Consider the following 125,916-nt stretch of genomic DNA (forward strand, 5'->3'; position numbering starts at 1 on the left):
GAGAAAAGAATTATTCATGTCAAATGAAATTTCAATAATATTAGCTACAAAAAGTATAAAACACCAAAAGCTGCCTAAAACATTATTGTTTGTTCTGAGTGAGAAGGAATAGTGTAAAAAATGTTTTCTTACCAAAACTTGCCTTTAGTCAGAACATTCAAGTTCTCAGGGACCCAGGCATAACTGATGAAACTTTCTTCTAAGACTTCAGAAAACAGATTCTGACTATGTCTGGGAGTTTTTGTTATTTTCATTTTTATTTAATATGAGTTGATGGTCATTTTAATGTTTCACGATAGAATTGTCATGTGTACTAATTCTAATGTTGGGTGGGATTATCTTAAGTTTTAGACATGAATATGGTACATGGAGAGGTATCTAAATGTTTCTGGTGGGCCGGCCCCGTGGCTTAGCGGTTAAGTGTGTGCGCTCACTGCTGGCGGCCTGGGTTCGGTCCTGGGCGCGCACCGACGCACCACTTCTCTGGCCATGCTGAGGCCGCGTCCCACGCACAGCAACTAGAAGGATGTGCAGCTATGACATACAACTATCTACTGGGGCTTTGGGGGAATAAATAAATAAATAAAATTATTTAAAAAAAAATAATAAATGTTTCTGGTCATGTAATTAGCCATAATTTATATGAAAAATCTCACTCTCTTCTATAAAGAAGAGTTTTCAAAACAAATTTCAGATTTGCTACCATTTCCCTGACAAACTAGAACTTCTCCATGGCTAGTCACGGGTTTTGTTCACCTGCAAAAGTCATTGGCTAAATCTTCTTTATCACCTCTCTAAATTTCTGGAAGCAAGTTACTATCAATAACGAATACTGTAAGCTGCTTTCCAAACACTAAGGTGTAGTTGCTGGTGCAGACTCTGTTGTTCTTGACACCATAGTTTTTAGATTTTTTTATTTTGATCTTACACACCAGTGTGCACATAGCTTTTAAAATGATGTGATACTGATGTAATGAACTCTGAAACCACCACTTGACATACGAAAATGTGATGTTGGTGTTATGTTTGCTACATTGTTGGAGCAGATCTTCATTTTATAAGTGTTCATATTTATTTAAGAGAATTGCAAATGAAGAAAATGAATTCTGTTCAATTATAATTATGAGACTTTAGTTGGCACTTGATTTCCAAGAATGTGTAGCATTTTCCGAAAAATAAATGTGGATGTTATTCAGAACAAAGTTGATGGCTTATGAACCAATGGCATTGGTTCATTTTATTTACATGCGCACACACACAGATGCACACACACGAGTTTGCACACACATAGAGACACACAAACCGCTGTGTATGCAAAATTTAATGTATTAGTTTTGAATATGTTTAGTATGTTTTTCCAAAGTTGCAAGAGGTTGTAGGTTAATACTACAATATTAGTTATTTTTTATTCATTACTTGTAATCATGGAGTGTTCTATTCTCTTAGTTATATATTTTTGAAAAAAACTGAATGCTCAACCTTAGTCTGAGAAACTAAGCAATTCTGAGCATTCCTGGTAAGGTGTAGTGTTCTTTTCCTAACCTACATCAGGGTATATCTATGTGGCACGTAGATACTATTTTTTCATTCTTCATCTTCAGTCTTAATTTTTTTCCCCCAGATGTCACCATATTTCACTTTCACTTAACAAACGTTTGTGTTAAACAGGGTAAATAGAGATCCTCAGGATCTCGGCGCTGTGGCACAGCTCCAGTTTGTGTGCTGTGGTGTGCTGCCATGAGTTATTGGCATAACGTTATTGTTTGATAGTGAAAATATTTGTTTCTGTTCTTCAAGTGTTTCATGATTCAAATTTTGTATGTTTAATTAAAATATTGCATAATATTGGTGGGTTTAGAAACCATTAAAATAATCGAACAATTATTCTGTGGATTTATAGCTTTATTTCCTTATATTGTCAATAAAATGCTCTTTCCATCTTGACATTCTCTTAGCATCGTCCTATCCACATAAAGTATTGTTTTCCCTTTCCACTCACCTACCTCCCTAAATTTGATCAGCACTTGCATAGGAACAGAATATATTTGTGCCGAGGAGCTTGCAGTGATCCTGGAGCATGTATTTATTTGGGGGGAAGCCAGAGCTTATAATTATGCCTAATTGAGTCACTCTACCTTACGAATCCCTACAGTATATAGAGCTGATCCAGTGATCCCTCATCCCTACCAAAAGCATGAGAATATAACTGTAAGTCCTTTGTTTTCAGGAACTGTGTATTGCGTCAGAATCTATGTTTATTTCTTTCTGGAAACAAGAGGGAGGCTGGTGGGAGAGGGGAGGAGTTATTTTGCATCCTGGTTTGAATTATGAAGACATTATATACATGAAATGGTATAAACTAATAACTGTTGCAAAATACCCTGGATGTAATTATTTCTTGTCTTCAGCTGGATATGAAAGGCTGAACAGTAAAAAAACTGCAGTCCTCTTTAATTGGTTTCTTCCTGTTTCTGGTCCATCACTTATACATCCCCTGGGAACTGCCTACTAAGTACCTTTGGTAATGGACTACATTCTCTTCAACTTTTTTTTTATATGAACAGTTTCATCAACACTAAAGTATTAACATAGAATATATGAGTCAAAGTACTGAATTTGAGGTGGCTTCCAGTTGAACTTAATTCGTATTTAAGTTTTACATTTGATTGTATAATACACGACTGCTGAGAAAAACAGTGATGAATGCCTCCTGCATGTTATATATTATCTCTAACAGAGATGGTGCAATTTAAAAAATACAAACGGGCATAGAATTAGAATGGATATATTTGTGCATATATGTGTTGTGTATAAACCTAAATATTTATGTTTAAATATTTTTAAAACTCTTCAAATGTTTCACTCTCAGTGAAATAACGGGCCAGTCTTGGGAAGAGGCATTTTCTTTTTTTAGCTTCACAGCGAAGGCTAGCATTTGTTATTTTATCTTTGTCACATATTTTGAGAATGTACATAATCGCTTTTTGCTTCTGGTAAAGAATTATTAGAAAATTTAAGATTTTGTCGTGAGTTGAATGTTTTTGGGCCTCAGGTTTATCATGTAAATCTGCATTTTGGTGGTAAATCCCTTTGCCTGAGATTCAGTAGTTTCTGATAAACTTTACTGTTTTTTTTTTTATTGATGTCTTAATGGTTTATAACATTGTGAAATTTTGGTTGTACATTATTGTTTGTCAATCACCATATACATGTCTCCCTTCACTGCTCATGCCTACCCCCCACCCCCCTTGCCTCTGGTAACCACTATACAGTTTTCTCTGTCCATGTGTTTATATTCCACATGAGTGAAATCATATGGTGTTTGTCTTTATCTTTCTGGCTTTGAACTTTACTGTTTTTAAAGTACCTTTTGTGTAAAATAAAGATTCAGTTTTTATAATAAATGGCAAATAAATGCAGGTAAATATTGGAAGACATTGACTGTACTGATTTTTACCTGTGTACACCTATCAGTGCCCAGTTTCCAAAAACGATTCCTCCTTTCATCGTCCCACACTTCCCTGTGCAGTGTACTGTTACATTATTTCCCAAATGATAGATTTTAGAATTACACCTGAATCTCATAACAGTACTATGAGTTTTCAAAATATGCTACAATGGTCACAAAATAGCAAGCTCCTGAAAAGAACTGGATTGATCCTAGAATACACTGAGGGATGGGGGGGTGAAGTCTGTCACTCTCCTAGTGTGTCCGTCTGTCCAGTAGTGTTCATCCTTGGGGACTGATGTTCACAAACCAACCCATCTCTCTCCCTCTCTTGTTGGCTCCCGTTTCTCCATTTACTGTAATTTAGCACTAATGCTGAATAGTGGACCAGATAAATAAAACATAAAGAACTGCAAGATAGGAAATTTTGAGAAAGTTTAGTAAAGAGAGAAAGAATGGAATTATTGAGTAAAATAGGCACATGATAACTTGATCTTTTGGACAGAAGACTTTCTCTTGCTCTCTCTCAATCTCATACACATACAGAGAGAGAGAGAGAGTTTCAGGAACACATCAGAAAGCTGACACCCAGTACTTTTCTCTGCTGGAGGATAGAATTCAATATATACTGAACCAGATTATGGAGGAAAGCAGCTCTGCTAAAACCAGATGGCCATATTTTTCCCTGGAAATGCGGTACTTCAAGAAAGGTTTTCACCCTCCTCTAAGTGCCTTAGGAATGGGAAATATAGTGAGGAAAGGAAGCCAGTGCCTGACTTCAGGCATTAGCAGCCATTCAGGGCCTGCTATGTGCTTTGTGTCGCTGGGCTCCTGTGTCAACAGCCTACGGGCAATGACATGCCCCATGAGCATGGCAGTAAGTGTGGCTTCATGTTCCTCAGCACTCACTTCCACGTTACAAAATGGCTTTTCGAACATGCGGTGAAGGGCGCTACCGCGGACCAGCGGCTGCGTGGGTGCTGTTGAGGGCATGTCTGATCCTCCGGAGCTGCGGCTTCTGTTTGGGTTTCTGCCCCCTTCTCCTCTGGATTCTCTGAAATTCAGGTTCCTAGCTTGTGTTCTCTGTCCCTCTCATCCCTGGAGTCTATAGAGAAGAACAGTTTATGCAAAGGCACAAAACCAGACCTTGAACTCAAGCCCTGTGTTTGGGAAGAATATATATCGATATGCCAAAGAAGGATCAGAAAAGTGTCATTTTTTAACATGCGTAGTCTTTTTTAAAAATACAAATGTCTCTATGTTGTCTCATCATCCTCCAGAGTCATAAATCCTGCCTCCTAAATGTCAGTGGTTCTATAGAACTGCCTGTGTGCTACTGAGAAGCTTTTCAAATTATTTCTTGTAATAAATACCTTGAATTTTTTTTTTTAATTTTTTTTTTTTTGGTGAGGAAGATCAGCCCTGAGCTAACATCCATGCTAATCCTCCTCTTTTTTGCTGAGGAAGACCGGCTCTGAGCTAACATCTATTGCCCATCCTTTTTTTTTTTCCCCAAAGCCCCAGTAGATAGTTGTATGGCATAGCTGCACATCCTTCTAGTTGCTGTATGTGGGACGCGGCCTCAGCATGGCCGGAGAAGCAGTGCCTCGGTCCGCGCCCGGGATCCGAACCCGGGCTGCCGGTAGCGGAGCACGTGCACTTCACCGCTAAGCCGCCGGGCCGGCCCAATACCTTGAATTTTATACACCTTTTTACACATGGCTGTTTGGTCGTATGGGGCTCAGCGCACATCATTTTTTACTCTCTGCCTCCCTCTGCTGCTAAGATGAGAATAAATCAAATAGAAGCTTGCCCAGCCTCTATTTCCTCCCTTTCTATTCAGTTTCTCCTTGTAGCCCCCAACGTAAGATCTTGAGAGTTCAGTTGCCCTCACTTAATCTCAGTGACTCCATCTCAAATGACATGCACTTGGAAAGCCCCATGCAGTGCCTGGCACCAGGACCAGACCAGACATGTGGGTGCCCTGGGCAGGTAAGAATTTGGCACCCCTTAAAAAAACATGCTTTGAATATTTATTCAATATGTATTTAGTAGAGATGAGGGAACTGGTTTTCTGTTAGTAAAAATTCATGAACCTTTACCGCAGCTGCCTAATTATTTTCTTCTCCAAAAACAAGAGTGAGGTAGAGCTTAAAGATGATTGACAGAGAGACAGGTGGGAGTAGGGGCTGTGGGGCGAATGAGCGTTCTCACAGCTCACAGCATTTCTGTCAAACATCCCCAGTAGACAGTCTCTTTTTCCCATGCCTCAGGAGCAGGCCTGTCAGCTGCTGAATCTCCTCTCTCCTCCTCGAAGCAGTACTCTCTTGGCCCCTCCCAGATCTCACTCCGCACTCCCTCCTATCTCTCTCTGGCACTGCTGTTTAGTGTTGTCCTAACCAGAATACTCCAAGCTTCTATATCCTCACCCATTACTAAATCCCATCTTTGAGAGTATTAAATACCCATCATAACGAGGGCGATGTTTTAGTTTGTACTCAGCAAAATAAATGTCTTTCAGTTATCAAGATCCCCCCTTCCTAGAAGGCGGTTTCTTGTCACAATTTCAAATTCAAAAAAAGACTTATTCATTGAGGTGAATGGGAGTAGGACCAATTTGCATTTCTGAGGCTGGTTACCCATTACATGTGGAAAGTTGAGTTAACTGGTCCCTTATTTCCAATTATTCCAGTGACATTTGGTGTTCCTTGTAAATTAGTACCCCAGGCAAATGTTTAAACATGGGGGAACCAATTGCCACCTGTGTGAAGGGATTTCCTTCTAGTGTTTCCCTGAACTGAGTTTGGATTCACATCCTTGTCTTATTGCTTCTATAGTACTTCATAGAGAAAGTACTCAGATCATTATGGGGAGAAAGAGTTGTTCTGTCACCCTTTTCATAATAGACTGAGCCAGTCTCAGGGAATGGCTCTGTGAAAAGGGAAAGCATGAAGAAGTAGCCAAGTGAGGGAGAATTGCTTCCGTCTGCATTAAGAGGCCTAAGGAAAATTTGCTGGACTTGTGATTCCTGGGCAGAACAATACATCACGAACCTCATTAACGGCTTCAAATTGAGAAAAGATAAAAATCTAATCATTTCACCCGTGCTCCTTCAGCTTGGAGTCCGTCACTGTAGGGAAAATAACATAGCGGAATACAACAGTAATGTTATGTAGCATCTGCTACCTGCCAGCTACTCTGCTAGCTTCTTTGTGTGTGCTACCTCAAGCCATCCAACAACCTTATCTGATGTGTTATTCCCATTTTACAGATGAGAAAACAAACTTAAAAATTGTAACTTTCCCAAGGTCTCATGACTGTTCAGGAGAGGAATCATATTCAACCTACAGGTCTGCAAAGCCTGTTTTTACGAAAGTTTAGGTAAACAACACTTAACATCAGCACTTCATCCTCTCCCTCACCCACCTTGGTGTTTGAAGACTCACAGATCACGCTCTGGTTTTCAGAACTCTCTGGTCCCTTCTCAACGGCTTTAAGCCCAGTGCTTCTTCCTGCTCCATATCCTGGTTTGTCTTCTGAGCCAATGAGTCACTTCCTATCCATTTTATTTTCCCTCTCATCCCCTAATGTAATTCTAGAATTGCAGAACTTTCCAACTGGAAGGAAACATGGAGACTTTTCTGAAGGGGAAAGCCTAAGTGGCTTGTTCGAGATCACAAGCCCTCTGTTTGAGAGAGATGCCACCTCAGTTTGTGCATGTTCCTGTTGAGTGTTCTTTTCACTTTTCTGGGCTGGTGCTAGAAGCACATATTATATTTAACCAAAGCCTAGTGGAAGGGCTAAGACTAGCACCCAGGCCTCCACCCTAACTCCAGGTTCTGTGCATTCTCTAACAAGCTGCATTCATTTTAGTTACATCCTGCATCTTGATGACAACCGCTTCCTGTGCACAGTACATTACTGGCCCCAAAGCACTTCAGGCTCCCGTCCCCATTTCACTGATACGAAAACTAGGCTCTGAAAGAGCCATCTTCAGTAGTTACCACTATTGACAATTACTAAAGCATCTGCCATAGACTTTATAACCATTACTAATGCTTAAAGCATGTTAAGGTAGGCATTATCTCCATTTTATAGAAAAAGAAATAGGTCCAGGCAGGTTAAATGACATTAGGTTATGTATTAGGTTATATAGCTAGTATGTGGCAGAGCCGGGTTTTGAATGGGAGACTCTTCAGCACCAGATCTCTGCTTTTTGTGTAGTGCACACTGCCGAGGTCATATGGCAAGTGAGAGATGGGGTTCTGAGCACAGCCTAGGATTTCAACATCTAATCCATTATTCTGTCCTTTATAATGTGCAGACTCTGAATATTCTGGAAAAGGATTGATATACATGCAGACGCACACATATACACAAACACAGTTTTTAACACCCTTTAGTATAAATATAACATAATTTCATCCAAAGGACTAATGTATTTTTAAACTCTGTGGTTATTTTTGAAAAAGCACAGTTTTTATTTTCATGTCCTAACCTAAACTATGAGCACATTTGCTCTCGTTAGAAGAATGGAATGCCATTCTGAATTCCGGACCCTCTGGGAGATGTTGGATAAAGACCCCATCCTGTTGAAGAGTTGTTACCATTTTGGGTTTTGTTTCAAGGTGCAGATGAGGCTTGCAGCCGGTTTGGGTTTTACTACAGAACTACAGCTCCGGTTTAACTCCCTGAGAGTCCTGATTTATTATAGGGAAATGTTGGCAGATATTTTAGACTTGCAAAATGACTACCAATCATAGCTCAGGCTAAATTTGTTCTAAATTTGTTGTGCTGATTTAGACGTTTGGAGAGTGAGGAGGAGGAACGGGTTATGCTGTCCTTACTGAATTCATGCTGTGCTCCAGATAAGAAGCTGTGTTCCTCACCCCAAGCTCATGGTGCATCCCTCCCTGGCTTTGCCTTCTGGCTGAATGCACTAAACGTAGAGAAAGCCTTAACCCAAGCTCTAAGAACACACTCCTTGAAGCACTGGTTCACTTGGCATTTCCACCTGGATTCTTCAAAAGACCTGCCCCTCAAGGCAAGTGGCATGTCAGGCCCACTGTGCGTCATCTGGATCAGCTGTCTCCAACGTCCATTCACACAGTGGGACTGCAGCTCTCGGATGTCCTCCCATCTCCTCCACTGAGCTCTGCTAAGGAAGGGAAGATGACCTACCAAGTGACTTTGCACAATCACATTAGCAGCAGCTTATATTCTTCTAGAAAATGAAAGAAATTGGCCCTCCTCCCTTTTTCTTTCTGGTGGTGAGTCTAATTCCTCCAGCTCAGAAAAGAGTGCCCACAGAGAATTTTTTTCAAGGCTGGAAATGAGCCAAATGGTTTGGGTGCTGCCTAAGATAACCAGCAGAAGCCCCGGCTGAGCCCGTGACTAGAGGGGCCTGCCGGAAATTAATAGGCTTCTCTGGGTAAGCTGTGCTCAGCAAATTTGGTGGTGTTGAGGATGCCGGAGGCCGGCTCACAGGGGAAGAGGATATAGGGTCCTTGTGACTTCCAGGATTCAGCATCGGCCTTCACGATGCTGCCATTTCCGGTGTGATCAGCATGCGCAAGGGTCGCGGCCTAACTGAGCCTAATGAGACAGTGAGCCTAGAAGTTCCCTAGGGTGCCTTCTAACTCCAATGCTCTGATCCACATAAAATGCTCAGTGAGTGAGAAGTGTTGATCAGGGTTAGTGTTAAGTAATTTTCTGAAAAATTCGAGCATGTCATACATTTATTTTTCAACTTTTGAAATGACTCACTTTATGACATATGAACAAGACTTTTATTCACTAAAGAACCTAGAGCATAATAGCAAGTGAAGGCGGATGGAATTATTTTAAAGGGCTGTTCTGCCGTGCCTCCGCATCAGGAGAGCCAGGTGTACAGTGAAGGGTAGCTATCTAGGGCAGGGCAGATAGGAACATTCCAGGAGGGCCTCCTTCATGCTCAGGTTACAGTTTCCAGTAAAGAGAAATGTCCTGAAGTTGCACAGGTAAAAAGGTGACCTGTGAGGTCCTCAGCCCTCAGGCTTTAACATCGAAGCTTGAAATCTGAGGCTGATCCTTCACCACTGACATCCAGCCCAGAGTCTGACCCGGGGCCAATGGAGTTGTCCCTGCAAGTTGTCAGTTCTCAGGTTTCTGTTCCATGGGGCTCGGGGTCTAAGTGTCCCCTCAGCTAACAGGCTCCCAGTTGGAGAGACGCACCTCCAGGCTTGAGTGCACTGAGAGATATTGGCTCCTCCCTGCATCTAGGGTGCAGTCTCAACTGGGTGCCAGCTCCAAGGGCAGGCTGTGTGCCCCTCAGGCTTACCTGACTGTGGTGGGCTGTCCTGGAGGTGTGTGCTGTATACCTCCTCTGTGCTCTGGTGCCCCGCTCAGGACTGCTCCAGGCCTAGACTTGGGCTGTGCTGTGACTAGAAGAAGAGAATGCAAGATGGGTGTCCTAGACAGAGCCGAACTGTCATCTGGCTGCCAGGGAGGCATCAGCCCCACCCTGGTTTGGAGTCCTATCTCTACCAGTAACACTTGAGTAACCTTGTCTCTCTGACCTCAGTTTCCTCTTCTGTAAAATGTAAACTCTATTCTATAAATATTGAGTGCCTCCTCTTACCTGGGTGCTGCCTTAGGTATTGAGGATACATTAGGATCAGTGGTGACAAGACACACAAGCTTCCGCTCTCATGGAGACAAACCTCACACTGTCTTAGGAGGATTACATGAGATTCTGTGAAATGCTTAGCATCTCGTCTGACCATAGTGGATGCTCACTACCTGTTAGCTCTAATGAGTTTTCCTCCAAAGATGGTAGAAAATCTTTTAAAACATGCCCTTCCCCACCCCAATCTTTACGCACGTACTTCTCTCCTTGCTCCCTTTGCCCAGCTAACTCCTGATCATCCAGCTCCCAGATTAAATGGTCACTTCCTCAGGGTAGCACCTCCCTGACCAGGTCCACATTTAGGTTCTCCTGTGGTGCATTCTCATGGCAACCGGCACTCTACTTTGAGGTATCCATCGCTTTGGTAACTCCTACTTGTTTAATGTCTGTTACCTGAATAGACTATGAACCTGGTGTGGACAGCATCTGTGTCCACCCGAAGTCTTGGCTCCTGGTTTTGAGATTCTCCGTAAATATCTGACCATCTGACTGGCTGACATGTGACGGGGATGTTCCCCTCCAAATGAGAAAAGTACACTGGACCAGAAAAAAGGAGCATCTCGCCCATCAGGAGCACATGGGTCCTTTCTTCCCTCTCTCTTTTTTCTTTCCTAATATGAAGAAGAGGGACAGCCAAGAGATGGCTGAAAAAACAGGCTGTGCCCTGGGCAGCACCCACATCTCCCTAGAAGCAATCAGGTAGCCAAGTCACTGTGCAAAGGAGGGCATGTTGGGTTCCCCATTAACAAGCCTTTATCCATCACCAACAGAGTACTGCTGAGAACAGGGCAGTCAGTCTTCTTTGAGACCATATACCACAGTCACTCTCTTGTCTGTCCTCCTGTAGCCAGGCAGCATGACTTAAAGGAAGAGGTCTTGTTTCTTGTAACTGTAGATAGAAGAAGCTTGAAAAAATGAAATCCAAAGCCACATGACTGGTATGATGTCAGTGGCAGAAAGATAACCGTGTTGACTTTTTACTCACCTGGTATAAGAGAAGTCCCTAGCCTCAGTACCTTGAAAAAGAGACCTCGGCAAATACAGTCATTTACATGTGACTCACTGGAAATCTTACTGTTCTTGCCCTTTTGTGCCCTGTGGGATTTAACAAAGCAGCAATGTGACCTGACCCCAGTGGTTTTCTTTTGGCCAGAATCCATATCCTTCGGGCAGTGCTGGACTTCCCACATACATTCCTGCAAGCCCACCATATGGAACTGCATGGCCATCCTCTATGCTAGGCCTTTCCAAACCTCCACACCTTTGCCCATGCTGTTCTCTCAACAGAAGTCCCTTCCTTCCATATAAATAGGAAGATATCTATCATCTATCTACCTATCTATCTAATGTCAAACCTCAATTCATTCTTCAAGACTAAGGTGAAATATCATTTTGTTTCTAGCACCTTCTCTGACCACCTCCCTTCCCCCAAGTCAGAGTTAGGTGCTTTTATTCCTAACCCTTATAACAATTTAGTGAGGTTATTTATAGATTTCCTCTTCACTGAATTGACGACAGAATCCAAATCTTGTTCATCTTCTTATCCCCTTCAACTAGTATAGTGCCTCACACATTGTAGGTACAGAATGAATAAAACACAGAAAGCCAGGCATTGGCAAACTGTCCTGAAGCCAGTGGGTCAGCCAGAATGCCTCAGGGCAAGTGTATGTGCCAGAAACTACTAGTGGGTACTTTTGTGGACAGACTGTTAAAACAATGAGAAGTCACTGAAGGTTTGTGGGTGAGGAAATGGCATGAGGAAGTAGAACTTTGGGTACATTATTTGAGGGTGTAATGGTGGGTATGATAAGGTTAAAGGATGAAAATCTTATGCCCATTCTACAGGAGAGAAAACTGAGGCTTGAGGAAGTTAAATGTTTTACCAAAACACACAAAGCTAGTAAGCAAAGAAATCTGGTTTAGAATCCAGATCTGATTTCAGAGTTTGTGTTCTTAGATACTAGGCAACAACTCAGCCAAATCTAGCAACATCACCTTGAACTAAGGTCCTGTAGGTCTTCAGGAAATGCTCTCCCAGCTGTGTTAACTTTGACTCCAGAATGTCACTAACCCTCGCTGGGCCCCCTTCGGTTTCCTCTTCAATAAGATGAGGAACGTTGAGCTAGGTGACTGTAAAGCCTGTTTCAGGCTCTGAGATGCTATGATTCTCTGTAGAATACAAATGGACTTCCTAACCTGGAAATCAGCTCTACCAAAACATAAGTGCACTTGTGTATTGACCACAAAAACTTTTTCACAGGTTGCAATCATGACTCCAAAACTCAACAAAAGCTGTGAAATACTGTCTTAGAGGTCTAATCATTCTTCCCAAATGGGCATTTAAAATATGCTCACGTGCTAAAGTATAACTGTTGAACTCAAAGAAAGTGTCTGTTTATCTGAAGAGTCACTCTTAAGTCACAGCAAAGTTTCCACTCACTCTCTACAGCCTTAGGGCCTTTATTCAACCTGTAATTCTGTATCATACTGAAATGAAGTTGAGCATTGTATTACCCAAACCTGTAGCACCCCACCCCATCGCATAAGTCTCAGTCAGACATACATGCGATTCTCTGACTTCAGGCTGAATTTTAGGGTAGAATGCATCAGAAAATATCTGTGTGGTTCAGAAGGAACTCTGAAAAGTTCCCACCCAAACCACTGAATAACATCCTGTTGTTGTTTTCATCAAATCTATGCAGTAACTCCTTTGATTTGGCTTTCATTTGGAGTGATCTGTCCGATGCCATTTTTCTGAAACATTCAGAATAAGATACAATCTCATTATGGTCAGCTACATAGAGTGGACCTTTCAGAGCATAAAGAAACATCTGTCCTCCATCTGTGGTGCCTAAAAAATAGGACTTTCAATAGAGTACATTGTAGGACACTAAGACTTTTAAAGGGCAAGAAGTCCATTTTTGACTAAAATCTCAATAAATATGTCTACCAGAATATTTTCATCTTACATACTCTTTTTCAAAGAGCATTTCAAAGGCCACTAGAGCAGAGGGTTTAATAAGAATATAATCTCTAGGTTCAGCCAGACCTGGTTCAAATATTTGTTCTGTCATGTACTAGCTGTGTGATCTTGGAAAATGACTTAACCCTGATAATTGTAGGTTTTCTCAGGGATATAAAATAGAGAGAATAATAGTACCTACTCTGGGGGCCGGTCCGTGGCTTAGCAGTTAAGTGCGCGTGCTCCGCTGCTGGCAGCCCAGGTTCGGATCCCGGTCGCACACCAACGCACCGCTTCTCTGGCCATGCTGAGGCCACGTCCCACAAACAGCAACTAGAAGGATGTGCAACTATGACATACAACTATCTACTGGGGCTATGGGGGAAAAATAAATAAATAAAAAATTTAAAAAAAAATAGTAGCTACTCTGGGAGATAATGTTTTCAAAGAGACTGGCACATAGCAGAGCACTAAATAGACATCAATTGTTGTTCCTGCTTTGCTGTTGCTGTTGTTAATACCAGGGGCAGAATGGCCTGATTCCTGATGCAGCTGAAAGAACACGGGATTTGGGATTAGAAGACCTGAATTTGTGCTCCACCACTGTCACTTACTAGTTGTGTGACCTTGGGGATATCACTGAATCTTTGTCGACTCAGCTTCCTCATCTGTAAAATAGGGAAAATAAAAATAGCTAACGCACCAATAACAACCATGAGGTGCAAATAAGGTGATTTACTTGAAGTTACTTTGCCAACTGCTAAACTCTGTATGCATGCATTATTTTGTTAGTGTTAAGGGCTGAATGGTTGTGTCTCCTCCGATACGCATATGTTGAAACCCTGACCCCCAATGTGATAGTATTAGGAAATGGGCCCTTCAGAGGTAATTTAGTTTAGGGGAAGTCACAAGGGTGGAGCCCTCATGAGGGGATCTGTGTCCTAGAAGAGGAGGAAGAGTCTACGGCTCTCTCTCTCTCTGTCTTGTGGTGACAAGAAGTTGGCTGTCTGCAAGCCAGGAAGAAGGCCCCCACCAAGAACCAAATCAGCCAACACCTTGATCTTGGACTTCCAGCCTCCAGAACTGTGAGAAATAAATTTCTGCTGTTTAAACCACCCAGTCTATGGTATTTTGTTAAAGCTGCCTGAGCTGACTAAGACAAGTACACCACCAGAACTGAAGAACATATCTAATTTTTTTATTCAAGAATTTTCATTTACAAAAATTTTAATTATGTGCTCAAGTGATTATAACTGATTTTCACTTAGCCACAGAAGTGAGGATTCTCTGGATGGACTAAGGCAGCACTGGGGTTAGAACGTCTGCCTTCCCCAACAAAACGTCGCCATCACTGTGTGCTTGTCTTAGACCTGACCTCTGTGAACGTGTAAGGTGTCCTGGTCAAGAGTCCCCATGTCTGAGGAGGTGCTGAGACAGAGAAAGTTGTTGCCTATGGTCTCTGCCTATCAGGTGTTGTTTTTGATGTTGTAATTGTTGGTTTTTCAGATTTCTCCTCCCACTCCCTTCCTAGAGCATTTAAAACAACTCGCAATTCAGCCACTTTCCACCATCCTGGGTACCTGATCCCCTCTGTCCTTCCCCTAGGGTAGAAGCCGTTGGACTTGGGCCTTTGATATCAGCCAAACTTAAGTTTGAATCCTGCCCCCGCAACTTTCTAGCTGTGTTACCTTGGGCAAGTCATTTTACCTTTCTATACCTCAGTTTTCTCGTTGCAAAATAGGAGAGAATAACCGTCTCCCAGAGTGGTTGGGAAAATTACATAAAACAGTACATTTAAAATTCTTAGAGTCATATCTGACACCCAGAAGGTACTCATCAGCTTCACCTTCCTTTCCTTGAGCCCTCCTTTTACCCACTTCTAGCTTCTTATATCTGATTATTGACACCTCTCTGGGGCCTTTGGTGAGACAGTCACTAACAGAGTCAATAGCTATTATGAGCCTGTAAGAAAGTGTCCCTGGGGAAACATTAATCAATACTCCTAAACTAGAACTCTTGCCCCAAGTCTTTACAAACACTTGGGGCTTTGGAATATCTCAGTAAGAACAACAGACTTCTATTGAATATATTTGCTAATTGAATATTTGAAAGTGTGTGTGTGTGTGTGTGTGTGTGTATGTGTGTGTGTGTGTGTGTAAGCTTGGATATTCACAGAATATCTCTGTTGGATGCACAAATAACTGGTAACACTGTATACCCTTTTCTCTGCATATCTTTTTGTATTTTCTTTTAATTTTGCATCATGTGCAAGTATTACCTATTCAAAAATTACTTTAAAAAATGTTAGCGATATTGGAATAAGTTCTCAATTTAGATATCTAGAAAGAGTTCTTCAATGCCTCGAAGATTAGTATAGCCTCCAAAACTTTCTAATATATGAACAAGGGAAATTGTGGCTCTTGAAGTTCAAAATCACAGTCTATTAATAGCCAGAAGAAGAGATTCTAATCCTGTGACAGCCTTGCCATAGAATACGGCCATGCAACGCTTAACAACGAGGTGATTTCATCGTTTTGTGAACATCATAGAGTGTCCTTACACAAACCTAGATGGTATAGCCTACTACACACCCAGGTCATATGATACTTATCTTATGGGACCACTCTTGTATACGCAGTCTGTCATTGACTGAAATATTGTTATATGATGCATGACTGTATTTGTAAACAATTTCCTCAAGATTTGTAACATAACCATTTGTCACCAACAATAGTAGTAATGTTTATGGAGAGCTTACTCTGTCTCAAGCACTGTTCTGTGTTTATTTCACACATTACCGCAAATTAATTTTCACAGCAATCTTATGAGGTGATTCATTATTATTCATATTAGAAAATTGAGTCTCAGAGAATTTCTTAACTAGCAAGTGACAGAGCTGAGATTCAAACCTGTTTATTATAAGGCACAGGACTGTCATAAGGATTAAATAAATGAATACATTTAAAGTGCTTAGAAGAGAATTGCTTGTAGTAGCCCTCCCCATTAAGTGCCAACATTAACATTCTGGAGTCAGGGACAAATTTTAGAAACATGATTGAGTCAGCAAAAGTATTTTGCTATTATTTTGAAGTCATTTCAGTAAACTGAAATGTAAGTTAAAGTCCCATTTATTCTGTGACTAAGGGTTCTATGTTTTTCAAGATAGTTTTCCCTTTGTTTTTATTTCCTATGTGTGTCATTTCCTAGAAGACCATCTGCCACCAATTCCAAGTTATTTATGTCCCACTTCCCACTATTTTTATGCTTTTTCATCAGAGAGATTTTTAACATAAAATCGGAGAAAGGTAACATTTTTAAATCTCACCATTAAGATGACCACCCACAGAAGCCAAAGTTGTGTTGTTGGATCTTTCCTTTGTGGTTTTTATTGGATTGTGCTTCTACCTGTGGGAGGTGAGAACAGTTGGAGCAGGAGACCCACAGGGCAAGTTGCCTTTCCAGGTGGTTAGTGCACAAAGACAGTTTGAGAGCCTCTGGTTCCAGTGTGTTCAGGAATAGCATCCACATAACTGCCTGATGCATAAAGCAAAGGAACAAGTTAATATCTGAGCCTGACTGACTGAAAACAGACCATGTTTCTGCATTCAAATGTCAGGCTCACAAAAACATAAAGGACAAGAGAAAAATACCTCCCTATTGCTGCCAGAACTGCACCGTCCAATCTGATAGCCACTAGCCACATGTGGCTGTTAAGCTCTTGAAATGGAGCTTGTTTGAATTGAGATGTTCTGTTAGGTGTAAAATACACACTGGATTTCAAAGAATTCATTAAAACCAATAAAATATATCAATGTTTTTATATTGATTACATGTCGAAGGGATAATACTTTGGTTGTATTGGGTTAAATAACATAATTAAAATCAATTTCATTGCTTTTTTTTTTTTTTACTTTTTAAAATGTGAATACTAGAAAACTTAAAATTACCTATTTGGCTCACATATTTCTACTTGGTAGTGCTGCTCTAGATTAAAGTGTAAACTTCACCTTGACCTGACCCTTAAGTCTCCAGTACCTTAGAAACATTAATATATAAAGTGACTGAATTCAGGTCTAGAAATAAGTATACTTATTATGTACCTACTAAGAGTACAAAGATTAATCATGCAGAGTTCTTGTCCTTAAGAAAAAGAAACTGAACTAAGATTCATTGAGTCCTACTATGAGCCAAGCACTGGGCATCCTTGCAAGCTAGTTATTATAATTCCCACTACACAACTTGACTCCAGCATTCATAGCCTCCTCCATGAGGGGCCCAGAAATCTTCTTCAAAGCAATATGAATGGAAGCATTCTCTTCCCCATGGTCTTCTCTACACCCTCAGTCATAAATATTCCCTTTCCAACTCTAGCCTATGTGTCTTAGTCCTTTTGGGCTGCTATAACAGAATACCACAAACTAGGTGGCTTATAAACAGCAAACATTTTTTTCTCACAGTTCTGGAGGCTGGGAAGTCCAAGACCATGGCACCCACATGGCTAGGTTCTGGTGGAGGCCCTTTTCTGGATTACAGACTGCCAACTTCTTGCTGTGTCCTCACAAGGTGGAAGGGGCAAGGAAGTGTCTGGGGTCTCTTTAATAAGAGCACTAATCCCATTCTTGAGGGCTATACCCTCATGATCTAATCACCTCCCAAAGACCCCACCTCCTAATACCATCACACTGGGCATTAGGATTGCAACATATGAACTTTGGGGGGTACACAAACATTCAGACCACTGCACTGTGTAACTTTCCCAAAAGGACCAACTAAATTGGCCAGTGGATGTGTACTTTCTATAATGTATGCCGCAGTGACAAGACCTTTCTTTACCTTTAAATTTGTGAACTTTTGAAATCCCATTAGATAATTAACTACAAGGAGACAATATTGCCATGCTAGGAAAGCATTGAAACTGAGTTATTTACTTCTCAATCATCTCAGCTTCTCACCACAGAGGAATCAGCAGAGATTACTCATTTTTCTTGAAGACAAAAGCAGTAGTTCTTTTAGATTTATTTCATTTGATAAGTTTTGTTGTTCAATAAGTAACATGTTTTCATTTTACCCATTTGGATATCTAATTGGCATCTCAAACTTAACGTATTCAAAACTGAATTCCAGATTTGCCATCCCACCTCACCTGTTCCTCTTATACTAGTCCCCATCGCAGAAAATGGGCACTCCATTCGTCCTGATAACCAGGCTAAAAACCTTGAAGAAATCCTTCACTTCTCTCTCATTCACACCCCACATCCAATCTGTCAGCAAATCCTGTCAGCTCTACCTTCAAAATAATGTATTAGCTGGAATTCAACCACTTCTCACCACCAAATGACAATTCCCCTGGTCCAAACCATCACAGGGCCTACCTCCGATTACTGCCATGGTATTCTAGCTTTGTCCCCGTTCAGTCTACTCTCAGCACAGCCGCCAGAGTTACCCAAACACAACTTGGATCCTATCCTCTCTGCTCAAAACCCTCCAGTATGAGAGTGACCCCAGTGAAATTCTCTTCAGTGACCCCTAAAGCCCCACGCTCATGGACTCTGGTCATATTGGACATCTTGCTGTTCCTCAAAAACTGCAGATAGTCTCCAACTTCAGGGCCTCTACCCTAAAGGCTCTTCATCCCATATCTGCCAGCTCACTCTCACACCCCCTTCAGGCCTTTCTCCAACTGCCGCCTCTTCAGTGAGGACTTCCCTGACTGGCCTATTTTAAAGTTATGCTTGTGCTGCCCAAATACTCCCCTCCCCTGCTTTATCTTTCTCCATAACCCTTATCACCAGCTAACATATTGTGCATTCTGCTCATTTGTTTTACTAGTTTCATTGTTCGTCTCCTCCAAATAGAATCTCAACTCCACAAAGGTAGGGATCCTATTTTCTTCACTGCTGTCTTCCCAGTTTTTAGAACAGTGTATGCCACAAAATAGATGTTCAATAAGTATTTGTTAAATGACTGAAATTTTCAGATGAGGAAAATGAGGCACAGAGAAGCTCAGTTTATAGCCCAAGGTCACAGGACTAGTAAGTGCAGGAGTCAGGGTTAGAACTCAGCCAGTGCTCACTGGTTCCGTGCTCTCAGTCTGGTTCAGGAGGCGAGAGGGGGCTTCCTATGCAACCACAAGAGCTGGCTGGCTGTGCTGTGCTGTGGGGGAAGCACACACCAGCATTCAAATGTAAATCCTGCTAGAAGTCCTGAGTTGAAACAGAAACAACTCTTTTGGCAGCATTGTTGACAGTTTCTGAGATTAAGGAAAGTAATTTGAAGGCATATGCTGAAGCTTTCCAGTTTTAAGACTGGCTTTAACTATTTTTCTTTCAGCTGTAGCTTTCTGGGATAATGAATGTACCATATGTCTGTATCTCTGGGTTCCCATACAAATTAGGAAACTAAAAATGCCAGATGATTAAAACAGATTTCTGCTTGTTTCCATGGGAAATCAACTGCTGTGAAACCTTAGGAGACGGGAGGGAGACTGTGTCAGCCCGAGGTGTTCTCTGCAGCCCAGGCTCCAGTCCACAGGCTCTTCAAAATTTTGGACAGGTGAGATGCTGTCCGAGGCTGCCCGCCCTGCTGGTGGCTAAGTGAGACTGCGAAGGTCAGCACATCTTGTCCTACTCCTTTCAGCGTCCTCCACCAGGGGACTGGGCACTACATTCCAGGCCCTCCAGTGTTAAGTCTCCAGCCAACCATGCTAGGAAGGGCCCCTTACTAATGACAAATAGACAGTAATGCAGGGCCCCAGCCTCATCTTCCCAGTGTGGTTTCAGCACATTTTGAGCCTTCTAGCAGATCTTCTGGTGGACAGAGGGGGCACCATAAAGGAGCCTTGCAGGAAGAGGCACTGCTGACTACTCACAACTAGACAGAGTTAATTCAGGGGGGTTGGGGGGGCAGCATTCTGTATACACACCAGAGTGTGCCCTGGGCAGCTGTGCCAAGGACGTCTCCATGAGGCGGTAATGATTACTTGTTCCCACCTGCCCCTGAATTAGCACCAATTTGCCTAAAAGAGAGAATGCTGAGAGAAAAACCTGCAAGATTGCAGTGTTGTCTTGCCAGTGGCAATCTCTGACTTGTGTGGAGAAGATTGGCTCAGGAGCTCACTCTAGCCTAAGTTAAGGGTTGATAAAACCATCCCTCTCCCAGGTTTAGGGGGAAGAGATAACCTTTTTCTGCTTTTCTAATCCAGAGTGTGACTCGGGCATGCCAGAGTGAGGCCCAAAGCTGGAAACTCTGCAGTCAAGTTGAGTGTTGAGTTTAAATTTGGATCCAGGCAGCCCTGAATGCTAACACTTGTTCTCTAACTGATGAGATCTGAGACCTCAGGGAACTCGGAGCCACCGTTTGAGTGTCTATAAAGTGGGGATGACAATACCTCCTCCTCGGAGAGGTTATGAGGGTGAACAAAGCTAACTTAAGTAAAAGCATTCATACCGAGCCTGGTGGGCAATAGGTGTCCAATGCCTTTTGGCTTCTCTTTTCTTTCCCTCTGTTGCTATGTTTTACTGCCAAAATTGGAAACAGATAGGTTGGTGAACAAGAGATAGACAATGCCCTTCCTCCTCCCATAACCACTATCACAGCACTAGCAGCTTGATGCTTCTCAGAATTGCTACTGAGGATGCAGACAGTGCAGAGGATTCCAAATCTTCACACAGAACATACCCATTTACTTGTAACTCATCAGCCAGGCTCAGTTGCCTTGTCTAGGTGGAGTGTTTCTCAGAGAAATTAAGTGGAGAAGGACACTTACGTTGTCTTCTGCCAAAATAAACCATTGCCAGGACCCCATGGAATTAAGATCATAGATCACAATGCATTCCAAATACCTTGCCCTGGGCTAGTCAAAATATTTTGACTCCTCTTGTCTTCAAATGATTCACAGACATGATTCCCTAGTATGAGGCCATCCTAACAGGTTCCATGTAAGATAGATTAGAGAAAGCAGTATTATCATTTTGTGGTCCTGGGGAGGCTTTTAGTAAATCAATCTTTCCATTACAGCTATGATATACAAAATCATGCTCTGGTGACTTGATCTATTTCTGTAGATTCCAGTAATAGCTACTTAATACTGTCTCTGTTCTGTTTCCACCCCAACCTGCTTCTGACACTGACAACCCAAAATTGGCACAGACTCCACAGGTTAAAGGCAAAGTCCCCCACAGGACTGCCCTCACTTCAGATGCTAGCCACAAGTCTTGAGAGGTCCCCAGGCCACCTACACCTCTGCCCAACTGGCTACAAATGCGGGGGCTCCATGACCCCCTCAGTTTTGATAATTCACTAGAATGACTCACAGAACTCAAGAAAGTGCTATTCTTATGGTTACAGCTTTATTATAAAGGATACAACTCAGGAGCAGCAAAATGACATGTCTAGGGTGAGGTCTAGGAGAGAACGCAGAGCTATGCCCTCTCCCCATGGAGTCAGGGCATGGTACCCTCTGGGCACATCTATAAGTTTACCAACTGGAAAGCTCCACTGAGCCTCAGTGTCCAAGCTTTGTATTCAGGTTTCATTATGTAGACATGATTGATTAAATCAATGGCCACATGATTGGACTCATCTCCAGCCCTGCCCCCCACCACCCCCCAGGTCACGCTGGCCCAAAGTTTCAACACTCTAATCACATGGTTGGTCTTTCTGATGTCCATCCCCCATCCTGAAGCTATCTAGAGGCCCACATGAGTCACCTCACTAACTAAACAAAGACACTCCAATCGCTCAGAAAATTCCAAAGGTTTTAGGAACTCTGTACCAGGAACCAGGGACAAAAACCAAGTATATTCTTTTTCTTTAATCTTTTTTTTTATTGCCATAATGTTTATAACATTATTTAAATTTCAGGTGTACATCATTATATTTCAACTTCTGTGTAGACTACATCATGTTCCCCACCAAAAGTCTAGTTACCATCTGTCACCATACAAATATGCCCCTTTACCCCTTTTACCCTCCTCCCGCTCCCCTTCCCCTCCCCCCAGTAACCACCAATCTATTCTCTGTATCTATGTGTTTGTTTGCTGTTGTTGTTGTTTTATCTTCTACATATGAGTGAAATCATACAGTATTTCTCCATCTGACTTATTTCACTTAGCATAACACCCTCAAAGTCCATCCATGTTGTCACAAATGGCAAGACTTCATCTTTTTTTAATGGCTGAGTAGTTTTAAAACTAAGACAGTGAATTGCTTATATAGACATAAGTTCTGCAATATGACAGATATTTCAGATAAGAATTTTTCAAAAAAATTTCATGGGTTTAAATTTTCAAAAAAATTTCATGGGAGAAATGGTGATTATTTTAATGTATCACGAGTGATATGTTAAATTGAAATAGAAATGAAATAGTAAAAGTTTATATATATATAGTTTATTCAGGCAGTAAGTACTCATAATGTTTACTTTTTAAAAATTATTATTATCTATCAAGCTACAAGATGTTGACTTTTAAGAAAACTAGCAACTGGCAGCTCTTCATGTTTGTCCATATACTTTAAAAAACTTGAAAGAAAAACTCCTCCTTTGACCTTATGTTAAAATAATTAAGTCAACAAATAATTTTTGAACCTCAACTATATAGGAAACAAAGAAAAAAATGTAAAAGTGTTAAAGAAAAGACGTAATTAGCTGTTAAATGTTAATAAAAATTAACATTTATTGCATGTTTACAATGTGTCAGATGCTGTACTAAGACACATGTATTAAACCATCTAATCCTCACAACCACACTATAAAGTGGGTACTGTAATTATCCCGATTTATCTATGGAGAAACTCGGGCTCAGAGAGGTTAAGCAACTTATCCAAGTTCTCACGACTATGGAAGACGAAAAGATGACTAATTACTGTAAGAGATTACAGAAAAGAAAGTGTTAGAAAAGCTTTATGGAAATAGGATTTGAATAGGACATTTAAAGACTAATGGAATTTGGAAGAAAGTGAAGAGAGGAGAAAAGGGGAGTGAGAGACATTAGAAGGTAGTATAAAGACAGGGACAAAATCCAGAAGGTGGGAGAGAGCTATAAAGCCACCGAAGGCATGTGCAGATTTGAGTAGAGGGTTTCCTCAGAGCAAATATTACAACACTTAGGAAGGTGATTTTGCCAAAAAACGTTGGCTACATAGGCATTCAGTTAACATATAAGTTATGAGAACACACAATACAAGTTAAAATCCAGATAAATTCAAATCCTTTTAGCTAAGGAATCATATAACTTCCATGCAGCTACCTGAGGTCTCACAAAGATCAGGAGATGGATTCATACTTGCTTCTCTTGAACCTCTAGATTCACTCCAGATTTGAGAGGTAGAAAGTTCCACTGAAGTCTTGGTTCTTCAAGGCCTTGACAGGAAGAGAGAAAAACACCCACCAATCTCCACAAAAGTCATTCAGCATGACAACTCCCTCATTTTCTTGTGAAAGTGGTGGCAGAGGACACAGAAGTGAATCTTGCTTTTATATCTGAAATTTGTACCATACCATTCGTCTTCAGTGGCCAGAACACTGAACAGATCTAACATTGCAGAGTTTTACATGAAACCTTCTTATCACTAGCTTTCAGAAATCATTCTGGAGTTTCAGAGGCTGGGCAGCAGTCTATAAATGCTGTACATTGAGTGATTTCCTCATCATTCTAAGAAATAATCATCCAAGATTTTAAAAATTCCTTTCCCCTTAAAGTCCTCAGAAGACCCCCACTGTTCTCCACCTCCACGCTCCTTGGGAGATTGGATGGGATAAGCTACCAGTCTAACTTGAGGAAAAGCATTGTGATATGATTTTAGTCTAGAAAGGGTCACAATGTGCTCATCTGGGGACTGTGGCAATTGTAGGTGATTTGGTGGCTGGTAGTAACACCACTCCTGATCACAAAAAAGTAAAGCTTGCCCAAGTAAAGAACTGATAACTTAAAATATTGTTGCTTTTTCCTCCTTCTCTGGATACAGACTTAAAGACAAACACTCAACATCTATTGTGTATTTGTTTCAAATTACTAAAAGATTTTTCAAATGTATCTTATAGTAGGAGTTTGAGACACATCAAAAGCTTATGTGGAAGATTTCAAGGTGGCTTAACTGGAGTGGCTCTCTACTCAAAATGGGCTACAAAATACCTCTCTTCTCAGTCAACATCGGTTGATGATGGATATAATTTACCCTTAATGGTTCTGAAATATATCCCTTATAGAGAAATGAAGAAAAATCCTATCTGGGAAGATAAGGATCTAGAGATAAAACTCCAAAGAAGCAAGAAAATTAATGTTTATTTCTCTTAAGCATTCCAGGAAAAAAATCACATTTTCCAGCAGTTTAAAAAATTCTTATAAGGCAGAAAGGGAGTGGTAAGAGTGTGGGCTTTGGAGTTAGGTTGGTCAGATTCCATTCCTGGCTCTGCCACTTCATAGCAGCATGACCTTGGGCAAGTGACATTACCTATCTGTGCCTCAGCCTCCCTACCTGTGAAATGGGGACAGTGATAGTACCTACTTCATAGTTTGTTAGGTGGATTAAATGAAGTAATACATGTAAAATGCTTTAAACCACACCTGGCATAGAGTACTCAACAAATGTTAGTTTACTACCCTATTTGTGATGTTCAAATCACTGTGGCAAGTTATCAGCCTACCTCTTAAAATTTCCAAACTAGATTGTTCCCAAGCTGATTATTGTGATATTCTAAAGTCCCTGAAAACCTTTCAATGAGAAAATGTTTGTTTCAAAGCAAATGATCAGAGGCCTTATTACAGAAAGCATAATTTTGAGTTCTGGTTTAGCCAATGAAATCAAGAGTTAATATGAAATGACATCAGATCAGATATAAGCAGACTGTTGTCAGCAGCATTTTACAAGCTGAAGACTATTGGGGACATTCAAGAAATCTGGACGTTTTCAGACTCTTAAATGAGACCGCAGTCGTTTTCATGTTGTGGAAAAAGCATCCTCCCTTTGGTCAAATGAAGCAATTTATCGTATGTGAACTCTAGTCTTTTCCTCTTTCTACATTGCTTTTGGAAGCAATCAGTGCAATAAACTAAGAAGAATGCCCCCCACACACACACACACATCCATTCTTCATGTAAGATGGTACTTCCTTTTCATTGAAGATTAAATTTTAAATTCTTTTTTAAAAACAAGATAAAACGTAAAATATTTTCTAATAATTGTAATGAAATGTTATCATGCTGGACAGAAATTCATAGTGCCTTTCTTTGAAATTCCAAAATCAGAGTGCATCACTTCTAATCTCTCTCTACTGAATGCTCCTCAGAAATGAGGATGGATGACTATAAATGCTCAACAGGGGTAGAAAAGCATGCATGGGAGAGAAGATTCACAAGACCAGGGATGATTCAGGAGGGAGAACACCCAAGGGTATAAGTTATTCTACCCATGTCCAACTCATAGGGAGGAAAAAGCCAGTTATTATCAAGAACTGTGAAAGGTCTGAGACTTTGTTCTCCTTGCAACGAAAAAATTAGCATGTCAGTTTCTCAGATGCTGATAGAACACATGAAACTCCTGGATCAGAGATGAAAGAAAGTTTATTACTCACAGCAATAGCAGGAGCCAGAGTATCAGCATTTTTGTGTCAGTTCTTGGAGCCCCAATTCCCAAGAGAAGATGCAAAGAGGGCCAGATAGCACCTTCACACACAGTAGGTTGTGTTACAGGAGAGGAACCATGAGCTCAGGGAATGTGAACCTTTTATAATGAGTGTAAGTATGCCTGCCCTTTGCTCTGGAGAGAAACATTATAATATTATTATTACACTGGACAGTAAATATGCTTGCCTTTTGCTCTAAAGGGAGATATTATCTCTATCTTCGATGGCTATTCACTATACAAATATCCTTAAAAAATTTAGTCTGGAAGAAAGGGCAGTCAGTGCCTTGCTCACAAGATGTACAGAAATATCAGAGACCACGGAGAATTGTCTCCCAACAGTCATCAATAAATAAACTATTCTATGCCATTCCTTTGAGTGTTCAAAATGTATCTTTGTCTTACACTAGCTTCAACTATTTCTAAAAGGATGTCAAAGAACCCAGAGGCAAATCAGCATATGTGAAAGCGAGGGAACTATTCTTCAGTATAAAAAGGAATAAGGCTACACTATTACCAGTGAGAATGGGTGCTCTTTGTCCTACTAAAGATGACAGGCACTCTATTATAGCTGATGTTTGTAAGGAAAATAGCTGCAGAAAACATCTACCAAGAGGGCTTATCTTGGTAGGCATTCATTAAATGAGTTAATAGGGCCTATAATTCCCTTCTCTTGCCAAGGAGAAAAATGAAGATTCTGCAGTCTTTAACTCTAGAATAACAATTTAAATATTCTATTCTGAGAGATTTTATTCTTCTTGGAATGTTGATAGATGTGACAAAGGAAATAGTTCCATGGTCAAAAGAACTTAGAGAAATGCTAGGTTCAGCAAAGTTAAACAAGTATTTTTAATGCAGGTCTTACAGCCCCAGGCATGTTAATATGCACTGTGAATCTCCAAGAGGGATATAACATTCCCCAAGTGAATTTGACCTATAGACCCCTATTTCTCAGGATAGTCAAAGGGTAGAGTTCCTCAGAAAGCTGCTTGAAAATGCCTCAGTAGAGGAATGGCTCTATTTCACCGGCAGTGGATGGTGGAAGATAAAGGTTCTTTGGGAAGATGCTGCCTGACTGGTCTTCCCTATTCTAGACAGATTTCCCATAGACAGCAGCCTGGATGCCTTCTTTCTTCCTTGATTACAAGTTGGTGATTATATCCATTACTTACTGAAATCTAGGAAGGATAAATATGTACATTTTAAGATCTATGTGAAAGTTTTAACACTGAACAAATCCTAAGAAATCACCCATTCTAACCCCTTCATTTCAGATATAGAGACTGAGGACCCAAAGATATTAAGAGACTTGTCCCAAGTCACACAGTTAGTCAACGGCAGAGGCACACCTGGAACCCAGGTCTCATTAATCCCAGTTCATGCTCTTTTCACTCATAGCAATAAAAGTGAGCATTAATGATCATTGTCATTGATACTGAGAGGGCAACAGGCTTTCTTTTTGTTTTTTTCCTAGAGGGGTAAACAACATGAGTGAATTCTGGAAATAATAACTGAACTTTAAAAAGGCTCAGGAAAATGTATCTTGTATCAGTATGGGTGGTGGTTTTAAGGAGACAGCATCTGGGCATGGTTGTAGCATTTTCTAAGCATACAAAGCGCCACTCATGATAATTTTCCAAAGAGAGAGTCATGTTTATGTGAGTAACAAGAGCATCTTCAATTTCACTACCCTGATAAAATTTCTTGAGCCGTTGATCTTCATGCCTCAGAGAGAGGAGCTTCTTCGTCAAAAGAAAGAAGAAATTCCTCAGGCTTGAAATTAGGTGCTTTGTCAGGGCTGATGTCATTGAAATTTGAAGCAAGTCAATGTTAAACTGTGATCTGAGATGTTCTATGGTATCTTCTATATGCATAATAAGATATGGTGTTAAGAAAAGACTGAAAATTTTGACTCCTGGGATAAATGAGTTACCTTCTTTAAGAAGTATATCGTAATGTATTTTTAAAAATAGATAAGGATGTTCTAAACCCATTAAGAGTGTTTCATTATCTTTATAATAATTCACTTCATGTATAGAGCCAATCATTTGTAGATTTAACTAATAAGTTAATACATGTAGCATTCTTAGATCAGTGGCTGTATGTGCTTAACAAATAGTAGCAAGCAAATATTATCTAGTAATGCAGTTATAGCAGTGATATTTAGGTGCAAAAAAAAGTCACTCCTGAGAATGTCAAACTTATCTTTTATTTTAAACTTATACTACATATCTATCATGTGAAGGTTACTTATCATTGGCCCATGTGAACAATAATTCTAAGAATGAGGCTCTCTGCCTCATATATTTCATATTGCTTAAACTCAGAGCCACAGACACTTGATCTTTCATTAAGAAGTTTGCTTTCAGTCATAAAATGCTTTTTAATTAAAGAGTAAGCTGTAAAATCACCTCATGAAGGCACATTTTTTTTTTTAAATAATTTTATTTATTTTTTTTTCCCCAAAGCCCCACTAGATAGTTGTATGGTCATAGCTGCACATCCTTCTAGTTGCTGTATGTGGGATGCGGCCTCAGCATGGCCGGAGAAGCGGCGGTTCCGTGCGCGCCCGGGATCGAACCCGGGCCACCAGCAGCGGAGCGCGCGCACTTAACCGCTAAGCCACGGGGTCGGCCCTGAAGGCACGTTTAGGATGTGAGTATGCTATTGGGAAAAGCACAAATGAATCCAATTTCAAAAACTACTGAAAAAGTGCATCATTAACCTTACTGAATATACTTGATGGAGACAATTTAAAAATAAATATTCCTTTTCCATTTGATTGAGTACTCTGAAATTAGACTTGCCTGAGTCCAAATCCTAATTCTTCCACTCGTTGGTCATATGACCTTGGCTAGTTACTTGATTATTATGTGCCTCAGTTTTCTCCTCTGTCAGTAGGAGAAAATACCACTGCCTACCTAACAGATAGCTATGGAGATTAAATTAGGCAATACATACAAAGCTAGTACTTACTTAGCAATGTAGTATGCACCTAGTAAGTGCTTATTGATTATTATTATTATTTCCAAAGAATATCTCACAGGTTACTGGGACCAACTACTTCTATCTTGGCGGGGGATGGGGGGGTGGTGGTTTAAAATATACAGGGCTGATTTTAGAAGAATTTGACCCATAGTTTTGTAGTATCCTATTTTTAGGTTCTCAGCACCACCACTCTCTCCCTTGGCACAAATTCAACTGCCATTTTAGGGTCAAGACCACATTTGACCACATTACTTCTTGGGGAACTTCCTGCACACAGAACATTCTCTAGGAGAGCTTTTATTCTCCCTGTCCTAGCATTTTTAATGGCACTAAGTCAAGGATTTCAAAACTGTTGCTAAAGGTGGGTTTTGTCTGGCAGCTATTAATTCTGAAGGTGCTATTGGTTGCAACAGTGTTAACAGCCTAAACTTAAAACAACAATGTTTCCTGTTAGCTCAGGACCTTCCTACAAAGCACAGAAACCGTCTGGGGAGCAGATGTGCACACAGTGGGTAGAGAACGCTGCGTAAAATTCTGCGGGTGTTTTGGTTTAGAATTTAGATTTTACTTTCGCTATTACTAGGCCAGGATCAACTGACATCAAATACCAACAAAACAAGCAGAGCAGGTTGGTCTTAAAAAACAAGCCCAGCACTGAAAAAATCAAGGTTTAAGCAGATACATATACATAATTGTAGCATAAACTCTTTATGAGCTAAAGGATTCAGGTTCTAGAGCCCGCAGTTTAATACAAACTATACCGAAAGTCAGAACCAGTGCAAGAAATTGAAACAGTATAAAATTCCTTCTTTCAGGCTCTATGCTAGGTGTTATAGAGATGAAGAAAGATGTGGTAGTGGAGCAAAAATGTAAAGAGCCAAATGGCAGCACATCACAGTAAGTGCTGAAACAGAGGTTCCAACTGAGTGCAGTGGGAGCACAAGGAAGGGAGAATGACACTTGTCTGCAGCCTGCAAAGACTTCACAGAGAAGGCTTTTGAATTATGCCTTCAAGGAATGATATAGCCCAGCCTGCATTTTCTTGTAGCTAACAACAAAACAACAATGTAATATAATTACCATTTCCATACAACCCACAGAGAGGTTGCAGATATTCTTTCTAAGTCTCACCACAACCCTACAAAGTAGATATTGATGTTCCAATAGACCGATGAGGAAACTGGGGTTCAGAGATTAAGAAGCTCAGGGTCACGTAGCTAGTGACCCAAGATTTGAGCTCAGATCTGTATCGTTCCAAATCCCTTACCATGGTTCTGCACAGCCTAGAAAGATCCACTTATGTTCCCTATTGTCAACCAGTACATGGTTAACTTGTAACCATGTGGAGTCTAAGGGTGGGAACTCACTCTGGAAGACCATCTAGAATGTCAAACTTTGGCCTAAAGAATTGAGTATTAAGTGAAAGGTCAGGATGATGGCTCTGTATACGCAGTTCATCTAGTCCAGAGTACCCTCTCCTTTCTCTGAGCTTCAACCACTTGTAGTTCAAAATAGATTATTCTGATTTATGTGCATGCTTGATTCCCTCTCCCATGAACTGTGAAAACCTTGATGTCAGGGAATAAGCGTTATACTTCTTTGAGATCCTCAGGGTCCAGCACTCACAGAAGTTGGCTGATTGCTGATTCGCCTGGCACTTTACTGAGGCCTTGAGAAGCATGCATGTTGATTTGAGTTAGGTTGACTGAGGTGAGGTGACTAGACTTAAGGTTTACATGCTATAAAGTAAGGAAAGGAGACCTAAGCAGTATAACACGGTGGTTTTCAGACTAGTGCCTCTCAGCCTTCAGTGTGCATGTGAATCACCCGACTCCATGTAGAACTGTCCAGTTCACCCTATCAGAGAGCAGGCACAGATCAGACAAAAGTATTGCCATTAAGCAACTGAGAGCTGGTGGTGGCGCCTGGGGAGGGAGGGACTTAACTTGCAGGGATTCAAATCCCATTTCCAAACTCTGTTGCTGTTCCTGGTCCTTTTGCTTTCATGGCAATGAAGAGCAGTTAAGTACAACAACGGCTACCGTTTAGTCAGTACTTATGAAGTGCGTGGTACTGTTCTTGGTGCTTTCAGCATCTTATCTACTTCTTACAGCAACTCATAGGACTATATTTATAGACTGATGACGGAAAAAAATAAAAAGTGTCAGTAACATCCCTACATTTACACAGGAAGAGCAGGGATTTATTCCTGGTTCACCTGAGTCCAAAGTCTAGCGTTGAATGGCTCCTTGACACTGGGTTGTGAGGGAGCACTTGAGGGATGCCTAAGCTAGAGGTCAGGGGGCCAACAGTACAAGGAGGATTGAAGTGCACTCAGAAAGCACTTGCAGAATCAAGCCCTCCACAGGAGGTTGACTTGCCTCACTGAGTGTTTAAATCCAGGTAAGGTGTTCAGGAGCTGGAGCCACCTCAGATAGCACCTGATGGCTCGCAATGGAGTCACATTTTTTAGCAAACTGCTAAAGTCAGCCTCTGCCTTTTCCCCAGGAACTCTGAAGGAATTTTTCCACCTGCCATCTAGGAGGAAGGCCCCATCCTAGATTTTTGTCTTGATCTAGGTTTACTAAGACTGGTGTTAGTGTCATCTCCTAAGGCCTCAGAGGGTCTAAGGTGTCTTCTGGGAAAGACCCAACAACAGTACCGGAATTGGAAAAAGTGTAGTACTTTGTCGGACAAGTGGGGGAAAAGCAGGTAAAAGCCCAAGAGAACAATTTTTGGACAAATTTTCTTTTCATTTTGGCTTTGAAACAGAAATAGGGTAAAATGAGGTGCCTGTTTTCTTAAGGGTTGCTGTGTAAGAACAAACCAACTAGTGAAAGACGATAAGTTGTCTATTAATTGCTCTACTCAGGTGCAGCTGGCTTTCCCCCACTGCCAGGACAGAGCACTAGTTTAATTTTTGGTGCTCTTAGAATAGTATTGACGAGGCATCTCAGAGACTTTATACTACTTAGTCATCTTGTCTACATTTTTTCACTGAGCAGAAGATTTTCCATACAGATAGCTGTCAGCTTTCAACAAGGTAGAGTTGGCGTTTTCATCCTGAAATTGGATAGGAGAATGTGGAGAAGAAAAGCAGGGCTCAGATCAACAGATAAGGGAGAGCCCCTCCCCCATCCTCTTTAAACAACAGGTGGCTTTAATGCGCAGCGTCAACTCCTTTATGCACAGCAAGAAATTGTAGGCGGAGCATTCAATTTCAGCTTCCCTAGAACCTGCAGCTGAGAGATCAGGGAGCCTGCCTGTCAGTGTCCAGGAACACGGTGGTTCCTGCCGGAGGGGAGACTCGGGGGTCAAGGGGCTCGTTGGCTTCACGTCCAGGGAAATTCGTTTTTGCCTTTCTCCTTCTCGTCTCCCTCCGTGCGTCCCATCACCGCCTCCCACCCTTCTGTTCTCGTGGGGAGAGGGAGCTAACGAGGAGGGATTATCCTATCCTGACCCCAGGCCTTCAGAGGAGTTCCCAGAAGGGCTATTTTTAGTGGTAGCTGCTCCTCTCTAACTTACCCAGGGGAGGAGCTGCGGTAGTGGAGCGGACGCTGAGCGCAGACAAGCCTCGGGTTTTCCGCGCATTGTTAAGGATGAGGGGGAAGGTAGTAGAGGCAGCCAACTCCCCAGGCAGAGGCCGCCAGGTGGGCGTCTGGGAGGCCGAGTGGCCCCGCCGGACAGCGGCGGGAGGATTTTGTCCACGTCCTGAAGAAAGTCCCCGGCGGCCGGCGGCAGCCCTCGCTGGCTGGTCCCGGGCGCGGGGTGGTCTCTGCAGGGGAGGAAGTTCCCGGCCACGGCGGCCTGCGTCACAGCGGACTGGGACCGCCGAGTGGGCTGGCGGGCGGCAGCGGCGACCCCGGGGCCGGGCGCTGGGCGGCGCTGGCTGCCGCTGGCCGGGCGGCGCGCGGGGCGGCGCTGGAGGCGGCTCCGGCCGCGGCCGGGGAGGCGGAGGGGAGGAGGGCTGCGGGGCTGGGGCGTTAGCTGCGTCCCGGCTCGGAGCCCGCGAAGAGGACTAGGAGGAAGGCGCCGCCGTGGCCGCGGCCGCAGTGCTCCGGGCGCGACAAGCCATGAGCAGCGGCCCCGCGGGCGACCCCGCCGTCGCTGGCCGTCGCTGAGCCGGCCGGGAGACAGCTCGCCGTTCCCCAGCGCCCTCCCCAGCCGGCACCCTCGCGCCCAGAGGTAAGGGCGGGGACCGCGGAGGGATGGAGAGCGGCGGCCCGCAGAGGACCGCGGGCTCGGTCCGCTAGGTGCGCGGGAGCCAGGACGGGCCCCGCCTGGCTCGCGACCCTGCCTTCTCCCTGCTCTAGGGCAGGCAGAACGTGGTCGCCCGCCCAACGTGTGGTCCTTGGAACCATCCGCTGCTAGGGCTCAGGGACCCGCCAACCCCCTACCCCAGCCATCCCAGGGCAGCCCCAGCGCCCGGGCGAGGGACCCCCGGCGCCAAGCACAGTGCGGCAGGTTCTGCGGACTTGGCTGGGGGCGGGGGTGGGGGGGCGAGGGGGACAGCTGGTGTAGGATGAGAAGGAAACGCGGCCACGGCCGGGGGCCATCCTCGTTCTTCCTACCTTAAAAATCCCTGAGACCCTAGGGCCTGTCCCTTCTGATCTGCTCTCCCCTTGCTACCCCTGAGCCCCTGAAGTTAGCACTTTGGAGGAGAGGAAGGAATTTGAAGGTCTCCGAAGGGAACGAGAGCGCGATGTCTGCTCCTTTGCAGGACCAGAGGGAAGAGCGGGTTTAGCCGGATCGGGCGGGCCCCAGAAGCCAGGTGTCTAGGCCGGCGGTAGAGGCCAGGACCCGCTGCCTTCAACCAAACCCAGGCTCGGCGGTCTTTCCCTTTGCAGCTGGTTCCCAGCAACGAGGTGGTTCTGGATGGAGTTAGCAACTCGGAACCTTAGGATGTGCTCTGTAGACGCTAATTCCTTTCTTTTCCCTCTCAGCTAATTCTTCCCTCCCCCACCGCGCGCTTGCCGGTGTACATCAGATTACACTTCCTCCAGAACCTCGCACCGTACCTAGCTTTGAACAACCACAGACACCTAGCCCACATCCCGGGACGGATATTTCAGAGTGTTAAGGCCAAACTTCACTTGGTTTCAAATTCTTTTTCAGCGTTTTCAACTCCCAGCAAACCAGTTAGGAAACACTTTCAAGTCCTCATCCTCCTTAAAGTAAAAAATATGAACCAGTCAGTCCTTGTGAGAGTGCTGGCGCTGGACAGAGGGAGGCTTGAATGACCCCATTTAATGCAGCCTTATGGGGGAGGAATAGATGAAGGAAATAGCAGTCCTGTTTTAGTCACGTACTTCTTACAAGCCCTTGGTAATGTAAGAAATGGAGCCTTAACCAGTGGTCACATTTCCCTACAGGGTATGTAGAGGTTTACGAAGGCATACATAGGCTTCATAATGGACAAGTCAGTAAAATGCCATCTAGATGAGAGAGGAGGAAAAGTGATGGCACCCTCTCACCTGGCACAACTCGGCAAAATCGCCAGAGCCAATCAGCTTTATACATCTATACGTTTCCTTTCTTTATTTTTTAATGATTTGTGTAAACCCAAAATGTAAGCTGAACCTCCCAAAATTGGCTCAGATTCATAAACCATATGTTGGATGTCTGGACATGGATAACAGATTAGATGTATATAACTCGATGATATTTTCATTTCTTCTGACTTGCTTAAATAGGGAAGACCAAGGTACAGGTGTAACCCTGATTTACTTTACTTTGGAGTGATTAACTTAAATACTGTCTTGAGGTCAGTTAGTTTGTCTGCTTTTGAAGGGGAGGTGGGGAGCAGCTTTGCAAGGGTGAAGACTTTTCATGGTCCTCATAATGGATTGACCACAGATAGGGCCCACCAACCCAAGTGGTATCAGAGGTAGCAAGCATGTTTAACAATTTTCTTATTAATAAAATTATCAAAGCCTTTGTTAATGGTACTAATCTCTTATTTCTCAGATTGACTAAGCACTTTGTTTAATGAAATGTTTTTAGAAGGGAATGCTTTCAGTGAAAAAAATGTATTAGGGACTGTGAGAAAAGACTAAGGACTAAGAAAAGAATGAATAATTTTCCACTTATATGAAATTTATCTTTTAAAAAAAACGAAGTTAGCCATATTTTTAACTCCTAAGGTGTCCAGTTTTTACCAAATTGTTATGATTTTTCAATTTAAGTTATAGTCACCAATAACATTATAATAGAGCCCAAGTTTAAAAAGAAATGGTGTGGAAACTTATTTTGCCAAGCATTGTGTTAATGATTTAATATGGTACATTACTATAATATAGTCGAGCTGCTCTAGGTACCTAACATACATTATCTCAGATTCTTATAAGAAACGCTTAAGGTGGATGGTGCCATCCACATTTTACAGAAGAAGAAAGAGGCTTTAGAGTTTGTGACTTGCCCAAGAACATACAGCTAACAATGCCTGAATGAGCCCAAGCCTCTTTAGCCTTAAAGGTATACTTTTCTGTTATCCAAAGCTGCCTCTTTTTTTCCTACACAAATTTATTAAATTACCATAACAACTAAATGAAGAAACTAAGATTGAGGAAGTAAAGTCACCTGTCCAGGGTTTTCCATGTAATTAGTATATAGCGAATTCAAATTTGGAATCAGGGCGATCTGTTTTGAAAACCCATGTTCTTGCCACTGATCTCTATTAAATGACTGATTAAGAGTCTAAACTAATGGACATTTCACTCCTACTCATCAGCTCTTCTCATCCACGTGACAATGATGGTCTCATGGGCTGCAACACACTCCCAAGATTTTATACTCAATCCCTGGAGTGCTTGCTGTATCTCCAGCCCCGGATCACTGATGAAAGCATATTGCAGCCAGTGGGGGTGACATTACTGTGGAGGTATCCTTGGATCCACTTAATTTCTCTTAAAATGTAAATCATTCCAGATTGGCATGGGGAAAAGAGCATGGCCTCAAGATAGGGAAAGCTGGTATCAAATTCTGGCTCTACTGCCCAGTAAGAGTGCAAACTAATTGACCTTACTGAACTTCTCTGAGCCCAGTTTTGTCATATATAATGGGGTTAATAAAGCCTACCTAGTTGGATTATTGTACAGATTAAATGTAGCAAACCATATAAAGGACAGCTCCTGTTCCTAGTAGGTGCTCAGTAAATGGTGGAGAGTAATACCCCTGTATCCTAGCACTGACTGAAATTTCTGCTGTATTTCACTTTCCGTGTATTTAACATGCATACAGTGATTAGTCATTGCTATCAGTGATTCACTCTTCAGCTTACAAAGGTTAATCTGGTTTTTAGCATCTTTAACTTTTGAATCACATCCTTTTTTTTTTGTAGTCCTGACATAAATATTTACTCACCTTATGTAGTTTTTCCTGTGCTCCACTCTGCATATTTTTTGGAACTTTATTAGCCATATTTCAGTGGATTGGAATTTGTAATTTTTGGCGAACATACTTTCCTGTTTTCTGCCTCTCTTGATTTCTCAGCCTTGCTTATCACTCAAGGCCCCATGACAATCCCAGTATCTTCCCACCATACACCTTACCCTTGACCAAGCCTCTGTCAGCTAAAATTCTGCATCTTCTTTAAGGTCCAGCTACCTCCTTCCTGAGCCCGTATACCTTCCATTTTAAATCCTTTGTCAGTTCCCTTATAATTCAGACATGTACTCCTAATTTTATTTTATTTGCTTATTTTTTTTTGCTGTGGAAGATTCGCCCTGAGCTAACACCTGTTGCCAATCTTCCTCTTTTTGTATGCGGGCTGCTGCCACAGCATGGCCACTGACAGACCAGTGGTGTAGGTCCATGCCCAGGAACTGAACCTGGGCCACTGAAGCAGAGCATGCTGAACTTAACCAACTAGGCCACTGGCCCTGGCCCTCCTAATGCTTTTTTTTTTTTAAATTAACTTTTTAAGTTATTTGCCCAGGTAATATCCTGTAAGACTATAAACTCTTTGAGGACAGGGACATTTTTCTATTTCTTTGTATTCTTTGCTTAGTATGAAACATAGATGTTTTCTGTTTCCTGAATGAAAGATGAGTCAGATATTCTGAGAGAGATCCTTACCCAAATTATTTGTCTCTGTTACGTGATAGTGGCACCTTCCTCTCTATTTTGAGACTTGTTCATACCAGCCTTCTCCACCAATTTAACTGGAATTACATTTACTGGAAGCCCATAGTTCTTAAACAAAGCCTTGGCCATTAGGTACCATGTAAGATAGCTATGTTTCATTAATAAATTGCTCCTGTGGTGGTATAATAACCTCGTTAGGTTGCAAATAAATTAAGCATGTACATCAACAGTATTTGAGTAGTTTGTCATTTTAGACGGGGTAATGGTCCAGATGGATTTCTTTAATTAGGAATAGGATTTATTTACCTGAGGGAAAGGAATACCTACCTTAGAGACAAGGTTGAGATAATAAGCAAGGAGGATTTCAAACCCCTTTGGTTGGAAATAGGACTAATCGTAGCACAGTGTGGAGGCTACAACTAGAAGTGCCCTTCATGAGAGAATTAGCACAGGAAAAAGACCCAGACATTCTCACCACAGACGTGAGAGGTGGAAAAAAATAAAGGAAGAGGTAAAAGAAATGAAGCACAACTATAATACTGTATGACTGAGGCCTGCTCCATATAGGTCCTTCCTGGACTATAGAAATAGGAAAGAGACTGTGGGGTCAAGGTGGGCAAGGGAGGAGAGAAACTAGTGTGGCTGTGATCATCTCGTACGTTAATGCACTCCCATTTGCTCCCAGGACTGGCACAGAAAGGCAAGAGGGTAATCTCAGAGCTTTGCTTGAAGTCGTTTGGCAAGAATATATTGAAAATTTCCTAATTATTAAAAGTAGAGAATGACCGAACTCTTTTCCAATATCAGGCATGAGACAAAAAAAGAACCTGGGCTACCTACTTAGAAGTATAACACACTGTCACAAGTTCTGGGAGTGAATTTAGGATCATTTTATGGTGTTGGATGGGTGTTCTCTTAAAATACAGTTCTATAATCTATGGTGTATCTAACTGTGAATGGCAGTTGGTAGAGAAATGGTAAGATGGGTTCAGAAAATGAATAGGGTTCAGAAAAGAAAAGAATTGGCAAAATTGAAAAATCAGTTTTAAGAAAGATGTTTTAAAGCTTAAGGAAGTAACTGAAAATGTTCCAGATGACTGAAGTATTTTGAGTCAAAGGAATCCAGAAATATATGTTGTTTGAAGAACCCTTCTAAGGACTTGGAAGAACCAAAGCTATTCCCATACTGGAACAGGGTGGGCAGGTAGAGCAAAGAGAGACATTTGGCTGAGCCAAAAAACTGCCCAAGGGCTTAAAACACTGGAGAGAACATAAGGGAGCTCAGAGAGAAGTGTTTCTCAACCTTTTTTTTTCATTATTACCCTCCCTCCATGAGCCTTTTTTAGATAAATTGTAATATAGTAGTCCTCCCTCATCTGTGGGAGATACATTCCAAGACCCCGGTGGATGCCTGAAGCCGAGGATTGTACCAACCCCTATATATACTATGTTTTTTCCTACACATACATACCTATGATAAAGTTTAATTTATAAATTAGGCACAGTAGAGATTAACAAAAATAACATAATAAAACAGAACAATTATAATAATATACTGTAATAATAGCTACCATAGATCTTAGCAACTTCAGCATATGATTTTTTTTCTTTCCTTATTAAGTCGAGAACTTTTACCTTTTCACTTAAAGGAAGCACTTTACAGCTTTTCTTTGGAATATCTGAATTGCCAGCATCACTACTCTTGTGCTTTGGGGCCATTATTAAGTAAAATAAGCGTTACTTGAACACAAGCAGTGCGATACTGTGACAGTGATCTGTTAATGGAGATGGCTACTAAGTGACTAACGGGGCAGTAGTGTATACAGTGTGCATACACTGGACAAAGGGATGATTCACGTCCGGGATCGGGAGAGGGCCAGATGGCTCAAGATTTCGTCACGCTACTCAGAACGATGTGCACTTTAAAACTTATGAATTGTTTATTTCTGGAATTTTCCATTTAATATTTTTGGACCAAGGTTGACCGCAGGTAACTGAAACTGCAGAAATTGAAACTGCGGCTAAGGGGGGAACTACTGTACCACAGATACACTGTATATCTGTTTATGTACTGTAGTCTTTTGGCAGGCTACAAAACATTAAGATTTTTTTCTACCCCCCAAAACGAATTTTCGACAGGGACAAGATTGCCGCTCCATTGAGGGCACATGGTGTAGCATGATTCGATATGATGTTCGAACATCACACAAGAGCCATATGGAACTAAAAAACATGAAGAAAAGTCAATATATATATTTGTATGAATGCACATGATACCTTAATTAACAAATTCTCTGGAATTAGATTGCTTTCTTTTTTTGCCAGTATAAAAAAGCATACTTATTGGCTCTTACATTGAAATACATAGGTAAAAAATATAAGGCTTCTAGTTGTCCCAGTTCCACCTTGGCAAAATTATTAAATTCATAAAGTTATCTTCTAAAACCTCCTCTAACTGCATCCTTTGGTTTTCTGGATGGGAAGAGCTTCCGAAACTTTAAATGCTCAACATCCTTTATTTGTTTCTGTTATACTACAAAGACTCTGATATTAGCCAGTCATTCTTGTGACTGGTCAATTATACATGAGTATAAATTAGTTTGTCTTTAATAGATCATTTGTACTTCAAGCCACTTATTTATAATTATGAAACACTATGTTCCCTATCAAAGAGATTTTGGTTCACGGCAAATAGATATTTGGGGAGAGTGGGGCCTCTGAAGTCATTCTTAGATTTTTCATGTTCGGTTCCTTATCCGGTTCCCTAGGGAGAATAAGCCTGGGCTTCTGATGTCTAATCTTGGGAGTTCCAAGGATTAGAGGCGGTTGGCTTCTTTATTAATTGCCTTTTTTCAGCATTTGGAGCCTATCCACCCTTGCATGCTCCCTTCCCCCAAAACAACTCATCCTCATCTCCTCCAGCTTTTATTTTAACTATATTGTTCTTTTCCCTTTCCTTTACCTTCAAACCTCCAGTAATGTATTTGTTTTTCGACATCTTTTCTCTTTGTTTGATTTTTGGAGCTGCACTGAAACTTCCCTGAGGGCAGAGGCCATATCTGTCTCGTTGGCTTCTGTACTCACAGCACCCGCGCAGGGCCTGGGACATAGCTGCTCGAGACAGAGTTGTGGGATAAATATTTAATGATATATTTTACGGTAACATTTCTAACCTACAATCTTGGAGTGTATCCATTTCCCTTTCTATTATTTTAAATTCTGGTAATGAAATTTGATAGTGTAATTAGAAGTTATCCTTAATAGGGTCATGAAATATGTACATGGAAATATTTCTATATGTGTTTGGAAATTAGGAGCAAGTATTATATAAAATATGAAGTCAGGACGTCAAATAAATCCTAGGCAAAAGTTACTAAATAACCTAAATATATGAAAATCATGGATTCTGAGAGTTCTCCCTGTGTATTTGAAGAACTCATCAAATTGATAAAAATTGCTAACTAGTCTTTCTCAAATATCTCTCGAAGTTTATGAAAATTAGAAACAGCTTCAAATATATTTTTTTTAATGAGAAAGATATAACATAAATCCAACTGCTGGAAAAATACTACACAGGATTATTAAGCTAATAACATCTTGATTTTTAGAAATAACTACAAGAATAGCTTCATTAGGAAAACATTGTCAAGCTAATTTGTATTATCTCCCTTGACATTAGCAAGGTCCAGGATAATGTTCTTATCAGCAAAGTTAAGAAATACTGTCCAGCACACACAACTTTCTAGTTAATGCACAGCTATGTGAGTGCCTGTATCCAGAAAGTGATTAAAATTGAGGAGCTAGTAGCTGGAGGTGTCTAGAGTTTGGATCTGAGTTGAGTGTTTAAGCATTTTATCTAAGGATCTGGATGGCATAGAAAACATGTATCTGATATTTCTATAAGCAGCTCCATGGTGGATAGAGCAGCTTGACATTGAAGCAAAGATTGGAAATTAGCTTGGCAAAATAAAATGAAATAAAAATGAAAAGATAAGATCGGGCACATTCACGGTGGTATGGCCATAGACAAAAAAGAAAAAGAAATAGCCAAAACTAAGCAACGAAATTCATTTAAGGAAAGTATAGGGTCATACCTGGAAGAAAAATAAACAAACCAACTACACAAATATACTAAATTTGTTTTGGTTATGTTCATTTCTGTATCACCAGTATTTAGAATAGTGCGTCACATGTAGCAAAGGATCAATAAATATTTGTTGAGTGAATAAATGAATGAAATGCAAGATGGAGGAAGACTAACTATATGCCATTAGGGCAAAAGTAAAAGTATTCCTAAGGAGATGGTGATGGATAACTAGCAGACTGAATAGACTGTTAGAAAAACTTTTTGGACAAATCGTTTATAAGCATATGTTAAAGTTTTATTTCAGTCTTAAATATAAGAGAAAAGGTTTCTGGTAGGTCACTTCAAAAATTCATTCTTACAGGGGACATTTTATAAGAATAATAGATGGTTAGATATCATTTTTAGACTAGATAAAAAATATGGGTTCAAGGTTACTAGACTCTTGACTAGCAGTTGACAGTTAACTGGGTGGCTCTGTGGCTGGTTTCGAAGGACAAATCTTATCCTCATTCAGTATTATACAGGAGGCTAGCCAGTGTAATAAGGATGAAAAAAATTAAAGACTTAAGACTGGGAAGGAAGTAAAAGTATCTCTCCTTACAGACTTGGTGATTAGAAATTAGAATTCCATATCCTAAGGAATCTACAAAGCAACAAATAAAAAATAAGCACCACACTAATCTCTAATTGATGTGTGGGTATTTGAAATTTAAAACAAAATCTTAGAAGTTAATCTGTTGACAGCTGCTGTTTCAGTCAGTCCTTGTGCATGAATGTAAAGAAGCTTTTCCTTATCCTGAAAGGGTATCTAATAACAGAATTACATTAATAACATTTTACCTATCAACTTTTTTTTTGTTACTTCACAACTTTCCCCATAATGTGATTGCAATAAACAGAACAGCCTACTGTTGACCTAATTGAGGAATTAAGGAGCAAATCAATTAAAACTAGTGATTTCTCGAATCCCTTTTACTTGTGAATGCCATATCCTGGATTATAGGAGAGGGAGCAAATCTCTGGTGCTACCTAGATGCTGTCTAGTGTGTATCAAAAATGTTTTGGGTAAAAAAAACCCGTTCCTTTTTTTTTTTTTTTTTTGGAGGAAGATCAGCCCTGAGCTAACATCTATGCCAGTCCTCTTTTTGCTGAGGAAGACCGGCCCTGAGCTAACATCTATTGCCAATCCTCCTCCTTTTTTTCCCTTTTTCTCCCCAAAGCCCCAGTAGATAGTTGTATGTCATAGTTGCACATCCTTCTGGTTGCTGTATGTGGGACGCGGCCTCAGCATGGCCGGACAAGCGGTGCGTCAGTGCGCGCCCAGGATCCGAACCCGGACCACCAGTAGTGGAGCGCGCGCACTTAACCACCAAGCCATGGGGCCGGCCCCCCTGTTCCTTTTTTTATTGCTTCAAATTTGGAACATAAAGCAACATTATAAAATATTGTCAGATAAGAATATAGATGCTTAATGATAAGAGAAAGCCATATTGTTGGTTGGCTTATTAACTAGTAACAACTAAATCAGAAACTATATAAGAAATATCAGAATTTTAATTTCTGTAGAGGCCAGGAATCTCTTATTATTCTGCCTGTTTGCTTTCAGTTATATATAATTTTGAAATACCAAAAAGCACAAAAGCAAGAGAGCTAATTGCCCTTTCTGAAAGAACACATTTGGGTTGAGTGGGGAAAAAAATAACCTTTGGTAAAATGTATAGTAAGTAAATAATTTTACAGCCTCACATTGAGAAAAGGTCATCTCAAAAGTAATTGTTCTTTCTAGTTACCAGTTATCTATTCTATTAAGCTACTTTAAAAAATAATTTTATCTCAATATGTGTTTTTTATTTATCATATAAATCACATAAGCTAAACAATGGTGGATGACAATATTTAAAGTGTTAAACTACTTTTTAAGATAGGATTAATTTTATAAAGCATGTTATAAAGCAATGATTATAGTCTTATTATTTGAATTTTATGAAGAACAAATTATGTTTACATATAAATATGATACACAGGTTTAAACTATCATATGATAGTATTTTGTCAAAGATTACTCATTCATTACCTAATTTTAATATTAGTCCCAGGCTTTAAAATTAATTATCTTGAATTACAATTTGCATTGCCACTTAAAAATAATATAGTCGCTATTCATATTAAAAACTTATCATAGAAATATGACATTCTGTTGTTTCACGTTACTGCAGCATTGCCTGAAATTTACAACCATTAAAGAAACAGACACTAGTTATAATTCAATGTTGTTGAATATATCTACAAACACTTCAAGTTTTAGTGTAAATAATGATCTGACCTATGAGATAGATAAGGAGTTTATTAACTTCCAATTGAATACGCATCCTGTCAGAGAACAGATCAGTCATGCATGAACTAAAATACATTTAACAGCTTTATTGAGATATAATTTACATACTATAACATTTATTTGTTTAGAGTATACAATTCAGTGGTTTTTAGTATAATTACAGAATTGTGTCATCATCACCATAATTTTAAAGCATTTTCATCACCCCAAAAAGAAAACTGTTCCCATTCGCTATCACTCCCCACCATACTCCCTACTTCTCCTCCTCTGAAGCTCTAGGCAGCCCTTAATCTATTTTCGGTCTCTATATATTTGCCTATTCTGGATATTTTGTGTAAATGGTATCATACAATATGTGGTCTTTTGTGATTGGCTTCTTTCACTTAGCATATATTTGAGGTTCATCCATGTTGTCGCATGTATCAGTACTCCATGCCTTTTTATTGCCAAATAATATTCCATTGTATGGATATACCATATCTTCTTCGATTCATTCATCAGTTGATGGACATTTAGGTTGTTTCCACTTTGGGGTTATGAGGGATAATGCTCCTATGAACATTCCTATACATATTCCTATACATATTTCTGGCCCCAGTCTTCGTTTCTCTTGGATAGATTTTCTAGAAGTGGAATTGCTAGGTAATAGGTAACTTTGTGTTTAAAATTTTGATGTAAATGAGGTGCAATTCTTGCATCATATCCCAAACTAGAATAAAATCAGGGCTAAGACATTTAACTGTCTTTTTAATGAAAATTAACAAAATAGTTTAATTTGTCAAAGTATTCATCATTATCAGGAATGTTAGCTGAACTTTGAATTTTATATAATTCAATCATAGTTTGCAACTAAATCTCTTTAAATTTTGTATTAAAAGTTCTGGTTAAGAAATATAGAAAGGTTGGGGCCAGCCCGGTGGTGCAAGGGTTAAGTGCACGTGCTCCGCTGCAGCGGCCTGGGGTTCCCCGGTTTGGATCCCGGGCACGCACTGACGCACAGCTTGTCAAGCCATGCTGTGGAGGCATCCCATATAAAGTGGAGGAAGATGGGCAGGATGTTAGCCTAGGGCCAGTCTTCCTCAGCAAAAAGAGGAGGATTGGCAGATGTTAGCTCAGGGCTGATCCTCCTCACAAAAAAAAAAATGAAATATAGAAAGGCCTGCTGAAGGCTGACTGGATAGCTCTTTGCATATTTTTTGGTTCCTTATTGTTAGTGACCTGGACACTACCCATTAACTCCAAACTTCCCTTTTGTGCATGTTTTCCTTTTTTTGTGTGGGGTGGTGGGAAGGGGGATATTTTTCATATTCCCTTATTCTAGATGTATGTAAGTGTTTATTAGCTTCTGCCTAGAAAACATGAACTCTGTTCCTTGGAAAGTCTTTTAGCCTTGTTAATTTCCCTCTGGAAAGCGGTAAAGCCACTTTTAAAAGTAAAACACCTTTCTTTGGTTAACATTCTTTCAGGCACTGCTCTTTTGCCGGAGGTGGTGATGGATGGAATATCTTGATAAATTGTAGATTTTATGTGTTTTGGTCTAGTTAGAACTATTCTTTTAATTCACTGTCAGACCTACACCTGGCAGAAATTTCCCTTAACCCTTTCTCTTCATACCCTCGGTAAACCACCCAGGCAGATTTTCCCTTTCCCTTCAATAGAGTGAATTTATTTGATTAAGGAGGTGTTCTCCTGACTCACAAAGGACAAACTCCTGTGACCACTTAACTTTCATTCTTAGAGGTGTCCTAAGCAAGGGGGAAGCTATAGATCTAGTAGGTGCCCAAAGAACTACTGACCACAAAAACGGAACACTGTAAATAACGGCTTCCAGACACAGGCAAATGTACAGAAAACCTTTGAATGAATTCTTGTGTACAATTCTGTTAGACAGATGCAAATATAGATGCAAATATATACACAGACTCACTGCAAGCAAAATACAAAATAACTTAAGACTTCTGTAAATGTTGTCAAAGGATAATTTTCAAAAAGTTGAACATGACTCTTAAATGAATATAGAATGAACATGTCAAAGATTTATTCACCTCCTTGATAAAGGAGCCAGTTGATTCAAAGAGCATTCAAGGAACTATTTGAAAAAAGCATATTAGAATGGCATTACTAGGTTAGATACAAAACTAGGTAATGTCCTTCAGGGCAATAAAAAACATAATGTTTGGAGTTTTAATTAGCAAGTCAAAGAAGGGTGTATTTCCCTAAATAATCCTTGGGTGGGCCAGTTAAACAGTTCTTCAGTATTACATTGAAAGGATATACTGCCCTATCTTTGCTTCATTTCCAAGTTTTGGAAACTTTTTCCTTTAACAATGCATACTTGCTCATCCTAAACTATCTTTTTAAGGGCTTTGGTTGTTTCTTACTAATATAGCAGACATTTAGCCATGGAATGTGTCAAACGCAAAACATTGGCTGTGGAGATCCTCAAACTTAGAACATGGGGCATAGACTTTGGGTTCTACACTTGACTCCCCTTCTTGGGGTTCATTTTGTCACTCAGATATCGAAATACCTCTCTAATCTCATCCTGGGGAGGAGTTCTGTTTTAACTCCAACCCCAAGTTCAACCAAGTCTTAGGACCCAAACTGCTCTCCAAGCTCTCAACTTAGATGGCAAGTCGTCTTAAGCCCAGTAGAATGAGAATCCTTTCAGATGGCTGTTAGACTTTGACATTCAAGTGCTCAAATTGCCGTGTCGCAGCAAAAAATCCAAAGCTCAGGAAGAGAAGCACAAAGGATCTCAATGGCATACATGCATGAAGTTCCTGATCCAGAGGCTGCCAACAGCTCTGCTGCTTTTGAGATGAGCAAGCCTCTGTGGAACCTTCAAGAACCATTACAACAGGAATTGGCAAACTGTGGCCCAGTAGTTTGGGTTTGCAACCTGTTTTTGTATGGCCCACTTGCTGAGATTGGTTTTTACATTTTGAATGTTGTTTAAAAATTTTTAAAAGAATATGTAACACAGACCATATGTGACCTGTAAGACCTAAATAGTCACCATCTCTCCCTTTATAGAATAAGTTTACTGATCCCTGCATTAAAAAAAAAAAATGTATCAAAGTTTTATAACAAACTTCCTGTGAGGGAAAATTCACTAGTAGGCTAATTCAAAGATTTGCTCTTGGTAGGGACATTTTATAGGAAAAGAGAAGGGTTAGAAAAGCATTAAATTTGACATCAGAAGAAAATATTTGGTTAAAGGCCACTAAACTTGGTTAACAGCTGGTCAGCTGCGTGGGTGGTAACTAATTTCCCAGAACAAGTCTTAGTGTCATTAAGTTCATGAGAATCAATTACTCAAGCATTGTATCAAGAACACATTTCTTTCTGGGAGGAGGTTGCAAGTTATATCATACAAACAGATGCAGAACAATTTTGCTTTTACAAGGCAATGTATTGTATATTTTAAAAGCATACACTGGGATGCAGTAAAAGAAAAGTAGGCTCTAGGAATCTTCTGACGCCACACTAACTCTTACAGTTTAATTTAGGACTATACAAATAGGAAGATGAAAAACTTGGAAAAGAGTCAGAAGACCATCACAGGATTAGAGCATTGAAAAACTGAATCTATGTGGAAAAAATGAAAGGAATTGGGATGTTTCAGCTAAGATGAGAAGGACAAAGAGAAATTTAATAATTACTTCTAAGGGTATGAAGGGGTCACCAACTGAATATGAAGAGCGATTGCACATCTCTTTTGAAAAGAGATAAAAGTTTAACCTGCAGCATAAGGATGACATCAGGTCATCAGCCTTTCACAGATTTTCACAGAGGCTGGGTCTTTAGGAGATTTTAAAAAGAGAATAGAGTTGGGGCTCTCTGCCATGGGTTGAATATAGTCTTGCCTGAAGGTTTAGCCAGATAACCCCTTGAGATCAGCCATATATATTTTTTTCCACCTCTTTTTTTTTTTTTTTTTTGTGAGGAAGATCAGCCCTGAGCTAACATCTGCCAATCCTTCTCTTTTTGCTCAGGAAGACTGGCCCTGAGCTAACATCCTGCCCATCTTCCTCCACTTTATATAGGACGCCGCCACAGCATGGCCTGACGAGGTGCGTCAGTGCGCGCCCGGGATCGGAACCCTGGGCACCGGCAGCGGAACCCTGGGCACCGGCAGCGGAGGGCGCGCACTTAACCACTACGCCACTGGGCAGGCCCAGCCATATATTTTTAATTTAAGACTGTACTGGGTGCAAACCACCAGATCTGCTATTCTTTGAAGAGGTTAAAAACCAGCCACTGTCCCTGAGGACTTACTCGGTGACAGAGAGGGTAGGGTAAAAAAATACTCGAGGGCCAGCCCGTGGCTTAGCAGTTAAGTGTGCACGCTAGGCTACTGGCAGCCCGGTTCCGATCCTGGGCGCGCACCAACACACCGCTTCTCCGACCATGCTGAGGCCTGTCCCACATACAGCAACTAGAAGGATGTGCAACTATGATATACAGCTATCTACTGGGACTTTGGGGGAAAAAAGAAAAAAAAGGAGGAAGATTGGCAATAGATGTTAGCTCAGAGCTGGTCTTCCTCAGCAAAAAGAGGAGGACTAGCATGGATGTTAGCTCAGGGCTGATCTTCCTCACAAAAAAATATATATATATTCGAGTGGCAGAGATAAGGGGTAGCACTACCACAGGAGAACAGGGAAATATTTGCAAGTATTTAATATCTGGCAAGGGAAACAAAAATATGGCTCAGAAGGCAAAGATCTGGGGCCGGCCCCGTGGCTTAGCGGTTAAGTGCGCGCGCTCCGCTACTGGCGGCCCAGGTTCAGATCCTGGGCGCGCACCAACGCACCGCTTCTCTGGCCATGCTGAGGCCGCGTCCCACATACAGCAACTGGACGGATGTGCAACTATGACATACAACTATCTACTGGGGCTTTGGGGAAAAAAAAAGGAGGAGGATTGGCAATAGATGTTAGCTCAGAGCCGGTCTTCCTCAGCAAAAAGAGGAGGATTAGCACGGATGTTAGCTCAGGGCTGAGCTTCCTCACAGGAAAAAAAAAAAAAAAAAGAAGGCAAAGATCTGGAAGTGGGGAGGGATTCATCCATATCTGAGGAAAGAGAGATCCAAGCAGAGGGAATAGCAAATATAAAGGTGGAGGAACAGCAAGAAGGCCATTGTGGGTGGAGGGCACTGAGCAAGGGGGAGAGTCGTAGTTGTTAAGAGAGGGTGTTGTAGGCTCATGAGGTGTCTTGTCCACCTCTACGCTGAGTGAGATGAGAAGCCATTAGAGGGTTCTGAACAAATGAGGGTCATAATCTGACTTGTCTTTTAAAAAGATCATTCTGGTTGCAGTGTAGAGAAGCCCTTAGCCTACTTTTTGGCCTCAGGGCCTTTGCACTCTTAAAAAATTATTGAAGATCCCCAAAGACCTTTATGTGAGTTGTATGTGTAGATATTTACCATGTTAGAAATTTAAAACTAAGTATTTATTTTAAAATAATAATAAAGCCACTACATGTTAACACACACAACATATTTTTATGAAAATAGCTATATTTTCCCCCCGGAAAGCGAAGATGACATTGCTTTAAATTTTTACAAATCTTTTTAATGTCTGGCATTCAGTCTGTTCACTGTCACATGTCATGTAGCTTCTAAAAAACTCCATGGTATACTCATGAGAAAATGAGAATTAAAAAGGCAAATAATGTGTAGTATTCTTATGAAAATAGTTTTGACCTTACTGATTCCTTGAAAATGCTCACTTTGAGAAACAATGGTAGAGAAGAGACTAGGAGACAAGGATGGAAGCATGGAGATTAGGTTAGGAAGCTGTTGCAATAGATCACTTGAGACATGCTAGTGGCTTGGATTGTAGCAGTAGACATAATGAAAAATGGTCAGATTCTGGATACATATTTTTTGTGTGTGTGAGGAAGATCAGCCCTGAGCTAACATCTGCCAATCCTCCTCTTTTTGCTGAGGAAGACCGTCCCTGGGCTAACATCTATTGCCAATCCTCCTCCTTTTTTTTTCCCCTTTTTCTCCCCAAAGCCCCAGTAGATAGTTGTATGTCATAGTTGCATTCTGGATATATTACACAGATTGACGCAATAGGCTTTGCTGACAGGATAGACCTGGATGTGAGAGAATGAAGTCAACGTTAACTCCAAAGTTTTGAAGCAGAGGAACTGAAATGTGGAAGATTATGGGAATAGCAGATTTGGGAGTGAAATGAAGAGTTCTGTTTTGAACTTACTAATTTTGAAATGCCTATTAAACATGCAATTGTAATTGTCAAGTCAGCAGCTGGATATTTAAGTCTGGAATTTAGAGGAGAGACTTTTTATTGCCTTTACATCCCTCAGTACTTTTTAAAGAAAGAAGGTATAAGTTTTCTGAGTCCTTCAATGGCTGAAATATATTATTCATTCTACTCTCAGATTTGAAAGTTAGTTTGGCTGGGTACTGAACTCTAAATTGACAACTACTTTCACTAAGAATTTTAAAGGCTTTTTTACCCATTATCTTCTAGCATCCAGTATTGTTACTGAGAAGTCTAATGCCATTCTGATTTTTGTTTCTTTGTATATGTTCTCTTATGCCTTCTATCCCCCAGAAGCTTCTAGGATCTTTTTTTATCCCTGGTGTTCTGAAACCTCATGGTGGTATGGGTCTTTATTCATTCATTGTGCTGAACACTTTAGTCAGCGTTTTAATATTGAGTCTCATATCCTGCAGTTTGGGAAAATTTTGTTGCAATATTTTTTCTGTAATTTCTCCACTCACTTTCTGTTTTTAATCTTTATGAAATTTGTTTTTCAGATACTAGATATGAAATCTATATATCTACTTTTTCTTCCCATTTGCCTTTTTGTTCTACTTTGAGATAAATTTCCTCAACATTATCATCTAACCCTTATGTTGATGTTTTTATCTTATTTTTAATTTCTAAAATTTTTCTGATGTGTTCATTTTATGGACACAATATCTTCTGCTATCTTTCTCAGAACATTAATTGTAGTTTAGAGTTTTTTAAATGTGATCTGCTGCTCTCTGCTTTGTATGTTTCTCCTGCTTTTGGTTTTTCTGTGTGTTCATTTGCTCCTTTGATTGTGTGTTTGTCTTGTTTATATCTGTCTTTCAGGTTGGGGGCATTCCCCAAATGGCTGATAATCTATAATTATGTCTTCATATTTAATAGTGAAGCATAGAAAGCTATTTGGGAGTTCTGTGTAGAATTTTTCCACTGAAGAGCTTCACAATAGGTTGTTCAGATGGTGAGCGGCCTTTTTTGAGAAGACTTGCACAGAGATGTCATTGTTCTAGGATTACAACTTCTAGCATCTCATTGCCTTCCAAGATCATGTCTGTCATCTTATCCCCCATGCAACTCAAACGTATACATATGTATGACAATGTAATGACTGGACACATAGATGTGTGGCCCTGTTTTACAAATGTAAAAGCACCAGGGCAGAAGGACTTGTCTAATATATAATATTCAGCAGTAGAATTGGGTCTAGAACCTTGACCTCCAGTCTAATGTTCTTTCTACAGCTAATGTGCCACATACTTTCCATCAGAGCCTCCCTTAGGAGAGATTTTCTGCTCATTTCAGAAATATGGAGTAGAACTAGAAGCATTCTGTTTGAAGCACCATATTTCAGTTAATATCTTATACTTTAACTTTAAAAAGCACATGAAACTATATCCTTCTTGGTTTCAATATAACACTTCCTTTTAATCCAAAACATTTGAGTAAAGTCAGTGTGCCTGGAAAATATGCCATGTGTATCCTGTGGCTTCTCATACTCCCCACCTGGCATGCATCACCTACTCCAGTGTGAGCACTGCCACATGTGACTAAAGAGTTAAGTTATGAGTTCCAGTGCTGTCAGAGAGTCTGCCTCCTCCTTCCCTAATAGTGGCTTACACAAGAAAGAGCATTATTTCTTTCTCTCTCCTACTGGTAGGAAGATAATTATGTGGGTCTATTAAGGGTTCAGCTTCCTTAGGTCTTGATGTTCACCACTGCTATCAGGTATCCCCCGCTGGTCGAATGTAGGCTTAATACTAAGCCTACATCCCAGCTCAGAAGTGGGAAGGAGGTATGTTGAGGGCAAGCTCCTTTCCTTTAAGGATACAACTCAGAGTTGAATATATCTTTTTTGTTTATATTTCATTGGCTGGGAATAAGTCCCGTGGTCACAGCTGCCTGCAAAGAGGCTGGAACATGTACTATCTATTATCACATAAAAAGAAGAGACTGGATATTGGGAGACAGTAAGTGATCTCTCCCACCATTGCCATCTTATAGCTCAGGGCACAAAGAGCACAGGGGCATAGTAATACCTAGCAAGAAAGATTCAACATGAGGGTCCTTTCAGTGACTCCTGGAGATCATGACTCAGCTTCTGGGAAATCTCCCTTAAGGGAACATGTCAGTCCCATAGGTTGCAGCTGGTTTCCTCAGCCACAGCTGCTGTCCATCCTGTAGACGCCAGAAATGCAGCTGTGTTTGTGAATGGCAGCGGTCAGAGGAACAGCCTTTCCATAGTGATGTGATCTTCACGCTAGCAGGTCTAACCACCTAAGGTGTGGGGTAGGGATGGGCCCTTGTTTTTAAGGAACTACTAAGTTGACCTCATCATTACTGATGTTAACTATTGAGGTTTCCTTAAAACTTTGGGTCATGCTTCAGAGATGCTAGGTACTGAGTAAGCTCCAGGAGCCACGTAGTCCGTGGGGAGGTTTAGCAGATTTGCACATCTTGGACCTCTGGATTTCCAGATATCTAGTTCAAAAATTGGGGTAAGTTGGCATTTTCATGGGCTTTTGTTTCAATATATCCATGCAACAAGGACAGGTAACACATGGAATTAGAGATGGTTGATTTGAAGAAACTGGCCTATCTTGAGGCAAGGGAAACAATTACCAATATTTTAAAGACGACACCACAATTTGGGGGTACTTTTAGGCACTCCACGAACCGTACATATAGAGGGACATACAGTAGATGGGATTTTTCAGAATCCAGAAGCTTCCTAGGACAGAAGCCTAGCTAATATTTTCTTAATTAAATAATGAGGTTGATAATTGTCATATTTACAGCTAGGCACTTTTCTAAGTGTGCATAATTTAAAGAGCTTGGCACAGAGCTAGATTTCAAGCCTAGATCTTTTTGGCAGTAAAATATGCATTGTAAACTACTGCATTATGTTGAACAAAATGGTAAGTAGAGATGACTTATTTTTATTTCTACTTTTTAAATTAATGTGGCTGCTTATGACTAAACTTAGAGTTCTGGGAATGCAAATGTTCAATGAGATAATAGATACATATAAGGTAATAACAGGAGAATTTTTATTAGTTTTACTGTTGGCATATACCGATTTGGACTAAGGACTTCACATCTTAATGTGTGAAACAATTGTAATCACTTCATAGAGAAAAGAATTTGCCCAAATTACCTTTAAATTTTGTATTAAAATGCTATAACTCTCATGTCAGTGCCCTAAGTAGGGGCGTATCCCATCTTTATAAAGGTCCTCCTGAGTGTGGTAGTGGGCTCAGTAAGCAGTGGCCATTATGATTTAGAAGAAAGATGCTTAGTGTGATGACAGACTATTTCTGCAAAATTTTCGGGGGACCTATTCTTCAATAGAAGGGAAAAAATATTTAGACCCAAAGTGGAACCGTGCACAAAGGGCCATGTCACATAAGAATATTTTATATGCAAAACCAAAAATGTTTTATGTGAGACGATAAGGTGTGTTATTAATGTTAAGCAGCAGAAATATTTATAGAGTCTCAGGAATGTAAGTTTGTGACTGAGAGCATCTTTACATTTACTCAGCTGTATTGAGGTTTTTATTTTTTTAATTGAAATATATCATGCTCTCAAAAAGCCCCCTTGTGCCATATCCAAATGAGAGCAGAATAAGTCCCTTATTTGAGGAAACCACAAATCGTGAACACAGTGGTGTTCCTTGATGTTCTTTGGCCCCACGACTGGTTTAACTAACATTTCTGGTAATGGAATTGCTTGAGTCGCAGAATTAGTTTGCTTAGAATTTTTATGTTTCTGCCAGACCTCTTCCTGTTGACATATTCAAACTGAATCAAAATTATTTGTGTGACATCATAAGCAGTGTAAGTTTAGCATTTGAAAACAGTCTAAGGCTCTGATATATTAATTGATCTATTTGGGTGTGTTTGCTTAGAAACCTGGAATGAAGCCTGTTTTAAAATATATTTGTTTTTAGAATATAATCCAAAAAAGAGTTAGAAAAATTTTAACCTCCATAACATTTTAAAATAGTCATTCTCCATCTCTCAACATCTCATACTCCAACTAAGGCATTTCTTTAGTGGAAGTGGAGAAGGTAACAGAAACACTATATTTTAAAAATAGACAGCTATGTCCTTATTTTTAGAAAGAATATACCTAAGAACCATCACTATTTTTATATTTAAATCACCTATGAACAAGATTAAAGAAATCCTCATTATCTTTATAAATCTAAGTTGATATAAAAATTGAACCTGTGTATCATCTTTCATTATCTAGAGATAAACTATAAAATGTTCATTAAAAATATGAATGTACAATATGCTGAAAATGGACACTTTCCCAACAGGAAAATGGACTATCTGTGCTCTCAGTTAGCTATTGGATGAAGTAGATTCTACCCTTTAAATTCCTTAAAGTTATTAAGTACTTGATCAAGAGACTGAAGAGCTAAGACATTTAAAGCCAGAGAGTTAGAAGCCACTGCCAATGGAAAAGCAAATAGAAATTCAAAAGAAGACATCTCTGAGTATGTATTATACTCTGAGTGTATTATAAATTTAAAAGAAAGCATCTCTAATACTATAATGTAAGTTAATAGGAAATTTTAAGTAGTAGCACTCCCAGTTTTTAAGAAACTATCTATAAAGGAAAACACCCTTTCTTGCTAATTCCTAAATCAAAAAGGAATTCAATTTTCAATTCTCTTGTTATTGTTGTCCGTGCAATGTTAGGTTTAGTGCCTTAGAATAATTGGCTCTGAAAACAGATTATTTGGGTTGCATTCAGGCTCCTCTACTTACCACTTTGTAACCCCAGGCAGGATATTTAACCTCCTGAAGTCTCCATTTCTTCTGTAATAGTAGGCTAATACCTAGAGTCTAGGGATGTTTGGGGATTAAACAATATGATACATGTGAAGTGCCTGACACCATCTAGGTACATAGTAAACCTTAGCTCATGCTGTGATAGAGGTGGGGTTTTCCTTTATACAAAAAGAGATCTTTACCAGGTAAGATCAATAATTCACTGTTATTCTAAGATAAAATACCTATAAAATAAAAAAGGACCCCATCAGAACTACACTTCTAATGTCCAAAGCATCGTCTACAGTCAGAAAATGTTCTGGAAGGGTAAATCATTGCTATACATGTGGAGCTCCTTGTCATGCAAAACCATTACTGCTCAGACAACTAGGTCAGAGGCTGGGAGTGCCAAAATGAGCAACTTGCAGTCTCTGCTCTTACAGAATTTACAGTGTGGGAGGGGAGATAAATGAGATTATAAATAACCCAGGGGAGTGCAGGAGTGAACAGAGCAGGTAGGGAAAGTGTTGTTATTGGACTGCATATGAAAATACTCAGCCACAGGCTTCCAAAATAGGACAGTGCAGTTATGGTCTAAGACCCTTTCAAATGCTATCCTAGCAGCTTGCTCTTCCCGCGGGAGGGTGGACCATGTAGGGGAGCCTGTCCATCTGATGTGGTGGTCTGGGGAGAGATGGAGTCCGACGTACATAGTAACTAAAGATGTGATATTAAAATATAAATTAATAGAGTACTGCAATCATTTCAAGTATGTGACTATACTTTGGTAGGCCCAGAAAAAGCCCTGATTTTCCCTTAACACTTCATCTGGTGCATAAGTTTATTTTTTATCACAAGAAGAGGAAATAAGGAGTTTCTAGGGGAATAGGTCTCAACCTCAGCTGCATGTTGGAATCACCTGGGCACCTTTAAACAGAAACCTCATGCCTGGGTCCCACTCCAGGCATTCTGATTTAACTGGACCCAGGCATTAGTATTTTTAAAGCTTTCCAGCTCATTCCAGTGTGCAGCCATCGTTGAGAGCCCCTACTCTACCTACCCTGGATTTTATTTCCCCCAAGATGTTCTCATAAATTTCAGGAGAGTGGCTCAGCCCAGATTCTATCAACAGGTTTTCCATGGCAGTTCCTAATTTAATATCAGTTCATGTGTTTTCTCTTTGGAAACACATGGCCCTTTCTGCTGTTTCAGTAAGTGATGTTGGCTCTTGGAGAAATACTCATCTGAGGCTCTGAGTGGAGCAGCATGGGGCTTTCTCAGCCAGCACTCTGCCTCCAGAGAGCAAGTCTCACTTATTTTTCACATCTCTATGGCATGACCAATCCATAGGTTTTGTTCTAGAACCTTCTATTCAATCATTTAGCAATGGAGTCTTCCTGTCTACCTTAAATCTCTCATGCAGCAGATTAAGCCTGTTTTTATATATGAAGTTGAAGCATTTTGTATTTGGTGCTTTAGTCTGTCCATATACTTCTAAGTTCTTGACTCATCTGTTAGACTTACAAATTCCTTTGCTTATCTCAATTTATGTAACATTTCTGTATAGGTTCTGTTTCTACTACTTTACTCTTTCATTCAACAAATATCTATTGAATGACAAATATGGGCCAGGCACTCTCCTGGACATCTAGGGACAAAACAGTGTCCAAATCAGGCAAAAATTCCTGCCTTCGTGGGACTTACGTTCAGGTGGGAAGAAAGAGAAGAGAAATATGTAACTGAAATATGTAGTATGTTCAAAAGTGCTAAGTGCTGTGGAGAAAAACAAGGCAGGGCAGGAGGAAAGGGAGTGCTGGGGCTGGAGGTGATGCTATAATATTAAATCAGTTTTGCAGTGTTATCCAGGCAAGAGCTGGTGAAGGCTTGGACCAGAGTGGTAGTAACAGAGATGGTGAAAACTGGTTGGAATCTGGATAAATTTCAGCAGCCCTGAAGAAGGCGAGGGATTAAGCCATGCAGTGTCAGGAAGAGGAGAATTCCAGGCAGAGGGTACTGCAAATGCAAAGGCCGTGAGGCAGGAGTGAACCTGGGATAGTCAAGAAACTGCAAGAAGGAACAGTGTGGCTGGAGCAAAGCAAGCAAAGGAAAGGACTGACACTGGTATTGGGGTGGGAGAGTGCAGATTATGTAGGGCCTTGTAGGAGTTTTGTAAAGTTTTTAGCTTTTTCTCTGGGTGACATGGAGAGTTATTAGAGGGTTTTGAGCAGAGGAGAAACCTAATATTTTAATAGGATCATCTGGCTGCTCAGTTGAGACTAATGTACATGGGTCAATGGTAGAAGCAGGGAGACCAGTTATGAGGCTATTACAATAATCTAGTTGAGAAATGATGATGGCTTGGACCAAGGTAGTAACAAGGGAGATGAGTCAGAAATGGTTGAAATCTGAATATACAGGTTTCCTCTCCTATCGGAAAGTAGAGCATTCCTATGAAAATTTTCAGCCTAAAGTGAAGAAGCAATTACCATTAATTTATATGGGAAAAATTGTTGAACATTCCCAGACCCCAAAAATAACCTACTAAATCATACCAAATAACACATAAACCTAAAATAGCACTAATATATAGTAAAAGCAGGAATAAGATAAATACACAGCCTGTATAGACTAGAAATAATATACATGCAGTGTAATGTCCCTTACCAGAATCGGGAAGACAGGAGCACCCTGGAAGGCTAAGAGGTGGTGGTGGTGACAATGGGGTGTTAGGCTGAGTTGTTGGAGGTTGGGGTGCTGGGAGGTCCAGGAGACTGGGGTATAGAAGACAGAGGAAGAGGGTCATCTATTAACATCTCATCGTTGTCTGAATCCATCAGGGCAGGCAGGTCACTAATGTCTACACCTTCTCCTGTGCTGGCCTGCCTCGACGTCGAAGGTGGAGGTTTGTGGTCTGCTGTGGCTGATGTGGAAGGCTTGAAATGCCACAGTATGTCTGACTGCTTAGCCTCTATAACGGCTCGCTGCAAAACAAATGCTGAATCCTATTTTCGCTTTTTTTTTTTTATAAAAGTCCTCTTTGGATTTCTTTTGGTTAGCAAAAACAGGTACTAATGGAGATCTTTCATAAAAGTGAAAGTTCGGAAAATGAACTTTCAGATAGCAGGGAAAACCTGTGTTTCCAAAGTTAGAATTTGTTGCTCTTAAATGTGTCCATCTAATATTTTTCCACATTTGTCTTAAAAGATAGAGCCTCAAACTCCAGTAAGGGACCCAAATAATGCTAGTTACAGCAAAAGGTTAACTTTCTGGCTCTTGAATACCACAAATTCAGTATCATGGTGTTTTTTTTAAAGAACGATGGTATTACTGATTTGTTCCACTTCTGACACACCATAACTTCCCACAGTCCTCACCCTCCTGTTTTTCTGCACTTACACATTGCTGGTCATTTGCCATTGAGTATTTTGACCCAGACTAGCAGTGATCACTATTCCCCTGCTGTTGCGTAGTAAACACCTGTCCTTCCCTTCTTGCTGTCTTTGCCTTATTCAAAGGCAGGTCCTGGAAGGTGGTTCAGGCAGGCAATGGGAGTAGAGGAAAGAACATGACACTGCTAATGTTATCATAAAGGAGCCCAAGATTCAAAATAAATCAGGCCGAGAACAACTTTTTTCCACTCCTCTCCCATCTTTTTTCTCTGAACACCCTGAACAAGGCAAAGAAAGAAGATTTTCCTCTTCAACCTCCACATACATCTCCCAGGTGGCCTTTCATGCCTTCATTACTTTTCCTTTGCCCCTAAGCAGAGTGCTGGTATCATGAGAAAATGCAGTGTTGCAAAAGAAATCTGGTGGTTCTCTTCCCCAAAGCCAAGTGCACCTAACTCTAAATTCTGATATACACAGAAATATTTCTGTCATACATTTTTATCAACTGGAAGAATTTCAGAACAAGTATACACTCATTTTTCATTCATTCATTCAGCAACTATTTATTGGGTACTTTCTATGTGCCAGGCACTGTTCTGCACACTGGGAGACAGGAGAGAACGAAGTCTCTGTTTCTTGTGAAACTTACCTTGTAATGTGATTGACAGACAAAAACACAGGTAAACGAGTAAATACATACACAGTACATCTGATAAAGATAATACTGTTGAAAAAAGTAACTTAGGCGAATGATAAAGGGAATGCTGGGATGATGTGCTCCTGGTGGTGGCAAGCTAGTGTTAATATTTTAAACAGGGTGACCAGAGAAGGCGTCTCTGATGATGTGACACTTGCACAGAAAGCTAAAGGAAGTGAGAGAGTATATCAATCCCACATCTGGTGGGAAAATGCTCCTTGCTGCAGGAAGTCCTTAGGTAGTTTTCTTCTCTCTATATACTTCCTAAGTGACTTCATCCTGACCCGTGGCTTTAACCACTTCCTATACTCTGATCACTCCCAGATTTATATCTCCAGCCCAGATCTTTTCTAACTCTAACCTAGGATATCCAGTGGAGCTCCTCCACTTGGATTTCTAATAGATGTCTCAGATTTAGCATGTCTCTAACCAAACCCCTCATCTCCGCCCCCCCCAAACCTGCTCTTTCTGTAGCTTCCGTCTCCCTTTGGTAAAGGGCAACTCCATCCGTTGTGTTTCTCAAGTCAAAAACCTTGGTGTCATCTCCCTCTCTCTCAGACTCCACATCTGATCCATCAGACAGATGGGGTTACTTGAGTTACTTATATTGGGGAAAACTAGAAAAGGAAGAAAGCAGAGCAGTAACAGAAGTATCTACAGAGTGGCATTTGATGATATGAAGAAAACTGCTTCTAAGGGAACGTGAGCCCTGGAAGTCAGGTTGATGTGAAACATCTCATAAAGTCAGATTCCCCTAAAAGAGCTACAACTTCAGAGTGGTCCCCTATGTTTGGATATGTCTTACCATCAAGAATTAGTTGGCAGAAAGACTGTAGCCCCATGGATTAGAAAGAGACTTTAGGTACTCATGGAAATTTTTTACATCAAGTTCACCTAAAGCGTTTTCTATCCCCTGCTGTGGAAACACTGTGGGACCTGGATGGGAAAGCCAGAAATGCAGAGTCATAATTTTAAAAAGACAGTGAACGTTTGAACCATTTTTTAGAAAAACTAATCCTCTTTGGGGGCATATCTGCAATAAAGCGAAACACTTTGCTGAAACATCAAGGAAAGGAGATTCTGATAATTTTCTAGGGACAAGAGATGGTTAATAGTTACCGTCTTTTTTTTTTTTTTTTTTTTTTGTGAGGCAGATCAGCCCTGAGCTAACATCTGTCACCAATCCCCATCTTTTTGCTGAGGAAGACTGACCCTGGGCTAACATCTGTGCCTATCTTCCTCCACTTTATATGGGACGTTGCCACAGCATGGCCTGACGAGCGGTACATTGGTGCACACCTGGGATCCAAACCCTTGGCCGCCACAGTGGAGCACACGCACTTAACCACTGTGCCACGGGGCCAGCCCCTAAATTTTTTTTTCTTTTTTGCTGAGGAAGATTCGCTCTGAGCTAACATCTGTTGCCAGTCTTCCCATTTTTCTCCTTTCTGTGTGTGTGTGTGGGGGGGGGCACTGCCATAGCATGGCCACTAACAGTCAAGTGGTATAGGTCTGCGCCCAGGAACCAAACCTGGGCTGCCGAAGCAGAGCACACCAAACTTAACCACTAAGCCACTAAACCACTAAGAACAAGAACAATGGAAAGGAAGTAAGCAGTCACTGTCCTTCTATTTTAATTGGTATATGTTTCCCGGTATTCAAATTCTCAGTACAGAAGGTTCTTGCTGTTTTGCTGCACTGAGTTCCTGGAAATCTAAAGGAGATTGGAACAGTGCAAAATTTGGGGATTGCACTCCCCACTCAAGAGTTTAGCATCAAACAAAAAATAGGTATAACCAAGAGTATAACGTAAAAGAACTCCTGTGGCTCTGGTAAAAATCTGTTTTTTAGCTATTTACAATAAAAGAGTAAATCCCATACCAGTGACTCCTTTATGGAGAGAATCCCAGTCCTTTATAATCTTCAGGAAGATATTTGCTCAGACTGGATTTCTCTCTCAGTGCCAGATTTTAGGCTAGAGTGTGCAAGTCGCAAATATGATTGTCCTGAATTCAGTCCTCAGATAGCTAACTCCCCAAATAGGTGTTTTTGCCAATGGATGACAAGGCTGAATTTCCCATAAAGGAGGTTATTGGAGACTAATTTCTCGTGAAGTGGAATGAGCGTGGGTGTTGGACTCTGAGAGACCTGAGTGGAAGTTTTGCTAAGCCATTCATAGGCTTTGTAACCTTGGAGAAATTACTTAATCTCTCTTGGCATATTTCCTCTTCTGTAGAACAAAGGTAATACCTACCTCGTGGGTTTAATGTGGAAGCACAACAAATAACATGTTTAATGCCTGGCAATTCATAGGTGCAATCATATTAAATGTTCATTGTTATATTTTTCCTTTATCGTTTAACAAAAATGATTCTTTCAAAGTTTGTTTCCTCTGTTATTGTAAAGAATTATTTTTTAGTGTGAAACCTCAAGTTAGAACTGAAGCTCCAAACATCAAGGAATTCTTTTTCTTAGTGGTCACCTCCCTACCACACTTATCAAACGTGATTGGTAGCTCTATTGATAAGTTAGTAGCTGTCATATATTGGTGCTGATTTCCTCCCTAGGATTGCAATTAGTATTTGCCACAATTATCTCTTACACACTTCCCAACAACCCTGTGAAGGAAGATACTATCCTTTTCCCCACTTTAAATATGAGGAAACAGAAGGATTAAGTTACCTGCTTGGGGTCACCCAGCTCACAAGTAGCGGAGCCAGGATTCAGACTCGGGCACTCCCACTTCAGTGCTGAGCCTCCGACTGCTGTCCTACTAGAGCAATAAATACTTCAGTACTCTAGTACCTCATTAATATGCGTCTGTTCTTGCCTGAATCACCAGGGGCATATCGCCTCCAAAAAAGTAGAGATTGAGTATGGAAAATGTAACCTATTTCTTATGTTTGTTTGCTTGTTTCTTTTGCCTTTTCCTATAATAAAACCAGAGCTCTAGAATGAGTGGAGATTCTGTACCATTTGGGGAAAAGTGAGTGGGTGGAAATAATACATAAAGCTGAACTTTTAAAATCATTTAAGATGACATGTCACTGAAGAAAGTCTCATTTGATCCCTGCAGACCCTTTTACCTTCCACGTATTTAATTCTGTGAGTTAAAGAAAAGAAAAGTACAGAATATTTATTAGATCAGCTTAGTCCTCATTGCTGGGCTTCCACTGCCTTGGAGATTTTCTTTCTTTAATCCATTTACATGTTTTTTGCCTGTTGCCATGGTAAAGCTCATGCCATGTTGTGAGAGACCTTAGTGATGAAGAAGGTTTTCTTAACGTTAAATCCTGCATTTTCACTTCCACATTTTATCTTGGTGTTACTAGGGCAACCCAACTAATTTCATTTTCTCTTTGAAGTTGGTACCTTTAAAGCTGTTATGCCCTCATGCTGACTCATTCATGTTCTTACAATTTTTTTTTCTAGTTTAATCCCTTCAGCTACTTTCTTTAGACAGACGTTTTCTGCTTTTCTATAGTCATAATAGCTCATGTGCTATTGGTGTAGTGGTTAAGTAGTTGGAGGGATTGCAAATCCCACTGAGGATTAGAAAAGAGCTATGGACCTTCTCACCAGAAAAAAAAAAATGCCGGTTTAAGAAATAATGGATGAATAACCAATGGGGAGAGGATTGTCTCTTCAACAAATGGTGTTGGGAAAACTGGTCAGCCACATGCAAAAGAATGAAACTGGACTCTACCTTACACCATACACAGAAATACACTCAAAATGAATTAAAGACTTGAACATAAGACCTGAAACCATAAAATTCCTACAAGAAAATATTGAAGGTAAAATCCTTGACATCAGTCTTGGCAATGATTTTTTTGGATTTGACACCAAAAGCAAAGGCAACAAAAGCAAAAATAAACAAGTGGGACTACATCAAACTAAAAAGCTTTCATTAACAAAATGAAAAGGCAACCTATGGAAGGGGAGAAAATATTTGAAAATCATATATCTGAAAAGGGGTTAATAGCCAAAATATATAAAGAACTCATACAACTCAGTAGAAAAAAAAATCCAATTAAAATATGGGCAGAGGATCTGAATAGATATTTTTTCAAAGACATACAAATGGCCAACGAATACATGAAAAGGTGCTCAGCGTCACTATTCATCAGGGAGGTGCAAATCAAAACCACAATGAGACATCACCTCACACCTTTAGAATGGTTATTCTCAAAAAGGCAAGAAATAACAAGTCTTGGAGAGGATGTGGAGAAAAGGGAACACTTGTGCACTGCTGGTGGGATGTAAGTTGGTGTAGCCACTATGGAAAAGTATGGAGTTTCCTCAAAAACTTTAAAATGGAACTACCATATGATCCAGTAATTCCACCTCTGAGTGTTTGTCTGAAGGGAATGAAAACACTAACTCAAAAAGATATCTGCACTCCCGTGTTCATGGCAGCATTATTTACAATAGCCAAGATATGGAAATAACCTAAGTGTCCATCGATGAATGAGTAGATAAAGCAAATGTGGTATATATATACAATGGATTATTGTATTTGTATACCATGGAATATTATTCAGCCATTAAAAAAAGAAGGAAATCCTACCACTTTTGACAACACGGATGGACCTCTAGGGCATTATGCTAAGTGAAATAAGTGAGACAGAGAAGGACAAATACCCTGTGATCTCACTTACATGTGGAATCTTAAAAAACCCCAAACTCATAGATACAGAGAACAAACTGGTGGTTGTCGGGGGCGGGGGGGGGTGGGGTGGGTGAAAAGGGTGCAGGGGGTCAAAAGGTACAAACTTCCCACTCTAAGATAAATAAGTCCTAGGGATGTAATGTACAGCATGGTGACTATAGTTAACAATACTGTATTGTGTATTTGAAAGTTGCTGAGAGAGTAGATCTTAAAAGTTCTCATCGTGGGGCTGGCCCCGTGGCTTAGCGGTTAAGTGCACACGCTCCGCTACTGGCGGCTGGGGTTCTGATCCCTGGCGCGCACTGACGCACTGATTGTCCAACCATGCTGAGGCAGCGTCCCACGTGCAGCAACTAGAAGGATGTGCAACTATGACATACAACTATCTACTGGGGCCTTGGGGAGAAAAAGGGAAAAAAAGGAGAAGGATTGGCAGTAGATGTTAGCTCAGGACCAGTCTTCCTCAGCAAAAAGAGGAGGATTGGCATGGATGTTAGCTCAGGGCTGATCTTCCTCACAAAAAAAAAAAAGTTCTCATCACAAGAAAAAAATTTATAACTGTGTAATGATGGATATTAATTAAACTTATTCTGGTAATCATTTCACACCTATGTGTATATCAAATCATTATGTTGTACACATAAAACAAATATAATGTTATATGTCAATTATATCACAGTTAAAAAAAGAAATAATGGATGGAAATATTGAATAAATAGTATCTCTAATCCAAATCTATTTGGTTCTTGGGTTTTGAAAAGCAAGTTGCAAGAGTTTGTATAGCAAGAGATTTATCAAAATATCTATCCCAATCTGTTGTTTCTAAGTTCAGATGTTAAAAGTTAAGATACCTGTTTCCATTTTCATTTTTACTTCATTCCAGAGCAACCCATACTTGGTTTTATATCTCTGTCCTTTTCTGGCAAGTCTCTTGGCAAACTACCTGCAGGGGCTCAATGGCTAGTTGGTACGCATCTTTCCCAATGCTGCACTGGTTCCCACAAACCCTTTGGGTTTGAATCCATATAAAGAGCTGAGAGGCAGAGAGAAGGGATAGCACATTTTGAGTCTCCTTGTTTACAGATGTTACCCGCATATTCAATTACAGCTTCTTATTTATCTTTTCTCCTCAGTACTTGACACACGGTAGTTGGATAACAAATGTTGAAAGAAGGAGGGAAGGAGGAAGACGGAAAAGGAAGGAAGAAAGATCTATCCAAGGGAGGGAGGGAGAAAAGAAGAAAATTAAAAAACAGGCCAAAGGAGACTATCCTCTAATCAAAGACTGAATTTCCTGTGTGTAACTCAGAAGTCAGTTTCTAAGGAAGCTGGGTTTTGAGTGAGGTGACTACACTGCAGGGTGACTCATGTTTGGACAGATGCAGAGGAGAAGAGCAGACTTTGGCCCTCGTTGTTGCCACTCATATTCAGTCCCAGAAAATTACTAAGCAGCCGACTTACTGGTGATGACTGGCCCACTGAAATTCTAGAACAACGTTCACTACTTGCGATGAGAATTTTGTGAATTCAGTACCAAACTTGGGCTACTCAGCCAGAACTTTGGGGCATCTTTACACAGAATTAACTAAAGAGTTGAGGCATGCTGGGGAGGATGATCCGGGAGATCCAGTGGAGGTTGGTCCACGTGTTTCAGAAGGCAGGTTAGCAGCAGGGTACAAGGTGAAGCTGCTAAGGTCTATGTGCTTCTACAAAAAGGTTGCTTTGGGTAAATTTTCACACATACCTTAGAAAAAGACTCTTGGTGAGTCTTGGTGACGTTTTACCATTTCAGTCTAAGAAAATGTAACTTGTTGCACTCTTTGTCTCACAGGATCTGGATTAGTTTATGATACCCCTACACTTTTGTCTCCAGAGATGGAAAATATCAGGTCCAACCTTATTCAAAATGAACAGAAACAAAATATTTATAATGAGTGATGGAGGGCAAGATACATCTTAAAGGGGGAACCAGAAGCCATCATATAGCAGACCTTTCATCCTGCCTGGAATATTCTCCTGGCCCTGGCATCCAACTTGACCTAGATAACTATTCCTACCTATAATTCATAGTTCCAGGCAGACATCACTTCCTAAACACCCAGTAGCTCAAGTACCTCAGTATACTATCAGAGTATCCTGAACTTCCACTTCTTCATAACCTATCACAATTGTCATTAAATGGCTGTGTGTAATTATTTACTATCTCTTTCCACCATAATGTAAGGTTCATAAAGATATGGGTTATATCTGTCTTACTCATTGGTGAATCCACATTAGTGAGCTCACTACCTTCCAGAGAAAAGCTACTCTAGTACCTGTAGCAAGAATGAATAAAGCTGCCAGACACTGTGGTAGGTGCTAGGGATATAAAGCTTTTCAGAGACACCACATCTATCCTTGAGAAACCGTGTGCTCCTGGAGTAGCTGTCTCCAATTATAATCGATCCCTCTCAGCCTCCAGAAGAGAAAGACCAAGGGTGAATCAACATCCTACGGCTTTCTCCACCTCATTTCCCCAATCCCACAAGAATACCAACACTGGCCCTGCTTATATCTAAGGACATTGACTCGAAATGAACCAACTTATCTTTCCACCAATTTCTATTTCTCTGTTGAGCGGACATTTGTTTTTACAGAAATAATTTTAATTTATGTTTGTGTAAGCATTTTTTAGGTCCCTAAACCATTGGTCTGTTAAGGTTTTAACAGGAGTTATCCGAAAATAGGATCAAACATTACAGAACAAATGAAAAACAAATCCCCACAGTTGTTCCATAAACTTTGTCTTGTCCCTTGGCCCTAAGCTACCCAAAAGATTATCCACTCATTCCTAAATCCCATTTTACTTCAGAACTTCCTAAGATCTCTCAGCTTTGAAATATTCGACTTTTAAATGTAAGTTTTTTCTTGTTTCTTCCTTACTTTTCCTACAAAATCGAAGTTTTTAGATAAATTCCTATGACCTCTCTACACGGTTTTTCAATATTTATGATTAATAGTTCAAACCTCGTAATTTAACAACTCTTGAACTAGTTTTGCTCCTTTCAAGCATCCCCAATTGACCTTTTCATCCTACTGATGAAGTTACTGAACAAAACCACTTCTGAAACCATCCGTAGACAACTAGATGTCACCATGCGAGTTGATATGTTGCTGGGCTTCAGTGTCTTGTTTTCTGAGTCTTTCAACCATCTTTAAAAATACACTTGGCAGTGTTCTCAATATCTTTGAGATGGTTTTCTCACGAAGACCTCATCTGGCCCCAAGCCATCTTTCTTACTAATAATAGCAACTGCAAGTAAACAATTTCAAAATACTATGCAGTTTGTGAAGATGGCATGCCTTGGGTCTTATTCCAAGTTAGCTAATGGGCCCTAAATGTTTTCCTCTATATTCTTTTTGCTGACAAAGTATTCAAATGAATAAGTCTGAAATCTCACACTTAGACTATTCTTGTAACTTTGTTTTTAATTAATTATCCGTTTATTTGATGAATATATATTGAGCACCAATCATGTGCCAAAGACTGGTAGGTGTTAGGAAAACAGTGGAGACCAACGTTAATTCAAGAACTGCACATATGACTGGAAAATGGTGAATGTGACAGGGCTGTCAAGGGAGGTCCACGGTACTGTGAGAGCCCGTGATGCTGGATTTGACCTAGTCAAGAGATCAGGGATGGCTTCCCTGAGCAAGTGGTGCTAGAGCTGAGGTCTGCAGGATGCGTAGGAGTCTGTAAAGTAAGGGGGAATTGAAAGAACATTCCAGTTGTAGGGTTAGCACCACAAGGCCCTGCTACTATTGCTTGTATCTCCTTTGCAGTGACTTCTCAAAAGCGACACACATCACTTGACCTTGGCAATCATAATGTATATCACCTAGTTTCACTATTTCTTTTTGGTGATGAGGAGGGTAGTTTTTTTGTTTTTTTAACTAAAGAACGTATCATCTCCAGAAATAGATGTATTTTAATAAATTGGTTCATATTTCCCAAGCATTTCTTTCATTTAGATTTTTGGCACAGTCTTGGTCTGAGAGGCAAGTGGCCTTTCACCATATTCTCCTAGAGCCTTCATATAAAGCAACCTTGTATGCCCTCCGTCAGCTTCTAGAATGTGAGACTTTAGGAGTATTGAATATCATCTTGTTAGATTTTATTTAGCTTTGCATGAGAAAATAAGAGTTGGAAGAGGGAACTCATATAATGTCTAACTTGGAAAAGATGGCCATTAAATCAATATGTTAAATTTAGAGCCAAACCCAAAAAATACTTTTCTTGTAGGCACAAAGCTTTACGTTAAATATTTATTGGTTGGATGGACAAAAACCTAATATTCTAATTTTTAGGTGCATTCATGTCGGTTTTAATATTCTGACAATAAAAGTATGAGGAGTGTTGATTTCCTCCTGCAAAGGTGTTTTTTCCTGGAGGATGGAGGACCTGAACTTCCTTCCATCATGGATTTTACTGAGCATGTCCAACAGGAAAGACAAACTAAGAGGTGACTTCTTTAGGAGAACTTCTTGAAAAGCCCCAAAGAGAATTTTTCAGCAGTTAATGTTTTTCTGCTATTATCAAACCTTCCGCGGTCCCTGATCTTAAAAGGGAAATTTTAAATAGTAGATTCCTGTAAAGACGAGTTTAATAAAAGGGGCGATAAAAATGGTCAGACTGTAAATCCATGAGTCTGTCAATCTCTCATGTTAAACACCGATCTCTTGTTCTCAGAGCAGTGTTACTTTGTTTTTTAGTTGTTGTATTTAACACAGCTGAAGTTTTACATTTTACCACATAAAAAAAAAAAAGCTTAGTGGGAAAGTGTTTGATAACAAGTTGTTTTAGCAGTCCTGTCACACTTTTGGTTGACTCTGTTTTTATAAGGACCCGTCTGTCTATGTTTGTGAAAAGTTATTTGTAAAATGAGCCAAATTTCCTGTTGGAACAGAAAAGGCAACTGTCACCACATAGAATCATTAGGAATTTAACTCGACAAACCATTGAGCATTTTAGGCCCTGGAGATAACAATGTGAAATAAAAGCTGACCCCTGCTTTTTCCAGCTACTCTGAACTCCAGAAGTGAAAAAATAAACAAGAACCTTTAGTTTTCATGTTCTGAAGGGCAGGGGTCTTTCTGTCTTCTCCACCATCTTCTCCTTGCTATTCCTTTGTCAGAAAGTAGCCTTCCAAAGGTAGACGGCTCAGCCAGCACTTGCTCTGTCTGGATTTTCTGGCCTACGCTGTGTGTTCACGGTGTGTCTGCTGCCTAGAACTATGGTGCTTTCTTTGCTCAAGGGGTAAAACTGAATTGGAGATTAACCTCCGTCTTTTTGTCCACTGAAGGAAGAGATAAATAGTCTTCAAAACAATCATTACAGATTACTGAATTGAATCCTAGACTTAGTTTTTGGAGGTTGAGACTGATAAGATGAACTAAAACCTTGTCTAAATCACATTTGAATAATATTGAGAGTTTGAGGGCAAACATACAGTCTTTTCAAGGGTTTAAATCCTATTTAGGGGAGTGGAGGTTTAAGTATAGACTCTACCTCCTGGGAGACTCTTCCTGGTTTAAAGCAGATAGAAACAACATGGAATGAAAAGGTGACCAAGAAGACCAGTGGGATGCAGAGAGCTGAAGCCATATTTCTCAGAGAGACATTAGGTGTATTCAGAAGAACAGAGATGAGGGAGGGAATGAGTAACATTTGATGAAAATCTTTTACGGTCAGTTTTTTTTTTTTTTTTTTGGTGAGGAAGATTGGCCCTGAGCTAACATCTGTTGCCAATCTTCCTCTTTTTTTTTTAATTTGATGTCATAATAGTTTACAACATTGTGAACTTTTAGTTGTACATTATTGTTTGTCAGTCACTATATAAATGTGTCCCTTCACCCTTTGTGCCCACCCCGTAACCCCCTTCCCCCTGGTAACCACCAAACTGTTCTCTTTGTCTGTGTGTTAGTTTATCTTCCACATATGAGTGAAATCATGTGGTGTTTGTCTTTCTCTGTCTGGCTTATTTCACTTAACATAATACCCTCCAGGTCCATCCATGTTGTTGCAAATGGGACAATTTTGTCTTTGTTTATGGCTGAGTAGTATTCTATTATATATATATATATATATATATATATATACCACATCTTCTTTATCCAATCATCAGTCGAGAGACACACAAGTTGCTTTATGATAATAGTTTTTAAAGACTATTAGATCACAATTTAGCTTCATTTTAGAAAATATTTCTGAATTCAGATTTACTTAAAATGTGCAGTGTAAGCATTAAATAATTACTAGTGTCATATAAATGCAGCTGAAGGTCTTTGACAAAAATCCCAAAGAAATCAAAGCCTCCTTTTAAGATCTCACCAAGATTTAGAAATGCAATATTCCAAACCATTATATGTAAACAAGACTTTTATGTTTGGATCTGTTTTCTGTCACTTGTTTCTTAATAGGGTAATGTTCTGATAAGGGAGTCACAAAATTTGGCCATTGAGTGCAAGCTGAGGCCTAAGAAGTCATTATTGATCGACAGCCTCGTTAGCACTAGTGACACAACATTGTGCATTAAAATTTCAATGATCCTTAACTTTGAAATTATAAATTATTCCTGACTCTTTTCCTCTTCTCAAACACTCTCTTCAGTAGTGGACGTTCTTTGAATAATCATTATTTACGATGTGAAGCTACCTAATAATAGTCACTCTTTTATTTATTGCAGTATCAAACTTGATAACAGAGGATAATAGCGTAAAAGAAGAGTTTGGTCTTTACTGCAAAGTGCTCGATTGGGTGTGTGAATCTGTGTGTGAGTGTGTGTATGTTTAGGCCTAGTTCAAGTTAAGAAATATGTATTGAAGGTCTATTCTAAGGCAGTGTGTTGTGTCTTAGAAGATGCAGAGATAAATAAGATATAAACTCTGTCCTCAGTCAAATAGAAATAACAACCGCTTTAAATGCACCATTGGCATAGGGAATAATAATCCATCACATTTACAAAGCAAATCAATTACAATTCTTGCTTTTTGTGTGTGTGTGTGTATGTGTGTATGAGGAAGATTAGCCCTGAGCTAACTAACATCTGTCGCCATTCCTCCTCTTTTTGCTGAGAAAGACTGGCCCTGAGCTAACATCCGTGCCCATCTTCCTCCATTTTTTATATGGGAGGCCGCCACAGCATGGCTTGACAAGCGATGTGTCAGGGCGCGCCCAGGATCCGAACCCCAGGCCACCACAGCGGAGCGCACACACTTAACTGCTATGCCACCGGACTGGCCCCTACAATTCATGCTTTTATAGGAATTTCTTTAACGCACATTCTCCCATGAGAGTGCACACAGATGAGGGCAGGCATCTGGTCTGTTTTGTACACTTCCATTTCCCCAGCGCCTAGCACAGGGCCTGACATATCTTACACTCTTATAATTATTTTATAGCAAGTACATGAGTAAGTGAAAGTAATCTATGCTTGTGAGACAGAAAAATCAGCTACTGATCATAATATGTAACAAATTTTTAGTGGATTCCAAAGCTTATGACTATAATAAAGATAACTGTGGAAACTATCATGTAAAGCAAAGGCCTTGAGATGTACGGCCTGAAGTAGAGTGATTAAAGGGATTTTTCTTTAAATATGTGAAACGTGTAATAAGGAAGAGGTATAATATCTTATTTGATTAAGAGAGAATGAGAATTTCTAGGTAGGAGTAATTTTTGCTCGCTACCACCACCACCCTTAGGAAAACAGGTTAAGCTCAATTTGAATATTTTCCAAATAATGTGATTGTGCCATTAATTTGACATATGACATCATGGAAATATCCAAGGAGATGATAGTACAGAAGTATCCACTGGGTTAGAAGTTCAACTTGCCTCTTAGGATTCCTTCTGAGTTTAAAGTTCTCGTTTATGGGGCTGTAAGAACGTTATGGCTTAAGAATCATTTAAATATATTAATAATAGTTTATTTTTTATTTTATATTGTCAAATAGGGACATGAAAAGAGAAATTGAGTATAGGAGAAATTCTATTTAAACTGTTAGTTTCTTAGTATATTTTAGATTCTTTACCTTGGAATCAGCATGATGTAGTATTAACTAAGAGATGTAGAGTAAGGGGTAAGATTTGGTTAGAAGTCCTGGCTCGCCATTACCTGTGTTGCTTGGGCAAATCACCTAATCTCTCTTGGCTCAAGTTTTCCACTCATAAACTGAGAGTTATGGACTGGATAACCTCTGAAGTGCCTTTCAGGTTCTGAAATTTTATAACCCGTTTATGATTTTAATTAAGTATATTTCTGTAGAACCATATAATTATGGTTTTCTTCAGTGGATTTTTCTAGAAATATTTTGTCACGCATACCACAATTACAGAATTAAACAAATCCAGAGTCATGCGCTCCCAAGAGAGAAAGATATCATTTTTATGTAACTGGAAAATTTGGCATTTTCTCCCGTTTTTTTATTTCCATCTTTGCACTGCTAGAGGAAAAGCAGTTTGTTTTATAATTGATGTTTTGAGCATATCCTGATGACTTTATTTTGATTTAAGGAGCCTGTGGGTACAACTGAGAAGAACCCGTGAATAAATTATGGCGTTTCTACGCTCTTCCTCTTTGCCCTCCTTCTCCATGCTGGCCTCAGCTGTGCTAATGTCCTCACCCTGCACTGTGGGGTCTTCCTCTCATGACATTAGTCAGACACACACTTTGCCTTTACAATTATTTTTAAAATTAAAGGCAGTTGCACCCCCCCTTCTTCATTAAAATTGCAACATATTTACCAATTCATTCAGCAAATATTGAGTGCCTTCTATATGCCAAGCATTATTTTCCAGGTAGTTGGGATATATCAATATACAAAATAGAACTGAAAAGAAAGTCCCTGCCTTCGTGAAACTTGCATTCTTGTAGCAGGAAACAACGATACATTAAGGAACATAATAAAGAAGTATTTTTTGACAGATTGGATGTGGGATGTAAGAGACAAAGAGTAGTCAAGGATGACTCCAAGATTTTTGGCCTAAGAACTAGAAAGATGGAGTTGCCATCAACTGAGATAGGAAAGTTGCAAAAGGAACAAGGCTTTGCTGGGGATGGGGAAGGTAGGAATAAGGGAATGCAACTGGAGTTGGTTTGGGACATACTGAGTTTGACATGTCTAGTGGATATCCAGATGGAGATGTCAAGTAGGCAGTTGGGTCCATGAGTCTGGATGCAGATATGATTTGTGTTTAATACAGATGTTATTTAAAGCATTGTGACTAGATGTGATCACCAGGGGATGAATGACTTAGGGAAGAGAGGAGGACCAAAGACTAAGCACTGGGGACTCCAAAGTCAGAAGTCAGAAGAGGAGGAAACAGCGAAGGAGTTAAAGAAGGAACGGTCAGGAAAGTAGGAAGAAAACTTAAAAGCTGTGTCATCCTGAAAGTCAAGTAAAGGATGGTCAAATTATACCAATGCTTTTGATAGAGCAAATAAGGTGAGGGTTGAGGAGGGAGCTTTAGATTTAGCAACATAGATGAACAATATATGTGGGTTTCTTTCCTGTAGAATTCATATTTCATGTGCTCATGAATTATTGAATTTTTAAATTCATTTTTGTAAGGGGACACTCACCATGTTACTGATATGACACCAATTATCATTTGGAATTGGCCGTTCCCTTGAATGGTATTTAACTGTTCTGTCTGAAGGTGATGCCATTTTCCAACTGCCCGAAAAATGTGGAACAAAGCAGATGTTAGCCTGATAGCCGTTGGAGAGCAGTGTTAGCAGTCAGGTTTGAATCAAAGTAGAATAAATTAGATAGTCTTAAAGTCATAGGTTAATAGAGTAGAATTTGTTCTGTGTAATTAATTCTGAAGAAGAAGATATTAAAATTCCTGAGAGATAGGAAGACAAATTGATTCAGAAAGAGCCAAATGAATGAAAGAAGTAAGAAACTCTGGGTTTGCAACTAACTTTCCAGTGTTCTTTACAAAGGATTGTATGATATGATATTTTTGAGAGGTAAAGTTTTGTAGATAATGGAGTCATTAAAATGACTTTTGGTAGTAAGTATTTTTAATAAAGAAAATGCATATGGATTTCTGCAAGAGGACACAGAGGCAAAGATATAACATATTGTAAAAGTTTATATATGTTTAATTAGGATACCAGAACCTCTTGACTGAATTTGAAATGCCATATTTCCAAAGACATCATTTAATTAAGTAAAGTCTTACATAATAAGTTGGAAATTAGAGTTGGAAGAAATATAATCATTTACATTTCTAAAATAGAAAAAATTTTAAATATAAATAAAATTATCCTGATTGATATTTAGGGCAAAAAACCATTTAAACCCAGCAGTTTATTCAGAAGTGGCTCCTTCAGCTTGAAACAATAACTCTTGAAATGATCACAAATCAGTTGTAAACTACAACAATAATGAAAGCGAAATCAAGTGTAGTCACTGTAATGCATGACATGCAGAGGTGCTGAAATTTGTGAAAGAAGCATGTAAAATTTTTTTCAATTAAGCAAGCGTCTAAATCTCTTAGTCAACTTCTCCTTTACCTACCTCCTTTTTTTCTATATCAAAAATAATTCCAAGGATCAATGCTGTGCTGGGTATTGGCTTTCAGCCTTGTGATATGTTCAAACATTAAAGTTTGTGTGTATATGTGTGTATGGAGTATACATCTGTGTGTATATTATACATCTGTCTACATACGTTTATATATAGTATTTACGTACATACACATATGGGCATGTAATACACATGCACATACACACACACTTACCCAAAAGAGGTTAAGTGCATTAAGAGTTGAGTTATAACTAAAAAGCTGTGTCATCTTGACCAGCTGTTTCTCTAACGACCCTAATACTGTTGCTGTGCCAGTATTAGGAAGCAGTAGATGATACTTAAGTTTCTTAGATTCCTTAGTTTGTCTTTATTTTCCATATTAAGAGAATGATGCCTATGAAGGCAACTCAGCCAAGTATTCGGAAAACCTCACTCATTATGAGTGCGCAGGCCTTTGCTTTTTCAAGGCGAGCCATAGATAAAGAACAGTGAGCCTCCACCCCAGTGGTTCTCAAAGTGTGGTTCATGGAACCCTGGTTGCCTAAACCATTTTAGAGGGTCTACAAGGTGAAAACTATTTTTTAATGCTAAGATGTTTTTTGCCTTTTTCACTGATGGTGCAAAAGCAACGGCGGGTAGGGCACCTTAGCATGAATCAAGATAGAGGCGCCAGACTGTTCTGTAGAGATTGTATTCTTCATTGGCACACACTTACAACTTAAAAAATGCCAGTTTCATTTAATGTCCTCATTGAATCAGTGAAAATTATTATTTTAATAACTCTCAACCCTTGACTACATATTGTATTAATATACTGTCTAGTGAAGGGAAGAACATATAGAGCACTTCTGCTCCATTCCAAAGTACAATTGGTGTCTCAAAGGAAAGTCCTTATTGAGTTAAAAGTTGAATTAGCTACTTTATCATATTACACCATTTTTACTTGAATAAAACAACTGATTATTCAGATGAGTATGTGGAAGATATTTTCTCAAAATGAATGAAGTAAGCCTGATACTTCAAGGAAAACAACTGATACTTGGTGCCAGAAATAAAATTAAAACTTTCAAGTGATGATTAAAATTTTGGCAAACATGATTCCATCACCATGAGTTTGACAGCTTCCCAGTACTTAAAAACGTTGCTGATGAAAGCAGTGGTGATATTAATGAATGTGATTTTCTTTATATAATTTGTCAACATTGGAAGATCTGCATAACTCAGTGATTCAATGTTTTCCAGATGACTGATGCATAATGTTACAAAATCATGCATGGGTAAAAATCCATTCAAAGTGTAAGATAGACGAATGAGTTTTAATATCATGGAGTTTGAAAAGTGCATTGATACAGTTTTTAGATTCCGTATTGCAACTAACCAAGTCAGTCTGATATTTTATCAAAAATAAATATCCACAATTATATGAAAAGGCTATTAAGATACTCCTTTTCCAACTGCATATCTATTTGATTCATAAATTTCAGTCAAAACAACATATTGCAACAGATTAATGCAGAAGCAGATATGAGAATCCAGCTATCTTCTATTAAGCCAGACGTTAAAGAGATTTGCAAAAATGTAACATTGCATTATTCTCATTAATTTTTTTTTGTTTCATAGAATAGTTATTTTTCATAATAATATAAGTTAATATGTAATGGGTTTATTATTTTTAAATGAGTTAATATATATCTTTAACTTTCTTGGTTTTAACCTCTAATATGGTAAATATTGATAGGTATAACCCACATAAAAAAGCTCTTTGAAGTCCTCCTCACTATGTTTTAGCGCTGAAGATATTCTGAGATCAAAAAGTTTGAGAACCACTGCTCTACAGTGATGCATTTTATTCCTGAAATTGTTCCTCACTTCAAAGAACAAGCCCAGTTCCCTCCGAGGTGTCCAGGAACTTATCATGAGGGAGACACCAACCAAATCTGTCCAAGAATGCCGACGAGAGCACAGGCGCTGTACTTGTGAGCGCTGTCATTGCAGCGGGTTAGGGTCACCCCTCATCAGATTTGGATGAGCAGCGCTCCATGAAGGAGCATCTGAATTCACCCATTCATTTATTCCACAGACAGTTGTTCAGGGCCTTTTGTTTGCCAGACCCTGTGGTAAGTGATGGGGATGCAAAATAGAATAAGACAGTAGCTTCTGGAACAGAATTTGGAAGTTAAGATGAGTTAGTGCCTGTCTGTGACTGTGGCTGGAACAACCGTGACAAGAAAACTTTTAAGGCGGTGAGATTGTTGTAATGATTCGTTGATAAGAAAAGAGGTCATGAAGTGTCAGGAAAATCAAACTTTGAACTAATCTGGAACGTTAATGACACTAGGAATATGCAAAGTTATTTATTTAGCTTGTGTGGCTTGCCTGCAACACGTTTTGAGAACACACATGGGCATAACAAATAGGTTCTACCTTCAAAAAGCTTGCCGCCTGGTGGTAGTAACAGAATGGAGTTAAGAAAGTTGTGTTCCAGTAAAATAAGAAAATCGTATCAAATGCTGCACACATGTCAAGTAGGTAGGTCATAGGTGAGAGCAGCGCCAAGCAGTTGAATTTTCAACATTGTGTTAAGGAACAAATCCAAAAGGAAGACAAATTACTGCTAAAGAAAAAGTCGGATAAAGCAGCAAGACAGAATGGATAATGTCGTAATCGTTTCCAGAGATACCCACCAGTGGGCTCAAAGAAGAGGCTTTGCCTTTCCTTGGACTGTTTATTGTACAGCCCTTAATTCAGTATCAGGGACGGAAGGCCAGGAAAGAAACAAGCCTTGCAAGAATAAGTAGCAAATGTAGCCTTTCCCTTGCTCTTTAATTAGGACTCAATAACCAGAACAGATGTGGAGAGGTCGCTTATTGGATCCAAAGATAGCAGAAGGGAGAGAAATTCTTTTTGGCCCTCATTGGTCACCCTTATCTGTTGCCATAAGATAAGGAAAGAATATTACTTCTCCCACTAGCAGGATGGTTAACTTGGAGTCCTGGATCATAATAAAGGCGGTGGGACTGAGCGGTGAGAATGGAGAACGCAGACTAAGAAAAGGAGGCGTCTCTTTTCCCTTTTCCCAGATCCCGAGGTGCACCCGCTTCATTTATCTTCTGTCATCTGGATAGAGATAGGAGTTTCCAGGGCAAACTGATTTCTCAGAGAAGATGAGGATAATTTGAGGTTCACAGTGAAATATGAGGAATACAGGAAATAAAGAAAAGAAATCAAGGTAAAGGCACAGGGAATAAGAAAAAAGGGGACAAGAAAAAATGAAGCCCCCACCACTACCACCACCAATGAGATTGTCTCCCTTACCGGACAAGGACCATGTGGCAAAGTCGCTTGCCTTCCCCAGGGAGCAAGCAAAATGCTTTACAAATAGGTCTCAGGAAATAATTAACACAAACCAATGCTGAGAATACACTTTAAAAAACAGTTTAAAGCAACAACCCAAGATGGTAAGATAAACAGCAAAAACATTTCAAAGGATGGGCTCTGCTCTCCTGGCATCTTGGTGTACTGTTTTAGGAGAAGGGAACATCCAGGAAATAATGGACTGTTCTGGCCATGGTCTCCTGGTCCATGTGGAACGCAAAGAGAAGCCACTTATTGCATAATAGTTCAGTAAAGGTACTTGCCATTTCCATGTGGGGCTTCTTCTTTCCTTACCTGGTGGTTTTATTCAATGGCTTATTAAAACACCAATGAACTGTGACAGCTCCTGGACTAATTCAGAACACTGTTTCTGGTGGGTTGAAGCAGCATTTGAAATGCTGTTAACAGTGCAGTATGTCGTACGTGAAGGTAAATTAATTCCTGGTGATCTCTCCTTTTTCAGCAACATGATTCCGGTGACGGAATTCCGGCAGTTCTCTGAGCAGCAGCCTGCCTTCCGGGTGCTGAAACCGTGGTGGGATGTGTTCACCGACTACCTTTCGGTGGCCATGCTAATGATCGGTGTGTTCGGATGTACTTTACAGGTAGGTGCCTAGACTCCTGTCACAATGGGAGCCAGAGCAAGACACTGTGCTGTTGAAACTCTTCAAAGAGCTGACTATGACTTATAACCATATAAGTATTAGTTGCTCTTCTCTACTTGTGTATGGTATTTGTAATCATGGCAGGGAGCTTGAAAACACTTATTTACTGAACTTTCCTATTAAGGTAAATATGGTACTTGTAAGATTTCACTGAGCCCAAACAGCAATTGACTATAGTCAAATAATATTTGATGTCACTAACAAAGGGAGTCCATTATCTTTCAAAGTTAGCTTTGTATAAGATATAGCATATATATCCACAGCGCCATTTATATTGCCAAAGTGGAGCTTTTTTCTTTATTTCTTATACATACCCCAACAAGATTTTCTGGAAGAACTAACATTTTGGTGAGATATCATCATTTTACCCAATGTTTAGTTCTGAATTAAAATGTAACCCTATCAATATTTATTCTGTATAGATGCTATGTGTTTGTATATTGAATCTAGATTTTTTTGGCATGTCTGTTGTGTGCCAGGCATCATACTTTGAGGACATATATACTTATAAGAAGTTCGTTTCTAGGGGAAAACTAAACAAGCAATCAGAAAAGGGTGTGTTATATTGTGATAGAAGCATCCATAAAGCACTAAGGGAGTGCAGAGGGGCGCTTGGCTTGGGAACAAGAGAAAAGGTGATGATTGTATTAAAACTTGGAGAACCAGCTGAATTTAGTCAAGGAGAGGGAGCTGGGGGTGGAAGAAGGTGCCGGGAAGAGGAGAGAAAGCTCTAAGTCATGGATGACAAAGAACACCACATCTCTGGGAAACTGCCAATTGGGTGTGATGACTATGACTCTCATTGGGTGTTGTCAGTGTGAGAGTTGGAGCCATGCCTGTGAGTAGAATCACCCAAGGAGAATGTCTTGAGTGAGATGATGTCTGGAAGAACATTAAAGACTGAATGAAGGGAAAGGGGGCACCTCAGAAGAAGACTGAGAAGGGGCAGCTATAAGGCAGGTAGAAACCAGGCACGAGGAGGGGCTCAGAAGTCAAAGGCAGGTGCAATCAATGATGGCAGGCAGCACAACTAACTCACAGACTATGGAGAGAAAAGGAGCAACTAGGTCATTAGAAATCTTCATTTCAGTGGTTGGAAAAGTGAATGGAAATTAAAGTAAAGGCTGTGGAGTAGATGTGACTTTCAAGTAGATCAGCTGGGAGGAAGAAGAGCTAGGAAGAGAGAGAAATAGCTAGAAATGGTGCAGAGTAGAAATAAAGGCCTTTATAAAGTTGATTGTAATAATAGTTAACACATAGTGCTTCCTGTGTGTCAGGCACTCTTCTGAACACTTTACACGTATTTTAACTCATTTCATCCTCATGGCAACCCTAAGATGTAAGTACTATAATTCTCCCCATTTACAAATATGACAACTAAGGCACAGAGAAGTTAGGGAAATCTCCCAAGGTGAGTGGCAAACCCTTATTGAAACCCAGGCAGTTTGGCCCCAGAGTCCCTGTCCTTGATCCCTAACACCATGCTGCCTTTTATTTGTAGGCTGAAAATATTTTGCCCTTCCCTCACCCCCAAAAGGATGCCAATGAAAAACTAGAGTTTGAAAGAGAGGGCATAAATTCATTCATAAATAAAACAAATAGCTGTTGAAGAACGTACTGTGTTCTAGGCACTGCTGTAGGTGCCAAGAATTACCAGTGCAGGAGGAAAAAAGGTAAATATCCCAGTCTTATGAACCTTAAATTCTGTTGGAAAAACAAGCAAAATGAGCAAAATCAATTAGTAAATTACATATGTTAGAAGGTAATAAGCACAATGGGAAAGAAAATAAAGCATACGAGGATGGTCGGAGGTCCCAGCAGCTGAGATTAGGAGTTGCAGTTCTCAAATGGGGTGGCTTGGGAAGGCATCATTGGGAAGGTGACTTTTGACTAAGGAATTGAAGGAAGTGCAGGAGCCAGCCGTGCAGATGTCCGGGAGGAGCCGTCCTGGCAGAGGGAACAGCAATAGCAAGGGACACATAGACAAAGGTTCGCAGGACCCTTCTCCTTCTGCAGGAGAATTTGACATTTGGCTTTCCCAACTTTCTAGCTCTGTTTCCCTGGAGACTAGATAAAGGTAGAATGTTACTGTGTTGCTAGGCAACATTGCTTATGGTCTAAATGACTACTGATTGGTCAACTGCATCTAGGAGAATGATAAATGTCTGGTAGGAAGGCATACTGTGGGACTTCTGTCATTGTGGTGACACTTGTGGACATGTCCCTTGACACATAGAAGATGTATGTATTTAGTTACAAGCGATATTGGCTCCTTTGGAGCATAAGACCTTTAAGCCAAGGGAAGTCCAGAATCCACCTGGATCTCTATTCCTTACACCTGAGATGATCTGGGGAGGAGAGGCTTGCAGAGAGACTAGCTCCTGGGCAGCAGTGTGGCCCACTACACTGACAGTTGTGAAGATTTCCCCAAAGGGAGAAAGGCTGATGCTGCCTTGTTGGCAAGCTGTGACTCCAATCCTGTATCTTTCTAAGTGATTCTGGTGCCAAATGAGGTTACAATAATCTTATATGTCCGAATGTTGAGAAGAACCTAGAAAGGCCCCTGGTGATGTTACAGGCCTGAAGGAGGGGTATCCCTGGTATGTTGAAGGAAGAGGCAGGAGGCTGATGGGCTACAGCAGAGTGGGTGAGGGGAAGGATAGTAGAAGAATGAGGCCTCAGAGGCAACAGCTGCCAGATCACGTCGGGCCTTGGAGGCCACTGTAAAGGTTTTGGCTTTGCTCTGGGTGAGATGGGACATGTTTGGAGGATTTTGAGCAGAGGGTTGTCATTATCTGACTTAGGTTTTAATAACCACTGTAGCCAGTGTTCTGTTGAGAATACAGTGTAGGCACAAGGATGGAAGCAGGGGAATTATTTAGAACGCTAGTGCAATAATCCAGACACAACTCAGAAAGCTTGGATCCGGGTTGAAGCAATGGTTCTGAATATATTTTGAAGCAAAAACACTAAGATTTGCTGAAAGGTTGAATGTGATGTATGAGAGAAAAACAGAAATCAAGAATGACTAAGATTTTTAGGCCTGAGCAACTGAAAAAAGTTTGTATTTGAGCATGTTAAGTTTGAGATATATGTTAGATATCCACGTAGAAGTATTAGGTAAGCAGTTGGATAAAAGACCCAGGAGTTCAGGGTAAGTGAAGAATGGTCATCTTCAAGAAGAAGGAGGTGATGAATCCAGGATGCAAGGGGAAGGGTTTCCCTAGATTTGGGCGGAGGGGGGCATCTTCCACCGGAACGGGAATGATGGCTACAGATGCATTTGGGGGGGGGGCACAAAAAGATGGGAGTTTGTGTCTTGTGGCTTCTGTGAAGTAGAAAGTGACACATCTGTTGAGAGACTGAGAGGCTGAGGGAAGTAGCAGTATGTGGCAGCAAGGAAAGTAGTGGAGTAGGGTCCTTGAGAAGGGCAAAGATTTGGAATGGCCAGTTTGGGAAATAGTAGAGGGAGGTGACATAGACTGACAGGAGGATGAGACATCTGTCTTACTTTGTTACTGCACCACAGCACCCAGCACTGCTATAGGATCTGCTATAGGAATCCTTTCTCTTGTTTACATATTCTGTGGCAGGAAGAAATGCAGAAAACAGAAACCACACAGAAAATCTATACGAACTAGAAGTTAACTTGGAACAAAATGAATGAAAACAAGAACGTGTACCTACAAAAATGTCCACAACGAACATCATCTAGGAGATTTGTCCTCAGTGAGTGCAGGAGGGGATGCCAGTACAAGTTAAGCACGTTTTCCTGTACTGTGGTCAGAATCATCTTCCTGGAGCACAGCCTGGTCATGTCTTTGTGCTATACTGAAGCTCTTCGCTCTTTCCACTTAGCACCCTGCCCAGCACCACCACTGCTATCTCCTGTGTACAATGCCCGCTCCTCAGATGACCTGGGCCCTTCACACAAAGGCCTGTTTCATCTTACGGTCTTTAAAAAGAAAACAGATGCTTGTTGATTGGGTACAGGAAGTATAATCTGAGATGTCAACGTTCTAAAAAATGGGAAATTCTCCAAAGGAAGATTACATCAGAATGAAGGCTACCAGGCTCAGAATTCACGTGGGGTGGACCATTCGATTCAACAAACATCCCTGAGCACCAGCAATATCTCAGGCATTGTGTGGGGTGCTAGACACTGAAATAGAATATAGTACAGCCCCTGCCCTCAGATTGCTAATAGTCTCAAGACAGTAGAAATACTTAAATCAGCCATTCAGTGTGTAAGCACCTTAATGGAGGTAGACTCCAAGAGCATTAAATATGATGTTGTCATCTCAGCTACTGGAAGTTAGGGACTTCAGGAGGTGAAAATTGAGCTAAGTCTCAAAGATTGAATATACAAAGCCAAAATATATATTTTAAAAAGGGGAATGGAAGAAAAAATCAGCATAAACAGAAGATTTAGTATGATCACTTCAGAAAGCTCTCATTGATGGGTACTAATGGCATTTTTGGGGGCATCCTTCAATGGGTGGGACATTCCCACACAACAGAAGAAGAATTGTGCTATCCAGAAGGCTAATGGCACTTCCATGGAGTGACACTGGGAAGGAAACCTGTGCTAGAATCTGTAGGTACTTTACTTAGCTCCGAGAAGGAACCTGTAGAGGTAGATTAGTCCCATTTTTCAAAAGAGAATTTTCTTCTGTTAGGTAACTTGTCCCAAAGCCAAGAGGGATGCAGCCAGGGTTCAAATCTCAGGTTGATTTTCTAACGTGTCTTTCACCCCTGTGCACACTGCTATGGAACATTATAGAATCATTACAATTGCACGCATTATGCGGCCAAATTGTGGCTTGTAAAACAGGATTCTTTTTTCTTTAATTTTATTTATTTATTTTTTCCCCCAAAGCCCCAGTAGATAGCTGCATGTCATAGCTGCACATCCTTCTAGTTGCTGTATGTGGGACGCGGCCTCAGCACGCCGGAGAAGCAGTGCGTGGGTGTGCACCCGGGATCCAAACCCAAGCCGCCAGCAGCGGAGCTCGCGCACTTAACCACTAAGCCACAGGGCCGGCCCAGGATTTTAAGTATAAAAACAAGTGCAAAATGACTAAAAGGGAAAGCAGAAAGTTATTAAAAGAATGAATTTTCTGAATTACAGCTTACATTTTCTAAAAGATTATTTACTGTATACCTGCTATAAAAAAGAATAACTTCAACCTATAATAAACATTAAAGAAAAAAGAAATAAAGTATGGGGGCCGGCCCATAACATAGTGGTTGAGTTCACACGTTCTGCTTCAGCGGCCCAGGGTTCCTGGGTTCGGATCCCAGACGCAGACCTACGCACTGCTTATCAAGCCATGCTGTGGCAGGCGTCCCACATATAAAGTAGAGGAAGATGGGCACGGATGTTAGCCCAGGGCCAATCTTCCTCAGCAAAAAGAGGAGGATTGGCAACAGATGTAAGCTCAGTGCTAATCTTCCTCAGCAAAAAGAGGAGGATTGGCAACAGATGTTAGCTCAGGGCTAATCTTCCTCACCAAAAGGAAAAAAAAAAAGAAAGAAAGTATGATTTAAATTACTAAAAGAAGTAAAACCCTTCAGTATCCATATTACAAATGAAAGTAATGTTCCTTAGGGGGAGAATTTAAGCTCTTATTTTAGCTCTGCTATGATAATCCTCTGAAATTGGCTTACTGACTGATAACTTCATAAACAAAAGGTTCTCTGTGAAGCTTAAATTCCTTTCCTATTTCCAAGGCTATCTTACAATAATTAAAATATGTTTTTATGCCTTGATTTTCCCTTTGTAAAATGAAGTGCAATCATTCTTTCTGATCTTATTTACAAAACAAGTTAACTCTCAGGGTTTGAAACGGGATGAAGGAAAATCTAAGGTAAGGTTAGAGTGCAGTCATTGGTAATAAAATAGTAATCCAATAGCTTTTTGACTATTTTATAAATGGCTTTTTCCTATGCCAAATAATAGTTGATTATCTGTTTATTCCTAAAAGATTGTATTTATATGGGTTAAACACTACACAGCTCTTTGAAAATACTGGGGGGAAAAGGAAATTATCTATCAATGGAGTGTTGATTCTTTCTCGCCCTGATGTAAAAGGATTAGAATCAACACTAACACTCATGTCTTACTCATCTGACAAATATTTATTCATTTCTGAGCAAGTAGCTCTTTTCAAGGCTGCCATGGAATAAGAGCGTGTATAAAGAGCATTGCTTAGATTACATCAGTCCACATAAGAAACAAATATAAACTCATTGTAAACCAGGAGAGTGTATGTATCCTATTCCTGTACAGTCATACACCCTCAAGGACCAATAGTGTAAACACCCAACTTTGTGCTATAAACAACACTATTCAAAAACTCAACACGCTCGATAAAATAGACCAAATCCTGAAAGGTCAACACGTTGCTTCCTGGAAAAATAAGATTGCTTTAGATCTCTGCTCAGTGACTCCAGGTTATCTTATTATGACCAAATCCAAAACAGCCCACAGGCAGGCCGTTACCAAATATAGAGTTAGCAGTTAGAAACCAGAAACAGGAACTGGAAGATACAAGCCCCCTGGAAGCCCTGGGGGACTGCCTGTGACTCCTACACAGGAAAGACATTTCCTGCTTTCTGAATTAGGGGGAAGAAAAAAGCCAAAGGAATGATTTCAATGACTTGAAACCACCTACAAAAATCCTTGCGGGCTTAACCCAACCACCAGGAGCAAACTGGCCTGCAGGGTCACTGCTGGAGAAGAGTTTGGGGCATCTGAGCTTGTTGGTTGGAGTTGATCCCCATTTTTATTTTTGGTAAATACTGAAGCTAACTTCTGCTTTCTCTGATTTAGGGCTATCAGTGTCAACTCCATGGCAAATGGCCTTCAGGTGAAAATGCTCACAGGCAGTTCACTGGAAAGTACAGGCAATAAAAATTATAGACTCCAGAGTGATTTCAGAGGAGTTCATTTTGATAATGTGCCTTGAATTCTTGCTTCTATCTCCATCCCCCATCTTCTCTCCCATACCGTCTGGGATTTACAGTAAATCCTTCTTTTGCCAAGTCTGAATTTTCAGGTGGAGGCTCAGAAATCCTTACTTAGATTAGCCTATTGTTTAAAGTGAAATGCAGAATCCTGATGAAATAGCAGATAGCACTAATGAGTAGGCTTAAAATGAAGACTCATCTAAGATATGTTTTATAAAGCTTCTATGTACCGATGACATGTCATCATTCTACTTGGGTCTTTGGGGAATATGAAATAAAAGTCATTTGATGGTGAAAATAATTTTAAAGAGCAGCTGTTCTCATCTCCGGAGGGATGGTGTTTGAGACTGTGAGAGAAACACTATTTCAAAATCCCTGTTACATCTAGTAACAAAAATATGCCTTAGTTAGGACTTGCTTGTTATGGTGGTTTACTCAAACTGATACTTTTGATCTTCCCTAGAGCTTTTCTTATTGCCATCTATCACCTTGACAACTTAATGTGCGGTGAGTTCCTGGCTGCAGGAATAATATTGAGTGCCTTTCACCTCATCCTTTTGGGTTTAACACAGGGCATGAATCTAAATGCTTTTCTTGGATCATCTGATACTGCCCAATGACAGTCAGTGAAAGGGGAGTATTTCCTTTTATCTCACTATTATGGATTGTTATGATCATGTTGCCTATTGATTGTTTAATAATACATCTTTTCCCTCAAATAAAAAAGCACTGACAGAGTATTGGTTTTTTTTTCTATTTGAAGCAAATGAGATTTATGGTATATTTAGTCTCTGTTGTTGATCCTGGGTTGTAAATCACCAAAACCTGTGTTTTAAGGTCTCTGTTAAATAGGTTTACTATGATATGGAGGGGAAGATCTTGTGTTTCTAATCAGGGCCCTGGATTTGAAGATCCTCCCCAATCCTCTAATCCTGTCCAGCAAACAGATCCACTTGTCCTCTTCCTCCATCGCTGGGTTCCTCCCGAAGTTTCCTCTTTTCTATTTCACTGAGAACACTGGCAACATCTGGACACTGTCAGCCATGTGGGGGCCCTGTGGTGATGATTAGGCTAACACTGGGACTATGTTTTAATTGCAAAGCTAGTAAGTTACCAGGTTATATTTAGAGTCTTCTGTTTAATATAAATAATGAACGTTGTTCCTTCTTCCCCTAAGCTGCTGTTGTGCTTTATAAAATCCTGCATTTTTGTTATGTTTATTTTATAATTCCTATTGTTTTGGAACATCTAGCCATTCTATAGTAAAAAAAAAAAATCTAATTCAGTATTATTTTTTGGTATCCATTTTTTAAAATATGAAACAAAACACTCCCAACTAGAAAGATATATTACCAATGACAAAATTTAACAAAAAATGTCATTCAAAATAGCAACAAATACTATCAAGTATCTAGGAATTAAGCTAACCAAGAATATACAAGACCTTCGTAGAAAACTTCAAATGTCTACTAAATGACACTTAAGACAATTTGAATAAATGAAAATACATTGTATGTCCTTGGATGGCACAAACTTGATATTACAATGTCCAATCTTCACAAATTATTTTATGAATTCAAAGTAATATTAATAAAATTACAGTTAGTTTTTTTGCAAAACTTGGTGAACTTATACCAAAATTTATATGAAGAGGGCTCATTATGGTGGTAGAGGGGAATAGAATGGCATAAGGGGATAAAAGGAAAGGAAAGAAGGAAGGAGAGAAAGAGAAAGAGGAGGAGGGAGGGAGGGAGGAAAGGAGAGGCTTTGCAAGAACTGATAATATGCTACATATTGAGGAATATGGATAATTCAACCTTCTGCCCCTGAGGTTCCCCTCTCCCCACCACACACACATGAGAATCACCCTGACTATATGAACTAATTTCTTCAAATTTCCTTTATAGAATATAAGTGAATAAGAGAATATAAGCTCCATCTAAATCTCATCCTTTTTTCCAATTGTAAACTTCTAAATCTCTGTGACAATATTTCTATTGTATTTCACAAGCAGGAAATTTCTTAACTCTAAATTTCAGAAGTGGGAAAATCATTAGCTCTAAGATTTATCATCCCTTTGTTTCAAAAACAAAAATCTAGTTGGAAGAATTACCTCTAATTGTTAGGAATATAGACTTCATAGGGCCAGGCCTCCTCTGTTGGGTTCACTCCTGTATCCCCAGAATGGAAAACAGTAGTGGGCACGTGTAAGCGCTCACCAGAGTTCATTCCGCAGAACAAAGGGATGAGTGAGTGAGGAAGAGTAGATGAGACATTGTTGCGCTGTGCTAATGTACTGTGAGCATCTAACAGCCTTGGAAAGGGACTGAGACCTTTAAATTACAGAAATAGTATATTCATTTCTGGGTACTTTATACCATAACTTAAGAGATTGTGACTAGTAGATGAGAGAGACTATAAACCCTTGTCTGAGGCCCGGTTGAAGGTACGCTTAGCCTAAAGTTGAAAAGATTGAAGGGAACAAGAGAAGGGAGAGCACACACTTGAAGGGCTGCCACGTGGAAAGTTTAAATGGCCTAAACTTATTCCACGTGTCCTAGAACACCAAATAGAGCCAATAGCAGAAGTTTTAGGACGGAAGATTTTGGCTCAATACAAACCCAAACTTTCGAAAAGTCAAGAACCTCCTAAAATTGTCATGTTAGAGAGTTTCCTGCTATTGAAGATGCCATTCCAGAAAGTGAATGGCCTGGTGCAGGGGAGGCTACAAGGAGAAGCCATGTGTCATGAAAACCATGTTCATTTGTTCTTTACAAATAATAAATAGTTCTAGGCAGTGATAAAAATGACAAGTCCCCGCCAAAAAATAAACAAATACTTTTAAAATGTAATGTCAGGGGCCGGCCTGACAGGGTGGCGCAGAGGTTAAGTGTGCGTGCTCCACTGCAGCAGCTGGGGTTCACAGGTTCGGAACCCCAGGCGCGCACCAACGCACCGCTTGTCAAGCCATGCTGTGGCGGCGTCCCATATAAAGTGGAGGAAGATGGGCACGGATGTTAGCCCAGGGCCAATCTTCTCCAGCAAAATGAGGAGGATTGGCAACGGATGTTAGCTCAGGGCTGGTCTTCCTCACCAAAAAATAAAAATAAAAAAAAAAAATGAAATGTCAGGTGTAAGTGCTTTGAGAAAAATAAAGCAGTGTAAGGAGAGTAACAGCATCCTATTTTAAATAGAGTGTTCAAAGAAGTCGTCTCTGAAAAGGTGACCTTTGACAGAACTAAAGGAACTGAGAGGGGGCGGTATGTGGGTATCTGGAGGAAGAACATTCTAGGCAAAGGAAACAGAAGAGGCCAGTGTGGCAGGTACAGAGAGCACAAGCGGGAATGGGTCTTGCAGCTTTTTCTCGCTTGGATCCGCTTTGTAAGGCTTGACATCAGTATCGGCCTCACCACTGGTGAGTTGAGCGTCACCACTAGTGCCCTGGAGCATTTGTGCTCCCAAAAATGTCAGGTGTCTTAGGCTTAAGCTTCCAGGTTTAAATCTGACTTGTCTGAGTTAGAACAAAGAATTTAATCCTACAGTGTTTGGAACCTGGGACCTTATGAACTGCCAAAGCAATTACTATTACCTCTTTGTTGACACTTAACTAGCCACAGTGTGGCAGAAACTGTTACCAGCATATTTCATTGCCCCTATAAGACTTCAAGTTGCTAAATTAGGCAGGATTCGTGTCTTGTTCATTTTTGTACCCACCTGTGTGTCTTAGACCTAACACGCACTCAAGAAGTGTGTTGAGTGAATGCATCAATGTGCTTAAGCAGCTCTAAGAATGCGTTGATTGTCTTAATAATAAAGAAAAATTATACAAACATGCAGTTTGAAACTGCATCATAAACTGATGGAGAAAGGCTTTGTGTGGGGTAATTAATGAGGAAGTGATAAAAATCAGATTGCCCCTCCTCCCCCAAAGTAGAAAAAGCAGCCAGTAGCAAATGATCTTCCTTTAGTAGTATCAGACCTCTGCAGAACTGGGTAGGAATTCAGGGAGCATCATCCTTAGAATAATTAGCACAAATCCGGTGCCAAAGAAATGAAATAGGCCTTAAGTTTGAGAAACAAACCTGAATTTAAAAAAAGTCCTTTGATGGGGCCGGCCCCGTGGCATAGCGGTTAAGTGCGCCCGCTCAGCTGTTGGCAGCCCGGGTTCAGAAGCCCAGGCACGCACCGATGCACCGCTTGTCAGGCCATGCTGTGGCAGCGTCCCATGTAAAGTGGAGGAAGATGGGCGTGGATGCTAGCTCAGGGCTGGTCTTCCTCAGCAAAATGAGGAGGATTGGCATGGATGTTAGCTCAGAGCTGATCTTCCTCACACACACACACTAAATAAATAAATAAATAAATATTTTTAAAAAATAAGAATAACAGATTAAAAAAAAGTCTTTGAGGATGTATTGCAATAATGTGCTAATAAGAGATAAAAAAAATCCTGACTTATATATATGGTTATGTGCCCTCATGTTAGAAAACTACAGCCAAAATTGTGTAAAAAAAAAAAAAGTCTTGCTGTTATGGCAAAGAAATTTAAGAAACTATAGAAATTGAGGCATCTCAATAGAGCAAGTTACAGTCATTTCAATAAGACCAATGGAGTATATTTTGCAAAACTGAGAATTTGTTATGTTTTGGCCATATGTGGTTTTATAATAAAATTTTAGTTGACTACCATGGTGAAAACCAGGTTTTTCTTATCCAGAGGATTGCCCATTCGTAGGGATGTTGTGTGAAGTATATTGCCAGCAACCCAAAGTAAACCACATGATGAGTGGTGATTACGTTCTATAACAGTATTAGTGCTTGACCCTGTACCCATGGATTGGATTTTATGAGCTGCCCTGAGAGTCTAAAAACCTCCATGTTGTTTTGTGGGAAAATGGTTTCTTCATTCTAAACAACCAATTTGCAAATGAACTTTGGAGAGCTTGCTCATGTTAACTATTTAGTATACTTTAGTCTTTCTAGTATTTTTAAAAATTCATTTAAAATTTAGTGGTTCTTGAGTAATGGTGATATTTTCATGATATTGGTTTATTCTAATCTTTGAAGGTTGTAGTCCTGCACTAGTTAAATTTCTTTAATAAAATAAAAATAAAGAATTTCAGAATTGAAAGAGAATTTAGAAGTGATTTAGTATCAGTTCCCATCCAATATAGAAATCTCTTTTATAACATCCTTGACAGATTAATATTTAGTTCCTGTTTGAGTATATCTGGTGATAGAGGGAAGTGTTCTGTTTAATGAAATATTTGCTGTGAAACTGCAATTAAATAAGTGCATATTTATGGAATGTTGAGTAGGTTCCCAGCACTGTTGGATATTATGGGGAATACAAAATAATTTAAGGCTCCATCTCTGCCCCAAAAGAGCTTAAGGAATAGTTGGAGAGGCAACATAACACATTCATTCATTGTACCAATTTATTCATATGCTATGTTATAGGCACTATGCTAGGTTCTAACAACACAAAACTTGGTCTTGGCCCTGAAGATGTTCAAACTGTTGCAAAGATACACATTCATATACATCTTTCTAAAACACAAGATAGTTGCTGCAGTGCATGTGTGTGTGTGTGGTCATATTGCAATGACCATATATTGCAATGCTGCAAAGGAGAAAGAATAGGTAAGTCTACCTGGGGAAATCAAGTTTGTCCATATTCTATATAGGATGGTTTAAATTATAGTCCTGAAAAAAGAGTTTTTTTATTTATGATGTGTTACAAAGAATAAGATTTGTGAGGCAAAGTAAAATTTAGTAAATGTCCACTAGGAAGTTTCTAGCAAATAAAGACTTTCAGCTTTTTTGATGTAACAGCACTTCTTTCTAAGAATAAAGGAATAAAGGCTTTTAAACGTACATAGTGACTTTTCATCATGTAATAGCAAGTTCAAAACATTAGCTTTCCTAAGAAGTAAACTATGCTAACTGGCAATATTAGGGTCAGCTATTTGAAAGTTGAGCTGACATCTCCCTACACAAGGTATATTAGTCCTTAAGAACTGGTGAGATTCTTTGCACTGATACCTAATGCCAAGGCTATGTAAACTTAAGTTCAAATATGTTAGCTTATGTTTTAGGCTATTGATGTTCACTTTTAAAATGTAGGTGCTAGATATTGGACTCAGAAACTGCTTAATGCATGATGAGAAAATGTTGTAGAGATATCCCCTTCTGGATCACTTTTGTGCATGACTGTATTGGTTAGTCACTTAATTTTATATTTTTAGAAATTCTGTGCTACCAGCCACATATCTTTTGTCTAATAAACAGGCCATCAACTACATCATCATTTTACCTTGTAAGAAACCTCATATGCTCAGTGGAAATACAAAACCTGGGTTGATCTTTATAATTTCAGCCAGATCAAGTAAATTTAAAGAGAAAAGTTAAATCTTTCCCCAAAACTTCAAACAGAAAACATGGACTCTGCCATATGATTTTAGGTAAAACATGGCTTTTCTGAGCCTTAGTTTTATTAAGTGAACAGAATAGGCATCATTTCCATTTCACAGATTTATTGTGAAAAAAAAGTGATGATAAAATAGAAATTTACTATTTTTAGTCTGTCTAACTATAGACTTCAAATGCTTTCTCTTCATCTGGGGCATTTTCATATAGTCATAAGTGTAATTAGTTGGGTCTCTGGCAAACAGATTGAGAGAGGTCTACGAACAAGGACCAAACACCCAATTCTTCCCTCCCATAGCTACCTGCCTCCCTCTCCCAGCAGACTCTGCAGGAGCCATATAGACAGAGGACAAGACTAAGCAAAAGAATGTTTAATGAAAGCTAAGCTCTGGCCCCAAACCTCACCATCAATCTCCTTATGAGCTAGGCCAGACCTCAGATAAGTCACAAGGATTCCTTTGCCTAAGCGCTGAAGGCCTACATGACCTGGACCAGGAAAGGGTAGGGGGAACAGTGCAAGAAGCCTCCTTATCCTCTTTCCCTGCACTTTAATCTCTGCCTGCCCAGAGCAGGAAAAGAGGAGGTGGGGGTGTGGGGGAGGAGTGGGGTAGGGTGGAGGAGAAGATTGATTTTTGGTTCTCCCTAAAGCCAAGAGGAGAGCTTGTCTGAGCTGTCCTCCTCAGGCTCTCCTAGGGCATGACCCACTTCCAAGAGAGAGGCAGCTCCAGACCCATCATATCATATCAGCTTCAAGGAAGCAGAGAGACTTCAAAGTGATGACTCCCGAGAGAGGCTCTAAAGAGAGAGTGCAAATAGACTAATCCCAAGGGAGAGGCCCTGCCACTTGAACTCAGAGCCCAAACCCCTTATGAGCACCAAGACTCAATACTTTTCCTTTAATCTTATCATCTCTACTAGCCCTCTCTCTCCTAGAAAGAAGTAAGGAGGAACAAAGAAGAGTCTTGAGTTCTGCCCAGAGATCAGCCGTCTAGAGTCAGAACAAAGAAAAAACCCATAATTGAAATTCACCCTATATGGTAAAGATCTATTTGCCTGGAATGTGTGGAACCTTTCTTATCCAAATTAATAGTATTTTTAGAATCCACATATCTTATCTTCCAAAACACATGACTGAAAAAAAATTTTTCCTTACCATCCAACACACCTGAATGCCTAAGAATTGCCATGATTCTTGCCTTGCCTGTAAGCCTTCTATGATGTCACAACAAGGTACAATATTCTGTCTCATAAATGATACCGTCAATTCCTTCACATACATTGGACCACAGCATGGCAGTTGACATCATTCACTTGCTGAGTACTATAGAAAACTATAGTAAATTTCTAAAATAAATGATCATTTTTGAAAAAATCCTTTCAGTACAGTTTTTTTGTTCATTTGGGTGCTTCCAGTGTTTGGAATTCTGTTTCTTTGTCCTATTTGTACATTGTGTGTGGATAGTCCTGAGGATTTATATTTCTCTTTGGACTCTCTCAATTTCTTTCATCTTACTCCTGCTCACAGATTTATCCGTGAACTGCTGGGTGTCCAGAGATAAGTCAGTTGAGTATAGAACTAAGATTTCAGTCCCTGGGGATTGCTTCAAAAAGAGCTTTTCCGTCATTATTTCAAGAGAATAATTATAAATATTTCAAGTTTTTCAAACAACTGAAACAAATTGTCGCTGCTATGAATCATAAACTGTATCTTCCTAATGTTTATCCATAGTTTTTCTATGTTTACTGAATTTTCTCACATGGTTTTGACTTTGAAATGGATGGTTTCCACTTAAATCTTAAATTGCCATGGGTCAAATAATTCACTAGCCCACTTGGCTTATGGAAAAATGCCATGGAGAAAAATGAAAACAGTTTTGAATCTCATCCACTCCCTCATTTTTGAATTTTTTTTTTTCTAATTCTGTTTGCATCTTGGAACAGCTTTCCTCAGAAGACGAAGAGAAAGAAAACACAATGTAAATTCAACTAAGATACAGGACATGAAAGCATCCCTGATGGCTGAAAAGTCTCAGGCTAACCAAGGGTTAAAAACATCAACATTCATAGTATGTATGTATTGTCATCTTTACCCTTGGGAAAGCGGTGTATCTATATTTACAGTGGTAGGAGAATTGCCTATATTAAGTGAAATATCGAAGTGCAGACATGATCCTAATGTAGATGTGATGGTTTCTTTTTCGCTTAGAAATAGATGGATAGTGCCTCCCAACTCTGGCGCCCTCTTTGTATATCTGAAATGAGTCAGCACTTTGCTCTGGCTGGTGATGTCACTAGACTGACATCACTTGGCAATTTGGAGAATGTGTGAAATGAATTGTTTCATCTCAGAGGAAGGTAGCTAGAAGCCAAATATTTCCAGATGTTCACTGGCATCTGATTTTATGAATGTGTATACTTGCCATGGTTGTGGTTTGTTTTCCTGTTGGTCGGGGCGGGGAGGGGGGTGGGGGGCACAGTGTTTATTTATCACCTCATATTTATTGCATACCTACTTTGTGCCAGGCAGTGTCTACAAGGATCAAGCCTACCGTTAGGGAGCTTATTGATCTAGGAGGTGAAATGATAAGTAAATAGACAATTACACTGTGTGTTCTTAGGTGCTATGATAGAGGGAAAATCAGGACTTAAAAAACTGCTCCAATGCTGTTTAACTGTATATTCTTGTTCTGTATAATAATGACTCAGGAAATTATGCTTTAACTTTCTCAATGTTTAATTCTTCTACCAGACTAGCGGCATTTAATGCTCCCCCAGCATAGAAATTTCTGATAATGCTTAAGTCAAGAAGAATTGCTTGATTTCTGGTTTTTAATCATGTACAGATGAACCTTATAGCGAGTGTACTGTTGTTATACCTTACCACTGAGAGAATTCATAAATTCAAAAATCCAAGTTTTAATCAGCTCATCCCTCCAACTCCTTGGATTTTTTCCAAGGACATCTACTCCATGCTTCAGAGGTGCCAGAGTATGATTATTTTCTTTTCCTTTTCCTGTTATGATTGGGAAAATGAGCAATCAATAAAAACAGACTTTTTATTCAGCTTTTGTGTTTATTAATAACTTAAAATTTGACAATTTGCTTTAGACTAGGCTTTTTTCTCTCTCTCTCTTTCTTTGCTATCTGAGTCTAAACTTCATACAAAGTGTGTTATTTCCTGTTCATCATATAAGTCTTAAACATCATCATTAACAAGAAGGAAGGTACCATGTGCACAGCAGGCCGGAAATGATGCCACACCTTTGCAGTTAGACTTTTCCACATCCCCTGGAGGCAAGGATCTGGTTGGTGCTGTAAGAGCAGTACAGTGTATGTGGTGCTCATGGATACCTGTTTTTCTGCTCCAATGGTGATTGCCCCAAATACACATGTACTGGACTTGGAGACTAGCAAGACTTGTGAATAAGACATTTGCTAAGAATGAAAGCATTTAGATGTTCACCCCTTTAGAACCATCTTTCCTGCCATTTTAATGTTTTCTCTTTCTTACCAAGATTTTTTTGTACTTAAAATATTTTCAGAGGGCCCAGCCCCATGGCTGAGTGGTTAAAGTTTCACATGCTCCGTTTCGGCAGCCTGGGTTCACAGGTTTGGATCCCGGGTACAGACCTACTCCACTCACCAGCCGTGCTATGGCAGTGTCCCACATGTAAAGTAGAGGAAGACTGGCACAGATGTTAGCTCAGGGCTAATTTTACTCAAGCAAAAAAAAGAGGAAGATTGGCAGCTGACGTTAGCTCAGGGCAAATCTTCCTCAGGGGAAAAAAAAAAAAATTTCAGTAGTTAGCCTTGAAACAAAATCTGCATTTTCAGAGCTAATCCTATCACTGATGAGAGTAAATCTCATGTCTCTTTAGGATAAATGCTTTCTTTGTCTCCTGGCACCTTGTTTCTGGGAGAACATAATTAATTAAGTTTGTACATTAAATAATAACTTAGTGATGTGAAAGCTAATTCCCTTCCCTTGTATCTCCATCTCTTTTCCCAGGAGAAATGGGTATACCTCAGAAAGGAAGAGTGACAGTCCATCTTTTTAATCTTTTTCCTTGCTTTTCCCAAATGCAACCCTTTGCTCCTGTCTCTGGGACACACAAGGTTCTGACCTTACCCTTCCCTAATAACCTATCCAAGCCTAGTGGCTTCAAAGCCCAAATGAAGTTGCTCCTACTCCCTGAAGACTTCCTTTCTCTCTCCAAGCCTGACTCTTATTGTACTTACCACACAATTCACTTGGTGTATTTATTGCCTTGTTTGCACTCCTGTTTGACTTTTCATATGGCTACAAGATTAAGTGCTTTTAGAGCAGCAAACATGGGTTATGTCTCTTTGATTTTCCTAAGATGCTTAGCATATAGTAGATATTCAGTAGTTTTAGTTGATAAAGGATAGTCTGTCCTTAGCATCTCTAACAAGCCCTGGGGAGTAGGTCTTTGGGATCTATTTCTTACTAGGTCATTCTTAGGTCAACAGAGATAACTTGTTTTGTTCTATCACACTGGGGACAAATCTCCATGATCAGCTTCAGAGTAGACCCCTTTGGAACCAGCTGTATTTGAATCTATGGGGTGGAAGGAGGGTAAAGCATAATGTTCACTACCTTTTTGTTGGCCCACCTGCCTTTTTGTGGCTCCAGTCTGCCTGTTTGTATCAAACTTGCCATAACCAAGTTGCAGCACTGTCTTTTTAAAGAATAAGCCATAATATAGAGAATACACCTGGATCACAAGTTAAAATATTGGAATGATGCCATTGTTTTATCATATGCAGCAAATTTCCTCACTTCTTTCAGTTATAAAATAGTCATAACTATAGTTAAAGTCTAAACTGGAGAAGTAATTTTTGGGTTATAGTTCATAGAACAAGAGTAACGGATTTAATTGTTGAGGTTGCAGGAAAATAAGTATTCTCATATGCTGTTAATGGGAGATGTGTAAAGAAATTCAGCTGTTTTTTAGTGGGGAGAGGAATTTGGCATCACAGGTATACCTCGTTTGGTACAACCCAAGCAATGCTGACTCTTCATAATGTTAGTCTTGAGACTAATTTTTATATTAAAACACACACGCAAGCTCTCTCTTCTGGAAAAGATAGTAAAGCAAATGTTAACACTTTGAAACACTCCCTCTGTTCAACATATATAGGCATGATAGATAAAGTATGAAAAGAGATAACAAAAACGCATACATGGACACAAAAACAAGATAAGCATTTCTGTGAAGCCTGAATGGAATACTGAGTGGGGCTGAAGTGAATGCTGGGCTCTCATCCAAAGTAGGCAGTAGCAGCCAGGAGCACAGCTCTTGCCAGTAAAGGGGACTGCAAATGCACCCAGCAAGATAAGAAACTGGAGCCTGGTCACTGTTTAAAGCCCAAGGCCCCCACTCCCAAAAGGAAGCTGAAAAGAATAGCAGTTAACTGGATGCTGGAGCTGGTGCTTCAGAGGAAACCGTGCATCTGGGGTGCCTCCCAACCAGGAACTGAGTCAACCTGCCCACTGTCTCCCTGACTGGATCTGTGAGATCCTGACATCACAGAGGAACATCAAAACACCATAAGACCTAATGGTGGACTGGGGGGCTGGGGGTTGGGTGCAGGAAACCACAAAACAGCACGCGAGAGGTGGTGGAAACAATCTCCTTCTCAGAATGAGCCTACCACCCAGAACACATGAAGAAAACTATGCTAAAAAGGCTGTCAACAAAATTAGCTGTTGGAACATTGATTCACTTGAGATGAAACAATGAATTTAAAATAAACATATTTAAAGTGGTCAAAGAGATAAAGATATAACACAAAAAAGTAGATAGATATGACATAAGAGCAAATGGATATAAAAAATTGACAAATCTAAAAAATAAAGAAGTCACTGAATTTAAAAGTATCAGCAGGTAGAATAACTAGACTGTACTCAGTTGTAGAAAGAAGTAATGAATTAGGTAAGAGTCTTGAGTTCACCCAGAGCTCAGCACAGAGAGACAGGGATTAAAAAGCACACACACACCCATGAAAGATCCATTGAGAGGCTCTAACATACATTTAATAGGAATCGCAGAAAAAAGTGGAAGAAATGATGGAGCAATTTTTGAAGCAATATTTTATAGATATTTTGCTAAAATTTTCCAAAATTGAAGAAAGGCAAGTCCTTAGCTACAGATATTGAGCAGGATTAATCCACATGCATTCAAAATTAAAGTGAAACTGTGGAAGATCTGGGATTAAAGGTAAACTCTTAAAACCATGGTGAAAGATAGATTGAGCACTAAAGAAGAAACTCAAGCTGACAGCAGGCTTCTCATCAGCAAAAATATAGGCCAGAAGAAAATGGAATAATATTTTAAAGTGCTGAAGGGAAATTAACCGTCAACACAGAATTTTATAACTTACTAAACTATTATTCAAGAATGAAAGCAATATAGACATGCTCAGACATAAGAGGTATATGAGTTTTCTATCCACAGACCCTTATTAAAAGGATTATTAAGGGATATCCTTCAACCAAAAGGAAATTGAACCCAAGGAAAAGATCTAGGATCTAAGAATGAGCACATAATTTAATAAATATATAATCACAATTAACTATAGGTTATTTTTTTTTTTAATTATGTGTTTTAAGAGAAGCTAAAACAAACTCTGGGAAAAACAAAATGGGGTAGTTCAGTGGGTAGTTAAAACATGCTTGGAAGGGAGGTAGGACACTGAAAAACTTTTGTGTGTATGTTTTAAGAAATTGTAGACAACTTCTATCACAGAAATACAGTCTGCACCTTCCTAACGAGCTGAGGCAGGATGGGAAATAGGAACTATGGAAAATGTTAGCAATGCAATAGAAGACAGGAAGAAGGAAGGAAAGTTATATATAAAAATAAAAAATATAGAAATAAATCCAAACACCAGTAAATATCCACATGTGAGTGAGTAAAATAATGTAATGGATAAAATTCACTTGTGAAAAAAAAAAAAAAAAGGATTTTTGAAAAATCCATAAAGCAGACACCTGAAAAATAAAAGCACAGACAAAGTTGCAAAATAGAGATTACGGAACAATATAAAAAAACAGAAAAACCTGGTGGAGCACTGTTAATGTTAGACGGCATTTAGCCCTCCCATCTTCAAGAATGCACCCTTTGTCAAAACAAGACATATATTTGAGTTTTAAAACGTGCATAAATGCTTGTAACCACCACCACCAACAGGATACAGAAGAATCTCAAGCCCCCAAGGAATGCGCTGGTGCGGAGCCTCTGCAGCGAACCTCTGGCCACTGCGGATCTGTTCTCTGTCCTATTTATTGTACAGAATGCCATGTAAAATCAGCATGTAATTTTTTTAGACTGGCACTGGTTTTAATAGAAAAATAACTAAATGCACATCATCACTGGAATGTTTTTAATAAATTGTAGCACATCCACACTATGTAATTCTGTAGTCCTTAGAATGAAGTAGATCTCTATGTGCAGTGTGTTAAGGTCTCCAAGACATACTATGAAAGTGAAAAGCTCAAGGTGCAGGAACAATACTTATAGCAAGATCCCACATGTTTATATGTGGTATGTATGTAAATGCACAGATATAGATCTGGAAGTGTGTACACCAGCCTTGTGAGGGCTCACTAAGGAATGGCACGGGGGTAGGGAAAGGTGAAGGGAGGACTCTACCTGTGTTAAAAATAACTGTTTTTTAAAAACGATTTATGATAGCAAAAAATAAAATATTTAGACAAAGCTTAACAATAAATGTCCAAAATCTATGTGAGGAAAGCTATAAAGCACTCTTGAAAGACACAAATTAGATATGAACAAGTGGAAACACACCATAGAGAGGAAGAATCAACACCATAAAGATGTCAGTTCTTCTTAAACTAATTTATAAATGTGATGTAATCCCAGTAAAAATACCCCCAAGGTTTTTTTTTCTGGATCTAGACAAGTTGATTATAAAATTCATTGTGAAAGGCAAGCATGGAAAACAAGACAAGCATTTATCACACTAATTACTGATTTAGATGTCTTTCTCCTGTGCGTGGCCTTAACTGGCCTATTGTTCTTGGTGTCCTAACATAATTTCTGACATATAGTGGGTACTCCACGATGGTTGACTTTCCTGACAGCACACTCAGAACTACTGAGCACTTATGTTCTACATGTCCTACCCCACCCCCAGCCATGTCATTTATATCTCTAGCATGTAATAGATAAGCTGGCCCTTATTTATGTTGCTCTATCTTTGTTATTTCAAGTAGTTTCTCTGAAGCTAAGTGGTTTTGTTTGGTTTTGTTCTAGTATGCTTTAACCTCAGCCCTTTGGGGTCTCATTTTTGCAAATGTGATACTTTTTTAACTTGCTACCATAGGTGAGTTCTGCTTTTTACTGCAATGCTTTTCTGGAAACTGCCTAAATTAAGTAGATTTTATTTTTATATGATAATAATGGGTGTTATGATTCTAACAAAGGAGTGAGAATCAAATAACCTTTGTCAAAGATATATCATACAATCAAAGATGTAGGCATGATCATTAGTGATTTAAAATATTTTAATATACACTATTAAAAGACTATTAATTTTGCATTGACCATGCAAGATATTTTAATATGTGATAAAGGAGGCCCATACTCTACATAAAAATGCATCTCTTTGCTGGTATAAATTCGACAATTACGGTTTTAAATATTTGATTTCTTTTACCAGATCTGAGCAGCATTTCAGGGCGTGGTTTCAATGGCTTGTTTCCTTTTTTAAGGAAGCTTGAATTTTCGCTTCGTTTCTCTTGAAAACACTTCCCTGTAGAAAGCAAAAGCAGGAAATTCAGTTTATTTCATTGACATTAGAATTAAGGAAGCTTAGTGTTGTGTTATCGCAAAATAATTTTCATTGTGTTATCGCAAAATAATTTTCATTGTGTTATCGCAAAATAATTTTCAAATGAGAATTCATGAATCCAAATTTTATTGAGCTCGTTTCTCCAATTGCTGCAACCCTTTGGTTTCTTTTCCAGAAATATTACCTAGATATTATCACAGTCATGGAACAATTTTACATGTGTATTTTTATTCCTCCAGGGACTTTAATTGTGAAAACTGGAGGAGCATTTTATACATTTTTGTCACCTAGATGTCAGCTGCTCCTTAGGATCTAGAGGATATTGGGTCAAATTCCAGTCGATGGCCCTCTCCAAGTTCTGGCCGACTCCTGGAAAGATTAGTTCTCATCGTCCCAGTTCCTGCTTCCAGGGAAACAGTTTAGACTATAGATTTTTACCATCCTAGGCAAACTCTCCCTGTCTGTACAGTTTTGTTTTGTTTTTTGGTGAGGAAGACTGGCTCTGAGCTAACATCCATTGCCAATCCTCTTCTTCTTCTTCTTTTTTTTTTTTTTTTGCTGAGGAAGATTAGCCCTGAGCTAACGTCTGTGCCCATCTTCCTCTGTTTTGTATGTGGGATGCCACCACAGCATGGCTTGATGAGTGGTGCATAGGTCCATGCCTGGGATCCGAACCTGTGAACCCTGGGCTACCAAAGTAGAGCGAGCGAACTTTAACCACTATGCCACCAGGCTGGCCCTGTCTGTACAGTTTTGATCTAAGTATGAAATCTGGTCCCTTTTTGCTGTGATTTCTACAAAATTCATTCATAAAAGGTGTTTGTGTGTGTGTGTTTAGCAGATTTTACTAAAGATTTGGGGAAGATTGAAAGATATTTACATCTCAAAATAGAAATAATGAATGCATACTCCAGCCTCCTATCATGTTGCTTGACCTATTTCCTTCTATTGTAGCCCCTCTCTACTCTGCTGACTTACCTCCTCCTACCTCCAAGCCTGTTGGTCCTAATACAGTGTAGGTAGATTAGCCATCTTTTTTGCTTTGGCTTCATCTGACCTTTCTCTCAGTGACTCATCCTCTGTGTACCTCTCCTCCTCATTCTCAAACTAACTTAGATATTTTCCTTAACATAGATGATTTCATTCAAGAATTATTCTCATATCCAATTTTAGGATTTCCAATTTAGGATTTAATCTCATATCCGATTACTCTCATATCCGATCTTTCTCACCTTGCTATATTTTGGATCAGATTCTCATTCATCTTGCTTTTGTGTGTGTGTGTGTGTGTGTGTGTGTGTGTGAGGATGATTAACCCTTAGCTAACATCCAATGCCAATCCTCCTCTTTTTGCTGAGGAAGACTGGCCCTGGGCTAACATTCGTGCCCATCTTCCTCTACTTTATATGGGACGTGGCCACACCATGGCTTGACAAGCAGTGCGTAGATCCACACCCTGGATCCGAACCTGCGAACCCCGGGCTTCCGAAGTGGAGCTCTTGAACTTAACTGCTGCACCACTGGGCCAGCCCGTCATCTTGCTTTTTTAATGCCCCCCACCACCCATTTCTTTCCCCTCCTTCTCTCCCTCTACAGAAACATACCATGTAGCTCTAGTCTCAAGCCTTTTTCCTCCCAAAGCCTTCTGAGAGTTGCCCCTAGAAGAAAATGGTGGAATTCCTCCGCGTTGTGAGGTGTGTATGAGCTGGTGGTGATGGTCTAAGCCTCAGTGTTCTGGAGAGTGGGATGGTGGGGCGGGCGTGTTTTCTCCCTGCTCATACCCCAAGCACTCTCCCTTAGTCCTGCACCAGCAGCCTGGAACCCTACAATTATTCCTTTGAAATTTGTTTTGCAGCCTTTCTTTAAAGTTTGTTTTGCACTCTCATCTTTAAATTACTGGGTAAAGACAAGTGAGTTATACGTTTAATTAAACTTCTCAAAAGAGCAGAAAAGGTGACACAAAAACTTTCAAGTTCTTACAAGCTGCTGTTATTTACAAAGATACCACAAAAACACCCTTTACCCCCTCCTGTGGCTGTTTCACTGTTGAAATCTTCACACTCTACCGTTGGGCTCCGTAACCTGCCCCGTTCATTTCATCATCCTGATTTAGACAACCTGCGTCGCATTCTTTGGGAATTCTACTCTGAACTGCCTTTCTGCTGGTGTCTTCTTATGATATGTTCTCTCCACAGCATGAGCAGCTACTGCTCTTATTGACTAACATCCAGTGCTTTTTCTACTCTGTGCTCATTTCTGAGTAGTTAACAGCTTCTGGAAAATAGATCGCTGGCTTTACCCTCCCGGGATTTAAAATAGGCACATTTTAAAAATTATATCTTTCTGGGGCCAGCCCGGTGGCATAGTGGTTAAGTTCGTGCGCTCTGCTTCAGCGGCCCAGGTTCGTCTGCCAGATCCCAGACTGGACCTACACGCCACTCAGCAAGCCCTGCTGTGGCGTGTCCCACATATAAAGTGGAGGAGGATTGGCATGGATGTTAGCTCAGGGACCATCTTCCTCAAGCAAAAAGAGGAAGATTGGCAACAGTTGTTAGCTCAGGGCCAATCTTCCTCTCCAAAAGAAAAAAAAAATTATATATATATATATATATATATATATATATATGAAGATTGAAAGAGAAATATGACATCAGAAGGCTGAAAGGAACTTCGAGATGGTCTATGTATTACCCTGTTACATTGGGCTGTTCTCTATACAGCTATCCTAGCAGAAGCTTGGTGAAATGCGTGGACAGTGTGGAGAGGTGGAGGAATAGTAGGCTGTAAACAGGAGACACGTTTCAATTCCTGCTCTACCATTTCCTAGCCATGTGAACTTGGGCAAGTTACTTAAGTTCTCTGAACCTTAAGTGGTTTCTTCTTCTGGATAATGGGGAGAATATTACCTACCTCCCTAGCATGACAGATGCTAGCCAATCACATGCCTTTGTACAGAATATAAAAAGGCATCCTGGGGCTGGCCCGTGGTGTAGTGGTTAAGTTTGCACGCTCTGCTTCGGCGGCCCAGGATTCACGGGTTCAGATCCTGGGCACAGACCTGTGCACCACTTATCAAGCCATGCTGTGGCAGGCATCCCACGTATAAAATAGAGGATGATGGGCACAGGCATTTCTTCCACATTTCCTCCTTCCAATCCTTTTATTTCTCATACACAAGCTAATATAATCTTGGGAGCCATCCAATTCAAGATTGAGTCTGATAAAGGGATGTACTTCCCAGACCAGTAACTGATTCTCCCAGGCTCCAGTGACAGAAAAAGATGCAAATTTGTTAAAATATGTGAATGTTCTTTAAAGATTTATTTTGTTGTGAATTGTTCCGTGTCGTAACAAAACTGCTGTGTTTTATATCATAACTTAGACATGATGAACAAAGTCATATATTTCATTTTTCCAGCATGTGGGCTAAGAATAAAATCTTGGTGCTGGAATTGAACGTTGTATTCTCCAGGCAAAGGAAATGGACATTTATTGGATGTTATTGCTGCTTTCTTCACCCTAATGACATTATGAAAGCTCTTTGAATAATATAATTTGAAAATATTGTTTCTGTGTTTCAGGTCATGCAAGACAAGATAATCTGCCTTCCGAAAAGAGTTCAGCCTTCTCAGAACCACTCTTCCGTCTCGAATGTCTCTCAAGCAGTTGCCAGTACCACCCCACTGCCTCCACCTAAACCATCTCCTACCAACTCTGTCCCGGTGGAAATGAAAGGACTGAAGACGGATTTGGACCTTCAGCAGTACAGTTTTATAAACCAGATGTGTTATGAGCGAGCCCTCCACTGGTATGCCAAGTATTTCCCTTACCTTGTCCTCATCCATACCCTGGTCTTCATGCTCTGCAGCAACTTTTGGTTCAAATTCCCTGGTTCCAGCTCCAAAATAGAACATTTCATCTCAATCCTGGGGAAGTGTTTTGACTCTCCTTGGACTACACGGGCTTTATCTGAAGTGTCTGGGGAGGACTCAGAAGAAAAGGACAACAGGAAGAACAACATGAGCAGGTCTAACACCATCCAGTCTGGTCCAGAAGGTAGCCTGGTCAACTCTCAGTCATTAAAGTCAATTCCTGAGAAGTTTGTGGTTGACAAATCCACTGCAGGGGCTCTGGATAAGAAGGAAGGCGAGCAAGCGAAGGCCTTATTTGAGAAGGTGAAGAAGTTCAGGCTGCATGTAGAAGAAGGTGATATACTATATGCTATGTATGTGCGCCAGACTATACTTAAGGTTATAAAATTCTTAATCATCATTGCATATAATAGCGCCCTGGTTTCCAAAGTCCAATTTACTGTGGACTGTAATGTTGATATTCAGGACATGACTGGATATAAAAACTTTTCTTGCAATCATACCATGGCACACTTGTTCTCAAAACTCTCCTTTTGTTACCTGTGCTTTGTAAGTATCTATGGATTGACATGCCTTTATACGTTATACTGGCTCTTCTACCGTTCTCTAAGGGAATACTCTTTCGAGTATGTCCGGCAGGAGACTGGAATTGATGATATTCCAGATGTGAAGAATGACTTTGCTTTTATGCTTCATATGATAGATCAGTATGATCCTCTGTATTCCAAGAGATTTGCAGTGTTCCTGTCTGAAGTGAGTGAAAACAAATTAAAGCAGCTCAACTTAAATAATGAGTGGACTCCCGATAAACTGAGGCAGAAGCTACAGACGAATGCCCATAACCGGCTGGAATTGCCTCTTATCATGCTCTCTGGCCTTCCAGACACTGTTTTTGAAATCACAGAGCTGCAATCTCTGAAACTTGAAATCATTAAGAACGTAATGATACCAGCCACCATTGCACAACTAGACAATCTCCAAGAGCTCTCTCTACACCAGTGCTCCGTCAAAATCCACAGCGCGGCACTCTCTTTCTTGAAGGAAAACCTCAAAGTCTTGAGCGTCAAGTTTGATGATGTGAGGGAGCTGCCCCCTTGGATGTATGGACTTCGGAATCTGGAAGAGCTGTACCTGGTTGGCTCTCTAAGTCACGATATTTCCAAAAATATCACCCTTGAGTCTCTGCGGGATCTTAAAAGCCTTAAAATTCTTTCTATCAAAAGCAACGTTTCTAAAATCCCTCAGGCAGTCGTCGATGTTTCCAGCCATCTCCAGAAGATGTGCATACATAATGATGGCACCAAGCTGGTGATGCTCAACAATCTAAAGAAGATGACCAACCTGACAGAGCTAGAGCTGGTCCACTGCGACCTGGAGCGCATTCCTCACGCTGTGTTTAGCCTGCTCAGCCTCCAGGAATTGGACCTCAAAGAAAATAATCTGAAATCCATAGAAGAAATCGTTAGCTTTCAGCACTTGAGAAAGTTGACAGTGCTAAAACTGTGGCATAACAGCATCACCTATATCCCAGAGCATATAAAGAAACTCACCAGCCTGGAGCGTCTGTCCTTTAGTCACAATAAAATAGAGGTGCTGCCTTCCCACCTCTTCCTATGCAACAAAATCCGATACTTGGACTTGTCCTACAATGACATTCGCTTTATCCCACCTGAAGTCGGAGTTCTACAAAGTTTACAGTATTTTTCCATCACTTGTAACAAAGTGGAGAGCCTTCCAGATGAACTCTACTTCTGCAAGAAACTTAAAACTCTGAAGATTGGGAAAAACAGCCTATCAGTACTTTCACCGAAAATTGGAAATTTACTATTACTTTCCTACTTAGATGTTAAAGGCAATCACTTTGAAATCCTCCCTCCTGAACTGGGCGACTGTCGGGCTCTGAAGAGAGCTGGTTTAGTTGTAGAAGATGCTCTGTTTGAAACTTTGCCTTCTGATGTCCGGGAGCAAATGAAAACAGAATAACTTATTTTTGTTTAAAGTTTGACTGACATGCTTCTACCAAATACAGTATAAATAATTAGATAGTCTTAATGCCTTTCCTATTTTATTTTTATTTTTTCTTTTTCACACGAAACAAAATGTACACAAAGATTGAGTAAGGAGTATGTGTTTTTTAATAAAAATTTAATTGTATTTTTTCAACATTAATATTTTAAAGATTTATTTGTCCTGAAACGTAATGTATCTATTATTGTTTTCTACTGAAAGAAATAGATAGTTCCATCTGATCGGTGTTTTGGGGTTTTTGGTTTTTTTTCAATTCATTCTTGTGAAAGGGAGGGAATTTTAAGTTGCATGCTTTTTGGTATTTTTTAAATAGATGAGGATATTTTGCCAAGGTCATTTTTAGCTTGTTTATACCCGTAAAGAGTCCTTGTTTTTGTATTCATTGTGTCTGTACCAAGGAATCTGTGCTAGTTATTTTAATAACAACTGCCTTCTCCATTTTGGCCAAGTCCTTCATTCTACAGAAAACTCTTATCTGGAGTTTAAATTCACATAAGTGCATTGTCACAGACTATTATTTTTAAATTTTCCCCCCACCTCCAACAGAACCCTAAATTATGTTACTTCATATACCTGATAGTTCAAGTTATCCTTCGGCAAAGATATTGTAAGTGTGTGAAGAAAATAATCTTCCATGGTTGGCATGCTTGAATTGGTCATTTATAATTTAACTGATTTGCATTTTTACCAACATTTTAAAAATATTTAAAAACTAAATACAGAGGCTCCCCGCCCACCCCGACCTTGAATTCCAATATGGCTATATAGTACTAGTGAACAACCTTAGAAAAGCTAGATTTATTTTAATTAAAATAGTTAATTAAATTTAAAAATCAGAATTAGAAGCCTGTTTTTTGAGTAATTTAATCATCTTTAATATCTTGATATGTGGGTACGTCAGATGGAAAAAATTTCACTACTAAATCACTCTGTTAAAGAGATGGTGCACTCTACTCAGGCCCGCTGACTCCTCCGGCAGTGTGGCAGTGGTAATCTATTCAAGTTCTGCCTGTTGCACAAAATAATCCACTTATATATATTACACACACACATATTAATCAATTTCCCTCAAGTCTGCCCTTGCTGTGAATGCTAGTGATCCAAGCACAGGAACTCTATCTGCTCTTTTTGACTTAAAATAAGTATCTTATCTAAAATGGTTCTGTTACTTTTTTTTTAAGTGTGAATACATTGCTAAGTGGATGTCACTTAGCAATAATTTTTGCCTGATGGTCAGCAGAGCTTTTATTTATCTTGGTACTTAAAAATACAACATAGTATGGGTCTTAGGCAAAATTTTTCACTGACAATTAAGCTGTGTGAAATAGGAAAATGAAAATACTAGTTGTGCCCTCAATCTGGGACCAATACTACTGATCATGGGAATTTTGTTTTATGTACCAAATCACATTGACCATTTTCCAAGCCCTAGTCTGATCTAAGAAAGTTGCCTGACTTAACAATGAAAGCAAGTAGGAAGATGATTGGGGGTTTCAAAATGCTGCTTTTAAATTTGCCCTTGATCCTGGTGACTTTGCTCAACAATGCTACTTTAAGTCATGTATGGAATACAACTATAGGAACTACTCAATACATATATTGAGATATATGTACCTCAATCGTGTTTTAAATGTTATGATACATCGTGGGTGAAGGATTTGGAAAAGAGATGCTTTTCATTTATTTAATAATCTAATCATGTAGACCAAAGTGCTTCACTGTTTCTGCTCTGTGTTAAAGCGTTAGAATGGTGATTTTGTATAGCTGATTTATTTCGACCTGGAATTGAAATGTGTTTAAAATAGTAACATGGATATATTTCTTGTAGGATAAAATATTCAATTCCAGAATATTGTTAGGATCCCGATTATGAACAATGTGTTGTATTTAGCAACATAGCCCTATCTGTTTTAAACAAACAAACAAAAAACCTGGAAGATTGTCCGTGGCTGAGCATGATGAAAACACTGTGTTGAAAGGTCAGCTTAGGTAACTACTGGTAAACCTGGGTGCACTGTTTTTGTGGATAAAATTTATAGTTGTTTTCTATATCACCCTTCAAGAGGGATCTATTCAGGTTAAAAATCATATTTATGCTGAGGTCTTTATCTGGTGTTAACTCGTAATCTCATATGGGTTCATAACTGAAGTAAGTCACTAATAATTAGTTTTTATCACTCTTAACAATTTGCTCAAAATTCCAAAAGAACTTGGTTTACATTCTTAATGAGTTCACAAGCTGACCCTAAACCTAATAACCTAATAAATAAGTTCTAAATGACATCCAATAAATCAGTATAGTTCTAACTAAAAAGGAAAATTCATAGATATTTCTGTTAGATTTTATAAAAATTCAAAACTCTCAAACTTCATCTTGAGTCTAAATTTTCTGACTCTGGCCCTTTTTAATATTGTTGATTTTTGTTCACATTCTTAAATAAAAAGCATTCAATTACTATTTAGCTTTTAAATAGGAAACTCAGGTAAACGAACTGCTGACTTTTCTGAAGTCCTTTCACTGATCAACTCAGTATAACGGGTGTTGACCTAACCCCTTTCTGTATTTTATAAGTGCTCTTGCTAAAAAAGAACAGCTAGCTCTGTTTCTCCAGGCTCTGTAGAGTGCGTGAGAAAGTGCTTATGTAAATATAAAAGCATTGTATGTATTTATAACTCCAATGGCTGCCTGAAGCCCATAATGGGTACACTTTCTGGTCAGTTTTAATGGTTAAGTGTAGAACAGACAATTGTCTGGTGATGGGCTGGTTGAAACAGAGCATGTAAGTACATCCCAATGGAACTCGCCTAAAAAGACCACAGCTCAGAAAACTAGCTATGTGTTGAGTTTTGTTTTTAACACAACACTTTTAATATGAAGGTTCTTGATGCAGTGAAACCTGTTATTTACAATTATAATTTTTTTCTTATTGCTCACCCACCCTTTTCCCTGGGATTACATTAGTTATTGTAACGAGTTCTAACAGTTTACACGGCATCCTGTGCCGCATCCTGAACTGCTTTTTCAGAAAGGCTTGGAAAATATGCCTGCTATGAGTATTTTGTTCATGTCAAGGTGCCTCCTCACCTGCCCCTCAAGCCATCTTTGTAGAGAGGAGCTTGAACGGCCTGGAATGTTCTTTGTGTTACTTGGGATGAGGAAAGTCCACATCCTTGCAATACGCTCTTTTAAGATTTCTGATATCAAGAAAGAGAAAACAAAACCTTTACTTGTATCTCTTGTTACCATTTCTCCCAAGAGGAGTTTTGCTGTTATTTTCCTAATTCTAATATAAGAAAAGTCCATTTTTAAGTAGTTTATGTTACTCTCTAATTTCATACCAAATACCTGCTCAATAGTAATGGTATATTTGCTTAAACAGTGAACATTTATGATCTATCTTTATGAAAACTGTCAGCAGTACTTTGTAAACAGATAAAATAAATTTCAATATAATTTCAATTGTGTTTAGAGACTAAGTTAAGGTTCAATTAACATTCCCCTATTAATCCTGAATGTGATAATGCTATTCAAGCAGTTCATATTTTTGGTAGGTTCTCAATAACTCAGGGTGGGATTCCATACTAACTTTAAGTTGGCGAAACAACGACACAGCACAGTTATTAGTAAGGGGAATGCCTCAAGGGTCTGTAAGATTTTCTCATCTTTTCTTGTCTATTCAGAAACATTGTAAGAAAACTTGGACAGTCTCTACCAGACTTGCATTAATTTTTCAGATTTAGGCCTCAGTGACATGCTTCTAATACAATTTCATACCAGCCTTCCAAACTAGGTATCCACTTGTACTCCATCTTCCCAGAACAATTAACAGATAAAGGCAACATCCTTAAGTTCATTTTGGGAGAGGGAAGAGGGTCTCCTTCCACCCCAAGGAATTTTTTTTAATCAGAGGACCACGAAAAGGGGGGTATAACTTTGAACAATTTAATTTGCTGGCCATGTTAAATAACAGTTCCTATGCATGGTTTTTAGTATGGTAAAAATTTGCTTTCTTCTGAATACCTTTCCCTTTTCCACCTGATTCTGCCTCTTGCCTGAATATTTTCACTGGGGTTGAAACTCAATGCCTTATGTGCTCACTCAGTTTTCTTTCTGCAGCTTGCTTTTTCTCACTATCTGTGTGTGTTCAGATTGTGTCAAATGCTGGCAAAACCTCTAAGACTGTCAAGAAAATGCTTGAAAGTTGATTTGTCCTAGTGCAAATTCATGATAAAATGTCTTAATGTTATTTGGCTATGTAATATATAGGAACAGAAAATAACTTAAATAAAGTCGTTTTTGTAATTTAAAATTGAGATTTGTCCCTTTCTTACTTGTTTTTAGAAATCATGTTTCTCTGTTGCATTTCTCTTGTGTTTTTTCATAAGCTGTTACAAAGGCTCCCTGTACTCTGCAGGAAATGGGCTGCATGCAAAATTTCACTTTGTGTTGAGCTAGTTTCTGCAATTGTGACTAATTATTTCCTTCCTTAATTCACTGTCCTGCATCTACCTAAGGTGCCTCTGGAGTTTCATTTGGGTAATTAGTGCCTTAATATGTAATCTGGTGTGCAATCTCTGTGCATTTGCCAGATCAGATTGTACAATTACTGTCCAGCCCAGCTTTCAGTAAATACTTTTATGGTAATGATTATGGTTACTTAAAGGAATCAGAATGCTTCTACACAGCTAGGATGCCTCCCGTAGCAAACTACGTACACTCCAGGGTTAGGAAAGCCCTTCATAAGAAAACTTTATGTACCCCTTATGCGTAAGAAAATTGTGATTGGTAACTTTTGAAGCTAAGTTGTGACTTTAAATATTTTTCTATAGTCATTTATGACTCATTTATTTTACTGATAATCGACTGATAGTGCTTTGGAGAAGGACTATTGAGATGAGGAAGGATTGAGTGTGGTGAGAGAGGCTAGGTAAATGTGTATGTCAGAAACTTAGAAGGGATTGTGTGAGAGCTCTGGGGAAATTTTGGAGACCAGAGCTGGGAAATGCAAATCCAGTGATTTCAGTGCAATTTGCACATAAGACTCTCTGTCCACGGCCACCTTCCACTGTTCCCATCTTCCAGTCCTTTCATTTATACAGAATATTGAGAGAAACACTGAAATAAATTGATTCAGTTGTTCATTAGCGTTGCCTAGCAAGATAGAAATAAGCATCTTGGTTTGGGTGGAGAAGTACAGGAAGAGGGAAGTCACTAAAGCCAGTTTGAGACTCTGGGGGACTTCCACAGCCGTAGCATGAGGCCTGCATATTTCTGAACGCAAGTTTGAATGTCATCCTAAATATTCAAGTGGGAAAAAAGTGAAAAGCTGTTCATAAACTGCGTTATTTTTTTGTGTAAATCTTTGAATACAGGTTATACTTTAGATTTCATATTTAAACATATTTGAACAAAGCAAGGTGCAAATAAACATTTATGTGATCAGGCATACCGTAAGTGATAGAGTACATTCAGAGTTTGAATATTTTGCATAAAAGACACAGCATTAGGCAAAGTATTTATTACCAAACATCTAAACCAAACTGGCCATTCTAATTATTTTGATTCAGAGATTCTTCTGTTATGAAGTTTGGGAACAAGTAGAAGATGGACTTTCTCTTTAGTTTATTTTTTTAATCCTTTAAGGAATTGATTTTATTTCAACTCAAGTTACATCTAGACATCACCATTAAAACAGTGTTTAGTTCAATTCTTATTGGTAGCCTCAGGTAATATAGATCTTGGGAAAAGAGACACAAGAGGCAACATGTAAGTTTTTCACTTTATATCGCCTCCATAGTTCTTCTAAGAAAAAAAATCAACTTCCCAGCAGTGATTTTGATATAGAAAAAAATTATAACATATCTTCAATCTGAATTGCAAAGGTTCTTGGGATTCCATTATAATTTCACATAGACTATGTAGTTTTGTTAAAATCATACTCTAAATAACATTTGGACAGCTTTGAACATCTCAGGCTGATTTAGTCCAAGAATAATTAAAACCAATGCAAAAACATGAAGATATATTCATTGTAAGTTTGAGGAATAAATGCCCACAAATTTATAAAATAGTTGATGAGTTCCGTTTGTGCATATTGAGTTGTATGTATAAATTATCTTAGTGATTTAAATTGCTTTATGAGAAATACTTCATGGTATAGCCAATCTCAATAAAAACCTGAAAAGCTATGTACATCAATGACCTCTAAGTGGTGTTAAAGAAAAAATCATTCTGACACTTGTTAAAATGGTAAGGAAGACTTTATTCAAGACTTCTTGTTTATTCAGGATTTTTTCTTAACTCTCCCCAGGTTCTAGCCTCTGGTGGTGTAACTCATCGACTTTCTTGGTAGTCATGTTCTGGGCCTTAACAATATCAGCATGCTAACAGATTTAGTTGTTCTATGCATCCAGAAACAAAGAGAGGATGTTGACAGTTTCTGCTTTAGTGAGGAAGTATTTAAAATGAGTTGATGTTTGTGAAATTGAAAACTAGAATTTCAGCTGCAATCAAAACTACTCAATGTAAACATTAGGCTACATAAATATTTTGTAAGTCCAGATATCCTCTCAAAGAAACTGAATTGGTGTCAAATGGGAAATATGAAGAATGCCATGGGGCCTCCTAATAAAGGGTGCTCAATGCACTCTCTGAAATTCAGGCTGATGTGTTACCCTTCAAATTTTAGCAGCAACAATGTTAAAACAATCAAATCTCAAGTACAGCAAACGAGCTAGACAATTATTTTCAGATAATTCTCCCTAACTCAGAAACTGCTAGTGACTATAGCGTGCTTTAATGTAAATCTGATCAAGAACTTGCATCCAAAATACCTGAAAGTTGACTCCAACACCTTATGGTTAATGCTGATAATGGCATTCTTAATAGCACTGACTACACCATAGTCAACAGTTGTTAAGACAGAAGTTGTATTCTGGGTTGCCTTAAAATTGTTAGAATCATAAACATTTTTTTATGTGTACAGGGAGGAAAAAAACATTACACAAAAGTTTATCTGGGCCTCTATAAATGCTTTAAATAGGCCTGACAATAAAGGGTTATACGTTATCCATGTACAGTCATGCACCGCCTAAGGACGTTTTGGTCAACGACGAACCACAGATACAAAGGTGGTCCCATGAGATCAGTACCGTATCACCCAGGTGTGTAGCAGGCTGTACCATCTAGGTTTGGGTAGGTACGTTCTATGATGTTTGCACAATGATGAAATCGCCTAACAATGCATTTCTCAGAACGTATCCCCATGGTTAACTGATGCATGACTGTACTTGAATTGATTAGACAGGAACACATAGAGTGTTAGATGTTCATAGAAATGCCTCTTCTATCTTCAGTTCTGTCCATCCAAACCTAATTTTGGCTCTAGATTTTTTAGAAGAGTTTTAAAGCTTATTTAGAACTTCTCTAACGCTCTCTACCTGCCTCATTATTTAAGGCACTTATCATTTGTACCATGGTTATTTTAGGACCTATCTTATCTCTCCTTCCAGAGTTGGAGGCCCCAGGAGTACAGAAACCAAAACTTATTTGTCTTTGTGTTTTCCTAAAGTGCTTCCCACTGTGACTTGTACAAGTTGGGCTCTGAAAAAAATATTGCTGAATCAACCAAGAGGCCCAACTCTATGAAGTGAGGGCCTTAGAACTGTGAAGGGCCGTCATTCATGTTCAAGCTGGTTCCTAGACGTATTATTTTCCTAGGGCTGTTATAACAAAGAACCACACACTGGGAGGCTTAAATAATCAGAAATTTGTTGTCTGAAAGTTCTAGATCAAGGTGTCAGCAGAGTTGGTTTCTTCTGAGGGCTGTGAGGGAGAATCTGTACCAGGCCTCCCTCCTATCTTTTGGTGGTTTGTCAGCAATCTTCGGTGATCTGCCCTCAGATCTCTGCCTTCATCTTCTCAGGGCTTTCTACCTGTGTGTATCTATCTCTATGTCCAAACTTCCCCATTTTATAAGGACACAGTCAAATTAGATTAGGGCCCACCCTAATGACCTCATCTTAATCTGATAATCTGCAAAGACCTGATTTCCAAATAAGGTCACAATTACAGGTACTGGGGTTTAGGACTTCAATATCTTTTGGGGGGACAAAATTCCATCAGTAACACTGGGCAAGATATTTCTCTTTCTTGATGAAGCTATTACACTCCAGATTTATTAGCAACATAGAATTTTTCTATATTTTGACTACTTGAGGGGATTGGCTACTCCAGGGGCTTTCAAATGGTGTTCCAAGGAGCTCTAACTCTCCACAAAGTATCTCAGGAGGACTCAGGGACGGGATAGGACCCCCGGTTTCATAACTGTTCCAATTACTATTGCCATGTAACAAACCACCCCAAAACTCAGTAGGGTAAAAACTATTGTATGACACTCTCAGATTCTGTGGATAAGGAATATGGGAAGAACACAGCAGAAATAGCTTTTCATCTCTGCTCCACAATGTCTGGGACCTCAGTTGGGAAACTCTATGGCTGGGAGCTAGAATCATCTGGAGGCATCTTCACTCCCACGTTTGGCGTTTGATTCTGACTGTCAGCTGGAACCTCAGCTGGGCCTCTGCATACAGCCTGGGCTTCCTCACAGCATGGCAGCTCCAGGGGAGTCAGAGATCTCACATGATAGCTTAGGGCTCCAAAGCAACTATTCCAACTGACAGAAAGGATGCTGCATCACCTTTTATGACCTAGCCTCAAAAGTCACATCACTTCTGCCAAGCTCTATTAGTTGAAATAGTCATAAATCTTGCCCAGTTTAGGGGCAGTGGAGAGGGGACATAGACCCTACCTATCAATGGGAGGAGTGACACTGTTACATTGTAAAAAAAAATGTGTGGAACAGGAGATATTGTTGTGGCCATCCGTGAAAAATACAGTGTCACACAGTCCAACTAACTTCTTCAACCATTAGGCAGCACCTCTCTCTGACTCTTTAATATTTACTAGCAATTGTAGATAAGAAATAAAGGATCCATAGAGGCCCCATAACACTCAAAAAGATTGTGAGAACACAATCTTTCAGCATATCCAGTGATTATTGTAGAAAACCAGAAAATTGAGAAAGCAAGCATTTTCTTCACCCCTTTTCTTTGTTTCTTATTACTTTGGGCAAGCTGGGAGAGCCTGGCAGAATTTCTGTTATGAAATAACTAGAAGAAAGCCATCATTTCATTTTATTGCATCACATTTTAAAAATCATCAACTTTTTGACCTAGTTTAAACTAGGTGCTTTCACAAATTTTATTTGACTATCGTGCTTCTCCGAATGTCAGCCAAAATTTCCTAAGTTGCTCGGAGACACATGTGTACACACACATGTACACACCCCTAGTCTGTGACTGACACAAATTAATAAGAGGAAAAGTCTCATCAATGTCTGTGGTGAAAAGCGAAGAGACCTGAGGCAGGTGCCTTAGCCAAGTCCCTCAGCTTCCCTTCTTATCCAGGCACAGAAGTCTGCTCCCTGCCCCCTCCACAGTCTGACAAACCCTCACAGCAACTGGAGGACAGGCAGCCAGAGCAGGTCTCTGAAGCTTCTGACTCCCTACTTTGCAGCAGCCTTCTCTGGTGGGTCCCATCCTTCTAGCTCAGAAGGAACATCTGGGCGTTGGAAAAAGTTTTCTAGGAAACAATTACTCATGAGCAAAGGGACCAGGAACGTCCCAGAGATGCTCTCCAGCAGACAATTAAAACCAATGACTCGAAGCTGGGCAGCCTGCCCTGTTACAGCCGCTGCGAACTGAGTCAATGTCACGCTGCGGTGAGATCTGTGTTCTCCCTCCAGCCTACTAAATCTTCAAGCCAATTCACTGAGGGCCCTCCTCGCTCGTGTTCACTCTTATAAAATCCACTGACATAGTTAGCTCATTCAGAAAGAATAACTATTTAATAGCACGTCTGCCATCATAAGGTTGTACCACAGATGTCAGCTGGAGTCTGAATGTCTCTTAAGATTTAGATGACATTGGCTATACTCCCTATCCCATGCCCTTTGGAAGTCCAGCGCCCTCCCCAAAGTTTCACAAATTTCTGGTGTTTATGGTTTCAAGCCACTGGCTCTGAACCTCTATTTCTACAGAATGTCTTCCACTCATCACCTCACCATTCCACACATTTGATACCTGTTCTATAACTGAAAGACGAGTCTTCCCTGTTCCTTGAATTCCCCCAACACTCACACTAGGCTTTGGTGCACTTTAGAGACTTTAATGAAGGGTTGGAGACACAGCAGAGCATTCACGAGAGCTGTGCAAGCCACTTCAAAGCCCCACATTTGTAAAAGCCCTTCGGCCTGTCCATGGAGTTATTCAGCCACCCCTCCAACATCCCCCATCCATCCACTTGTCTTCCCTCTCTCCAGCCATCTCGTCTTGTTTCTGGTCCCCGACCCCAGTCTCAAATTCCTCACTTCCAGCGCAGGGCAATTTAACTTTCCCTCTTGTTTCGTGGCCTCTTGCTATCTACCTCCTCACTCTCACCCCTTTCCCCCTGGCAGCTTATCAGAGTTTTTCTCAACACATTTTCATCCTGTAAGAGGCATTCTGGTGTCTGTTAAATTGTTTCATCAGCCTGTTTGTTTCAAGTCGTTGCTCTGACCAGCATCTCTCTGACTTTTCCTCCCGTCTCCTTCAAAATTCCTGGCCTTTCTCCTTCCCTCTGAATATGCCACATCTCCACATTTAATCCTCAGCCCTTTGTCCCCTTTATCCTTAGTCCAGCCCTCAGGGACCTCATTTTCTTTCAGGGCTACCTCTGCACCCTTTCTATAGCAGCTCCCCGATCTCTGCCTCTAGTCACCACTTCTCTTCTACCTCTCACCTCCAACTGTCTTCTGGACATTTCCACTTGTCCTGTCATCTCAAGCTTAATTTGTCTGAGTGCAAACCTCATCTAAGCATAACTGTTGTAACAGTAACAGCTTCCTAAATGGTCTCCCCACAAACCTCTTGTCCCTCCATCCTTGCTTTCTCGTCTTCTCCATTGATAGACTAGGTTTCCAAAGTGTAATTCTGATCGTATTGCTCCTCTGCTCAGAAACCTTCCCACTGTCTTCTTAACAGTCTGTAGACCTTAGCCTGCCTTTCAATATCCACCGCAATCTAGGCTTGACCTGCATTTCCAACACAGGTCTGGAATCCACAGTGAATTCAAATCCTCACTATCCATTTACCTGATATATGACCTTGGGAAAATTAATGTAAACTCTCTGGCCTTTGTTTATATTAAAGACATCCATATTTTGGTCCTTCTCAGGAAGTACTAAAATGTTATGTATGCTATGCTGGCAACATCCCCAATTCTGTCCTTATGAAGTTGTAAATTTCTTCTCATAGTTGATCACCGGTCCTGGTTCTAATCAAGGTAAAAGCCATCTGTACTCGTGAACTTGTACCTATATACTCAGCCACAAGTCATGGCTATTTTCAAGGTCTCTATGATGTAACCTAAGGTTTGACAGCAAGAAAGTAAAATAAAATGTCAGTGTAATAATGTATGCAGTCAGCAACGTGGATGGTCAGCTATATCGTGGAGTGGTTGGTGGGGGCTGTGAGGAGGAGTGGGTGGAGTTAGCGAAGGATGGCTTGTTCTCTTTTCTCCAAAGTTCAAATGCTGACAGGTAACTGGAGATACAGAGGGTTAAGACTAAAGCCAAAACTCTGGTTGCCTCGTAGCATCTGAATTCAAGCCAGAGTTTGCATCCCATCTCTGCCACTGTCTGGATTTGTGTATTGGAGCAAATCACTTAGCTCCTTGAGTCACAGTCTCCTCATCCATAAAATGAGCAGGGCTGTCGTGATGAGTGGTGGTGTGATGTACACCATGGGCCTAGCGCAATGCTTGCACTCAAGAAATTTGCTAGCATCACGATGACTATGGACTGAGCTCTGGGTAATGGAAAAAGTAGCCTACAATTTTGCACATTTTCCTAAAGTCAACACTTACTTAACACCTAGAGTGTGCTAGGCATTGTCTTAAAGGCAATAAGCTTGTACCTTTGCCCTCAAGGAGCTGGAGCATCCCAGGGGAGTCATGGGTAAGCAGTGACCATTAGGCAGTGAGATGAGGGGTGTCGTAAGTGTGTAAATGTGGTATTCTGGAAACACAGGCGCTTTCTCAACCAACCAGCATCTTCTGAGCACTTTCCAGGTACCAGACACTATTCTAGGTGCTGAAGGATCAAAAATGGATAATATAATCCCTGTTTTTAAACAGTTCATAATCTAATAGGAAAAGATAGCTATGTAGTCAATGGTTACAGTGTGTTACAGGAGCTCACCTAGAAGTCTGTTCACACATGAGCACAGGGGAGGGAGTGGTCAGAGTCACCTGGGTTAGGAATGGTTTCAGGTGACCCTGAGCTGAGTCTTGATGCAGCTGACCCCCAGGCAGAAATGAGAGGACTGTGGAGAAAGAGGTTTTTGGGTGGGCACAGAGGCCTGAAAGACTACAGGGTGTCACTGGAGGGCCTGGGGGCAGGGAAGGGCCAGGAGCCATTGGAATGGAGGGGAAGTGAAGACAGGAAGAAACATCAGATCAGCTGGAGTGTGCCCTGTGTGTGCCACCCACCAGAGAGCTCCTTCCTTTATCCTTCAGGCAGTGGGAAACGGGAAGGAATTTAAACCCATCCTCAGTTACATTCAAAGCCTGGATAATCTTACAGGGTCTCTCTGAAACCTTCCTCTCTGTTTCCAAATCCTTGTAAAAAGAAAGAACTACCAGCTGATCTTTCAGAAAACCAAAGCTGCAGAAAGAAGCCAATCCTCAGCAGATTGACAATGCCCAGAACAAACTTGGCCGTGCAGAATGAGGCTCGTAAACATTAATGTGTTGCTTTAACTTGTCCTTGGCATTACTGGACCTCAGGGAAACCACCCCGCAGACTCATTCTCGTTGTCCCCGCCTCTTCCTCTTCTTTCACACCCTAGTTTCTTCCTTTGCTTTGCTGCCGTTTTTTTTTTTTTTAAATAGTCCTGCTAATTGCAGGAAATTTGCTCTGTTTAGAGTCTGGAAAGTTATAAATGAAACCACTCAATTAGACTAAACTCCGAGTGTCATTCTCAGGGCAAAACTCTCCTCCTCCCTCTGCCCCTGCACGGGTGGTATTGGGGTGCTCATTTGGAGGTGCCATTGATCTTAGGGCACACAACAGTGTACACGGTTTGTATGTGCCCATGCTCTCTGAACCCTACTCCTGGGTGAGCCCAGGCTGCCTGCTTGAGTCATGTGGGCTGGGTGGTCCAGACCAGGAGATGCAGAAGAGGATGTGGCTCAGCTCAGCCAAGTGTCCCCATCTGACTTCTAGCTCTTTTTCTGTCCCCAGAGAAAAGGTGGAGCTTCCTTGCCCATGGAATTTAATTTCCCTTTCCCATTCTTTACAACTCTGCATTCCTGCCCAAGCTCCTGGGGAGAACAGGACTTGGTGTTTGGTGTTCGTCTGGACAGCGCTCCGCAGAATCCCTTTGTTCTCAAAACTGAGGGCTTTGACAGGCCTACAAGGAAAACTGCATGTTGAAAAGCTAGAGGGCATCCCCCTCCTCTGATGGTACCATTTCTTAGTGTACTTTGCACTCCCTGCCTCCCCCAGGCCGAGGCTCAGGCTCTGGCAGGCCCCCAATGAACCGACCCAGTGTGGACTGTCGTGGCCACTCTATGCCCAGGGCTCTAATGAGCCACAGAAAGGCATGCAATCCAGGCTGGAGGACATGAGTGGTCAGGAGATGCTTCCCTAGAGTAGGTGACGTCTGAGCTGTATGTTGAAGGACATGTGGGAATTGCTCAAAGAAAATTAGCCAAAGGAGAAGGGCAGTCTAAGCAGAGGCTAAGAGATGTAGAAGGGAGCAGATCCAGAGATTGGAAAAAGTTATCTGTTGATAAATGCTCTCCAGAACAATCTGCGATGATGGAAAAGTTCTACACTTGTGCTGTGTAAAACGGTAGCCCCAACTACATGTGGCTATTGAGCAAGTGAGGAAGTGAAATTTTTATTTAATTTTATTTTTTAAATTTAAATTTAAATAGCCACATGTGGCCAGTGACTACTGTATTTTTTAAACCACTTTATTGAAGTATGATTGACATACAAAAAGCTGTACATAATTGATGTATACAACTTGATGAGTTTGGAGATAAGTATACACTTGTAAAATCATCACCACGATCTATGCCATAAACATCTCCATCACCTCCAAAAGTTTCCTCCTGCCTTCTTTATTTATTATTTTTTACGTGTGATAGGAAACTTAGATCTACTGTGGCTGCTGTATTGAACAGCACAGCTCTGGCTGAGATCGGCGGCTAGATTATGTACGTTGTTTTTTCCTAGCAAGGTTCATTTTCATTCTAAAGGTAAAAAGGAGTCATTACAAAATTTCAAAACAAAGTAATTACAGGAGGAAACTTAGAAGAAAGATTACTGGCAAATTTGGAAGCAAAGTAATTTGGCCAGTTTTTTAATGCATTCACTTTCCATGACCTTCTTAGAAAGATGACAAAAAGGAAGTTTATAAAACAAACATTGCCATAAAATTCATCTTTGGAAATGACCTGACAGTGGAAACTACCAAACAATTAGCTCACCTACAAACCGATAAGTAAAAGATAGACATCACAGAAGGAAATTGAGTAGATGGCATTAATGGACCATTCACTAGGGCTTGCATACAAATGGCCAATTAAATGTGTAAAACAGTGTTCAACCTTACTAGTATTCAAAGAAGTTTCAATGAAAATGAATTCCTATTTTTCAACAACCAAGTCAGTAAAGTTTTATTTTCAAGACCATATATTGTTGAGAACATAGGTATAAACAGTGGCTCTCTTAAACGTCTTTAGGAGAATAAATTGATACATTCTTTCAGGAGGCCAGTTTGGCAGTATTTTAGCAAAAGACTTGAAAATGTTTAAGCCAGCTATTCCGTTTCTGGGAATTTGCCATAAGGAAGTAACCAGGGATTCTTGCAAAGATTTATGCACAAGGCTGCCATGTCTGTATTACGTACAACAGTGAAAAAAATGACAACAACCTAATTGTGGTTCCCAATAGATTTATTCGATAAATTATGATACAGCTACACAACTGAACACTACACAGCCATTAAATGTCACGTTGTGTATGAATACGCAACTGCATGGGGTAAATGTGTGTAATATATTTTTTAGTGGGAAAAAATCAAATTCCTTTTAGAATGTAAGATTTCAGTTGAATATAGAAAAATTGTATGAACAGAAAAAATACTTGAGGAATATTCACCAGAATGTTAATGGTGTTTAATCTCTTAGTAGTGTGATTATGAGTGATCTTTATTTTTTTCTTTATGTTTCTCTGTATTTTATAATTTTCTACAATGAAAATCTGTGACATTTAAAATAGAAAAGCATTTTTTTAAGTTGAGGCTGTTAATTATGTCTGTAGTGGTCATTTGTAACAGAAGTAATTGAAAGTACGTAATTGCCACACTTCTGCTACACTAGATAAAATAATTAAACTGGTGGTAGACATTGGCTTGTCTGGACTTGTGGACAGTAGAGCTTTTAAAGAGGCTAAGTGCCTTTGGAGTCCTTTCCAGAAACTCTTCCCTGCTGTTGGTGGCATCAGAAGTGCTTTAATTAATCAAGATAAAATGTTTTCAACCAGAGATAATTATGTATACTACAATAATCTTGCAGCCACATAGATGGATGGTTTATATAAATAGAAGGGATTTTTACCTTTGTTAGGTTCTTCCTAATATTTTAACCCAGATGTATCTGGAAAAGAAGAAAGGAGAGTGGCAAGGAAAGATTATCCAGAGACCAAACAACTGGAAACGTCAGCTAATCGGAAATTCTTCTGCCTTTGACTTTTAGAAGAAAATGGGAAATGTCAAGAAAGTCACTCTAAATTGAGAATTGCTCATAACCAACTTTCAGGATATTTCTCAAGGCTTTGCCAACTCAGACTAGTCTCCAGACTTTCTACATCAATATTTGTCATTCTATCCAATGAAAATAATTCCTAATGGCGAATCCGAAATTTTGAGGGATTTTTATTATCAACTAAAACAGATTAAATTCTGTTCTATATACTCTACTTACTATGCAGAAGGAAAGGAGGAAACAAGGGGAGGAGGGAAGGGAGGGAGGGAGGAAGAGAGGGAGGGAGGAAGGGAGGGAAGGAAGAAAGGTGGGGGGAGGGGAAGGAAGGAAGAAGAAGGGAAGGAGGGAGGGAGAGAGAGGAATTATATAGACTGGGAAGACTGGACCCCATCCAAAGACTCACATATCAGCATAGAGATCTGGCTTCCAAGAGCCTGGCACATCTCTGTGTAGTCTGGTCAAATGTCCAGTATCATACTCTGTCTGTATTTCCCTTGGGGAGTGAGAGCCCTATTTCACAGCCTCCCTCCTCCTCTAGCTCGCTTGGAGGCTCATAGACATTCCAAGGCATTCATTCCCATTCCTCCTCCCCTGTCAGTCACTCCTCCCAATTTAGGACCACAACAGGAGACTTTCTCTGCTCTTAATCTCCCTTGATGCTCCTCTGGGATTAGCTGATGAACTCTAGGCAATTCTGCTCATATGTTTCACTTCCAGTTGTGTTTAGTGACAGAAATGATTCCTGTTTTGGCATTTAGAAACTTTATTAATTAACAATGACTTCCCCTTCTTCTCCTGGTTCTGACAGATACTTAGAGGAGAGAGAAGAAAAAGTAATCTTCTATTTCTAAAGTGACTTGGGTGGGTAATGGGGTTTGAGCTTAGAAGCGGAGATAGAGTTTAGTCGATGGACAGATAATGGCAACTATGGGTCGCAGCCGATTATTCTGTTGGAGTTACTATTATGTGAGCAAGCCTGGTGGGGCAGGACTGGGTTATATGTGGGTCTCAGTATGTAAGGAAAAACAAGGACAGCATAAGAGGCCTGTGAAGAAACATCCCTACTTATATTATTTTTAAGTACATTTTAAATATTTGCTATCAGTAGATGCTGAGGCAGAGGCAGTGTAAAATGAATGAGCAAGTTCGCATTTTTGAGAGCTCAACACAGTAAGTCTAACCCTGCCTCGCAGCAGTCTTCATCCAGAGGCTGCTAGATTCCTGACTACTATGAATACCTGGGACCCAGTTCCCTGTCCTCCCAGCTGATGTGCACACACACACACACAAGCACACACACACACACTTCTAGCATGTGGCAAAAACAAGTCAAGAGCAAACAGCTCCCCCAGTAGGACTGGATTCACCTTGCTGCGTCCAGGTCTCTGATGCTGTGGTTTCTGACTCCTGGCTTCTGAACTGCGTGTGTCAGATCCTGGCTGAGGAAGACTCGGCTGATCTGAGATTTCTGTTCTGTACAGCCCAGGATTTTGATCCCTGTTGGGTTTGCTCCTTGAAATTTGACTTCTGTTTGCAGAAGTTTCCTGCTCAGCAGAATTCCTAATTCCATGCTCTGCTGGCTACTGCGCCCAGTTGCTGTCTGTACCTCGGGGCCAATTGCACCTTAGATTTGGCACTCATGGTATCTGCTAAGGTATGTCCATGTCCTTAGAAGGTATGGCCGTATCTTAAAAGATGCCTTACTTTAGAGTGTTACTCCTTATATAAAAATGCATGTCTCCCTAAATTTAGGTGACCCCTCCTCTCTCTACTTGTCTATAGTGGTCTTCCTAGATATCGGGGACCCTATCTCCTCACTTGTACACGCTATAGCCCAGATGGACTAAGAAGGTTCTACCCTCCCATCCTTCCTAGCATAGGCTTTTTTCTGATCTTTTCTGAACTTAGCTTTTTCTGAGGTAATTTACCCCCACCTTTGCAAAAAGGAGGTACACTTAACTTTGCGTGGCAAATACAGTCTGGGAAAGCTATTAGTAAATCAAATATCTGTTCAATAGAGATCATAACTAGTGAGACAGAGCAGCACATGGAAAGACCACAGGCTTTGGGATGAGTGAGAGCTTCTTTCCAAACCACACTTGCGAACTGTGCGATCGTGGACACATTTCTTAATCTCTGCGAGCCCCCATTTCCTCATCTATGAGAGAGAAATAATTCGTGCTTCATGGGGTGGTTAGGAGGATCAAGCAACATAACACATGTCGGGTGGCTAGCAGGTAATAGGTAACAGGCTTCTAACAACTTAATTGTTTTCTCCTCACCCTTTCCCTGACTTCTCTGTGGCTCTAAATAGACACCTTGGAGAATTCAAATGTACAGTGTATAATGTTCATATAAGTTCCTTGAAAGCCAGAACTTGTCTGCATCCCCAAGGCCTGGTTCACGGCACCTAGCTGATGTTCATAATATAAACAGTTGATAAACACTCGGTTGATGGGGCCGGCCCTGTGGCTTAGCAGTTAAGTGTGCGTGCGCCACTACTGGATGCCCGGGTTCGGATCCCGGGCGTGCACTGACACACCACTTGTCGGGCCATGCTGAGGTGGTGTCCCACATACAGCAACTAGCAGGATGTGCAACCATAACATGCAACTATCTACTGGGGCTTTGGGGAGAAAAAAAAAGGAGGAGGATTGGCAATAGATGTTAGCTCAGGGCTGGTCTTCCTCAGCAAAAAGAGGGGGATTGGCATGGATGTTAGCTCAGGGCTGACCTTCCTCACACACAAAAAAAATAAAAAATAAACACTCAGTTGATAAGTATTTGTTGAATGAATGAATGTGAATAACGTACGAGATCACTCCTACCTGATATTGTTTCCTTGATACTGGTTGATCATTTACAATACTGAGTTTCCAATTAGTGCCCTCTCTGCCTTTGCCTGGGGAAATGACCAGTATCTGCTCTTGGATGAGTTACTTAGCCTATGGACCCTTCACCTGAAGTTAGTCCTCTTAAGGAGGTGGGTTTTCTGATGGACCACCCTGCTTCTGCGCAGTGCCCTCTCACTGTTCAGGAAGGCAGTTCTGTGCAGTTCTCTCAGCCCAATCCCTGGCAGAGCATCTCACCAGGCAAAGTGAGGGCAGGGAGCTAGTGGTGCCCTCTGTGCTCTCGCTCCAGCCCCAGATCCCTTTCTGAAGGTGAGGAGAGCCCTGAGTGTCCCCATGACTCAGGGCCAATTTATCCATTAGGCACAGAGGGCCTAAGTCCCACAATAGTTTTAGAGGCCCACAGAAATGCTTTAACTTTAGTTTCTTTTAAAATTAGAAGAAAGATGAATAGAATAATGTTTATATAACAGTGAATCCAGCCTGGATTATATTCATCTTTATATCAGCATAGTTATAACATTTAATTTTTAATTTTTTTTTTTTAATGAAAGAGGGGGCCCATGAAGGCAAAAGCGACCAGGGCCCATGAAAGTCATAGTGCGGCCCTGGGTGGCCTGAGCAGAAAGCAGAAATAGCGGAGCACTGCCCTGGGAGGGGCTGCTCCCTCGGGGGCCCCTTGCCAGGGAAAAACAAGCTCTGCAGGGAGGAAGGTAAACATCCCTTTGGAGGCGGAAGGGCTTCCTGACCTTCCCAGCTTCTTAAACAAGGCAAATCTACCCTCTCCCCTCACTCCTGGACCAAAAGTAAGGGAAATGAGCGTGATCTCACTCTACCTTCTCCCAGATAAGACAAACCCAGGTGTGACCTCATCTCCTGACTCGCAAGTAAAGAAACTCTTCAGTGACTTCACCTCCTTTTCCCTCAAAAGGCAAGCTCAAGCGTGACCTCCCCTCAAAGTCAACAAGATGGGGCATGATGTCACCCCCACTCCGCGCCCCTCCCCACCGCCCACCCACGGAGCCAGTGACACATTTCCACCCTGCCTTCTTCTCAGAAGTGGCTCTGCCTGAAGGTGTGGATGTCTGGCTGGGCACTGCTCCCTCACAGCTGCAGGACAGGCCCGCCGGTGTAAAAGCAGCTCTGAGTCAGGGAGGAGGGACATGAACTGTGACTCAGCACACTTTGCAGACGACAATTTATTCAAGCCTCAACATTAAATAAGGAGTTTTTAGGCAAGCCTGGAGGGCAAGCTGAGCCAACTCAGGATGAGAAACTAAAAAGCAAAAGGGGAAATCCAGCACTAAGAAATTCCTAGAAAAAGATGCATAACCTTGGCTAGGGGAGAAGATTGCCTGAGTTGACAGGGCTACTAGGAGGGAGGGCCTGAAACCAGCAGCAGCTCATAGCCCTG

The 125,916-nt window shown here is 40.1% G+C and overlaps 1 protein-coding gene across 1 annotated transcript; it reads left to right on the forward strand.

The window, feature by feature from the left end:
• Positions 1-32,754: 32,754 nt before the first annotated feature.
• Positions 32,755-110,079, forward strand: LRRC8C (leucine rich repeat containing 8 VRAC subunit C). The gene is made up of 3 exons (XM_058538476.1): positions 32,755-32,871; positions 77,439-77,580; positions 103,458-110,079. The coding sequence occupies exons 2-3, from the start codon at positions 77,443-77,445 to the stop codon at positions 105,729-105,731; spliced, it is 2,412 nt and encodes an 803-aa protein (XP_058394459.1). The 5' UTR covers positions 32,755-32,871; positions 77,439-77,442; the 3' UTR covers positions 105,732-110,079.
• Positions 110,080-125,916: the final 15,837 nt, after the last annotated feature.

Source organism: Diceros bicornis, chromosome 4 (genome assembly GCF_020826845.1).
Source record: "Diceros bicornis minor isolate mBicDic1 chromosome 4, mDicBic1.mat.cur, whole genome shotgun sequence".
Taxonomy (NCBI): domain Eukaryota; kingdom Metazoa; phylum Chordata; class Mammalia; order Perissodactyla; family Rhinocerotidae; genus Diceros; species Diceros bicornis.

Excerpts from the sequence above, each read along its gene's own strand:
- LRRC8C (XM_058538476.1), top strand. The coding sequence starts at position 77,443 with ATGATTCCGGTGACGGAATTCCGGCAGTTCTCTGAGCAGCAGCCTGCC. Across the intron at positions 77,581-103,457 it reads TGTTCGGATGTACTTTACAG|GTCATGCAAGACAAGATAAT; the intron begins GTAGGTGCCTAG and ends TCTGTGTTTCAG.